The sequence below is a fragment of the Amblyomma maculatum genome, chromosome 2 (genome assembly GCF_055883805.1).
Source record: "Amblyomma maculatum isolate TAMU_Amacu chromosome 2, ASM5588380v1, whole genome shotgun sequence".
NCBI classification, from domain to species: Eukaryota; Metazoa; Arthropoda; class Arachnida; order Ixodida; family Ixodidae; genus Amblyomma; species Amblyomma maculatum.
In genome coordinates this window covers 207,294,119-207,438,297 of record NC_139345.1, presented here as the reverse complement: position 1 = coordinate 207,438,297, position 144,179 = coordinate 207,294,119, and the positions used below count along the sequence as shown (strand labels likewise).

The 144,179-nt window shown below is 46.0% G+C and overlaps 1 protein-coding gene and 2 pseudogenes across 1 annotated transcript; 1 reads left to right on the top strand and 2 right to left on the bottom strand.

The window, feature by feature from the left end:
* Positions 1-44,441: 44,441 nt before the first annotated feature.
* Positions 44,442-83,705, bottom strand: LOC146201135 (uncharacterized). The gene is made up of 4 exons (XM_084592495.1): positions 83,626-83,705; positions 59,291-59,370; positions 48,871-49,336; positions 44,442-44,568 (listed from the first exon to the last, which is right to left on the bottom strand). Exons 1-4 carry the CDS (start codon positions 83,703-83,705, stop codon positions 44,442-44,444), a joined length of 753 nt encoding a protein of 250 aa, XP_084448621.1.
* A 22,045-nt stretch (positions 83,706-105,750) lies between these two features.
* Positions 105,751-107,105, top strand: LOC146201134 (uncharacterized; annotated as a pseudogene).
* A 13,879-nt stretch (positions 107,106-120,984) lies between these two features.
* Positions 120,985-126,262, bottom strand: LOC146201133 (uncharacterized; annotated as a pseudogene).
* Positions 126,263-144,179: the final 17,917 nt, after the last annotated feature.

The window sequence follows — 144,179 nt, the reverse complement described above, 5'->3', positions numbered from 1 at the left end:
TTCCCAAGGACAACGCCCGCATGCCGGATTTTCGGTGAACGGGGCATTTAAAGCTTTCGTGTTAAAAGCGCCCGCTCTTTGAGACAGATAATCCCGCACTTGTCTGCGAAGGTGTGCTCATTGCTGTCCTTTGTGAAGAAATTACGAGCACACTACTTACAAAAATGATTAAATTTCTGATGTCATCCGGATGTAATCATGATGACTGATGAGAAATTCATCACGAAAGCAACATTTGTTGTGTTCTTGCATCATACCGATTTCATAAATTGTTTACGCGTTTTTGCATCAAGTTTTCTGCATCGTCATCGTCATCATCAGCCTGACTATACCCACCGCAGGGCGAAGACCTCTCCCATATTTCTCCAATTAACCCGGTTCTGTCCTAGCTGCATCAACTTGACCCCTGCGAACTTTTAACCTTATCCGCCCACCTAACTTTCTCCCGCCCCAGGCTACGCTTTCCTTCCCTTGAAATCTAGTTTGTTACCCTAAGCGACCATCGGTTATTCTCTCTTCGCACTACATGTCATGCTCATGCCCATTTCTTCTTCTTGATTTTCACTGCAATGTCAGCAACTTGAGTTATTTCTCTGACCTGACGCTTCCTTTCTCTGACGCTTCCTATCTCATAATGCTACCCCTACCATTTTTTGTTACATAGCCCTCTGCGTTGTCCTCAACTTAAGTAGAACCCTCTCCACGTTTCAGCCCCATAGGTGAGTAGAGGTAAGATGCACCTGTTGTATACTTTCCTCTTGAGCGATACCGCTAAGCTGCTAGTCATAATCTGTGAGTGCTTGCCAAATGTGCTCCATCCCAATTTTATTCTTCTTGTTATTTCTTTTTCATGGTCCGGATCTGCGGTTACTACCTGTCCTAAGTAGACATATTCGCCTACTACTTGCAGTGCTTCGCTACCTAACGTAAACTGCTATTCCTTCCCGAAGCTCCTGAACATTACCTTAGTCTTCTGCATATTGGTTTTCAAGCCTACCTTTCTACTTTCCCTCTCTAGGTCACCAATCATTCTTTGCAGTTCATCTCCTCAGTTCTTAGCAAGGCAACGTCATCAGCAAGTCGCAGTTTACTGAGGCATTCTCCATCTACCCTTATCCCTAACTGCTGCCATTCCAAGTCTCTGAATACTTCCTCTAAGCAAGCTGTGAATAGTACTGGTGAGATCGTGTCTCCTTGCCTAACACCTATCTTTATGGGATTTTGTTACTATCTTTATGCAGAACTATGGTTACTGTACAGCTACTATATATATCTTCCAGCACTTTCACGTGCTGAATTCGCAATGCCTGCATCACCGCCGAGGTTTCTACTGAGTCAAATGCTTTTTCGTAATCAATGAGTGCTATGTATAAGGGCTGGTTATCTTCCGAACATTTTTCTATCACCGGGTTGATGGTATGAGTAGGATCGAGTGTAGAGTACCGTTTCCGAAACCCTGCTTGATCCTTTGCTTGATTGCACTCTAATGTTGTCCTGATTCTGTTAGCGATTACCTTAGTAAATACCTTATACGTAACAGACAGTAAGCTTATTGGTCTGTAAGTTTTAAGGTCCTTTTGCGCCCCCTTTCTTATGAATGGTGACAATGTTTGCGTTCTTTCATGGTCCCGGTACCGTCGATGACACCAGGCACTGCGTATAGAGGGTGCCCAGCTATTCTAACACGACATCCCCCCCCCCCCCCCTCCCCCCCCCGTCCTTCAACAAATTTATAGTTATTTGATCCTCTCCAGCTGCTTTTCCCCTTTTCATAGTTTCTATTGCTTTCCTAACCTCGCCCTTCGTCACTGGTGGAACGTCTGACTGTTTTTCCCTACCGCCAATCTCATTACGCTCCTCGCTACTTTGGGCTACTGTAGAGATCAGTGTAGAACCCCTCGGCTACTTTGACTATCTTGTACTTATTCGTGATGACGTTGCCTGCCTTGTTCCTTAGCGCATACATCTTGTTTTTGCCTATGCTCAATTTATTCTTCTCCGCTTCAAGGATTTCGCCGTTCTTTACAGCATGCTCAATTTTCTCCATGTTATACTTCCTTACATCGGCCACTTTGCGCCTATTGATTAGCTTTGATATCTCTGCCAATTCTAGCTGGTGTGTTGGATTGGAAGCTTTCTGCATCGTACTGATATCATCAAATCTTGATGAGATTTTGAAATTACATTTCAGATGTAAAAAGTCAGCTGAAATCGTGATGCATGAAGACATCATATCAATATCATTTTAAAGCCTCATCTGTGGAACTTTTGCAATTGCTCGCGTAGTAGTTATGTGCATTACCTAACAGAATTTTGCAGTTGAATCTCTGTTATTACCCGCTGTAGACTGTACATAAGCGCGAGATGTTCTTTTACAAAACTCTGATTATTACCAGTTCACCACCAACATTTGCTCTGGAGTTTCCTATTGGGGATATATAAGCAAAGTGCGGGCTATGAAGATGGTCGGAAGTGCATCAGGGCATAGCATGTATTTCTACTAGATTTATTGCTGTATTCTCGACGTTCTTGTTACTTGCAGCTTTCAGAGGGTTAATTTAAGCTGTTTACTGATTCGTTCCAACATTCAGAGAAAGTGAACAATATGGGTGTTTACGCTGCGCTGAAAAGAGCATTACTGCAGCAGAAATGTCATTCGATACATTTTTCATTTTTACCAAACTACTAGCTAAAACCTATTACAACTCACGCAGAAATGCACTCCAATATTTCATTTTACGTCACAATTATTAAAAATGCCAGCTATATCAAATACTCATCAAATCTTAATCAGAATGGAGGTGGACAATTTTCATCAACGATGCATCAGAAACCAGTCAGAAGTCACCAGAAATACCCGATGAGTGTGATGTCTACAATCATTGACTTTAAAACAGGAAACCATTACAAATTTTTGTAAGGGAAATGTAATATGCTGAGTGGAAACGCAGCGAATAGACGAGACAAAGAAATGCTACGACAGGATGGTGCTGCACTTAAAATTCAATGCGTTCAAACAATGAGACAACGTCCCATCACTATATATGCAACACGCATATATTGAAAGAAAGAATGGAAAAACCCAATACTTAGGTAAATAGATTGTGTGGTGATGTACGTGTCACTAGTGCATTTCGCAAATTCACAGGCTTGCCATGATTTCTTTCGCCAATTGATCGCTACCACGTCTTAAGATTTGAGTCCAGTTCAGAAAGGGAAAGCAACCTTTGCATTTCTCGCAATGCTCTGGCAAATTTTTATCCGTTTCTTGGTGTAATGAAGGGGCATAATACTAGGTGTACGTGCCTGCGCGCTAGGGGCGAGGCAATACGGTTCACGGGCGATAAACAAGATGTGGCCTGCGTCACGGCTGCTGGCAACAGGCGAGCAAAATGAAGAACCTTGCACCTGCCAGACCCGACATGCAGGGCCAATCAGAGATTTTGTTGCGGTGGGCGTAGCCTGTTCGATGCAGAGGTCCGCTCTTCTGAAGGCGACGAGCCGTAACAACGGTTCCCGAGCGAGCTGTCAATGCGGGCACCAAGCAGCGGCTGTCGCAACGGTGGCTTTAAGAGTGAAAGGGACACGGTTGCGCCATCTGTCAGCGCTGGCTTCTGCGCCGGTTGTTTTCAAGAGTGCAGTTCGTTGCCGCGCTGACGATGAGCTGAAATGCTTCCGCGCAGGACCACTGCGCACTGTTCAGCTTCTCTGGGACGCGCGCCGCTCCATTTTGCTCTGAGAGACGTGTTCTGATGACTGTGATGAGACATTTAAGATGAAGAGCCGCACGCAGTTAAAAGCGTCCAACACAAACCTCGAAATTCATGCTCAAATTAAAAGACAATCTAGCAACTGCTTGCCGAGATTACAAATGAAGCAGCATTTCCTTTTACCAAGCCTGATCGAAAATCCCCTTGGCTCTTTTTGTTATGCTTGCCAGCCGGCCTGCTCCTGACGTCGACCAAACACAGCGTCTGGTAACATGGAACCAAACTCGCTACAAGATGAAGCGACGTGATGCATCGCTTGGCAGCCTCCTTTTCTCCTTCGAATTCGCGCCATCTTGTTCTCTTGCAGTAGAGCGGCGGCGTAGCGGTAGAACATATGCCTCGCATGCAAGAGGACCGTGGTTCAAATCCCGATGCTGCGCAATTTTCCACCAGATGAGGAAAAGAAATCCGCGTGTCGATGGAATTGCATAAACAGGTTTGGGGTGCGACCTGATGCCGGTGAACACCTCCGGCAACGCACTCGCTCACCAGAACAGGAGTTGGCCACCCTGGTGCAGTGATTGGCAGCAACCTCCGAGTGATTAGTCCTATAAAACGCCGACCCTCGGTCACCAGCGGCTGCGGAGCAACTGACCACGGCGGCGGTCAGACCTGTGACGAAGCAAGGGGGTGCTAAGAAAGCCTGGCTCCGCTGGACAGGCCGCCATTGGAAACTGACCGTGGCAACGTTTAACGCTAGAATTCTAGCTAGTGAAGCTAGTTTAGCAGTGCTGTAACAGGAACTAGAGGGTATAAAATGAGATGCCTTAGGGCTTAGTGAGGTTAGGAGGCCGAATGAGGCATACACTATACTGAAGGATGGGCACGTACTGTGTTATCGAGGTTGGCAAGGAAGTCTACTCCTAGTTCTAACTAGGAGTAGGTTTCCTTGTCAATAAGCATAGAGCTGATAATATAGATGAATTCTATAGCATTAATGAGAGGGTGGCATGCATCGTAATTAAGCTTAATAAGCGGCACAAGCTGAATGTCGTACAGGCCTACGCACCTACATGTAGTCATGATGACAAGGCAGTTGAAAGCTTCTACGAAGATGTAGAATCGGCAATGCGAAAAGTACGGACGCAGTATACGGTACTAATGGGCGATTTCAATGCCAAGGTAGGGAAAAAGCAGGCAGGAGACCAGGTAGTAGGTGACTATGGCATTGGTTCTAGGAATAGCAGGGGGGAGTTACTAGTTGAGTTTGCAGAGCGCAATAACTGAAGAATTATGAATACCTTCTTCAGCAAACGGAAGAACCGAAAATGGACATGGAAACGTCCTAACGGGGAGACTAAAAATGAAATTGATTTCATACTGTGTTCAACCCCCGCCATTATGCAAGATGTAGAGGTAATCGGGAAAGTGCGATGCAGTGACCACATAAGGAGGAACGAAACAGATTAATAAGAAAAGTTCATCAACGAATTAGCGGTGAGGGGGAGGGCAGAATAGTTCAGGATCTCACTACAGAATAGATATTCAGCTCTAATCGAGGATGACTACATTAGCCTAGAAGCAATGAACAGTATTTTCAGAGATATCATTACTGAGTGCGCTGTAGAAGCAGGCGGTAGGATAGTTAGAAAGAATACCTGAAAGCTGTCTATGGAGACGAAAGATTTGATTAAGAAACTATGAAAGCTTCTAATCGAACAGGTAAGATAGAATTGGTAGAGATATCTAAGCTATCACTAAGCTCAAAGTGACCGATATAAGGAAGTATAACATGGAGAAAATTGAGCATGTTGCAAGGAACGAGGGAATTCCTTAAAGCGATGAAGGAGACATTGGGTATAGGCAAAAATGAGATGTATGCGCTAAGGGACAAGGCGGGCAACGTCATCACGAATACGGACAAGATAAAGTAGCCGATGAGTTCTATTATACCCATCTCTACAGTAGTCAAAGTGATCGGGACAATAATGAGATAGGCGGTAGGGAAAAGCAATCAGACGTTCTGCCAGTGACGCAGGACGAGTTTAAGAAAGCATCAAAAATTATCAAAAGGCGGAAAAAAACTGGAAATGATAAGGTAACTAAACATTTGTTGAAGGGCGGAAGGGGAGGGGGGGGGGATATCATGCTAGAAAAACTGGCCACCCTGTATACGCAAACATTATCCTAATTCATAAGAAAGTGGACGCTAAAGACTTGAAAAATTACAGACCTATCAGCTTACTGTCTGCTACGTATAAGGTATTTACCATGGTAATCGCTAATATAATCAGGACCACCTAGACTGCAACCAAACAAAATATCAAGCAGGTTTTCAGAAAGGGTACTCTACTATCGATCATATCCACACTATCAACCAGGTGATAGAAAAATGAATGGAATATAACCAGCCTTTACATATCGTTCATGGATTACGAAAAAGCATTTGACTCAGTATGAACCTCGGCGGTGATGCAGGCATTGCGAAATCAGGGGTAGATGAGCCGTACGTGAAAGTGCTGGAAGATATATATGGTGGCTGCACAGCAGCCATAGTTCTGCATAAAGTAACAAAATTCCCATAAAGAAGGGTGTTAGGCAAGGAGACACAATCTCCCCAGTACTATTCACAGCTTGCTTAGAGGAAGTATTCAGATACTTGGAATGGCAGCAGTTATGGACATTGCCTTGCTAAGAACTGAGGAGATGAACTGCAAATAATGATGGGTGACCTAGATAGGAAAAGTAGAAAGGTAGGCTTGAAAATCAATATGCAGATGACTAAGATAATGTTCAACAGCCTCGGGAAGGAACAGCAGTTTACGTTATGTGGAAGTAGTAGGCGAATATATCTACTTAGGGCAGGTATATATATATATATATATATATATATATATATATACATTCCTATTGCTACATTCCTTGACAAAGGCCGGACCCCGGCCGAAACGTCGGAATAAAGTGTTGTTTTTTCTACCGTGTGTCAACTACTTTAAGTCTATGCCCTACCGGACCCATTTGAGCTTCAACCCCCCCCCCCCCCCCCTATATATATATATATATATATATAATAAGGAAAGAAGCCAACAGTCGGCGAGGCCAAGGAAAGCGTTGGGGATGGTACTTTGGCTTATTTTTTTAATGTTTACTTGGGTAATCACAGAAATTAGTAATGTAATCTGTTTAGGGGAAAGATAATTAAACACAAAGTAGAAGAAAAAACAACGTGCCGATCGTGGGTTCGGTTCCCACCATCGGCACGTTGTTTTTTCTTCTACTTTGTGTTTAATTATCTTTCCCCTAAACAGATTACATTACTAATTTCTGTGAATATCCAAGTAAACATTAAAAAAAAAAGCCAAAGTACCATCCCCAACGCTTTCCTTGGCCTCGCCGACTGTTGGCTTCTTTCCTTAATGTATTATAACGAGCACCCTCATTTCCCCTTAATATATATATATATATATATATATATATATATATATATATATATATATATATATATATATATATATATATATATATGTAGTAACTGCTTAATCGGACCATGAAAAGGCAATTTATTTATTTTATTTATTTACAATATACTGCAGGCCCTTTGATGGGCCCTAGAAAGAGTGGCAACAATAGTATTATTACACTATACACAGCTAGAACACAATAATCATGACAGCCAGGGGTAGAAAAATCGAACATTTTGTACAATAATCAAACGAAATACGTCAGTGAAATCAGCAGTATAAGGGAATGTTTTTGTTATTTCAAATACACAGAAATATTTCAAGCAGCAACTCACTAACAGGTTAGTCATGACTCAATTAGGTCAATCGAGTCGATGCTATTTGTTAGGTTAGGTGGCAGTCGGTTCCAGTCCTCTATAGTAGTACGAGGAAAAAAGGAATATTTAAAAACGTTTACTGTAGAATTGTATATAGTTAATTGACGTTCGTGACGATTTCTTGTCAAACGGGTGTTTAACGGTTTCAGGTAAGGCTAGGAGTTCATCAACAATTTATTATATTTCAACAAGAACAGAGGTTTGAGTTTATGAATCTTTCTTCGCAATTCGAGTGTTGGGACGTTATGTTGCTTCACGGTTGGTGAGTCCATTGCACGATACTTGGAAAAAATAAAACGAATAACTTTGCGTTGGATCATTTCGAGTGCGTGAATGTTGAGTTTTGTGTAAGGGTCCCAAACAGTGGAGGCATATTCAAGCTTGGGTCTTATGACTAACGAGTATGCTAACAACTTTACATTAGGCTGAGCTTGCTTTAGTTTGTGTCGTAAAAGGGAAAGCTTTTTAAATGAGGATGCGCATGTGTTAGAAACATGTCGGTTGCAATTAAGTTTATTAGTTATAGTGACTCCAAGGTATTTATATCCGCTGACTTCATTTCAAGGAGGAGACGGCAGATTGTACTGGAATGAATGTGCGATTCGCTTGTTTGTTATTTTCATGAAGACCGTTTTATCTGCATTAAGTTTCATATCCCACTCACTGCACTGTTCTTGAATTTTATTAACGCTAGAGTTATGGAGTAATTGGTCACTAAGATTGTTAATTTCACGAAAAAGAACGCAATCGTCTGCAAAGAGCCGAATTTGAATCGGGTCAGCTATTGCAATAATAATAGCGGCCCGAGTACGCTATACCTTCAGAATAAGATTGGGATCAAGAGCATTTGGCGAGCACTCGCAGATTATGACTAGTAGCTTACCGGTATCACTCAAGAGGAAAGTGTACAAGAGTTGCATCTTACGTACCTGTACTCACCTATGGGGCTGAGACGTGGATGCTAACCAAGAGGGTTCTACTTAAGTTGAGGACAACCCAGAGGGCTATGGAACGAAAAATGGTAGGGGTAGCATTAAGAGATAGGAAGCGTGCAGAGTGGCTCAGAGAAATAACTCAAGTTACCGACATTCTAGTGGAAATTAAGGGCATGGGCAGGACATGTAGTGCGAAGAGAGGATAACCGATGGTCGCTCAGGGTAACAAACTGGATTTCAAGGGAAGGAAAGCATAGCAGGGGGCGGCAGAAAGTTAGGTGGGCGGATGAGGTTAAGAAGTTCGCGGGGGTCAAGTGGATGCAGCTAGCACAAGATCGGGTTAATTGAAGGAATATGAGAGAGGCCTTCGCCTTGCAGTGGGTATAGTCAGGCTGATGATGATGATGATGACATCTTGCTATGTTGCCTTGCAGCAGTGTAAATCAGAATGCAAAACTGACTGATGTGCACACGAACTGTGCAATCATCTACCACGAAAACGGGGACCTTTGACAACACCATCGCCATTACTTTGTTCTACTTGCGCGCGTTGAAGCTGTTTTGTTTATTTGCTCTAAACTGACCGCTCCTGACATGTTTTCTTTTTTAAAGTTTATTCATACTCTGGAGCATTTTCTTTTTCCTATGCTTGATGGATTTCTCGTTGAAAACATTGGTGGTGGCTTAGCTTGTAGGGCTCGTGGCGCGCCGCGCTTTTGAAGGCCGCGCCACTTCCCAATGCTCCCTGCGCGCGTGCCTGTTTCCCTCTTCCCGCTCGCGCGGGGATAACCGGTCCCGCGCGAGGGGGCTATAAAAGAAGGCACGCGCCGCCGCCTCGCTCTCTTCTTGGTCCCTGGCGCTTCCTGGTCCCTGGCTCGTCGCTCCCGCTTCCCTCCCGGCTCTCCACGGAAACGACCCGCAGCCACCCGGACGACAAGATCCCTGTGAGATTAAATATGTTTGTTATACGGCCCACTGTGTGTTTTGTCGTGCGCATGCCTGTGGCAGAGGAATCGCCCACAACTAGTGGGCGATTCCTCTGCCACAGGCATGCGCACGACAAAACACACAGTGGGCCGTATAACAAACATATTTAATCTCACAGGGATCTTGTCGTCCGGGTGGCTGCGGGTCGTTTCCGTGGAGAGCCGGGAGGGAAGCGGGAGCGACGAGCCAGGGACCAGGAAGCGCCAGGGACCAAGAAGAGAGCGAGGCGGCGGCGCGTGCCTTCTTTTATAGCCCCCTCGCGCGGGACCGGTTATCCCCGCGCGAGCGGGAAGAGGGAAACAGGCACGCGCGCAGGGAGCATTGGGAAGTGGCGCGGCCTTCAAAAGCGCGGCGCGCCACGAGCCCTACAAGCTTGAGTAAGCCTGGATATCAGAAGCGAAAAGGTTCGGCAATGTCATCGCTTAGCTTGTGGTTCCTTGGCGTAGTTGGCTCACTACACACTTTCAAATGGATTGTCTGGGAAGCGAGGCTGAAACTCACGAGTAGCATAGACAAGCTCCCTCACCCGAATGCCAAGGTCCACTTTTCGTTAACGGTTAACCTCGTCGTCACATCCAGTGTTCTTCTCAGCAGTAAACGCGCCCGTCTTGCTGCGTCACTCATACGTCTTTTTTCCAACCGCTCGACACGCTGTTCTTCGCTTTCCTCGGGCCGCCGCCTAGTTAAACGATTCTCGGGCGAAAGCGTGGGGAATAGATGGGCTTCCCATAATGGCAGGTTATTTCTCGCCATTTCTTCTTCTGCCTTCGCTCGTACAGAGTGGTGCTGCGTCCGTGGCTTAGCGACACATTGCGGTGCAGAGATGAGAACGTCCCTTCTCAGACTGTACACATTTTTTTTAAACTTTTTACAACTTATTTACAATAACGTCGAATGCGACATCAAAACATAGAGGGCTAACTGCAAATGGGCAAACGATCGGAGGTCAGAGGCTAGCAGAATCAGGCCTTGGCCTTCTGCTAACTTTAGGCCGGAGTCCCTTGAGACCTCCGTCAGCCTAGCCTCCCTCCTCGAACAACCCGTCTGCCCTCGACTCTCGTCCGGACCCAACCCTCCTCTGAGCCCAACGGTTTAGCCTCGCTTCCTTAGCGTTACCAAAACTGGAGTCTAGTCCGTTGACCAGTCAACGACTAGTCACTCTGTGGCCAATAACATGCAGTGTTTCAAAATGAGCTGGCCAATCACTGTGCCACATATACCCCTCTCCTATGCATGTCAAGTAAAACAAACACAACGCACGCACTCAGCAACGAGTGGTTGCGCACGCAAACACACACATCTGCGATTTACACTCTCTCCCGAGGTCTTCCCTCAGTTCACGCAAGAGGCGCCAAGCAGTCGCAAAGACAAACGGCGTCGACGGTTACACTTCCGAAAACACACACACGCAAACCTCAGACCCAAACATTGCGATCGCTGCCCTTGGTAGCTTGCGCGCGCGCGGCGGATTCAAAGGGACGTCCAGGCGTCTTCCCGAGAAGACATATCAACAGCGGCTCCCTCTGCAGCGCTTTCTCCCCAGCCCGTTTTTCGCCGCGTTTCGGGATTTATGGCTTCCGCGCCCTTTCCGCCCAAACCGAGAGACAAAGCAGTTAGCGCCGAACCCACAACCACTGCGCTTACGCGGTGCTTTTTAACTGCACTGTTTTGCCTCCCTCGCGGCACGGTCGAAGCGCGACTTTTCCGAGAATTCGGACAGACAGAACCGGCAGCGTCGCCCGCTGCCATGTGTTCTGGCATCACTTCCGAAAAGCGGCCGCCCGCGCGACCGCCATAAAACAGCCAGCGTGATGCTGCCCCTTGACCTTGGTCGCCCCCTTCGGAATCTCCCCCGCGACAGTGTACCCGCGATGAACACTTCGTTTCTGGACGAAGCCCCTAAACTTAACTTGCCTCCTCTTGTTTTCATTCCGCCGTGCAGCAGTGGCTTCGGCCAGAGCAGTAGCACCCGACACCTCGTCTCCCGTCATTCTTCTTCTCTTTCCCGGCATACGGTGGCACGGTGCCACACCGACAGCTTGAAAACCTAGCCCAGTGCATCATCTTCTTTTACTTCTTCTTCTTCTGATGCTTCTTCTCCTGTGTCGGCACGTGGTTTGCGCATGCGCAGCTGTGGCTTTTTCTAACGACGAAGCACACGCGAGACTCAGTTGACTAGCCTAGTGAAGCTTTTCGCCTCAAAATTCTTGTCTTGCTCATGCGCTGTGACCTGTATGGAGTATGCCTTGTTCATTTTTCTTATATGCTAGCATTTTCCTTGGATTATTCCTATCCTGATACTTACGCTGATCTGAATAGAAATTCTATGCCAACGAGCCCAAGGTACGCTTAGGTGCCTCACAAAAAAGCCTGGTTTTAAAGAAATGTTATATATGATGTCATTGGTAGGTAGTGTAGTTTACATATTGTTTATTATCCTTCGTTGTACGTAAAATGTATGTGTTTCTTATTTTACAAGTGATCTATATTTTACCCTATATAGGTATGTTTCATTATCCAAATTTTTTTCTTCTTTTTTGCAAAGCAAGCCAGCAATGCTTTGATAACCTTTCTAACTCCGCTCATTCACTTGGCATTTATTTAACTTAATGGTCTCGAATGGTTCAGATTGGTGTGGCCAATTTCTGTGTTTACGATTTTGCATTCAACTTTTGAAGTGCTCTTCATGAGTAGCCCTATAAAGCTTTCGTGAACGTCATCTGCAACGAAAGCCTTTGTCAGACACTTTCTTTCCAGCTTTTTGTCGTGTAAATGAACCAAATAAAGACAAATATATCAGCTGATTGCGATTTCTAGCCTCATTGCGAGGCACACCGGAACTTTGTCAATCTGAAACAGGTTGCATCCAGTGATAGTCTTCGTAAAAAACGATACCACGGAGCATAAAAATGTAGTCTGCTTGAGTACACGGCGATGTTCTGAGGTGCGCGAGAAAGGATCCCCCCAAAAAAGCCTTGGTGTGCCTCACGCTGCACGCTTTTTTGCTCCACCAGTTAAATGAACACGCCCACTTACGTGTACTTCCAATCACAGCTGACAAAAAACCCCAGTGCTGGACCGCACGGCGTAGCTGATGAGCCAAACCTTAGCTTTACCGAAGTTATTAGGTGTCCTGACTACAGTCATCATTTGGCTCAGTGATAACGCAGCAAATACTCGGTAGCATCCGTAGAGGCGCAGTCTATGTATACGGCTACAAAAGAAAGCCCTGCAGCTTGCTCTGAAACTTCGTAGTGGTGTTTGGGAGTCTGTGCATATCGTGGTGTGCTGAGTCTGCAACCGACTGATGTGTGCAATAGCGAGTATAAGGGCCAGGCATTCGGCCTCGGCGATGCTAGTGCATTGGATGGAGACGTCATTGAACGTTGAGCGGCGAATGTCCGTGAACACGGCAGTGCAGATGTGAGGATTGTCCGGATTACGAGAAACATCCGTGTAGATGGTGTCCTGGCGTTCAGAGTACTGCTTGGAAAAATATGAGACATAGGCTGCGCGACGGCCTTTGTGGTGTTCGGGATCCATATTTTAAGGGGGGTTTGAGCTCGAGGAGGCTCCGCAGATGCGAGGGGATGGCTATATAAGTGTGAGGTGAGGGATCAGGGGTATTGCAGCCCATTGAGGGCAGGAATGAGTGCCTGTAGGCGTTGTGCCGTGTCGACGTTGTTGGCTGGAGAGGTGCGCCTCTATGATCTCCTCAACATTGTTATGTATGCCTAATTGAAAAAGCCAAATCGTACGGGTATGACGAGGTAAATAAAGGGCAGCTTTAACGGCTGAGCGGTGTAGGACGTCACGTTTATTGAGCTGGGTTTATTGAGTTGAGTTGGGCACTGAAGGATCGAAGTGGTGGAGCACAGGCTGCGACGGGAGGAGAAATTTCAGGTGGCGAAAGGCGAACTCGCACTCAGATGTCCACTCGAAAGCTACATCTTTATGAAGTAGGCTTGTCAGGGGGTGTGCGCTATCAGCAATGCGGCGAATAAAACGGCGAAAGTATGAACACAAATCCAGGAAACTCCGTAGTTCTTTGGCGGACCGGGGTGGCTTGAAATAGGTGACCGCTGCTGTCTTTGCGGGATCAGGTCTGACGCCGTCTTTATCGACAATATGTCGGAGAACTAGCGCTTGGCGGGCTCCAAAACGACACATCTTCGAGTTCAACAGGAGGCCAGCTTTACGCATACAGTCCAGCACAAGAGCTAAACGGTCATTGTGCTCACTGAACGTCTTCCCGAAAATCACATCATTCAAGTAACACATACACACTTCCCATTTTAAACCGTGGAGTATCGTATCCACGAATCATTCGAAGGTGGCTGGTGCATTCCAGAGGCCGAATGGCATCGCATTGAATTCGTAAAGGCCATCGAGTGTAATAAATGCAGTTTTCTCTTGGTCCGCAACATGGACAGGCATTTGCCAATATCTGAGGTCAAGACAGCCTGTCGTCTATACGGGGAAGAGCGTACAAGTCATTTCTAGTGACCGCATTTAGACGACGGTAGTCAACGCAGAAACGCCACGTGCCATCCGCACGGGGACAGCCCAAGCACTCGAAGACTCTTGGATAACACCCTTCGTTAATGTCACAAGCTGCCTCACTTATTATACAGCGGAAGTTGCGGGAGCCTCGACCTCAGATATAGAACGGAACTCACGGGACCCCGCCGCTCCTCTGGGCAAGATTCAGCCCGCCGGCAGGGCCAGCGACCGCCTGTCCTTGACACGGGCGCGGCGCACAAGCCGAGTGTATATAATAACCGACCGAGAACGCCCGCACCAGTGCGCTCTGGGAAGATTCAGACTTCCGGCCACTCTCGCGGCTGCTCCGGGAAAGCGTATTGTGTTTCCTCGGGCCCGCTATCGACGCATCGTTCTCTTCACCTGTATACTGCCGCCGCTACCGAGAAACCCGGCCTTCGGCGCCTCAACAAGAAAGCCGTGAGAATTCCATTTCGCAGCAGAATGTTGTTCAATCGAACATTAGTTTCGCTTTTGTTAACCTATACCTGACTTAGTAATACTTTTCGCTAGGTTTCTATGTGACTTGTGCCCATACTCATTATATCTAGAATACTTGCTTTGTTATCTTGATTGTCTTCTTTTTATAGCAGCCTTTTGTTCATTGTAGGGTTTTCCCTCCTGTCATTTAACTAGTCGTCGTTTGTTAGTATCTTGTCGTGGCGTTTTTTAGTTTTTTTTATTGTACTCTAATATTATGCAGTGTACTTTAGACTACTATTTATAAAGATTCAATTGCTTGTTAAAGAAAGTGACCTTGAACTTATTCGCCAATCACACACCGACACACACGTACTTCACGGGTTGACCGGCCTAACTTTTAAATGTGTTCTCAAACTTCATAGAGTGACGACGGGTAACCGTAAAGGGGATTCCGCACTTCTTTTGACCGTAAAGGCGGGGGTTTGTGACAGTTAACATCTCCTTCACTTGTTCATTTATCACATTTCGTTCAGACGGTGACACTCGGTAGGGCTTTTGTCGAATCGGATGCGAGGCGCGAGTGTCGTTCCTGTGTAGAATACGTGAAGCCGGAATTAAAGATGGGCCGCCTGGTTGGGAAAAGTCAAACAAGGACAAGTGCCGCCCTAGAATGGCCAGAAGTGCACGGCGCTCCTTCGTTGAGAGCAAGAGGTCAATCATACGAAGAAATCGCGATTCATCTTGGATATAAGTCACTGCTTTGTGTATGGCGTCCGTAATCAAATCAACAGGTATTGGCGGGTCATTACTGAACGATGCAAGTTTCAAACCTGTGGGAAGAATGACAGGTTCAGTAGAGTAATTCACTGCCCACAGTGCAGTGCGGTCTTTGGCAACAGACACCATGGCATGAGGAATCAAGACATTTTCTTGATGCAGGTGAGGCGCACCGGTTCTAAAGTCGCTTCAGACATGTGAAGGGTGGCGTCGCGGCTGGAAACCTGTACACATACAGCCGACGATGGAGGCACAATGGTATCTTCAGAAAAAAAAAAACACATCACTACACGACCTTCCATCAGACCAAGAGTAACACAGCTTCAAAACGTCGAGCCCAAGTATTATGTCTTGCGTTGATCGGGCGAGCACTGACATTTCTGCACGGAACATTTCGCCACCCAAATAAACTTTAACACTACACACTCCAACAGCAAGCAATGGTTCGCCACTCACGCCACAAAACTGAACCCTTTTATCCCACTTTAATAACACTTTTCTTCCGAGGCGACGCTTAAATGCAGCACTCATTACGGATATGGTGGCCCCGGTATCAACTAAAGCCATCACAGGTGCACCATCAACTAAAACGCGGACGTTGTTCCGTAACATCAGTGCAGGCGGGGGTATCTCTTCTAGCAGCGAATGTACAGCGACCTCACCCCCATAGGTCGCGCCGACTAGTTTTCCGGTGGCGGTGAGCGGCGCCGGGGCGCCGGAGAACGGCGCGTGCGTGAAGCTGGAGGCGGCGTCATGCTTCTGTTCGATGCCGGTGAAATATCTCGCAAAGGTGCTTGCTATGGGTCCCCGGAATCAGGAGGGTAGCGCGAACGAGAAGAACCAGGATTGTAACCCTGCTGCTCAGGGTAGTTCATGGAGCCGTAGCCGTAACGTGATGCTTGACGGCGAGAACATGATCTTGAGATGTGGCCAAGTTGACCGCAGCGATAGCACACAGGAGGTCGAGGAAACTGTGGGGCAGTCGCCAATGAGAGCGTCGCGTCGACTGTTGTCATTCCGGTCATGTGTCGGCTGGTAGTAGCGGATCCGTTGTCTAGGGGGTGCCCTCGGTATATTGCTCTGCCGCAGCTGCTGCAGTCCCCGATATTCATCGAAGTGCGCTGGATTAACGAAGTCCGCTGCATTAAAGGCGGTTGTAGGAGGCTGACGCGGCGGATGCGACGGGGGCAGCGCTGAGGAGCCCCAAGCTAGTTCTAGCGACCAGCTCACTTCTTCGCGAACGACCTGAGAGATCGTGGAGGCCAGGTCGCCAGACGATATTACGTCAGCAGCGTCAACAGCGGCCACCGACGTCACGCCAGCCAAACGTCTGAACTTTGGTGTTATCCCACGCATTTTGTCTCGAACGTGTGCCAATGCTGGATTACGTCAGCCACTGAGTCAAGGCTTGATTCGCCAATAGCATACATATCTTGGTCAAACCGTTTAAGCAGATGGACAACTTTGTCATCTTCAGTGATGCGAGCAGAGACAAGCTTGCACAGCTTCAAGACTTCCTCGATATACTTGGTGCATGTTTCCCCAGGAAATTGAGCTCTTTGAGAGAGCGCTTGTTCAGCTCGCTTCTTCTTCGCGTCGGAATCTCCAAAGCACTTTTTATCTCCTCTACAAAGCGGTCCCAGGTGGTGAAAGCGTCCTCGTGGTTGTCGTACCACGTTAGGGCTGTGTAGTTAAGCGCGAAGACCCCGTTAGCTAGCTGGGCGGAAGAGTCCCACTTAAAGTAACGGCTCACCCGCTAGTAGTGAGTGAGCCCCTCATCCACGTCTTCGCTGGATGAGCCAGTGAACGAACGCGGCTCCCGGTGATGCTGCCGTGAGCTGCTTTAGTCCCGAACCTCGGAGCGTCGCTGTCAGCAGACATCGTAGGCAGAGATGGCGGCAGGCCAGCAAGTCGGCGACTTCGGCGCGGTTCAAGCTGGGAATCTGTCTTCTGGGTTTCTGGTGAGCGTCTACCCAGCGCCTCTCACCAAGATGTTACGAGCGAGGTTTTTAACTTACGCAGGACGAACGTCGAAGACACAACTGTGTCCACTTGTGAGTCCCAGCACGAGCCGCTACTTCACAGACCTCATCTTCTCTTATCCCCATTTCTGGGCCTAACAATGTGTGTATATATATATTCTTAATATCATCTGCCCGGATGACACTCTGCTGCCGAAGCAGCGGTGGCAACAAGTTCGGCCGTTCGTCTCGTTTGCGAGAGTTGCGGATCTTGATTCACTCGCGAGCCTCCAATGGGTGCGAGCTCTCTTCTGGCCTAGGATTATGTGAGATGAATTGCTTGTAACACGCGCCAGTGACACCAATTTCCATAGCAAACAAATGGCTTATGTTACGGCACTCCTTTATGTATGGACACGTGATTAGGGCGCTCGACTGCTGAGCCGGACGACCCGGGTTCGATCTCAGCCGTGGCGGCCTCGTTTCGATGGTGTTAAAACGCCGTGTACTGTGCGATGTCAGCGCTCGTTAATGTGTAGCCCTTCGTTGCGACGTCCCTCAAAGTCGTGTTGCGACGTCAAATCCCGTAAGCCCTGCTAAAATCGACTCTTTAGACAAGCAATATATGCGTCACTAAAATTCATTAGCATAATCATTGTCAAACTCACTCTCTGTGCCCCTTGCTTGGTCCCCCTAATAATAGAATGACCATCAGTTATCCTTTGCAATGAAATCAACTAGCGCAAAATGCACACTAGACGAGAGAAAAATAAGAACACAACAAGAAACAAGGCGTTTCTGCATGCCTGTTAATAAACGCACGCACCTTGTTGACCATTGGGTTGCTCGCACTCATCATACACCGTGCTACTGTGATGATCCTATAGGCAGAAGCAGGTGAAAGACCACTCGCGAAACATTGGGGGCTTTTTTTGGTTCGTTTGTTTAGGAGAAAACCCTGAGAAGGTTATGTGAGATTTGAGTTTCCTTGCTCTCTACGATGAAGAGATAAAAAAAATTGGCACCACATCTTTCAACTTTGTGCGTGCTTGCTTCCCATGTGAGATGGTGCGTGCGCAAGTCGGCCCTCATATATAGTATACGCTTCGATATTTCCTTGGATAAAGGAGTTGCGGGTAGCGTCCATATTTCGTTCTATATATTCCATTCGTTTTTTGTTTTGCGTATGCTTTGAGCTAAATGAGATAAATATAAATGCTGAAATGCGACCAATCCAACAGTTATATTTGCTAAATGTTTTTAAGATTTTATTTTAGTTTGCATTACAAAAGCAATTAAAACCGGGCGAGAGCAGGCAAAAGGTGTATCAACATCTGACAATGGCCTACCCACCCCGTAATGATCCTACATTCAGTGAATACAATTTTTTGTTAGCGGGTGAGCATTCCCAAGAACAGGCAAAGAGAGGTTTATTTGAGAGAACGGAGGAGAGAGTGGTCACTCTGATGGAGCATCATCATGGGCTGTCAACCTGCACTGGGAAAGAGGGAGTGTAGCAGAACTGCAGTTATGATGTGTGGTGACGTGGGGAGAACAGGGTTACAAGCAGCACACAACCGTATTGGGCAAGATACAAGAAACACCTGCGTTGCCCGGAGAGTTTTCCAAGAATCCTGCCAAGCACGCTGCACAATGTCTTCCTACAGGTGGCCTGCTCTACATATTGTTACGTTACGTGGCACGGCGTTACGTGACAGGAGCTTTCTAAAAAGTCGCCTGTCCTCAGCATGGATTTTGGGCTGGTTGGTCGGCTGGCAGCTTATCGGGCTTCTGTGCGCGTTAGCGAAACATGCGCCGCGATCAAGAAGGTGCTTCAAGCCCTGGTACGCGGGCACAAAAGGCCTCACCAGCGCGAGGGTTCTGATTCCCCACGGCCACGGCGCAGGAGGAGGGAGTGGCGCCACCGGCCGGCGACCGACAGCAGCGCACCGGCATGCTTTCAAATGAGGAAAGTATGTCACGATGTTGCACTCCTTAGCCTTACCTTCCTTTTTCTTTTTTCCGGGCGACCCCCTCGCCATTCTGCAAGGCATTAAATGCGTTTTACGTGCACAGATGCAGCACTTTGTGCACACGTGCGGCAGAGCAACAAGGAAAACTGAGGAACCTGTTCACGCCTGGGAGCTATTCTGCTGTGGAGAACATCGAGAAGAGAAGAACGCTTTTTCCGACAGTCGAAGAGACCCTCGTTACGCCATCCGTTTGATCCGAGTAAGCTACACTGGCGTCAACCGCCGAAAAGCCAGCATTGTAGACATATATGAGCAGGAGAGATATCCATCCAGTACTTGAGCGCATAGTTTCGGCTGTTGAAGGCTGTTGACATACACGAATGACGCGAGCATCATTTTAGTACTCTTCGCTCTCGTGTATCTAACGCATTACTGAAGCGATCAATGCAGCACAGATCCAACTCAATTGGCGGCATGAGAGGGTGTTAGAAGCCGCCACCCAGTATTTACTGTCATCGCGAGTAGAGAAGTAATTTTATAGTCCAAATCATCACTATCCGGGAAATCTAAAAGAGGATTCATTAATTGCCTATGATGAGGAAGAATCAAGAGCTCTGTCAAATGGAACGAGGCCCAAATAATAATAATAATAATAATGCTTTGGTTACTGTCTACCTGACCGACAGGTAGACGTCTACATAATATGCGCCAAGATGTACAATGCAAACTTTCACATTTATGATTCCTGCCGCAAACACATCGCTACCAGTATACCCCAGAACGTGTAAGTGCCTCCCAACGTCCGAGTTTCGCCCGTTAAACTAGTTCATTTAAAAGGAATGTAATTTATACTAAAAAAAAATAAGAATACGAGCAATAAGTAAAACGGGATTATTGCGAGTCCAAAAACAGCAACTATAAAGCCTACACCTTTTCGTTTGTAACCCATATTAGAACGGATCACACCGCTCAAGAAATTACCGATGCGTCAAAATTTTTTTTTTCGGTACAAGTCAGATTTATCAAGTTTCTCTGCATGCTTTTGTTCCTCGTTGTCTCCTTTAGTATTTGTAAGTCTACGTGTGGGCCTGAATAGTGATTCGGATATCACCGACTATATATGAAGGGAATTTGTTTTGTTTTTTTAGACGCTTATTGCTAACTATATGACAAATTTGCGCGTGCTGTTTCCTACCTTTTCGTTTTTTTTTTAATTTTCTCTGTCTTTTCGCATTCTCTTTGTATGTATCACTTTTTTTTCGTTCATTATTTCAATACTAAATGAAGTAACCCACTTTTGTTCACAAAGTAAAAGCAAAAAAATAAAACGTCCACAGAGACGCAAAGATCAGATAAAACTGGAATATAGTTACGGTGCAGCGACAGTGATGACGGCCAGCAGCCGTCTCCGATTGCTTTAAGGGCTGCGAAGACGGAATGCACACGTTTTCAGGCGACGCTTCAGGGCACCTTCCATCGGACGATTAGTGACCGTTTTGCGCAAAGCTGAGTCACGGGATCTCATCCCGCAAGAGCGGAAGCCGACAATAGAGTGGGACGCACTCCAACGCAATCTCGAAATTTCACCAAAATTACGCCACTCATTCATGCAAGGAGGTTGGGGGAATGAACTGTGGCTGCCAGAACATCGCGGTGAAGAAGCAAGAAACCAGGGACCTGTGGCTGAAAGTGTGGGCACCACAAGCTGGTTTTTTCAGAAGATGTTTGCCGAAAACAGAGCCCACTCGAGCTTCTAAAATTACTTTTCTATATTGTAGCGAGAGCTACATTGGCCACAGTCTCGCCATTTCGCCGTGCCTGTCCGAAGAGCGAAGACAGAAGAAGTAAAAGAACAATGGTCAACGACGAGAGGCAAGTGGTGCTCATACGTGAAGTACTTCCCCTATGCATTAAATAAAGCCGAGACCATAGAGTAAACTACTATGTGCAAAAGCCATGTCTTTGCTTTCAAGCCGAACCTAAACGAAGCCATGCAGGTTTAACCATAAGCTAAACCCCACTTAATTTTTTTTTCGTGTATAGGTATATGGACAAAGAGCGCGAAGCTTAAAGAACAGCGTTGTCGTGGCTAAGGAATCGACCTCGGAAGCCGCTCTTGCACACGTCCATTTCGAACGCTGTGACAAATTATTGGTCGCCGGCAGAGTAACTCCGGAAGGAGCACACCGCGAGAGGACACAGCGCGATGACATCCCGGTACTCACTCTCGATCAGGTAGTGATGTGTCTTCTTCCGGAGCAGAGCCGCGCCTTGCACGGCCAACTCTCGCACGCGGTCCTCGCGCATGCCGGCCTCGGACAGCAGCCGGGATTTGACGCTGGCGTCCACGCGCGCCCAGGCGAGCCCCGCCAAGCACATCACCGACAGCAGCAGCAGCGGCCCGCTCGGAATCCACGCAGCTGCCATCACGCCTCGCTCAGGACACTCTTCTGCCGACACCCTCGGCGAAAGCGGCTGCCGCTCGTCGACGAGCGTGGATCGCGACTGCGGGGCGTCCATTGAGAGCGCTCTCCCAAGATCAGGGTCACGAAGAAGGACACGGTCGTTTACCTCGGAGGAAGCGCAGTCCGCCGCTGCGCCCGGAGGGCTGGCGCGGCGTGGCACCGCTTCCGTTTGCGCGGGGGCCGCCGGCGCCGCCCGATCAAGCCGGCCATCTGGAACGGCCGCACACTCTCGCCTGCCGCTGGCGGGGGCACGAGACGTCCGCCTGACGCCTGTGACGTAAGGAAAGTAAATCGTAACGTGTTGATGGCGGTTGAACGAACGTTTCTAATGACGTAGGGCATAAAAAGAAGGGATTACCTGCCTGACACCTGTGGCTGTCCCGCAGGACTGCCTTGGGCGTGGATTACGCTGGAAGCCGGTTGTTTCACATTGGGCAGAGTCGACTGATTACGCCCCCCGACGTTGGTCGACAGGACTATTTTGTGTTGATCGGGTGGCTGGAGGCCGATGTGTTCGCACTGCGACAGCAAAGAATAATGCTAGGTTTCAAAACTCAGAAGGAGGAATAGAACGATAGATCGCCTCTTTCCCTCGAAAATTCAAGATAAAGAGAAAATCCTATAGGAGTGATCATGCTTGTAGCCAGCCATCATCATCATCATCATCATCAGCCTGACTATACCCACTGCAGGGCGAAGACCTCTCCCATATTTCTCCAATTAACCCGATTCTGTGCTAGCTGCATCCACTTGACCCCTGCGAACTTCTTAACCTCATCCGCCCAACTAACTTTCTGCCGCCCCCTGCTACGCTTTCCTTCCCTTGGAATCCAGTTTGTTACCCTAAGCGACCATCGATTATCCTCTCTTCACACTACATGTCCTGCCCATGCCCATTTCTTCTTCCTAATTTCCACTAGAATGTCAGTAACTTAAGTTATTTCTCTGATCCACTCTGCACGCTTTCCATCTCTTAATGTTACCCCTACAAGTTTTTGTTCCATAGCCCTCTGAGTTGTCCTCAACTTAAGTAGAACCCTCTTGGTTAACCTCCACTTTTCAGCATCATAGGTGAATGCAGGTAAGATGCAAATTTTGTATACTTTCCTCTTGGGCGATACCGGTAAGCTGCTAGTCATAATCTGCGAGTGCTTGCCAAATGTGCTCCATCCCACTCTTATTCTTCTTGTTATTTCCTTTTCATGGTCCGGATCTGCGGTTACCACTTCTCCTAAGTAGACATATTCGCCTACTACTTCCAGTACTTCGCTACCTAATGTAAACTGCTGTTCCTTCCCGAGGCTGTTGAACATTACCTCAGTCTTCTGCATATTGATTTTCAAGCCTATACCTGTCTACTTTTCCTGTCTAGGTCATCAATCATTATTTGTAGTTCATCCCCCGAGTTGCTCAAGGCAATGTCATCAGCAAATCGTAGATTACGGAGGTATTCTACATCTACCCTTATCCCTAACTGCTCCCATTCCAAGTCTCTGAATACTTCCTCTAAACAAGCTGTGAATAGTACTGGGGAGATTGTGTCTCCTTGCCTAACACCTTTCTTTATGGGAATTTTGTTACTTTCTTTATGCAGAACTATGGTTGCTGTGCAGCCACTATATATATCTTCCAGCACTTTCACGTACGGCTCTTCTACCCCCCCATTTCGAAATGCCTGCATCACCGCCGAGGTTTCAACTGAGTCAAATGCTTTTTCGTAATCAATGAATGCTATGTGTAAGGGCTGGTTATATTCCGAGCATTTTTCTATCACCTGGTTGATGGTATGGATATGATCGATAGTAGAGTACCGTTTCTGAAAACCTGCTTGATCATTTGCTTGATTGCATTCTAAGGTTGTCCTGATTCTCTTAGCGATTACCTTAGTAAATACCTTATACGTAACAGACAGTAAGCTAATTGGTCTGTAATTTTTAGGATCCTTAGCGTCCCCTTTCTTGTGAATGAGGATAATGTTTGCATTCTTCCATGGTTCCGGTACCGTCAATGACATAAGGCACTGCGTATACAGGGTGGCCAGTTTTTCTAGCACGATACTCCCCCCCCCCCCTCCCCCCCCCCGTCCTTCAGCAAATCTGTAGTTATCTGATCCTCTCCCGGTGATTTCCCCATTTTCATAGTTTCTAATATGCTTTCTTGACCTCGTCCTTTGTCACTGGGGGAATGTCTGACTTTTTCCCGACCGCCAATCTCATTACGCTCCTGACAACTTTGGCTTCTGTAAAGATCTGTCTAGAACTCCTCGGCTACTTTGACTATCTCGTCCCTATTCGTGATGACGTTGCCCGCCTTGTCCCTTATCGCATACATCTGGTTTTTGCCTATGCCCAATTTCTTTTTCACCGCTTTAAGGCTTCCCCCGTTCTTTACAGCATGCTCAATTTTCTCCACGTTATACTTCCTTATATCGGCCACCTTGCGCTTATTGATTAGCTTTGATATCTAGGCCAATTCTATCTGGTCTGTTGGATTGGAAGCTTTCCTATTCCGGTGTTTCTTAATCAAATCTTTCGTCTTCTTAGGCAGATTACCGGTATCCTCTCTAACTATCCTACCGCCTACCTCTACAGCGTACTCAGTAATGATATCTCTGAAATTATTGTTCCTTGCCTATAGGGTAATGTCGCCATCCTCGGTTAGAGCTGAATATCTATTCTGTAGCGAGATCCTAAACTTTTCTGCCCTTCCTCTCACCGCTAATACGTTGATGGGTTTCTTTCTTACTAATCTTTTGCGTGCCTTCTTCAGATTTAGGCTAATTCGGGACCTCACCATCCTGTGGTCACTGCATCGCACTTGCCCGATTCCCTCTACATTTTGTGTAATGGCGGGGGTTGAACACAGTATGAAGTCAATTTCATTTTTAGTCTCCCCGTTAGCACGTTTCCATGTCCATTTCCGGTTCTTCCGTTTGCTGAAGAAGGTATTCATAATTCTTAAGTTATTGCGCTCTGCAAACTCAACTAGTAACCCCCCCCCCCTCCCTGCTATTCCTAGAGCCAATGCCATAGTCACCTACCGCCTGGTCTTCTGCCTGCTTTTTTCCTACCTTTGCAATGAAGTCGTTCATAGGGAACCCAATCTCAAGTTTCGCCGCGCGATGGGAGCGCCGCATTCCTGGCATGGTAGCGAAATGTGAAACGATGGGACGTCGCCGGAGCAGACGCTCCGCTAGCTTCCTGTGCACGTGCGGCGATCGAGTTGCGCCTGGCCGTTATTTGGCGATACAAAAACGCTTCCGCTGATGGGAAACGGAGGTACTAAGTAGCATTGTGTCATGGGTAGCCACAATAGTAGGCGAAGCGCCAAAGACGAGGCTCACGTGTGGAACTTTGCAGATTTCATTGGAAGCGTTTCCACAAGACCTGTTTTCCAACCGCCATGACAGCATTCTGAGAAGTCTCGCGTTCTTTGTGGCAACGAAAAGGGCCAATTTTCCCCTTCTCCATAAACTCAGAAATGTTCGACAGTTGACAAAGACGTCTTAGAGAGGCATCAAAAGAGTACAATGATTTAACACCATCTATACGAAGAGAAGGGGGTAGAGGATTATCCTGCTCTTCGCTCCTCGCGTGTCTTGCTTTCCCAATTTTCTGTGCTCTCTCCCTGCTTTGCGAGTGCTCTGAAAGCAACCAAATCAACAGATATCCAGCGTGCGACGTCCGCGATCGATAATGATGTGTGAATGTGCCCTACGACCATGAAAATATCTAGGAACGAGGCCTTTTTTTTGGAGGGCGGCGGGGGGGGGGGGGGGGGGGGTGGAAAACATGCTTGGCTGAGCCGGCTTTACAGATTTCCGCAAATTGTCCAATAAATAAACCAACATTATTATTACTCATAACCAAGGTATGTTGGAAGTGCGATACAAAAGCGATCCTAGTTATGGCTCGATTGACACTACTCGCACGGAGCACCCTATTCGCGTCACAGGTTTCATAAATGCAAACCAAATATAAATAAAGCACAACCATTCAGTAAGAACCGAAATAAGCACGATTGTAGTACAAGCTTGGATTTCACCTTCCTTCCGAGCCAGCGAGCCGGTTATGTCGCGTGCAGCGCGCGGAGCACGCATGTGCTTTTAAGACTGCTAGCGTTCGTGCCTTTGAAGAAACATCTCCTTCGGACTATAGCTTATTCTTCTACTGCAAGATTTGCTTTAGTAACATCGTAATAATAAAAACAAAACCGTATATAGATCTCATGCTACCGGCCAAAACAATAATCAACAAGCGAGCAACTTTATCTCAGAGTACTGATAATACTTCCGCAGTTTTTAAACATTATATACGACAATGTAGTTGCATAGCTGACTTACTTCGAGATAAACTTCCTACGTTTTCGCTAACGTGGGAAACGCATTCACAATCAATATTTACTCATCGCCGTCTGTCGTCTGCTCTACAGTGCAGACGTGAATAAATCTTTTCTCGTCTATAATTACGTTTCCTCCATGGAAATACGCGGCAGGTTGTGAAATAGTCAAGACGGAATGCAGGCGGCATGTCGCGATGCGCCTGCGGGGGCGCGTCAGGGCGCGTGCTCGTTCGAGAGAAAGCGCGCGGCGCACGTCGCGAAGGCAGCGAGCCGAGCCGGCGGCGTTCCAGTGTGTGTTTTTCTGCCACAGATGGCGTTGCCCGTCAGGAGCCGCAGCGCCGCCCAGCGATGCTTTGGGAGCCTATTAGTACTGTCTGTACTTTTTGCATTGCCGATTCTACATCTTCGTAGAAGCTTTCAACTGCCTGGTCATCGTAACTACATGTGGGTGCATAGGCCTGTACAACCTTCAGTTTATACCGCTTATCAAGCCTAATTACGATGCCTGCCACCCTCTAATTAATACTATATAATTCATCTATATTACCCGCTATGTACTTATTGACAAGGAAACTTACTCCTAGTTCTCGCCTCTCTGGTAAACCTCGATAGCACAGTACATGCCCATCCTTCAGTACAGTACATGCCCCATTCGGCCTCCTAACCTCACTGAGTCCTATGACATCCCATTTACGTCTTATGTGTTCTTCTTTGTCCTTTGTGTTCTTTTTTTGCGCTAAATTTTTTACTTAATGAATCCCATTTCATACCCTCTACTTCCTCTAACAGTACTGCTAAACTAGCTTCACTAGCTAGGGTTCTAACGTTAAACGTTGCCAGGGTCAGTTTCCAATGGCGGCCTGTCCAGTGGAGCCGGAAATCCCTAGCAATCCCTGCTGCGTCACAGGTCTGACCGCCGCCGTGGTCAGTTGTTCCGCAGCCGCTGGTGACTGAAAGCCGGATTTTTATAGAGCTAATCATGGGCGGTGGCGGCCAATTACTGCACCACTGTGGCCAACTCCTGTTCTGATGAGGGTGCGCGTTGCCGGAGGTGTTCACCGGCATCAGGCCGCACCCTAAACCTGTTTATGCAGTTCCATCGACACGCGGTTTTTTTTTTCCGGTTTAGAATTGCGCGGCACCGGGATTTGAACCCCGGTTCTCTTGCATGCGAGGCGGATGTTCTTTGGGACGTACAAATGAATGGTCAAAACCAGGTTTGAGATGTGATTATTTAGCGATTTTTGCTGTCGTTTTTTCATCGCCAATCATCATAAACACAAACAAAGCAAGGAGCATCACGTAACTATAATGGAAAGGAATAAATGAAAAGGAGAAATTCGGTCTGTCATGCCAGGTCATGGCGCGTACAAGGACCAGGTCTCGGCCCGAACTTGTGCCCTGGGAAGGGACGAACTGGACTGACGTCGAAGGCATGGCGGGACACGGCCTCGTGAGCATTTTTGTACGCTTTGCGATGTGAATCAGCGACACGAAAGGAGCTTTACCAAGTCGGCAGCAGGCTAAGGAAATGATTGCGCGACAGGGTTCTCCGCGCGCATAAATCGCTGCTTTCGAAAAGCTGAAATTTACCGATATCGCCTATACGTCATGTGGAGGACAAATGCCTCTTTCGTATCTCTGTCCAACTAGCCTTTTCCTATGCCAGCTGCAGCCGCCTTACCTCTGCAAAATTCGTAATCTTATCATTCTACTTGTCTCTAACTCCGTTTGTTATACGCTATCGGCCTTTCTTGGAATCCGCTTCTCTGAAGCTGACGAGAGCAAGAGGTTGCTGTTTCATCTGCCGTCGCTTCAAATACGCCATTTTAACCAGTGTAAGACGGCCGCGTCTTTAAGAAGGTGCAGTCCTTATAAGAATGGAATGGTTGCTCACGCGCTGGCATCTGTAATGGTGTCATTCAAAGGGCTTCAGTTGAGTCAGAGTCGAGTTGCGATGGTTTTAGCTCCAAAGCTGACGCGCTATTGTATTTTGCCTCCTTCCCGTCTGTACGGTGAAGCCAATTTCTTAATCCAGGTAAAAATATTTCAGATTTTATACTGAAATATTTTCACCTTAATAGTACTGAAGAGTGCATCGATCTACGAGTGCGCAAAGGTATTGTATGCATACGTTTGTTTAACGCAAAAACCAGGCTGTACACAATGCGCTTTTTCACAAGGTGATTATTATGGAATCTGCGAGAAAATAGAGTTTACCGACTTATATCCAGTATTACTCGCGTTACAGTTAGTCGGGTATTGAATTCACACATCCCTAAAGTTGTAAAAAAAAAAAAACATATATTGTTAAGGTTTATTTACACAGTGATTCTGCACCTTAGCCTGGTGCGCTAACCAACAGATGGTGAGCTTCCCTTCTTCAACCTCTATTCTGGAGAGCCTCTTTTTCGCACTTGTCCTCTTCTGTGCGCATGCCTGACAATTCCCCCTTCGCAGACGAAGCCCTGGGCTGTCAGTCAGAGTCTCGAGGGTGGCAGCGCTTCATTCTTGCGACATGGACCACTTGTGTTTTCCGAGAGGGGCGGCCTTGGGAACATTGGCGAGACACGACGTAATTCAACTCATTGATGCGTGTGAGCACAATAAATGGGCCTATGTAGTGCGACAACAGCTTCTGGGACAAACCACGCTTGCGGAAAGGTATCCAGAGCCACACTAAGTCGCCGGCATACATGGCAGTAATTGAATTACTGTAATTTAATTACTTTTCTCGGTAATCTGTAATGTAATGAATTCCTTTTTCGGGTTGGTAATTTAGTAATGTAATGAATTACTTTTTGGCAGTAATTTCGCAGCAAAATAATTAATTCCTTTCGAAATTACTTTTACTAAAATGCGCCACTACTCCTTCAATAGATGACGAAGTAGAGTGCCGCGAAAGCAGGAACGGCGTGCGGCAAGCGAAGTCAGCGTAACGGATCGGCAAAGGGGGACAGAGTTGAGCAGAACAGTGCGTCTGAGACTTCAACCCCTCTCCAAGCAGCAGGATACAAGGCGTCAAGGGAATGCTGAAGGGAGAGATGGTGCAAGAAGGCTGGAGCTGAAAACTAGTTTGGAGCACGGCGCAGCGCCACTCCCTGTTGCGTCTGCTAGGGCACAGTGGTGCCTGGTTACACTCAACACCACGGGGCGAAGGAGAATTGGGGTTGGGGGAGATAGGCAGCAGGGTCCATGACGTGAGGCACCGGGGCTTGAGCATTACTGAGCAGTGAGCACAAATGTGCCGACATCGATTCTTGGGACTGCGGAAGCAATAAATAAGCTAGCTTCTTCGGGCCCTTCAAATGGCGGAGACAGCTCCGGGCCAGCAAGACGCTGGGTTTTTCCGGTCATTTCAGGACCGTTCAACTGTGTGTGTGTGTTCTTTTTTTGCAGTAGACTTGTTTTTGTAATGGCACATACTGTAGAAGAGAGAGAAGGAATAGCTCTCTGGGACGGAATTTGGCGGGAAGACGAAAGATCGTGTGTGCTTCGCGCCTGGAGAACAATTGTTGTTTTGTTCACTAGCTTTGCTTAGTTTTTGCATGGATAGAAAGTAGAAAGTAATTTAAAAGTAATTTAATTACTCAGTAGAAGTAATTATAATGTAATTTCATTACTTTTTGTTAGCAGTAATGAGTAATGTAATTTAATTACTTTTCTGCGATTTTCAGCAATGTCATTTAATTCCTTTTCAAAAGTAATTTTGCCATGTATGGTCGCCGGGAAGGTAAGAGACATCCTGATGCCGACGAGCGTAGCTAGCGCTGCTTAGAGCGGTCCTGGGAGGCCAGAGTGCGTAATCGCGAGCGACCCGACTAGCCTCTTCAGCGCGGCAGAGGGGGCTCGAAACAGAAAGCTCGGCGTCGAGAGAGAACGGCAAAATCGTGTCGAGAGAACGTCGAGGGTCATGCTTCGAGGTGTTATAGGCGTAAGTAATGAATGGAAGCACGTCATCCCAGTTCTTGTGCTGCGAGTCAACATACATCGCAAGCATGTTCGTCAGTGTCCGGTTTGTACGTTCAACGAGGCCATTTGTCCGGGGATGGTACGGCGTAGAGTGACGCAGCTGGCAAGTACAATAGAGCGGAAGCTGTTCCACAACATCTGCCGTAAACTGGCGACATCGGTCACTGATAATGACACGAGGAGGCCCATGACAGAGGACGACAGCGTGAAGAAAAAGAGACGTCGGCGGTGGTGCGGAAGGGATGGCGGCAGTTTCACAGTAACGCGTGAGATGATCAACGCACACGATGACCCAGCGATTGCCTTTGGACGAGCGGGAAACGGGCCTATGAGGGCAACACCCACTTGCTCATATGGTGTCGCCGGTGGTGTCACCGGATGCAAGTGGTCCGGCGGAGAAGTCGTGGGGAGCTTGAACCGCTGGCACTGCACGCACGAGTTCACGTAACGCTGAGTCGTTCGACGCATATTTGGCCTGTAGAAACATTCCTTAATGCGGTTAAGAGTCCTGGCAAACCCCCAAGCGCCCAGCTGTAACGTCATCGTGCATAGCGTGTAGAACAGAGGAGTAGAGGCTAGCCGGAACGACTAGCAGAAAGCGTACACCGCCACACGAGTAATTTTTTCGATACAGCAAACCATCGCCAATGCAGAAAGGTTTCGCAAATGCCGGATCACGAGCTTTTTAAAAAAAATGATGACAAGTCTTGTTATTTTCGTTGTTCTCGCTGGAAAGTGGCAAGATCCGGAAATTGTACGGAAACGGCGGCAAGATAGTCGTCAAAGTAGTCATCGCAGAGGTTAGTTGCAAAAGGCAGCCGCAGTAAGGAGTCAGTGTGAGCGTGTTGGTAGCCACTTTTGTACGACACTGTAAAGTTGAACTCTTGAAGGCGTAATGCCCAGCGGGCCTACCAACCGCAGGGGTCGCGTAGAATCACCAGCCAGCAAAGCGAACGATGATCGGTGATGACTGCAAAGGCACGTCCATTAAGGTACGAGCGAAACCGCCGTACGCTAAAAACGACGGCAAGGCACTCTTGCTCCGTCACGGTATATTTGCGTTCAGACTTGCTAAGGGTGCGACTTGCGTAAGCGACAATGTGTTGGTTTCCGTCATGGCGTTGTATGAGCCCAGCACCCACGCCGATGCCACTTGCGTCAGTGTGGAGTTCAGTGGGAGCTGTCGGGCTGAAATGACGCGGTATGGGCCGCGAGGTAAGAAGAAACTTGAGCTGGCGCAACGCAGAATCACATTCAGGGGTCCATTTGAAAGGAATATCTGCAAGAGGTATGTGAGCGGGCAGGCTACGTCAGCAAACTTAGGGATTAAGCGTCAAAAGTAAGAGCAAAGTCTCAGAAAGCTCCTGCGTTCTTTCACAGACTTGGGCTCTTTGACGCAGCTGACAGCTTCAATCTTTTGTGGGTCAGGCCTAACACCGTCTTTGTCAACCAAATGCCCAAGCACAACAATCTGGCGTTCACCGAAGCGGCACTTCTTAGTATTCAGCACGAGACCCGCTTTCTTATGCGGTTAAGGACCACAGCTAAACGGATGCTATTCTCGGCGAAGGTCCTCCCGAAAATCACTACGTCATCTAGGTAACACATCAAAGTTTGCCACTTCAGTCCACGAAAAAGAGTGTCCATAAATCTTTCAAAGATAGCGAGCGTTGCATAGGCCGAAAGGCATCACGTTAAATTCATATAACCCTTCTGGAGTCACGAATGCCGTTGTCACCGATTAGTATTTAGAAGGTATTATTAACGATGCGCCCTTAACGGTGCGCACACTCCCAGACACTCTTAGAGTGAGTGGGGGTAGCTGTTCCGGTCGCAAAGGAGATGCCCTCGACCTGCGTGGCAAGCTCAGCCGGAATTCAACTACCTTGTAGTGACAGAAGGGGGTGGTCGTTTGGTGCCCAGCTGTCTCCGGTTCAAGCCAGAGTAAGGGTTGGAGTCAGAAGTAACAAACAAAACAAACTTTAAACACAGCAAGAGACGATACAAAGGAATACACAAGAACACTTGAAATGCACAGACGAGAGGTTCACAGAATAAAAACGCTAAACATGCAACTACGGAGGTATTCAATAACACAGAGGCTTTAAAACACAGATGAAACACGAGAGAGTCACATAAACAAACACTAAATTGTTCACCGGGCACTGTTGCAGTCCGACGCCTCGAGAGTCACGATGTGGCCGCCATGCAAGACGAGCGCCGCTCCCTCGCAGGTCCGTGGGCTTGCCAGCAGCGGGTGATCCCCGGGAGTCCAGTCGTAGCACTGGCGAACACGCCGCAACCTCTAACTCACTGACTACACAAGCGGCGCGGCCTCAATAAATAGGGCGCGCCGCGTCTGTCTGTTAAGGCGCGCTAAGGCTAGCGCGCGCACACACTTAGCTTCGCTGGTTAGAGCGCTCCCTTTTCCTCCCGTCGAGCCGCGCGTCGTCATTGGCTAGGACCCGTAGAAAATTCTGGAGAGCTCTGGCTTATTCCAGACTGATGACTCACCGTCATCGCCGGGTGATGAGAAAGAGGTTGACGGCGACGCGTACAAAGCTACGCGCTCTTTCGCGCGGTGAAGGCGGCTTTCCTCGAACTTTGTGGAAAGTTTTATGCGGCGCCGCAGGGGCCTCGCGCCGCGCCCGCCGGCTTGATAAAAATTTGCGCCGATTTCGTGACACTGTCCCTCCCTTAAAGAATATTGTCCTACAATATTCACAACGACCACGAACATCGCGCGCACATGCATGCGCTCACAAACTACACTGGGCAAATGTCCATGTCACACACAGACATTGCACAAATTTCACAAATTGCAACTACAAATTACAACGCACACATCAGAAGTTTCACAAGTTTCTCAGACTCTGAACAAATATTTTCACACATCACTACATGATGTTCACAAGCATAGCAACACACTGTTGTCGGATACACATAGGAATCAACAACACAGAAACACACAGCTTTTCAAATGCGAAGCGCGCAAACCTAAATTTCCGAGCGTAATTCCAGCTTGCGATCAGTCCGTGAAACGCTTCTGTCCGCCAAGGATTCTGCCTTCGCTCTAGGCACTCGCATTTGAGGTGCTTCCATGTTCCCAGATCGGGCTACTGCAAATTTCTTAAGGCATGACTGATAGTCACCTCGTAAATCACACAACCAATGTGCGCCAATAAATGCTCCTACAACCAGTAGTGCCGACGGAAACACGGAAACCTGCGCCAACGCGCACAGACCCACAAAAAGAATCACTGTAATAGTGTCCTTTCCTAGGCACCGGCATTCCTTCCGCTGAAGGTGAAATATTCCCCCATAAGCAGGAAAAACACTTGGGCTACCTGAATCAACGACGGCTTAGGCATTCCCGACTTCCTTTCCTTTGTCGTCTTTTTCTTTTCACTTTCCTCCTGAGGTGCTTCCTTTTGTTTATTATTTTCTCGGGGCTTTTCCTCCGGCTTCACATGGCGGCTTTGCTTGCTTGCCTCGCCTTCTCGTTTTCTTTTTAGGTTCACTGCAGTGCACAGGCGCGGAACTTCGATCAGGATCCTCGGGAAATGTTGCGCCCTTGATATTGCCCAACACCAAATTGTAGATAGGGCGTTTCATGCAAAGGGCTGTAAATTTTCCGGAATAATATTGCGCCCGCACTTCAAATTTTGCCTCAGGTAGCAACTGAATTGAGCCGTCAACTAGCCTCACAGGGCATTTCTCACCCGTCAGATCATTCTTCTGAATCAAACTTCGTTTAACGATTACGGCACTGCTACCTGTATCCCCATAGCAGAGAAACTGATTTTCCTCCAATCTTTCACCTCGAAACCGGCATCCGATTGCTGAAATATGTATTATAATCTAATGAGTTTTTAATTTAATCTATCTACAGACCGTCACCTAGCTATCCGGACATATTGCAAGAACAGCAAATCCCACATACAACACTGCTCTGATGCCTGGCTGTCACGAAATCGGCGCACATTTTCATCAATCCGGCACGGGGCGAGGCCCGCGCGGCGTCGCGTGGAAAGCTCAAGAAAAAACTCCTTCCCCGCGCGAGAGAGCGCGTAGCCTTGTACGCGTCGCCGTCTCCCTCTTTCTCATCACCCGGCGATGACGCGGACTCGTCAGTCTGGAATACGCCAGAAAAATCGAGAATCTTCTATGGGACCTGGCCAATGACGACGCGCGGCTCGACGGGAAGAGGAGAGAGTGCTATAACCAGCGAAGCTAAGTGTGTGTGCGCGCTGGCTTTGACACGTGCTAACAGACAGACGCGGCGCGCCGTATTTATAGACCGCGCCACTTGTTCAGCCAGTCAGTCAGTCAGTCAGTGGTAGCGGCGTGTTCGCCAGTGCTTCGACTGGACTCCCGGGGATCACCCGCTGCTGGCAAGCCCACGGACCTGCGAGGGAGCGGCGCTCGTCCTGCACGGCGGCCATATCGTGACTCTCGAGGCTTCGGACTGCAACAGTGCCCGGTGAACAATTTGGTGTTTGTTTATGTGACTCTCTCGTGTTTGATCTGTGTTGTAAAGCCTCTGTGCTATTGAATCCCTCTGTAGTTGCATGCTTAGCGTTTGTAGTTTGTGAACCTCTCGTCTGTGCATTTCATGTGTTCTTGTGTATTCGTTTGTATCATCTCTTGCTGTGTATAAAGTTTGTTTTCTTTGTTCCTTCTGACTCCAACCCTTACTCTGACTTAAACCGGCGACAGCTGGGCACCAAACGACCACCCCCTTCTGTCACTACAAGGTAGTTGATTTCCGGCTGAACTTGCCACGCAGGTCGAGGGCATCTCCTTTGCGACCGGAATAGCTACCCCCACTTACTGGGTGTCTGGTAGTGTGCGCACAGTTAAGGGCGCATCGTTAATAATCCCTCTAATTATTAACGAGTGACACTGGCACATTACTAAAGATGTGTGCAGTTGCTTGCTTTAATAATAAATGCAAACACATTGTCATAACACTATTCGGCACTGTATTTAAGAAGAAGCTGACAGCTGCGAGCAGGTCGATGGGCTGTCAAGCAATAGAACCATGAATCCAGACAGTCACAAGTCATGTTTACTGTGTAACTGCCCTGGGCCACAGTGATGGTAACCTGATCATCAGCACGTGGGGCAGCCTGTTGAACCACATATGCGATGAGCATGATGGCCATGATGGACCTTACAGCAAATGCCTGCATAAGCCCCTTGCAAACAAGCAGTGGATGAGCAGAGGTAATCTGTTTTGCATAGTTTTTTTTTGTAAACTTTTCACTTTGATATTGTTTGGCAGGTGCACGGCCCATATTTGTGGCATTTGTCAACCAATGATAAATTTAAGGAATAGGTAATGCAAATATAACTGCACAGAAAAAGCTTTCCACACATCCGCACACAACAGCAAGTGGACGTATGACATAGCCGAGACAGAAACCCGTAATGAAGTGAAGAAACAAAATAATTTAAATGTGAGTGCTGAGACTGTAACATATTTTATCACTGAGGCAGCTTGGTTATACATGCCAGTTTTCCATACTGTCCTATACTGACATTTATAAAGAATATATTCCGATTGTATATTCCTAGATTTCTCTAAAGCGTTTGACAAGGTTTCGTATCAACTGCTGTTTTTAAAATTTAGTAAACTTAACCTTGACACTAACGTTATTGCGTGGCTTCATTCTTTTCTTACTGATCGTTACAATTTGTCACTGCAGATAACACTTGCTCCTTCTCTTCCCCAGTTCAATCGGGCGTTCCGCAAGGCTCTGTGCTGGGACCTTTGCTTTTTCTCATCTACATCAACGATTTACCTGATACCATATGCTCATCGATTAACCGTTTTGCAGATGACTGCGTCATATACCGCGAAATTAACAGTTATTCTGATGTAGCGCTTCTTCAGTCCGATATTAACCGTGCTCTTGGCTGGTCTAACACGTGAAACATGCAACTAAACACTAAAAAATGCAAGTACATGCGTGTTTCTCGTCGTATTACAACACTGCCCTCATTTCATCTTAATAACATTATTCTGGAATCTGTGTCCTCTTTTTAGTATCTTGGCTTGTACCTTTCTTCTAATCTTTCTTGGAGGACGCATGTAGACCATATAACCAAAAATGCTAATCGCATGCTGGGCTACATACGTCGCAATTTTTATCTTTCTTCTAGTCCTGTCAAATTACTTCTTTACAAATCATTAGTTCGTACTAAACGAGAATATGCTGCATCTGTCTGGGACCCCAGTCAAGAAATACTCATCCATCAGCTTGAATCTGTTCAGAACCGGGGGGCACGTTCCATTCTTTCCAATTATCATCGTAACTCCAGCGTCACCACTATGAAAGCTAATATATCGCTACCTCTGCTATCACAACGTAGGAAAATTTACCCTCTTAGCTTGTTCCATAAAATCTATCATGACAACCCCGCTCTTAAGAATAAATTATTAACAGCACCTTGTTACGTTTCAGCTCGCATGGATCATCGTTATAAGGTTGGTATTCCTGCGTGTCAAACCAATCAATTTTACAATTCATTCATCCCCAGCACGTCGGCAAGTTGAAATCACCTCCCCCGAAATGTGGTCGAAATCTCTGATAATTCATTGTTCAAATCTGCCTTACTCAACCTATCAGTATCATAAACACATGAATTTGCTGCAATTCCATTTTTTCTTTTCTTTCAGCTATTTTGAGATCAGCCAATCTTTTTTAAAAACTTATATTCTTTGTTGCGCTTTACTTTTTGAGCGTCATTTCTTCCTTTGCAAAAGTTGCCTTTATGGCCTGTATACTTGTTAGTGACGACCTAAACAATGAAGATTCTGTCTACTCCCCTTTACTGTCATTCATGGCCATGAGCCTTCCCATTCAATAAAGGACATTCAATCAATCAATATCGGCCTAAACTGGCGCGTTGTGTCTTTCACCCCTAAGCTTCGGAAGATAATTTTCCCACAAATCAATAAGCGGCTCTACGCCGCCGCGGCCGCTATCACACCGTTCCCTGTCGCTTCCATGCTGCAGCTTGCCACTGTGTGATTGCGCTATTGAATTCCCGTGGGATAGATAACGTGGTTAAAAAAATTACCACTTTGGTCACGTGAAAACGCGCCAAACCTACTAACGATGTAAAATAATCTCTTGAATTGTTTATTTTTACATTTTATGTATTTGTTTAATGTTTTTGATGCATTTATACTTTAATTTGCCATGTTTTCTCTGCTCCGATTTTTACTCTTTCCGTGGCATACAAAGCCAAGACAATTCATTACGGGAATCATTTGGCTTCACTGCAGAGAAGCTAGAGAAGCTGTTTTTCTGATGCCGCTTCGTGTGTTTGCATGCTGACACTCATTCAATTAGCGTTTGTTGTAGATTAGGGTAGGATGACCTAATTAGGGCTTGTACTATAGTTAGGACAATAACCTTTCGCGTGATTTGAAAACGTATGACAGAGAACGATGTCGCCGACTCAGCCGATTACAGCCCGTCGGCTGACCGCCATCTTGTCAGTTGACCGATTCAACTGCGACCCCCGACCTCAGTTGAACTGAACTGCAGTTGGCGCTGCCGTGTAACATCGCAAACTGCCGTTCAGTTGAACTGACCGCCAATTGAACTGCCGTTGAAAACGCCCTTGTAACAAGGGTATAAAATTAGGCGGAGACAGTTGTATTTCACCTCAGCGATATTGTTTCCTGATTTAAATTGCAGTGGTCATAAACTTTAAATCAGCGAACATGTACTTCCTACAAAACATGGCTTGATCACGTGAACTATATATTCAGGGCAACCGGCATTATGCCATGCAAAACCGCTTTGTCGCACCTCTGCTAAATTCCCACTTCCTTATTAAAAGTGTTTCCTGCATTATCAACAACAGCTGGAGGAATTAAAGAACTTACGTCCTGCAAACTAGCGCTTCGCGCCTAACTTACAATGTCCTATATGGTGTTTCGCACTGCTTGATAAAGAAGCAGGACAACATCAAGGTGTCGTCAATGTGTGATTACAAGCAATTTCCCTTGGTTCTTCCAGCCTAGCAAGGAACATTTATCTGCTTTATTGTGCACAATATTGAAATGCAAAACCAATTACGGAAATCAGATGTTAAAATTTCAATTGACTACGTTTTAAAATCAAGTACTAAAGAAAAGTGACATCAAGGGACCCCTGAAATGCTACTTGTGGTAATATTTTAAGATGCGTATATGAGTCAAAGTTTAAAGCTTTGCGTAGAGTGTATAATTTACAAGTAATTAAAAAAAGTGGTCTGCTAGCGACCGAATAGGGCGACACATCGCCGCGCGCAGCGTGCTCAAACCACCGACGTGGCATCACATATGGGCTGGCCATGTTACTCAGGCGGGACAGGGTGTGCTGGTGCGCCGTCGCGACTTTTCCTTTTTCTCTTGCACGCTGGCGTGGTCTGTGTTGAGGGGGGAGAGAAAGAGCACAATTCTCGATCATCTATATCTTCAGTGTAAATAAAGATAGCTTAAAAAAGTTTTGCGTTGCGGTGACTATTGATGGGTGCACGTTTTCGAAAATAGCTAGTTTTCGTAAATAGCGCTTCATGGGCTCTTCAACATATCTGCATATCACGAAAATGAGTGCGTGCCGCTCTTTAATTTATATAGGAGTTCTGTGCTACAGGACCACATGCAGGAATTACACAGTGTCGTCACCCAGGCTGCGTGTTCCAGGCGCGGTTGGTTCATCGGGGCAGGAGCAAAGACTGGAATCCGGACTTTGAAGTGTGATGGGAAAACCTTTATGTGCAAAATTTACATGGTAGCGTTTTAGTAGGAGACTGACTGGAGCAACAGTCTCCGTTTTACCGATCCCATTTGACGGACTACATTTTTCTGACTCTCTCGGACACACACTTGCCCTCAGTTTTTATAGGGCTGTTTCCCTCTTTCCCAAATGAGAGGAAGGCCCGTTGATTATGGAATGTCTTTTTCCTCTCTCTCCCGCATTCGCACACATACGGACAAGCCCTGTTCGCATTCGTTGACACGTCCTTCTGTCTGGTTATTGCTTGAGGGTGAGGAGGTGCCCGTCTAGACGGCCGTAGATGGCGTCAGCCGCTTGTCTCCGGTAGTGTTCCTGTATATGCTCCCGCAGGGAGCATATACAGGAACACTAGTCTCCGGGCGTGGTTGCATCTGGGCTGACTCATCGGTTCAGGTGTCGCTGGGCTGCATTCAGCTAGACCACTTAGCCGAAAGCTATCTCCGTGGCTCACTAAAAGAAGAAAGGAAAAAATGCACGCCTGCTCTTCGTAGCAAGGTTCGACACTTGAAGGGACCGGAATTGGGTGGTTTCCCATCCTTTGTCCCGGTCGTCCAGGTGTCGGCTGGACCCTGATAATTGCCGCCGCGTAATGGATACAAAATACCCTTCGGCCGGCCGGTGCCAGGTGCAGTTGTGTCTCACCGGCGCCAGTGTTGGGGAGCTCATCGCCAGACTAATTACCCCCCCCCCCCCCCACCACCACTCTGGCTTGGGAGGGGTGAGTGGCGCCTGCTTCCCGTCTCGACCTTTGTCCCCATTCATATGATCAATATAGCTCGCCTTTGCTAATGGACCGGAAGTAGTCGTCTTCCCTCCCCTGTCTTGTTGTCGACGTGTTGGTGTGCAACAAGTATACAACAAGGTAGGTTTGAAACCACTGCAGTCTCGATCCATTGTCGTCTTTCCGCGACGGCCGCCGCCGCAGCTCGTACCATCATAACAACAGTCACTGTACATAACTCCTGCATATAGTTAATTTTGGTAGATTTTACTTTCTTAATCGTAGGCTTTTCAATCTTCACTTTGAACAAGGAGCCAGTCACGGTTGTGAAACATCAAACGTATATGAAAGATACGTTTGATGTTTAGTGACCACTGTATGTAGAAGGGGCCGCCAGATTAAGCCACGGCCAGTCTCTAGGGAGTGCGCGCTGAGTTACGCTCTCCGCCGCCGCAAGGGGCGCGACCTGCTCACTGTTCGCTCCGCGTCTGCGTCAGCGGTGGCGGGTGGTTTTTGCCTGGTTTCGCGCTGTAGCTCGCGGATTCGGTGGTGAGTGCAACCCCGAAAAGAAAGAACACAGAAGGTAGATGCTGCAGCGGCATGTCTTCAGCGTACTACACAGGTGAACGGAGTCTTTATATAAAAGAACACTGTCGCTCAGCAAACGTTCGACAAGCGTGTGACATACATTTCGGCACTGTAGCCACTTTTCTCCATTTTAATACCAATTTTTACGAAACCTATACAAGAATAGGAATTAAAAAAAACTGAATGAGCAGGGATCACATCGAAGCTTCTTCAAGGCTAACATAACAGCATCTCGTCTGCAACAGCAAAACAGCCTTTCAGCGCTAGATGCGAAACAATCCATGTAGCACCGAAGATGAAAATAATTTCATAAAAATGTAAATTAAGTTGCAAAATGCTTGCATGATATAAAGTATTAGTATAACAGTCGAAGTAAACGTTGTAGAGTTGAGTTATAAATGTTATTACAATTCATATATTAGCCAATGTGTTGGTTTATAAGCATTATTTTAATTTTGCAAATAAACGCTGTTTTGCTGAAATTTTTACATGATTTTAAGCTTATTATAAAAACAATCAAAAACGGTTAAATATTCATGACACCACTTGTGCTGGAAGTGGTAAAAAGAAGCCAATAAATGATAAAGGTGATTGCAGTGACTTACAAGTGAGTTCCCCTGCTATATCGAAAGTATGCAACAAACTTCTAAAGCGTTAAAGAAGGACACTCTCACTGAAGACACATTTCAAGCCCTATAGCGATCCCACTGAGGCTCTCTTCGGGAAAGTAAGGCTAATGTGCGGAAGGGAACGACATGCTAGATGCGAGGGCCGTAACAGCTAGCGGCACTTCACTACATTGTCATGACGGACGTTTCCTCTGAGAGCAAAATCAATGCACCTTGCGTCGATGCCAAAAAATATAATAATAATAATTTCTGCTGTGCCGCAATCAGTAACGGAGAAACTGAAGGAAGTGATCGCATCTCCTGCCATCCCATTTCCCACTGTCACCTATTCCGGTTTAGTTTACGTCGATGGATATATTGTTAAGTTAATCAACTTCGGGTGTGACGCTTGCGGTATTCTTCTTGAAACTAGTGAAAGAAGCAGCCTCATGTACACTCTTTTACGAGGACAATATTCTAGTGGACTGCATTATCCGAAACCAGAGCTTGTTGCCCTATTAGACAAGCTTTCTTTTTTTTTTTTTTTTTTTTGAAAAAGCTGCCGTACACCTACTACACACAAATGTTCTCGGGCTTAACTGTTTATGCACATTTCCTTGATTAAAAGTAGTCGCGAGATGACATATACATCTTCTGTCTTTCATCATTTGTTTTGAACGAAGCTAAAATAGCCCACTCCACTAGACAAGTAAAATTTTAACTATAGGAGGAAATTTTTGTTCTTTACTCTGAATCTGAGACGCGCCATGAATTTTCACCGGTGCCTCTTTTGATCTAAACGAAAACGGTAGCGGTTGACAGAATCTCCACCCAACAGCTCACCATGCACTACCGTCAAGTCGAGCTACACCTGCTTACAACATTCAAAGGCACATTGCATAGCCTGGTAAGTTTATTTTTGTACAAACTTTAGGGGAAAAAATGTTGAAGTGTACCCGAAGCTTCATTGGACCGTGCACGGCCGCAGTGACGAAGGCGCGTGCGCGTGAGCGGATTGTTGGCTGTATTTTATTCCTCGTACACGATAAATGTTCGATGCTGATTATGGCCTTTGTATAAACCATAAGGGGCGAAATGTCAGGACCTGCTGGTTTCAACCCTTGCGCGTGAACGGCTGTAGCGGAGGAGCAGCAGTGGGGCGGTGGCGATACCACCGAGGTGCGGCGGGCGGTGGAGACAGACCCGATTGGAGAGGCCGTAAGAGAAGAGAAGCGCGCACTTCCTTGAGACTGGCCGTGATTAAGCATAAGCATTGTCCTGCAGCAAGTCTTATACGTATTGAGGCTGCTGCGTATTTACCATTATTTTTCAATTTGCTTGCAGTGCACATTTTCTTTTATCGGTTTCATTGATGGAGTTTGCTCCAAACGATTCAAGTATAAAGGCTACTGTAGTGAATGGCTCTGGAGGCTGCCGTTGCTCTGAAAACGCGCCGAATACGGCCGGTTTATACTTCGCCTCCGCCGAAGCGTTTGCACCCCAGCTGAGCTCGCACCCGGGTCGCTCGGCTACGCCGTGTTTTGTGCGTCGTTAGTGCCTTCGACGTTCAACAGCTCCAGAGTTCTTCATTACGGCATCCTTCAATAGATAATCCTGTTCTTCTCTGCCGCAGGTTCTTTCGGCTTCGTGTCAAAGATGTCGCACCGATGCTCTTCGAATTTCGCTCAATCCTAGCCCCTGAAACAAGTGGAACCACCTCCCACAACCAATGTAGGCGCCTTCGAGAGATCTACCTACGACTGTAATACCCTTGAAATAGATTAATTAATTAATGAAAGTTTAAAGAGTACTGCAGAATCTGCATTGCAGTAATGCGAAAGCACCGATGCTGCTGTTGGTTGCTTCTGGTTGCTTCTAGTTGCTTAATTCACTTCTTGTTATTCAGTTAGTCTTTGGTACTTTCAAATGGCGCGCAAATACATTCCTATGCCCTTTTTCGCCTCTACTTCCGTTTGCTTGACGTCATATCCTTGACGTCACCTTAATTGTCTGGTTTAATTACCTGTTTTGGTATCGAATACATTCAAATGTGGCGCCAAGCCACTGGCTAATGAGACCATTTTCGCCTTTACTTTTTCATTTCTTGCCTCTAATTAATTACCTAATTATTCTTTCACCCACAACACTAAGTCACCTTCTATCGATTGACACCGCTCATTACCATCTCATCGTCATCATCCTCAGCCTGACTATACCCACTGCCGGGCGAAGGCCTCACCAATATTTCGTCAATTAACTCGGTTCTGTGCGAGCTGCATCCACATGACCCCTGTGAACTTCTTAACCTCATCCGCCCACCTAACTTTCTGCCGCCCCCTGCTACGCTTTCCTTCCCTTAGAATCCAGTTTGTTACCCTAAGCGACCATCGGTTATCCTCTCTTCACACTACGTGTCCTGCCCATGCCCATTTCATCTTAATTTCCAGAGTTATTAGTTATTTCTCTGACCCACTCTGCACGCTTCCTATCTCTTAATTTTATCCTTACCATTTTTCGTTCCATAGCTCTCTTTGCTGTCCTCAACTTGGTTAGCCTCCACGTTTCAGCCCCATAGGTGAGTAGAGGTAAGATTTAACTGTTGTATACTTTCCTCTTGAGCGATACCGGTAAGCTGCTAGTCATAATCTGGGAGTGCTTGCCAAATGCTCTCCATCCCAGTCTTATTCTCCTTGTTATTTCCCTTTCATGGTCAGGATCTGCGGTTACTACCTGTCCTAAATAGAAATATCCGCCTACTACTTCCAGTGCTGCGCCACCTAAAGTAAACTGTTGTTCCTTCCCTAGGCTATTGACCATTACCTTAATCTTCTGCATATTGATTTTCAAGCCTACTTTTTTTACTTTTCCGGTGTAGGTCATCAACCATTCTTTGCAATTCATTCCCTGAGTTACTCAGCAAGTCAATGTCATCAGCAAATCACAGATTACTCCATCTACTCTTATCCCTAACTGCTCCTATTTCAAGTCACTGAATACTGGGGAGATCACGTCTCCTTGCCTAACACCTCTCTGTCTTCTCTACCACCTCTACCACTTCTCAATCACTCACAACTGCTGCGGACAACTTTTACAATTTTTGCCTGTAATTAATTACCTAACTAACTTATTGACGTAATTATTTTTTCGGCAGCCACATTTCGTCACTCTTTGTCGATTGACACCACACCACTCATTTTGCGGACGCGGCCTGCGGACAGAAAACTGGAACATAGCGAAGTAATGCTTTCGCATAACGAATAAATGAAATAAATCATAGTCAACCTAGTGAATAGTGCAGCTGCAAAAAGAAAAAAATGTTTCGTTTAATTTCTGTTTAGGTGACCCATAAAAAGTATTGATTTCTATATGAATAGAAAGCATACCTTATGGGTAATCCTGTGGTTCTCTGCTTTGGTGTTTGTCTCTTGCGCTTATTCAATATGTTTCACCAACTCGCCCGTTGGTGAAACATGGCGCCTGGCGTCACTTTTCTAGGGCGCCAACAGAATGCTGGCAGGCAAAGAGCTCTGGCAGTCTTATTGCTCATCATCATGGCATGTGGCGTCCATAAAAAAAACTTGGCAGCAAAACATCAGATTTGTCAGCATGTCTTTCATGTCGTCACCTCGGGGACCGATCAGGAACCGCGGCGTTAAACTCGAAAGGTTCGAGTCCCGGTCGCCTTCCCGGAGGAACGGTGATCAAAAAACCGGGACTATACTGGTGTAGGCCTTTATTGGTAGTGTTCATAAATAGTTGGACTATGTACAGAGGAAGGGAGGCGGCTGCGGTGGCACCTTCAGATGAAGGCTCCGAAGCGGCGGAATGGCGATGATTGGCACTTGGGGAAGAGCGTTTCGCAGTCGCTGTTCCGTGCACCCTGCAGCAGATTGTCCGAGTACTTGGTGCCCCGAAGTACGTGTCCGCTGCACGGCATAGAACACAGCAGGTGGTTACCGATGTCCGCAAATTGGGGATAACCCCCCAATGCAGTACGCAAAAATACTTCAAGAGTGGGAAAAAGTATCAGGCGTGTCACCCGGCCGACCGAAAGTCTGAATGTTTTGACTTACTTTCAATCGCAGCCTATATTTGATTATCTGACCTTTGGCTTATCGGTCAAGCACTGGGCCGGGATCGAATCCCGGCCGCGACGGCCGCTGTTTTCGATGGAGGCTAAAAGAAAAGCGCTCGTGTGTTGTGCGATATCAGAGGTGGTCGAAATTTCGGGAGCCCTCCACTGCGGGGTCTCTCATAGGCTGAGTCGCTTTGGGACGTTAAACCACATAACCAAATAGAGCAGCCATAACCACACTGAACCAAAGCTACCGAGCCGCGAGTGTGGTACGCAAGAATAACGCGAAGAAAAAAAATTTCATATTGACAATCCAAGCAAACCTCGACCTACAGAATGTATGCACCCATGTCAAAGCGGCGGTTAATTCGTGGTTTCGATTCATTGGTTTGACAGTTCAAATGCTAATTGACGACGATCATCATCCACCCACCACCGCCACCATCATCAGCCAGACTACACTCCATGCATGGCAAAGGCCCCTCCGAAACCCCTTCAACGGGCCCTGCGCCAACTGCATCCACATATTCTGCCCAAGCTTCTCATTCTCATTAGGCCACACAACGTTTTGCCAACCTCTGATACCGTAAACCTTAGACCTGTTACTCTTAGAAGACTTCGTTCCTTGACCCACTCTGCACACTTTCTGCAACTCAAAGTTACACATCCTTAAAGTCTCTACTGTGGAGATGAGAAGCCCAAAAAGTTAAAAAGAAAGTATGTTCATGAAGGTGGGGAGGTGGTAAGATGATGCTAACCTGCTACTCCTTCGAAACCACAAATGCATTCGAGAAAAAATTCCGTTAAAACAAGAAAATAAGTATAAGAATATGTAATAGCTGGTGGTTCTGTAAGAAAGGAGACACTAAATGTTTCCCACTCTGTTTTGCAATAACGTCACTATACGTATGACTTACCGAGCATAGATCATGCGAGAAATCTGTTAGCGTTCAAAAATTATCTGTAATTTCACTTTCTGCTGGGGTTTACATGTAGTTTTCAAAAGCTACCGCTCAAGCAGCGCTTTGAGGTTTTAGTTAAGGCAACTCTGACTGCTCCAGGAGCGGGGTTATTAACATGTGAACTATGAGACTCTGCGGTTTCTACGATCTCATACTGACTCGGGACCTCACAATCATCCATCGGTTACTGAATCCATTATTTATTGGGCCTAGGCGAATTTGACGCCGTGATTCATGTGTAATGACATCTTACGCATAATTCTGAAACGTACTATGTCTAGCGTGCTATTCCATCTGTCTCGCATGGCTCCGCGCACAGCAGTACATTTTTCAGTCTGTGGCGCCTGCCAGAGTTCCGCCTAGCGTTGACACAGGTAGATTTGTCACGTCCGGCTGCCTCCGCTCAGGGAAGACCCCACTGGCTTCCGGTCGTGCTTTCTTCGTAGAAAATGCAAATTTGCCTGAGTACTCGCAGAGCCTTAAAACGCGGAACCGCGGCGCTCTCGCATCCGCGTAGCAGCAGCAAAACAATGCTGCCGGAGCGAAACGAGTGTGCCTCTCTTAGAAATGCGCTCTTCCGCGACGACCTTAGACGGAGCTTATTCGATGCGGCCTTCCGTAATCCCACCGTTACGATCGGTCGAAAAGAGCATAGTGAGAACGCGGCGCGTGATTCACGTAATGTCTTCGGCCATCTTTGTTTTTGTTCTCGCTCGCTATCATGTTTTCGTTTTTTTTTTTTTTTTTTTATTGTCCCGGTTGAGTTTCTCCTCGACACACAGAGGTCACGCAATGTGTCTTTATGTTGGTGATCAGCAAATTTTATGTTATTGTCACTGTCTAGCGTGTTTTCTTTTTCTTTTGAGCTTGTCCTCGACTGTTCGCGCTGTCTCTGCCTGCATACGCTAATCCTATATGCCAAAACTTGCGGCGTATTTCGGCAGCAATAAGCATCGTCGACGGTGCTTAGTGCGCCTGCAGGCATCGCCATTGTCTAGTTGCCGTCTACGCCAAAAATTACGTCCTACAGCGTTTCAGCAACGGCGCAGTTTCCACTATACGCGTATAGCTATTCGGTATAGCCATTGCTTCATTACAGCCGTTGGTGTTTTGGGGTAACTATTGCATGCGAAAAGGCTTATGCGTCAACATGTCCACCAACGGTTTTTCTGCAGGTCGCGGCGGATTACGCGCCTTGAACCAATGTCATGGTATATGGCAGCTATGGAGAGTGCTATTCATTCAAAATATTTGACCCCTTCAGGCGGTGAAAACTTCAGTGGCGCCGGATGAAGCTGGTTGAATGAAGCTGGTGCTGTCAAAGGGCCACGCATGGCGAAGATTTCAGTGCGAGTATCGCGTCAGTGGGAACTTGCCTAATGATATCGCAGCATATAGCCACTTGCCTCTCCGCGTCAGATGTGAATGCTGACTGCAATGCTTCACCACATAACATCAGTGCCCTGTCATTGAAAAAAGGTTTTCAAATGCTTACAAGACTGCTTTCAATTTCCAGGCTTTTGTTGTTGAGATTTGCTGATGGTCGGTGCTACATGAAAGTTATTATCAGTCATGCACGCGATGCAAATGCTTAGGGTCGACTTATGCGTTCCGGCCATTGCTGACACTTGCGTTCACCTTAACCGTTAGACGTTGAAGTTCCCATCAGGAGCACCCTCTCAAAGATCGTTGCCATTACATACTGCTTTTTAACTCAAACGTCGCTGGCATAGGATGTCTCAGTTATCACGCGATCTCATTACTGCAGTTATAAAACCTGAAAGTATGCACACCATAAGAAGCTCCTACGCGGGCAGTTCTAGAGTCGGCAGGTGGTCGGCATGCGGAGTTCTCACTCCCACCGTTCTTGCTTCCCTAACGCTAGTGTTGACGTCTCTGCCGAGAAGGCCGACAGCTACTGCGCCTTACATTGCGTCCAAGCCATTTTGTAATTTTTTTCTTTCTGGCCCACGCAGCTCCAGAGAAACAGTGCGCTCGCAGAATACGCTTCATATTCCTGAAGATCCCAGCAAATTCGGAACGCTTCCAGAAAAAAGTGTCGTATTCCTTAAATTCCTGAACAATGCTAGTGCTGTTTTTTTTTCTTGTTAAATGTTGAGCCATTTGTGAATAACGATTAGTTCGGTTGAGTGCTGGCACTACCCGGGAATGTTAAAAGGCGCTAAATTGCTCCAGCATGTTTCTCAGCACCATCACTACACCGCCCAGACCTACCTGCATAGAACTTGTTTCGCGAAAGGCCAGCATGAACCTCCGTTAATGAGAACTGCGATTTCTTTTCCGCGAAGTAATTCATGTCAAAAATTATGGGGAACACGCGTAGTATAGTGTATGACGTAGGTTATACCAGCGCCCTTTAGCCATGTACGTGCCTGCGAGGCCTTCGGGACTTGCGTGAATGGTCCTAGCAGGCTAATTCTGGTATCCCATATGAAAAGAGAGTTGACAGCTCCTACCTTCCTATGCGTCCAGAGGCGTACTCGTCATTTCTCGCTCGCAATGCCGACGTCACATTTACCCTTAACGCCATCACGTTAAAACGGTGCCCCGTGAGATGCCCGAAATTAGGCACAGCTGATCGTCCCAAGGAATCGCCACGGAGCTGCCAGCAGTTTGCCGCGTGGGCCCAAGGGCGCGTTTCTGATTTTCAGGGAAGACTTTAACGGCCACGCTAGGCTGAGCAGAGGGAGAAATGTCGTCACCACCACCCCTAACACTGCACCAACTGCAAGGTAAAAGCCCATCTCTCCCATCAACCCGGTCTCTAACAAAGATCGATAATGCACAAAAAGACATAAAGCCAGATCAACATATATCTGTAGCGCGTGGCGATATTTGAATGCCTGGAATGTCTTAGATTATGCATGTGCAGCGTGCGAGCCACACATCAACTAACGCCCTTTCTTGCGTCAGAGTGGAGACGTAAGGAGATTGGTCCGTCAATTTACCTGCAAATCTCAACATAACAGTCTGCGTGGGTCATCAGCTGCTCACAATTTAGCTCACCGGGCCGTTGCTATAGCATTGCGTACTTATTGCCTCTACTGGGCCTGTAGCTTTACGCCATTCGCTTTCCACTCTACCCCGTGGCCTCACCGAGTGTGTCGAGCTACTCTGACAGCGAATCTGACAACGTTCCCATCGTTTGCAAAGGTGTTCTTCGACGATACCTGAAGAGGTCGACGACCCTGGCGACCGTGGGGTGTGACTTGGCCAGCCACTGGCCCACTTCGCAGGCTGCCCTGCGGCGGCAGTCATCGTCGCGCACGTCCATCACGTCCAGGCCCCGCTCGAGGATCTCGGCCGTCTCGAGTTGCCGGCCGACGCGCTCCAGGTCCAGGTTCTCGCGAAGACCCAGCGATGCCAGGTAGGGCACCAACCGGGCCTTGAGCCCCACCAGCGTGAGCAGCGCGGGCAGTGCCGACGGCAGGTAGCTGAACAGGTAGTAGGCGGCGCCAAGGAAGATGAGCGGCGCCGCCACGGGCGCCAGCATCGTGTGCATCAAGCGCAAGGGCGCGGGAAGGAGGCCAAAGCGAGCCGTCGGCTCCAGCGACGTCTCCGCTGGCGACCTTTCCACTGGCGATGTCTGCACCGCCGAAGTTTCCGCTGCCGACTTGGAGTCCAGCAGGCGGGTTACTGCGGAAACAGGGCAGAAACGAGTCTTTTATTGACACCAGGGCGATTTGGAAAGGACAGTAGGTTGACTTGACAGGGAAAACACAGACGACGGAAAGAACACTTGGCTGGCATGGCTTCGAGCAAGCGCTTGCCATAATTAAGCGAGGTGGCTTCAAAGGCGAACCAGTAGCAGTCTTGAATTCGCCTGCACATAAAATGTTGCTTTCGGAATAGCACGGTCTACTGCGCAGCAAATCGCAGGAAGTGGCAAAAGTAACTTTAGGAGAAAAGCAGTAACCGCACTTTGACCGCTAGTCTGACTGCGCCCAGTGTAGGAAGTGGGCCTCTACCATATCGCTTCCAGTTGACCCTGTCCTGTGGCAGCACGAGAGCACCATATTCTCGCAACCTTCCTAATATCACCCGCCCACCCAATTTCCGCCACCCCAGGTACGCTGGCATTCCCTTGGGATCCACTGCACGAGCGAGCATTCCCATATAATGCATGCTCACTTTCAGAATCTTTAGAGTGCCGAATTTTTCATGAATTGTTCTTTAAGCTTCATTGCAACTATTTTATATTATTTTTTGCTAAAGAGAGAAAAGTTTGCCGGATATGAACTAAAGTTTAATATTTCAGTTTAATAAATTTTGCTTAAATGTATTCTCTCCCACCGACTCCAGAAAAAAATAAAAGTACCGTCCATGAAATCAAGTATTTGCACCGCGAACCCAATATCAAGTAAAAAGCACTGCATTATAAAACACTTGGCCATATGGCGTCTACTCTTAAATTTAAAAGCTTAAATATTTTGTCCATTTCGAGCCTCTGGTCTCTGATTTTTGCGTACATTCGCTGCATGAATAACTATTCGAGCCTTGCAACTGGTGGTGTTAAAAGGAGGTCGAACGTGGAGCCAGGTTACTTGGTTAATATTTGTTTGGCTATGTTCCCGAGTTCATGGTCAACTGGACCTAACTAGCTTTTGTTGGGCTTGGCTTCTTTTTTTTTTGCCCACTTGCCTCTTTTACCTTTCTGGGCACCGAGCGGATTTTCTATTTTGATTTCCCTCAACACCTACTCTTCATTCGCCCGCACCTACTGTAAGGCTGAACAGGTTCTATTTTTATATGTTATTATATTAGTTTTATATGTTATTTTATATGTCCTTGAAAACTTACTTGCGCAGCCTTTCGTAAGCCGTCTAGTTTTTTCCTCCATCACGAGTACGAAGTTTAGTGTGTTTACGGTAGCGCTTTCATTCCGACGTTAAGCCGTTGTTTGTGTGCCTATCTAAGTTACAGATATAGAACCCCAAACTGCGCAACTTGAGTTCTATCCCGCGGCGGTACGGATGCTTCACGCGACTACTATGTATCACCGTGGCAATACATCCCGTATCTTAACTGTTTAGCACTGCGATTTGCGTGCCGTCGTCGATAATAAATTTTATCGGCACGCAGTGGGGATTCAGGACACACCTGTATCGAAGTGCCCCATTGAGATGCGTTAAGCGACCTCAACGTTTCCTAGTACACTGTCTGACCCTGAAATCCTATCGTCCCAATGTTCTTCAGTTAATCTCTATTCTTTGTAGCACGTCAGATATCAAGCACATAACCGCGTTCGCAAATGTCCCGCATCTATACCGCCCTTCCTTTCATTTTTCCATTATTTGTTTGAAATTTATTGCATACCATTTTTCTTACTGCTTCATTTTGTCCTTTGCCCCGCCGGGTGGTGCAGTGGTAAGACGCCCGACTGCTGTGCCGGAGTTCCCGGGTTCGAACCCGACCACGGCAGCTGCATTTCGACGGAGGCGAAACGAAGTGGCGTCCGTGTGCTGTGTGATGTCAGCGCACGCTCAAGATCCCCAGGTGGTCGAAATTACTCCATAGCCCTCTACTATGGCTCCCCTTTCTCTCTTTCCACTTTCCCACCTTCCTTCCTTCCCTTACGGCGCGTTTGAGGTGTCCACAAAGACAAGTGAGGCAGTTACTGCGCCTCTCCCTTCCTATAAATCAATCAGTTTTTTTTTTCGCTCGTTTTCTTTTGTTTTTTTGCCCCACCGGGGTGGTGCAGTGGTAAGACGCCCGACTACTGTGCCGGAGTACCCGGGTTCGAACCCGACCTCGGCGGCTGCGTTTCGATGGAGGCGAAACGAAGAGGCGTCGTGTGCTGTGCTATGTCAGCGCACGTTAAAGATCCCCAGGTGGTCGAAATTACTCCGTAGCCGTCCACTACAGCTCCTCTTTCTCTCCACTTTCACTCTCACCTTCCTCCCCTCCCTTACGGCGCGGTTGAGGTGTCCACAGAAAACAAGTGAGACAGTTACCACACCTTTCCCTTCCTATAAATCAATCAATCAATCAATCAGTTTTGCTTTCCCTTTTTTTGGGGTGGGAAGGGAGGTGGTGAAGGGTGGCTGATCCTCGCCCTGATGGGGCTGGGACTGGTAGGTCACCGCCGTTTGTGGCGGGGGCTAGCCTGCCACCGAATTCTATCTGTTGCAGGCCGTCATTGCACCCGCCATTGCTTCGGTGGTGGACGACGGTTGTTGTTGCGGCGCGCGTCTTTCTCTCTCTCTCTCTCTCTCTCTCTCTTATTTTAGAGCGCAGATGTAGAGCGTTGAGAAGCTAAGCAGATAAAAACATTAAAAAACTATTTTAAAAAATTTGACTGCGGCTCAGCTATGCCATGATATACGTAGCGAGAGCTAATGATTCTGCTTCTGTAGACAGTTTCTACACGTAGCGCAACACTCGCCACGGCTCCCCCTTCCACACCCCACTTGTTAGGATGAGTTTAGCCCACACGGCTGAAGAGGTGGCGATTGCACTTGCAATAGCAGGGACAATGGCTACTACAATTATAAGTGATTGCAAAACAGCAATATGCAACTTTCTCAAGGGAAGGGTCTCTCCACAGGCAAAAAGGATACTGAGAACATGTCAGGATGATAGAATAATCCGACTAATATGGGCACAAGCCCACTCCCAGCTTCAGGGAAATGAGGGAACTCATACGCTTGCCCACGGTCTCACCTTCCGAGTAGGCTCTGATCCTCAGTACACTCTTAGCAGGGACAGGCTAGTCAGCTACAACGAGATTAGAGAGCACTATCGCCTAAACAGGTTAGAATACCCAGCGGCAGATAGGACACTAAATAAGATCCAAGAAAGCATTTGGAGGCGACTACAAACGAGGACTTTTCCGAACCAAGCTATTTTGTGGTGCCCGGAGCAATTCTCAGGTGCAAACTATGTCAGGATAAGGCGGATCTGGTACATATGATATGGACGTGTCCAGAAATAAAAAATATAAATGAACAGACAATAAAACGGAAGAATTTTGGGAGACTCTATTGTTGAGCTCACACCCTGAGACTCAGCTAGGTGCAATCCGACTGGCCAAACATGCGGTCCGGGCATTCGTCCGGGTCCAAGGGCTCCAGGCCTTCGTGTAGGCGGGTAGGTTGACGCCTACCCTGTATCTGTTGGAAATTAAAGTTTTTACCACCACCACACCACTCGGGTACGGCTAAACCAAGAGTCTCACGCATGATGCTACTCTCCGGTGTCAGATCTTTGCGGTGCCAACCTCTTGCAAACATCGCAAGTAAACCCGAATGGATTGTTCATGAAGTCTGTTTGAAACGCCCGCGTCCACTCGAACTTTCCGCCAAGCGAATCACATGGCCCGTCGTCCGGCCAGCCTTTGCATCGTCACCCTCTTCCGCTTCGGCAGATAAGCGTGCTCTCCTAGACATGTTCTCCCATCCCGTGTTGTGACTACTGGCTACTAGTGACTTGGCTACTGGCTAATGTTGAATACTAGCCAAAGTTTGTGACCGATACTGCGATTTTTCTTGTAAACCAATTTGAAACGCCGCTGCTGTTTGCTGTACTGTGTCTGCTTCTGTATGCTAGGTGGTACGGCGTTCGAGGAAGCGCCAAATGAAACGCGTGGATCGGACGCCCGGCGAGGTCGGCTTCGTATAAGCGTCAATGGCATGGTGACGTTATGAGTGGATGTGACGTCATCATGATGTCCCTTCCAGCTATTAGACATTACCGGATATGATGACGTCATATCCGGCCATGACGTCACAGACGATGATGTAATGGCATCACCGTCATCCGTCATAAGCTATGACAAAATTTGTCATGACTAATGCCTAATTACTAGTAGCTAGTTATAAGTACTAGTTAGTCATTAGTACTGGTTAGTGACTAGTTGGTCGTTAGTCATAACTATTACCAGTAGTAGTTATGGTGTGTTATCACTAATGACGTCATCAGCTGCTTCGTTCCACGTGATCCCTAGCTATTTAAAGGTCACGGCGCAGCCATGCTGATGGCCTGAAAACCTGGCGTAATGTAGCTCTCGCTATAAAATATGACTTAGTCATGTGTATTTCCTGTTTTGGTCATTTGTCGCCGCTCATGTGAACGTCTCAAGTGAATGTATAATGTCTAATAAAACTTTTTCTAAACATGACGGTTACTGTGCCTTTCCTTTGCTATTCGCCGCGAGATCGACCTAGAGGTGGCGCCCCCGTCGCTCCGCTGTGTTGATCGGCAGCCGGCGGCGCTTGCAGAAACCTACTCAGCTTCCGACTTTACGGCGGGTTTGTTGGCGATGAAAACGTGCCTTATGCAATACATTAGCGATTTACTGTTTAGAGTGTTCCAATTTTCCAGAAAAATATCCGTGGATATCGCCAACACAGCAAAAAAAAAAAAAAAAGTGTGAGGATTTTAGGAAAACAAAGCACGCAACCACCCGTCTTTAGGTTTACTGGCATCGCTTTGCATGCTTTGAGCGTTGTACGGCACTCACAGGCCGGATACTTGGGCCTGAACATGAAATATCGCCTTTTCAACAGCGTGTACGTGTATTATGCTAGTGAGAAAGGTACATTTAGTATCAAGCCCACGGAGATAAAGGTTCGTGCTCTGACCTGCAGTACTTAAAAATGAATCGAGGCAGCCTGGTTCATTATATCGTGCTTGACTCGAGGATTAAGCAAGCTAAATGTAGCCCTGACAGCGTATTGCCCGGCGGGTTGCCGTCAACCCAGCGAAGCGCTCAAAATCACAAAGGACGAGGAGGGGACAGGACAATAGCGTAGACTGAGTGGACATCAATTCTGACAACCAGGCACAAGTATTTCCCAAAAATGAGATTACGCCGACACTGTGTAGGAAACCTCGCCGCACAGGAAAGCTGACTGCTCACGTGTAGAGCGGTGAGTGGATTGAGTTTGCTGAGCTCACAACAAGGCGGATGCTTCATACGGCAGATAATCTGGTAGTGTTGTACTGTGAAATGATTAAAAGATTTCCTGAAACGGAGGGAAGTGCAAGAAATTTATTATGTGTGCGATGCTGATAAATGGGAATTTCAAAAACTGACGGAACTTTTACAGACTTTACAAAATATAGGACTATTAGCGGTTAATTTTCAGTAACGTTAAAGTGCAAGCTACGAATCAGTAGCTGCGAAGACATCGTAAAAACTGCGCTTGGTGGCTGTCACGTTCTGGCAAGGAATTTTGAAGGCTGAAGATTTCTTTATCATTGTAACTATTGTTGAGCAGTGACTCAATCTTATGCAAAGCAAAATATTGGGATTACTTCTAAAACAGGTGCCGGATAAGACTACCCCGAAAGAAATGGAGTTCATCTCATCATGCGACTGTAAATATGTATTTATTCCCGGAGTAAATACAGATGGTTAAGCCCGTATGAAGCTATTTTACTCCCCTTGTCAGAAACAACGAGTTTGCTCGAAAAACAGCACAGACGAAAAGGATCCTAATGCTACCAGTGTACATTGACCTATGTGTATTATGTAATATTTAGTGTAACATGGTGCTGGGAAGATTTGTTTCTCAAACGTTCGAGCATTTCTCTAAAGCGAAATGTGCTCATTACCACTGCTACGAATGCGCAGAATCATTCAACAGAAAAAAAAAAAGAAATTAAATGCATATACGGATTTAACGTGAGGGGCGGGCTTCGGTATCGTTAACAACGTGGGATTGTTTTAACGACACCGGGGAGCGCCTTTCCACAGCCGAGGAGCGCCTTTCGAAACGGCTGGGATTGACTGAACCCCTGTTCTCAATATCCACAGTCGAGCTCCCTACCACTGAGACACCGAGACAGAGGTTTAAAAGAAAGCACTCAAACAACTCTATCGTGGAAATAGAAGTCACAGAGTGGCTTGTTCAAACTGCATTCTGCTATTCAGCAGACTACGGTCGCGTGTTTCAGTAGCTGTGGTATTCCGAACAGAGACTGGAACATACGATTTTTGAGCGTTTGCTTTAAGTTGTACTGACGGCAGCAACCTGTTTTGCTCTGACACGGCGCCTAACAACAGCAATGCTCAGTTTGAGACACCGCTTGTCAAAGAATCTCAGCTGCCGAAGACCGCGACTGATGATGACATACTCAGTATTGACAAGTATTCTTTTTTAATAGAGCGTGGGGTAATAGCCTGTTCATATTTGTTTTGCAAGAGGCAAAAAAGGTAAGCAAAGGCGCACAGGAACCGCGAACCAAACAAAAAGCCCTACGGTACACGCCGCACGCGCGCACGTAAATCATTGCGGGCTGGCATGCAACGCGAACACGCATCCACACTGAGTAGGGTTCGCTGCTATGCCGCTAGGTGGAGATTTTGCTCGATCTCGAGGCCAATAAACCAACACACAATGTCAGCGTAGGACCTTTGCTATTCGGTTCAGGTGCACACAGAAAACAGCGATTGCTAGTCAACGGCGCAAGAAGGGGTGCGACCACGGCGCGGCCACCGTCACAGCGAAAATGCGACTTTGCGGCCAATGTAGCTCTCGCTACAATAAATAAATAAATGGTGGGGTTTAACGTACTAACGAGACTCGGGCTATATAGCCTGAGTTTCGTTGGGTCGTTAAACGCCATGAGACGCTGTATTGGAGGGCTCCTAAGAACTACCTGCGGTTCGTTAATCTGCACTAACATCGTACAGCACACGGGCACCTGGCTTTTCGTCTCTACCGAAAAGAGGCCACCGCGGACGGGATTCGATCCCGCATACTTCTACACAGCAGTCGAGCGCCCTAACTATACCACGCCACTATGGATATATGTATATATATTTTAGCTGGGTAAGGCTGCTCCATAGAAATCGACATTTACGCACATCACCCCTCAAGTCGATCGTCGTAATATTGCATCTAAAAATTTCCCGCTTGTCTCCAAATTAAAAGCGATATCGAAGAGAGCTTCGGAGCCATGTGGAGATTGCAAAGCCAGCTGGCTTTGCAATCTCCACATGGCTCAAAACCTTGATTTGAAAGGGGCCAGTTCTGGGAGAAAAAGCGGTATTCAAGGTTTCGTTTTAATTATCAGCCTTGCAAGCTGCCTCTCGCCATATCTCTCCAATTAACTCGGTCCTGTGCCAGCTGCATCCACTGGCCACCCGCCTTTGTGACGCGCTATTGTTTAGAAACGTTTGTATGAAGAGGGATGAAGAAACATTCCATGTGACGCTGCGAAGAAGATGGCATAGGCCGTTATTCTTAGTACTTGCACCCCATCTCAGTGTGACTAAAGACTGATTCCAGATTGCAGCCGCTTCCTACACGATAGCAGGGAGAATAGATTTGCAGGTGAATTTGCACCTTAAAGGTTTTTGCATGGAACAAATATGTTCAGTATAATTATGAGCGATTATAATGAAACCTGAAAGTCTCTGCAGATATGTTGCGTTTCACTGTTTCTCTCTTATCAGTGCTGAAAAGACATCGTCCTGCAAAGCATGTACTGACGATGACGACGGGGGCAGTCGCAAGTACGCTAGGAACTCGCCACATTCGCGCCACTGAGTTGCAATCGGGGCGGAGTCGCGGCCCTTTCGCTATCTGAGAAGGGCATCTGGGCCCGTATTCCTAGTTTGCGTTGTTATCGAAAGTGTCGCTATCTCCCCGACCTCGAGTCACCTGATTGATGGAAACGCCAGCACATGATGTTGCTACCTCTCCCGGTTTCGTAGTGGCACCACCCGGTTCTGGCGTTTCGACCGATCAGATGTCTCGAGGTCACGTGAGATAGCGACACTACGATAACGACGCAAACTCGGAATAGGGGCCTGGTGCTGCGAGGCTACTGGTCGAGAACCTGAATAAGCCCCACGGATGGTACCCGCGCTGCGTTCAACTTGACATAAAAACAGTTGGAAGCCAACTCTTATGAAGCTTTCGTGTGCTCTCCTGCATTTTAAGAAGCTTTTAAATTGAACAGTACATGTGCTGTGGAATGCTTGGCCCCTAACAGCTGTGATGGACGCAGACCCGAGCCAGACTTTCCTGTGCATCAGTTTCTCTTGAGACAACGGCACAATATTGTGAGGTACCGTTGTGGAGATATAGAAGCGAATGATTCATACACTCGAGGCGCAACAGTATTGCCCTGTATTCGAATCGAATGGCTCGAATCGAATCGATTATGTTTACTGTTCGGCAGAGTGATGCAGACGCCGCGTACCGTGGCTCATAGTTAGCAACTGTTTCTTTTATTTGATTGTATTCCACCATGGTCTACGGGGAGGAGATCACGATGTGCGAAAAAGTTGCGCTCAGAGATTCCTCTGGAATTGAAAGTAGGAGCGTGTCAAAACGTTTAAAAGGGAGGGGGGGGGGGGGGGGGGTGAAGTTGTAGTCATTTTTTGCAAACAGTGTAAAAGAATCGGGCTCAAATTAAGAGGGGCCATAAATAAGCAAAGGGGGGTGTATGTATGAAAATCACTGGTTGCGTTCAGAAACAGCTTCCGTTGAAAAATGCGTTTATATCACGAATGTACGGGCTGAGTAACGTCCTCCCTGTTGAGCGAGAACATTCGTAAACAAACGAGGAATAAACTCGGCCAAAACGTAACGCTTCTGAAGTATGTGTGCGGCTTTTGGACGTATTCTCGTACTATCAGCTTCGAATGAAAAGTGGACAGGGGAGCACGTAGAAAATTGTCCAACTCAGCCTAGAGGAGCTCTTCTGGTTCGCGGTAGTTCTTGCTTGTTTTCTTTCTCTCGTCAAGCCACTGGAGGGCCACATTCGTTCTTTTTTAGCGATGATGACTTGCGCTTGTTTCGCTGCCTGGGTGAAGCGAGCGCCCTTAGATCGCTGGCCTACAGCGGTTTGACTTTATCTCGTTCATCGCCGTCGCATCGCCCACGTGGGTCACATGTGAAACAGCGCTGCCCAAGTCCCATCTCCGGAACGAATGAATGTGGCGCTCCAGTGGCACAGCGAGAAAACGAACGTAAAAACAAAACCAGCAAAAGAGTCGCAAACCGAAAGAGTGGGCCTATCTCGATGTTGCCATGCCTCGCCTGGACCTTATTCCACGCGCTTCGCCGTTTGCATTTCAGTTGACACCGATAGTACCTGGGCGCACCGGTGACGACAGACGATGGGCATCTGCAAACGTTCCATCTCGTCATCGGCCTTGGTTCCGATGCTTCCAATGGTTTCCAGAGGTAGGCCAGGAAGGAGGACACGTCACACATCATGGCACTCATAAACACCCCTATTATGACACCACATGCTAATGTTTGGCTACCTGATCGGGGTCGATGCCGACGAATGGTGTTTAATGCGCCGGACAAACTTCACTGGGATCATTCAACGAGTACCGAGCAGCCCTATAGTCGTACTTATTCGGTCGCTGATCTCAATTCACGCACCAAGGTCCCAGACATGGTTGCGACCCACCCACATTAATTGAGAGCAAAGTTAATTGCAAGTTGTCCAGCGCGGGCCCCGGGCCTGCTAATGCACGTTGAGTCACCAAAGAGCACTGGTCAACCAGAGGAGTTGCATCGCGCCTCTGCCTCGTGCTCCGATTACTGTGCGCCCCTCACCGCCTAAGCTATGTGCCACACTGGTCGGCTTCGCAGAAAGGAGGCGCTTCTCTCCACTCACCAATGGGGTCAGCCGAGACAGCATGGAGGTAAAGGACGATGCCCACACCGACGAATACGCGTACGAGTGTTGCGATCATCCTGCGAATACGAAAAGACGTTAGCGGGAGGGCGCGTCAGAGCGTGGAAGGCCATTAGAAAACCCTGACTAACTAAACTCTTTCATAATGCAGTTAAAGAAACTGCAAAAAAAAAAAAATCAATTATCGACAATTTCAGACAAAGAAAAAAAAAAACCGTCAGTGCATAAACATAGAAGCAAGACTTCATTGCAGCCTCTTGCAGCAAACGCGCCGCCCGCTGGCAGCACAACACTTGATTGGCCTAAATTACTTGGCACCAGTAGCAAACTATTCTATTCTAGTACTAGCATTCTGCTGCTTTTCTGCATGATACCACGGATACCTTGATGCACTTTATTTATTTTATTTTTCCTGCCTTTTACAATTTTTAGTGTTTATGTTAACTGTGCCTGCCTTCATCAAGATTGTATTTACCCCAACTGTAGCCCCTCCTTATGTAATGCCCTCGTGCCCTTGAGGATGAAATAAATGAAATGAAATTCTAGTAGTGCCACTACTCTAGTACACCGTAAACACGTCACACACATTGGAATGAGGCCACAGTTCGTTTCCAGAGTGCCTTCGGCCGAGCCGCCCCACGTGATTAGTACCAGAGACCAGAATTCACCTTCAAATGCCCTCCGCGTTCTTCTCACGATCAGCGATCAACCTATTCGATGCATGGAAGGCGCAGTGCTTCGCGAGGACACTTGCCAACAAGTACCAAAATATAATTCACAAAAGCCCGCTAAATACTTTCTAGTTGAATTTCCTTTTAAAATAGCTTCTTTTCAGTTTCAACCCGGATGGCCAACTTCACAAACAAGTTGGGAGAGCAGTGAGATTACGTGAGGCATGCAAAAATTGCGATTAATGTCTGCTTCGTCCTTTTAATCCACGTTTTCCACAAGAGGCGGCACCTTTGAGGACAGACGAAAACTAGTCTGATACCGGCAAGCTCTTGGGAGAAGCAGCCATGATCCGCAGGGTGCCAACTGCGGTAGCGTGTGTGCTTCACAAGATGTGCATACTCCTGTCACTAACGTCAACTGCGCATGCGCAGTTTTAACAGGCGGTTCGTTTCCAACCAGCGAAGAGGATCGAATGGACCATGCGAACAAGCCCCAGTTTGCTGCAGATCTGAACTTCCGAAGGACGTATACGTTCACTGCGAAATGCTAAGTCGAGCGCGACGCGCTGCTGTGAAATCTTCGCACGGTCCTCCAAGGAATGATTGTCGCTAACTGCCGTTAACTGCCACTGCGGGAACACTAACTGCCATTGTCGCGCGCCGCCATCTGGCGAAGCACATGCAGTGTATAGACGTCGCGTATGCGACCCTCCCTTGGCTTGCACAATGAAGTGCTCTACCATCGAGACGACGCGTTTACTGGCCCAAGTCAGTGTTGGCAGTAAAAAAAAGTAAAAAGAACCTTCTTTTTCATTGAAAACACTTATTTTTTACAAATATCGTTATGCCCTGAGGCAATAATCAACGTTAAAAGAAACTATATAACTTGAAAGACAACAAAGCAAACTGAATAAAAGAAAAGGGAAAAAGTGGGAGGTGAGTGTGCGTCAAAACTATTGGGGAGGCTGCTCAGTGGAATTGCTAGTCCTGGCTGCTAGACGTGAAAGAAATGACTACAACATGCTAGGGAATAACACACAAGGGACAAAAACAGCAAACAGGAGAAAAGAAGAGCGGCAGGCTACGGCATCCTACCTTGTGTGTTTGAGTAGCAACCCGGCCAATGCATTGATTCACCGTCCACTAGGTTCTTGCCATTTGTCACACGAGTGTCTTTCTTCCGTTTAACCTTGCAAGACATTTCAGTGGAGTTTGGTTTTAACGTTGTTCAGTCACACTACACCGTGGCAGTAATGTGAGACGAAACCCCACGACCAGCCATGTCTACGTAGGTCGTCGTGCGTACTTGCTCGCATCGGCATCTTTTAAATGCTTCCGCATCGCAACCGACACGAGAAGAATGACTCCAAGAATTTGATACGCTATTCTCGTTACAATGAGCGTGCCCCTGAATCATTGAAGAAAACAAACACTTGCATTCGCATGACATGAGAAGCCCTGCTGATTGGTTTATGTGCACCGGACGTGCGGAAGAGGCGGCCGTCGGGCGAAACTGATCATGCTCGATTGGGTGCGAACAGCACTCGGTGGCGCTGCGCGTGCGTCGGAAACGTCGCCGGGCGAAGAGTTGTTCGAAGGTTTCTCGCTTCGTAGAGGTCGGCCTTTACACGTGCCTGATGTGCGAACCGGAATAACCACAAATGAACCAACGGCGGTCATTTCCCAATTTGTGCTCACCTCGGATTTGTCAGCCTATCTCTGAAGTCCTTCGGCTGCCGGAGCTCAAGAAGCAGCAAGGTAGAGAAAAAATTTTAATTATAAATTATTTAACGAACCGGCACAGTCCAATTAAAAATTTATTGAGCCGGCACAGAACAATTCACGTGTACTCGTGGCTGGGCATTATTCTAAATAAAAACGAGGCCGAAATTTTGTGTCGATCCCTATACGATAACAAATACAGCTCCACATCTTCGGAACCCGCTTATTTTTAATATAGAGCAAATGCTAATGAACTAGTGCCGGACGCATTGTAGAGTATTATTATTATTATTATTATTATTATTATTATTATTATTATTATTATTATTATTATTATTATTATTATTATTATTATTATTATTATTATTATTATTATTTAATTCCTAATTCTTTTTGTCCTCACCTTGACAGCTTCCAAAACTCGCTCTGTTCATTTATATTGGATGTTCGTAGCGTTGTATTCTAAATAGTACTTTATGACATATAACTCCCACTTTCTAGCCTAAAATATTGTATTTACTTCACTTTTTGCTTTTTCTCCTGTTCAATGCTGTCTGTATCTTGAACTGCTTTTTATCCGTTTCTTACTTATATTTCAACTTTATATTCGAATCTTACTGTCCCGTGTTCAATTCTATTTCTTTATTGTATTATTCTGTATTTCTAGCCTGTGTTTTAAGTACCACGCACTTGTTGCGCCTGGAATGATTATTTATTTTATGTATATTTCTATATCACTATAATCAATGTCAGTTATTTGTTGTTTTTTTTCTCTCTATCTTCCGTTCTTTTTTTTTTTTCTTTCGTGATGTGCTCAACAATTCTCTGACTGTGTATATAAGTGACGCTACTCATTGATTGCTTTCTTTCAGTGATAATATTGGTTTCAATTTCATTTCATGTGTTGTTTATTTCTTCGTTGTGTTCTGTCTGTGTAAACATGTTTGCGCATTTTCATTTTTGTGCCTCTTTTTTTGCGCTGCAGCACGAAGACCACATGATTGTTCCTGTGCACATTAAATAAAAATTGATTGATTGATTGAATATTATTATTATTATTATTATTATTATTATTATTATTATTATTATTATTATTATTATTATTATTATTATTATTATTATTATTATTATTATTATTATTATTATTATTATTATTATTATTATTATTATTATTATTCAGTTGGCGGCTAGTGCGCAGGCCAACGCTGACACTTTGTATCTCATCAGGCGGTGAGTTTCATGCTGTTCTCGTGATGCCCCGGACGCTGCTATCATTAGTGCCGTCCATCCAGCTGACTCTGGCGTCAAGCGGCCAACTCGGCTGAAAACCAAGATTCGCCTGTAGACTACTTAAGCCAGTGGACAGCGGGGATCCTCTGCAGTCGGCGGCGAGTGCGCAGCCCAATGCTGACACTTTGTATTTCAACATACTTTTTGGCTGTTCTCTCTCAAACTTGAATTTGCGGCTGGCTGCACATCGTATACGATTTTCCTGCGTAACAATGGCATATTCTATCACTTGTCCCAAGTCGCTACCCGATGACGGAAAATTCATGACCTGTACTCTCTAACTTTTCTCACCATTTGGGTCAAAACTGTTCTGGAATCGTGCCAAACACCTTTCACACAATGGGCACAGCAAAACGGGACGTATGGGTATGCAAGACACACAGAGCGCAAGAGATTCCAAATCCCTGACGGATGCTACCGAGGTCGGAATCGGCATTGCTTTTGGAACTGTAAACTATCAGACAGAATGCTTAACGGCACTTCATTCGAAGGTTGATTCACTGCTGCTTTTGAGAACTGAAGTGGTCGTTCTAACCAGCACAGTTCAGTGAGTTCTCTGTAGGAAAAGTACGATTCTGTTCTGAGGAATTGAAAGAACAGGCACGCCCTCAAGAAGCGCAAAGAGAACAACTTGAGCGGATGCAAGTGGAACTAAATGACAGCGAGAAATACCGTCGCAACTTGAATATGGAAATTCTCAAGGAAGAAACGGACGAAAATCTGAAGGAGGGGCTACGGGAGATCGCTGAAAAAGATTTTTCGCTGTCAGAGGTTGAAGCAATCGATCGTCTGTCGGGCAGGCGGGGTTCTAACCCGAGGGTGCGCTTCACTTCCATTGCTTCCAGGGAAAAGTTGTTCGAGGCGCGCAGAAAAGCGCCAAACGATATTCTTCAATGAGAATTTGACTATAGACAGAACCGATATCTATTCCGACGAGCAAAGAAAGGGCCAAGGAAGATGAGTACAAGCTTGCCTGGGTTAAACGGGCTAAGATCTACGTGAAAAAGGCCGAAAACTTGTCTCTTCACTGGATAATTAGGCCAGCTGACCTGGATCAAATTATCTAACTGCAATTGGACAACAACTGCTGCCAGTTGCCAAAAGTCTTTCAAGGACACATTCGGGCATAACTAAGGGAATGAATGTATCGCAAACGCAAATGTCAGAAGTCTTCGAAACTACTGGGAAGAAGTTAAGCTGTTTCCCGCATCAGGAATCGGATTTGTTGAAGTATTCGTCTAAAGAGAAATTAATGTTTCAGACGCTTGCATGAACACGTTTTCAGTACCGAGCTATCAGTGCCGTTTTATGACACGGCCTCATCGACGAGGCGGCGGAATCGCTGTCTTCATAAAAGACACGTTTGATATTTCACCTCTTGATGTGAACTTCTCTCACGCGGGGTGCGTAGCGCTGACGATACCTTGCGGCACCCGGTGTTTAATTTTTGTAGCTCTTTATCGGCAGCCCTGCAACAGTGTTACCCGTTTTCTGTTAGAACTCGAGGAAACATTGAAGTCACCGAGAATTCAGTACAAGAATTTATGTCTTGTGGTAGACCTGAATATAAATAAATAACTTGTTCCCTACAATGGGCTCTGTATATGACTACGTGTCCCTCCTATCGTCGTACAGTGTTGCAAATACAGTAATAGCCCATCCGTGAAGAAATAGTTGATGACCATTTAACAACGTCCTGTCTAGAGCACATCGCTTTGCGAGCACCTATCTACTCTTTTTTCTTCGTGTGTTATTCTGCAACGTTTTGCAGACCTCTACCTCGTCGCCTGCTAACCATCTCCTTTGTCTATACCAAGTCCACTTCGGTCCACCCCATTTAATAAAGCACTCTACGTCACTGTAACTGACCAAAGGGTCTTAGATAATCTCATCAGCAGTTTTCGCTGGATGAACCTAATTAATTTTAATTCACCACAGATTGTCTATGATGACTTAGCTCTGCGACCAAATAAAGAAGTTCGAAAATAATTCTAAGCCCGTTGTAACAAAGAAACGCAAAAAGGATTACAATTCGTTCACTGAGAACATAATGCGTGCGATTTCATACAGAGACGTGTTTTGGAAACGTTGGAAGCATGCCTCAAAAAATAAAAACCGACGTTCCGAATACAAAACGGCAAGAAATCGATTAGTCGTTTTGATAACATAACGAAGCGCCAATGTTTTTTCCTGAAATTTCGCCATTCGTGGAGGAATGCCGCTAAAACATGGTCACTGATAAACAGTCTTCGTGGCAAGAACGCTGCAAACATTTCCGCGCTTTCCTTTCTTTTCTTTTTTTTTTTTTTTTCAGGCAATTCGGTCGAGGTCGCAGACATGTTCAACCGTTTGTTTTTTGCGTCTTTTTTTTGCACGGGTTTCTCAGAACGCATCTTCATGTCAGGCTTTTCATGCACGCTTAAATAATCAGTTTTATCATTCGCTTTTCTGCCCAGGATTTCAGAAAATGAACTCAATCACACAATTTTCAGCTTTAAGCGTAATAAGCCTCCTATTATTGACGGTTTATCAGCCAGTGCACTACAAACGAAATTTGCAGCTTTCTCCGGTATTTTGCCGTTTATGTTAATCGGCTTTCTTGATACTGCATGTATCCCAAAAGAGCTAAAAACTGCGGTAGTTGAACCACTTCCCAAGGGAGGATAAAAATACATTAAGAACTTTTAACCCACTCTTATTCTTCCTATGTTTTCTCATATTGTTGGAAAGTTCCTTTTTGAAATCCGTCTTCGTTTGTTGTAAAATTTTCTATTTTGTTTAATCAACAGTTTGGTTTCGTTTCTAGTCATGGTATGGTCGCCCGTCTAGAGGAATTCTCTGATGAAGTGTTCTCAGCTTTTGATAAAAATTTGTTTGGCCTTGCTTTGTTTATATACATATCTAAAGCATATGATACAGTTCATCACGGGATTTTATTACAAAACGCTATTCCATTTTTTCCGTTTTTTGATGTCCTCATACTACCTTGACAAACAATCCCAAATGGCTGTCTTAGACGATATTAAAAATGCAAGTGGTAAACATTCTGTGAATGCCGGGGTTCCTCATCTTTCCATTCTATTACCTCTGCTTTTTAATATATTTATTAACAATTTCGCGTAGGTAATTTCAAAAGGTTTAGCATTTCAGTACGCTGATGACTGTTTTGTTCTGAAAACATTTTTCTTACAATGTGGCCATTTCTAATCCACAGATTCTTGGTTTGCTGATAACTATCTAGAGGTTAACGCCTCAAAAACGCAGCTTGTTTGCTTCAGATCCCCTTTAAAATCAACCGTAGTAGATGCGCCAATTTTTATTCACGGTCACAATTGCCATCCCTGTCGTAACAGGCCTGTCATCTACATGAACTCGGTGAAATACCTGGAGTATCCTTCGACAGTAATATGTCGTCGAACACTCACTTATCGCATATATGCAACAAGCTTAGAAGAGCTGCACGTTTATATATATATATATATATATATATATAAAACTATTGCGCATGCTCTAGTCTACAGCACTCTGCGATATGGGATTACTGTGTTTGCTTCTAGTCCCACTCGATGGAAAAACTGTGTTGATTCTTTGATAAGGAACCATATCAAGAAATGTAGCCTACAACACTCCATCCGCTACAAATTCCAGCACCTTCTCAGCACTTCGCCTTTTGTGTTTTTGGACTCTGTGCAAACTGTGGTGCTGCGGCATTTCTGGTTTAGCGATTTTAAAATATGTTACACAGCCCCTCGAAGCCTTCGTAGTAGTGTCTGTTATGCAGTTCCGCGCTCTTCAACGAGATATGGAGAAGCTAGACGTAGTGTTTATGTGCCGAAAATTTTTAATGATTTGCCGGATGAGATATTCTCGGCTACATCCAAAACTGATTTAAAGATAAATGCTTGGCTCTTTGTAACGCGAAAAATGTATCTGTCAGTGATATGTATACTTGAGTTGTTTGATGCTCATTATTATTTTGTGATGTACCTTTGTTGGTATAATTCCTCCTAACCGTTGCATGACCTTTCTGTATGACAATAATGATCATTGCACGCTCGTTCGCTGACTTTTGCCGGGTCTAGTCCCTCAAGCCATTGGGGGCCTTGACAGGCCCGCTTCTGGAACTCTGTATTCTTTTGCGCAATAAAACGACAACATTATTATTATTATTATTATTATTATTATTATTATTATTATTATTATTATTATTATCATTATTATTATTATTATTATTATTATTATTATTATTATTATTATTATTATTATTATTATTATTATTATTACCACAGCTTTTGCTCGTATCAGTAGGCTCAAGCCAAGCTTAAACCCGCAATTTATTTTTCTCAAGCCTGGAGTGTGGCGACTGCGACAAATTTTTCAGTAGAGAAATCCTGACAGCGTCATGACGCCACCACCACATGACTTCGCGCAGAATTTTAGAAAACCTCACATTCAAATAATGACAAATTGAGGGAGGCTGCAAACTGGGGTATTTCAAAATATTGAATTCATTAAAACAAATGAATGATCTCAAGCGTCTTAGAGGGGTGCCTCTAATGAATGCGTTGTCTGGAAAGCGACATGAAAGGCGATGCTTAATTCCATCGTGCCAATTCTTAAGGCGAAGCTTAAGCGTCCTCAGTGGAATTTTCAGCTGCAATACTCCTCTATATTGATATTTCCGGAAGGTAAAATAGACAGACGGAAGTGAAAAACAAAAAATAAACACACTGGGAATCATTCCAAGACCTTTATCGCCAGCATTAGCGTCCTTTTGCAAGAAGAATCATCATCATCATAATCATCATCAGCCTGACCATATCCACTGCAGGGCGAAGGCCTCTCCCACATTCCTCTAATTAATCCGCTTCTGTGCTAGCTGCATCTACTTGACCCCTGCGAACTCCTCATCCGCCCACCCAACTTTCTACCGCCCCCTGCTACGTTTTCCATCCCTTGGAATCCAGTTTGTTACCCTAAGCGATCATCAGTTTTCCTCTGTCTTGCCCATACCCATTTCTTGATTTCGAGTAGAATTTCAGCGACCCGAGTTATTTCTCTGACCCATTCTGCATGTTTCCTACCTCTTAACGTTATCGCTACAGTTTTTCCCTAGGCTGTTGAACATTACCTAAGTCTTCTCCATATTTTTTTTCAAGCCTACCTTTCTACTTTTCCTTTCTAGGTAAACAATCATTATTTTCAGTTGCTCCCTTGAGTTACTTAGCAAGGCAATGTCATCAGCAAATTGCAGATTACGGAGGTATTCTCCATCTACTCTTATCTATAGCTGCTCCCATTCCAAGTCTCTGAATACTTTTTCTAAGCAAGCTGTTTATAGTACTAGAGAGATCGTGTCTCCTTGCCGCAAACCTTTCTTTATAAGAATTTTGTTACTTCCTTTATGCAGAACCAAGGTTGCTGTGCAGCCCCTATATATATATCTTCCGGTACTTTCACGTACGGCTCGTCTACACCCTGATTTCGAAATGCCTGCATTACCGCCGAAGTTTCTACTGAGTGAAATGCTTTTTCGTAATCGTTGAATGCTATGTATATGGGCTGGTTATATTCCGAGCATTTTTCTGTCTCCTGGTTGATGGTATGGATATGATCGATAGTAGAGTACCGTTTCCGAAACCCTGCTTGATCCTTTGCTTGATTGAAGTCTAAGGTTGTCCTGATTCTATTAGCGATTACCTTAGTAAATACCTTATACGTAACAGACAGTAAGCTAATTGGTCTCTAATTTTTAAGGTCCTTAGAATCCCCTTTTTTATGAATGAGGATAATGTTTGCATTCTTCCATGGTTCCGGTACCGTCGATGACACCAGGCACTGCGTATACAGGATGGCCAATTTTTCTAGTACGATATCCCCCCCCCCCCCCCCCCCGTCCTTCAACAAATCTGTAGTTATCTGATCCTCTCCAGCTGCTTTGCCCCTTTTCATAGTTTTTAATGCTTTCTTAATTTCGTCCTTCGTCACTGGCGAAACGCCTGACTGCATTTCCCTACAGCTAGTCTCATTATTTTACTGACATCTTTGGCTACTGTAGAGATAAGTATAGAACTCCTCGGCTACTTTGACTATCTTGTTCATATTCGCGATGACATTGCCCGCCTTGTTCCTTAGCGCATACATCTGGTTTTTACCTCTGCCCAATTTTTTCTTCATCGCTTTAAGGCTTCCCCCGTTCTTTACAGCATGCTCAATTGTCTGCAGGAAGAATAGGCTACATTATTCAACTATCCCTTCATCACATCGCACCCTTATTCCGAACAATACACGACATGACATGGTTACAAAAACGTGTCTTATTCTCCTTCCAGCCTAGCTTCTGCTGCAAAGGTACTCAAAGCTGTCCGCCAGCATAGCGCAGAAAACACAGGCATCAAGACGGCAAACACACAATCAATGAACACATCATCTCTCGATGTCCGCGAGTTAAAACTGTCGAGACATTAATTTTTTTTCTTAGCGTTTTTTTTTTTTAGCTTAGCGTTAGAGTTTTGGTGAATAAAAACAAAATACACCAAGCAGCGAATACATTATAGCATTTGTGACTATGCTGGGTATGTGGAGGTACAGACAAGTACAGACGCGGGCATAGTAATATTGACCACGCTTCTGTATTTAAATTGTTCTCTCCCATTGTTTAACGAAAATAAAAATGTTTACTTCCGTAATTCCGTCAAGCAAGACTGAATACTATTAGCGTACTTAACAAAATACCAGTACATATTGAGGGAACGCATCAGATGGCTTTGGCCACCGAAAAAATCGAGCTTAAGGAATCATCTTTTTATTTTTTATTTTCGGATCAATATTAAAGGCTGTAAACAACAAATGTGAGTCCCTTTTTGTATTTTATAATATTTCTTAATAGCGAGCGTAGTTGGAAATATCGAACATTAAAAACATGACTTTAAAAGCTGTCTGAGTTGGTTTTATAATTGCATAAAAAAAAAGGTGTCTCTGGCAACTCTTGTGCATCAAACAAGGGCGTCGCTTGTGTATCTGATGACGTGTAATACCTCTGTCACACGAGCAGATTTAATGTCATTCGAATCGAATGTTATTCGATGCATCGAATGTCATTCGGTTTCTTTCGGTGCTACACGGTAATATATAATGTCATTCGCAAATGGTAGCAATTACGATCACCTACAAAAAATGCTGCACTTAAGGAGCATCAGTGCGCATAAAAGGCGTTTGAAATCACTGTGTAACATTTTAAAGCTGATCAAAACATTTCTGTACGATACTTCAAGCGAAAAACATTACTTTTGGCTGTGCTGTAGCACTTTAGCCATAAAAATCCAAGCCAAGTATCGAGTCACCCAGAAATCCAAAAAATGTAAACAAACAATATGGCTGAACACAGCGGAGCGCGGATACACAGTGCGGAGACGCACGGAGACACGTAGAGCATGCAATTGGCGTCCAAACTGTGAGGCGCTCAGTCAAAACTTTAAATAGTTCCGAGATAGACATACGGGGAGATGCGGTTACCAAGGAACACAGAGCCCAAAATGATCGTGAGTCGCTGCCATTACTGGACCACTGCTGTGACCGAGAGTAATGCCGTTCCGCGAGAGCCTGCAGTGCTAATAATTTTACACCTAAATTAACAGGTTTTAAAACAAAACTTTAAAAATATAATTTTTAAATTTCAATGTGCGCAGAATATGTTGTTGCGTTACTTGTTTCTGCTGCGTATCTGGCGTCAAGAGTACACATTCGGTTCGCGATCGAATGCGAATGAGTTCCCCAAACTCATTCGATGAAGAATGTCATTCGAACCTTGACATTAAATTTTCCCGTGTAGCATGGGAATAATGACATTAGATGCTAATGTCATTCGATACGAATGACATTAAATTTGCTCGTGTGACAGGGGTATAAGTAAAGTTCATTGGGCACCAATGCTGCACATACAGTTTTATAAATGTGCAATGAGTAAAAGCCAACTCAACCAGCTTAGATGCGTATTTTCGGCGTTGGTTTTTTCGACCCATATTGACGATGACATTAGCCACTGTAAAGTAATTGTTATACATTATTTTTTATTAATTTTAATTTATTTATTGTAGCGTTCATTGCTATTATTGTTACATAATTATTTAGTCATTATAACCAAATACCTCAGCAGTTTACGCTCCGAAAGGTTACGGTACAGGTTGCGGGGAGTAAACCGATCGCTACTCCAGCGCGATCCTCAATCAAGGTAGAGGATTGTCAGCTAACCAGCAGCGTCCTTTGTTATTCGCTGACCCCTCGCGAAATCGAACTAGTTTGCCGCAAAGTCTACAGAGCCACGACCGAAACGATAAAGGAGGCTACAGCAATACAAAAACAAGCAAATACAGAAAACGAGAAAATAAAAGAAAAAAGAGCGAATAGCGCTGATTATGAAAGGCAACATAGGAGGCACGTTCCCACGCCAAGACCGAAGCGAGAAAGGCGCACTACAGCAATACAAGCAATAGAGAAAACAAGAAAATGAAAGAAAAATGAGAGAATAGCACTGATTATAAAAGACAACATGAGAGGCGCGTTTTTTTTTTGTTTTTTTTTTTCCTGAGCTAGCACAGCAAAAACAACCGGCAAGAGCTGATGTCATGTTCGCCAATAAGAAACGCCACCCGTTTTCGCCTGTACCTCAGGAGCGCTGCATCATAAACACTGTGTGCCGTGTCCTATGCCGGATTTTCTGCCTTTTTTGTATTTAAACTTCATTCAGTGAATCCCTACATTTCCTTACGCTTTAACTTTAAATATTTCTGCATCTTTTTATTAGTTTTCATTTTATGCAGCGCTTCAATACAGCACGCCAGCACTATCAATACGGGCTGACTTATCTGCCTCTCACTGAAACTCTCTACAGTGGAGAAAAACCCTTCTTGGGAGCAAAAGGCGAACTGGCGCGACTGTAGCCACAAAATTGTTCACTCTCCAAGAGGAATAACATGCTGCCATGTTTTTTTTTTTCTCGTTGTATTCTGTTGCTTGGTGCCCTGCGCGGTCAGCGAGCATAATTATTATAGCAGCGAGCACTGTACTACGAGAAGCGTCCACATTAGATCGCCTGTTTGAAGGCGAACCTAACGCCGCGTCACGAGCACATGATTCCAACTCTGCGAGGGGCATATGGGATGAACGGGAACGAAGATATTGGGTGGAAAAACAGCGGAAAAGATAACCACCAGAGCAAAGACACACAAGACGAGCGCTGACTCGCAACCTGGTTAGGTGGTAGGTGGTAAATAATAAAAAAGAAGGAAAAAAGTATTGCCGGCTGCGACCACTGCTATTTAAAAAGCTGAAGCACTAGGGGATAGGGAGAGGATAGAGAGGGGAAGTATAGAGGGGAGCGATAGGAAGAAAGGACAGGGAGAGCTTTGTATATTATTTGGAAGCTTGAAGATTGTGAAGTCGCGGTACCTATTCCACTTGTCAACTTTTTCAGAGGACGTAATCTTTACGGTGTACTTTTCCTCCTTTCCTTCGACCATCAAGTTACATATCTTGTTCTGTTTCTTCGACGGCAGCATTAGTTTCTTCGACGCTGTCGTGAAAGAAACAGAACAAGAGCAGGGTGAACCGACGAATGCAATCGACTCGCCTTTGACTGACAACCATTCGTCGCGTCACAGCAAACTGAAAAGAGAAGACATCCTCCGGGAACTCTCAGTTGGCCAGATATGTAACTTGATGGTCGAAGGAAAGGAGGAAAAGTACACCGTAAAGATTACGTCCTCTGAAAAAGTTGACAAGTGGAATAGGTACCGCGACTTCACAATCTTCAAGCTTCCCTACCCAGGTTGAGAGTCAGCGCTCGTCTTGTGTTTCTTTGCTCTGGTGCTTGTCTTTTGCGCTGTTTTTCCATCCAATATGTTGCGCCAACTCGTCCGTTTGGCTATGGTGGGGAATGAAGAATTTATGGGGACGTTCAAGCTTCGCCTTAATAAGTAGGTCGCCTGTAACACCGCCTTTCATCCCCGAGTATTTTGAAATTTTTTCGCTTAATTTGGTTTTTGGAGAAACGTAGGGAAGATTGTTCCACTTATCGCTGGACAGCTACAATTGAGAAGAATGGCATGCAATCGGAGGCACGTATGTCGTCGGTTCCAATCTCTGTATAGCAAACTAGGATGCCAAGTGGGAAACGAAAAAGTACGCCCCCCCCCCCCCCTCATCCCACCCCTCCCCGGGCCTGAGCAAACAATTATTGTGTCGAAAATTTTGAGAGAAATCACATGAGTGTTTTTTTCCGACACGGTTCTTTTTTTTTATGCGATTTCTCAAATCCGGGTTCACGTATCAGGTGGCACTGGTCTACGACATAGGGCGCGGTGACGTCTCAGAGGTATACTGCACGAGAGCGCTGACGCGCCCGCACTGACGGCTAATTGGGAAACCTATGAGCCGCCCCTAAGGAGGTCTTGGGATATATTGATTGTTATAGTAGAAGTTTACAAGTAAAAGAAGAAACAAAATGCGCCTGCCAGAACTGTCGGGTACGGACAGCGTGAGAAGGCGCGGAGCAAACTAAAACTCGTTTACTATTGTTACCTTCCATAAACTTCACTCCATGTGTAGCCCATCCAGGAAATAGTAGATTCCACTCAAAAGACAAAGCGATCAGACGAAAATCGATTCTCTCACAAGAACAGAACTCTAGCCTTTCTGCGTGCGCTCAGCGAAGATTGACAGAGCAGCCTACCTGAGTTGCTGAGGTGTGGCCTGGTGATGGAGAAAGTGGTGGTGAAGGCGCTTTTGCGGTAGGCAAGCACCGCGGGCGCCAGGTGGGCTCAGTTTTATGTCTTCTTCCAAAAGAGGCGGGCCCTGCCTCTTTCCTTCCCACCCTTTCCTCCCGTTGCTGTTAGCCGCCAACAACGGCGGAAAAGGAAGGTGGCAAGGTAAGCACCATCGGTGAGGGAGAGACACTCCATTATGTGCTTCTACTTGAATGCGTCAGCCATCCCGGAAGAGAGGCCAGCATCCTCCCTTTGGGTCACTGCCCAGCTTCAGAAAAGTTTCTTCTGCGTCGTAATATCGCCACATGCACCCTGCTTTTGTTCACACTTGGACCAAACCTACTAAACTCGCAACTAGTTCGCCTAAAGAAAAGTGAAGGAAGAGTGAAACACTGTTTCGGGCTCTGTTGTGAATAGCTTGCGTGATAAGTTCGTTAATTTTCTTGTTCTTCGTCTTTTCGTTGTTGCGCTACCGTATTATTTTCTTGCCTTCCTTTCCTTACGTCGGCCATTATGTAAAAAATAAGACCCCCCCCCCCCCCCTCCCCTTGCCTTGGGACGATCCTGGTATTGTAAATAAAATAAATAAGTGACACACAGGAGAATATAAGATAGGGATATCCCATAGGATGAAATCGCAATAACCATTATTTGCACAGGACAAAATAAGGTTGTAGTGCCTGTACAATGTTGACAAAAGAATGCAGAAAAATTTTCGCATAGAGAAAAATAGTGAAGGATACGATTTCAACATGCATTAGCAAATAATCGCTAAATATAGTGCCATATGAACCATTTTGTAAACGAAGAGAATATCTGCCCCAATTCATAGACACCAGAGTGGTATGACTTGTCAGGAAAGACATGCAAACGTTTGTGCCTGATTTCAGGTGAGGAAACATGCTTTCAAATGGGCGAGAACTATTATTCGATGCTCTCCCGCCACCCATTAGAGAGGGTAGGTGTGAGACGTATTAAACATCAGTAAATCAAAGATACCTCGAAACTCTTTGGAAAATCTGTAAACAGTTGCAAGGCACCCAAAAGGAGGCAAAGCAAGGCTCGGGGATCATAATGACCGTAGCAACGTCGATCATCATCGTCATCATCATCATCAATAATAATAATAATAATAATAATAATAATAATAATAATAATAATAATAATAATAATAATAATAATAATAATAATAATAATAATAATAATAATAATAAAGAGACTCAAGCTTCGTCACGGTAGCGCATTTAACACCGTCTTTTCCTTGCACGAAGTTTTGGCATTGAGAGACGGAAGTAGAACTTTTTGTTGGTCCATTGTGACATGAATAAGCGCGATAGTTTGGCAAAGTGTTCCACGTTTTAGTTGCCTTTGCTTTTGAGGGGAAGAAAAGTGCAGTATCATTGGACACTTGCAATGAACGGCAGTCGGAGGCACATGTCGGTTCGAATCCCTTTCGCAGACGCCAACGGTAATGAAAAATGTGAAGAGAAATGGTATAGCCTCGAACGCTACACAACTGCATCCCAATTTCGATATGAAATCGCGTGCGCATTTATCTCGTAACAAGAACGCCGGCTTTTCTGCCACGCGTAAAAGAAAGATGGGGACCCAGCTCAAACTGCCGAGACGCAGTGGCAGCATCGGTCCTCGATGTAGTTACGGATAGGGGCCACAAATAAAAGAATTCGTGAGTGCGAAAAGAAGCCTGGCAATCAACAATGGGCGGTTTAGCACGTCCAATAGGTAGTTCTAGTTCGCAATAATCTCAGACCTGAATCACGCCACAGTACGCAACGTCATGTTGTCTCCTGGCTCAATAAATGTTTTGGACCTTGGAGCCACTTCAAGAACCACTTCGCTTCACAGCTGTCACCTGGAGCTTCTGTCACGACATAGCATTTCGGCTTAGAAACTCCGACCCTGGTCGTTGCTACTTTGGTTGTTTGGCTTGATTTCATAGCACATAGAAGAAAGCGCCCTTCAGGTACTTAGCTCAGGTAAGGGAAGCATACTCCGGCACATATACTCAGATTCCAGTTCTTTTATTCCCAGAAAAAAAAAATATTCATTCAGAAACAGGACAATAAAAACCTTGATAGCGAGAGAAACCCTTCAATGGAAAACCGATAATTTAGCCAGCTTTTAGAATTCGCTAGCATGCTATTATGGGTGGGGAACAGCAATAAAGAAAGGGGAAGATAAAATGCGGCCATTAAATGAGCACAAAGGTGATCTGCGAGTAATATTACAATAAGTGAAATTACTCGAGGGTGCAGTAATGTTACTTACTGTATAGTAAGTTCCAGAACCAGCACATTTCATCCGAAGCAAATCTTAGCCTTTTGGGACGCACCAATCTTGTGAAGATAGTCCGAATTTATAACTGATGCCGGTAGGCCTTTACGGGCCGTGTTATCTGCTTTTTCGTTGGCCAGAATGACACATTGAGTTGGTATTGACTGAAATCTTATGCAGTGATCTGCGGCAATAATTAAATGCATGATGTAGATTACCGATGCCGAGGCAAATGGGCTGATGATGATTTCCTTCAGGAGGTTTCATTTCATTTCATTTCGTTTATTTCACGTACTGAAAGCACATTACACACATTACATTACATTACAAAGGTTACACAGGATTTGCACAGAACGAGTTACGTTAGAAAAGGGAGTCATTTGTTTCGGTGTCCCATCGCTGAAAAGCTCGTCCGTACGCGCAGAGCACAAGTGACGCCTGATCAACGCGTTCATTTTTATGCTTAAAATAATGCTGAGGACGAACTGGAGTTTGCCTCTGTCTACAGAGCATGCAAAAACCTTCCAAGGTTTTTTTATTATTTGAAATCTATCTGTCACAATCACTGGGCACTTTTTATTCGCAGATCGTTTATTCCAGACACCATTGTTTTCTTTATCGAATAGGGTGAACGCGCCGGTCTTTCTCGCTTTTTTTTTTTTCAGCGTAAACTTCAAGAGGTCAATCCACTCGCGTAATGTAATTTGCTTCGATTTAACAAACCTTGTCAGGGTCAGCGCACAATGGAGCTTTGGTAAGAAGGAAGAGGGGCGGAGTTCCGGCCAGCGCCTTTTTGATGATGACGCGCGTTTTCCTATTTGTACTTGCAATGTCGGCAGAGCCACCCACGCAGGGGGTTGGCAACTAACGATTACTCATGTTTTTCGCGTGCCTCATTCATGGATCGCTCCCTCCTGCCGAAGAAGGTGAAAGAGGCGAGACCGGATACGAGCACAAAAGGCTTCAAGTTCTCCCAGCTTTCTTTAATGGGCTCCCCACTGAAAGAAAAAATGAAAAAAAAAGAAAAAAGATGGGAAGACTTGGCGCCTTTCCTGCCCGTTTTAGCATTCGAAAGCTTGCCATTCACTGAGCCTGCACGCTTTTTTGACTGATATTGTTGGGCTTATTCCTCGGTGGTGGAAAACAGATTTTCCAGCAAATAGTGAGGAGCTCCTTATTCGAGAACTGACAGGCACCTGCACTGTCGGAGGTTTCCTTTCAGCTTGGTCCCGCCCAGATCAATTGGCGTTCTCCGTTACTGCGTACGCATCTTTGGAAGTCAAAGTCCTCCCTGACAAAACATTTCCTCTTTCAAAGGATGATATCCATTATGGTGGCTTTGCAAACCTGGGGAAGTTGGCTTGTTTGCAGAACCCATTCACTTTGGCCGTCATACCTGCCTAGGGTAGGGTGCGTGAAAAAAGCCACCTGTCATTATTCGGTTAACAAACGTCTGCAGCTCGTCTACTGAATGCGCGCATTGAGTCATCCTAGCTTAGGGCAGAACCTGAGAGTAGAGGAGCTGCAGACGTTTGTTAACCGAATAATGACAGGTGAATTTTTCCGCACGCCAGACTATTCACCTTCCTCGTCCCCCTGAAAACGTCAGCTGCTCGCGCAAAGCCTTTCTTCGTACAGTGCTTGGACATTTGCTCACGAGCGGTGTGAAATCTCTCAGATTTTTTTATTTGGTAAATAACTTACAAACTCCACCTGTCCTTTCTTGCTTTTAGTCACCTCTGTACCTCTACATGCTATCCTCTCCCTGCGCCTTTTCTTTACGCCGGACGCAGCTCGCGTTGCGTCAAAGGTAGTAATAACCATGGTGGGCAACATTCCTTTCCTTTTCTTTTTTTGTTTGCTTTCTAATAAACTACTACCACAGAATCACTGCTCGCAGGTGCGAACCCACAGCACAGGTCTTCAATGGGGCGGCCACCTGCTGTCTTTCAAAAGAGTCGCTGACAGGACAGCTGACATTGGATTGTTAAAACGTTTATTTGGGGCGTGCAGTAGAACGCGCGCTCCGGACAAAATTTTTGCGAAGGGTCGAACGCAAGAAGCCCAGTTTGAGTTTTCAAGAAAGGAACAAGTTTTCGAGAACGAGCAAGAAAGGAATGAACACAGAAGAGAGGTCTACTTTTCTTTGACTTGCTCTTTCTCTTGACTAAAAGCAACTCGACTCCCCTTTTCATCGAGTTTATTGGTGACTGCAAACAGTAGCGAGCGGTGATGCTTGGGATCCCCGGAAAAAAAAGAAATAAGTGGATGATTTACACCTGTATTCACAGGCTGCCGCAACTAGCGTACAAGCTAGACTGCCGGCCTCATGTTAGGGTTTGTGATTAAAAATAAAATAGAGCGTGGTTGTGGTGGAACTGTTTTATTAGATGATATAAACAAAAAATAAGAAAATGAACCTAATGTAACGTACCAGAAAGCGAACCCGCCATCCACCTAACCTGCAAAGTCTTGGATCTCGCGTTTTGCTTGAGACTTTGCAGGTTAGGTGGAGGGTGCCAAGATAGCTCTCTCAAGAATACTTGCCGTCTCGGCTCATTCGTGCCTCAGGCATAAAGACATATATTTTCACCAAATCTATCAGCTGCACAGTATGCTGCTTATGATAGTACGTAAGTGCACTTGAGGAAAACCGTCTTCAATAACATATTAGTGTTCATCTTTATTATAAGTGAGCTATGGAGAAATAAAGTTAAGAACTGGATTGAATGCCACTGTCCCGTACAAAAAAAAAAAAAAAAAGAAGTAACAGGATAGAACAATTGCTAAACCGTGATTTGCGTTTTCCCAAGAAGTGGGAAGAAATAGCGGATGTATTGCGTTTCGAGCTATCATCACCGCTTAAAACGAGTTTATAAGCACGAGAAGACTTTGGATTATGCATGACGCAACATGCAACTAAATTAAGCAAATAGTGACTCGAATTTGTGACTCCTACTCGTTAAGGGGGAAGCCCGAGCAATTCTATGGGATGAAAACATGCATCCCGTTTTATATTTATTTTTTATTCTACACAATGCAATAATTTAGTGTCTGATATTTAAGAAGAACTGAGTATTGGTTTAGGCGATTTAAGTGAAAATGGAAGGCAGTAATGTGTTTTAAATTCGAGCCAGAGTTAACAATATTTTTGTTGTTGTTGTTGTTGTAGTGGTTATTTATTGTATGTACAAAAAGGAAAGAAAAGATGTTTGCCAGCCCCGGTATCTGCTATCTTATATCTGAAGCACCTGAACTGGGGCGGCGGAAATAAAGGGATAGCGAGGAGAAGGTAGAGGAAATCAAAGAGGTGAGTGATAGGGAGAAAGAAAAGGGCAGGTAAAAATAAAAGAAATATATACACTATGGTACAGTACAATATTTTTGGTATTCTTCCTTTTTGGCCAAATTCGAAGCACGTAAAATCTCGGCGATACGAATTCGCGAAATCGACCATTTGCGGAAAAGCGAGTGCCACCTGTCGTCCAAAATGGAAAGCTTCGCCGGCACTTTTGGTTGGAAAGGGCTTCTCGAACTGGCATGCGCAAGGCAGCGTTCGGCGCTTCACGTGCGTTTCAATCGTTGTTTTAGTGTTGCTCTTTTGCTGAAAACGTGCATATGCTGAAGAAAGAGGATGACATAGAAGGAGAACGATGTAGAGCGCCGACTTTTCGGGTTGTAGCCAGAATAATGGCCACGTATGAGCAATACGTGCAGTTTCCGTCCTCAACTGTTCGCCTGCAGGCGCATCCCGGCCGATGCTTAAAGGAGGAAGGCCATGTCAGGAACTTGAATCTTCGTACCACTAATAAGTTTTGATGAGAGTGAGCAGCATCCATGAAGACCGCAGTGTTTATGCGACAATGCCATGGTTCGCTATTGATTCGGGCCACACCGTTTGAACTCACTGCGATTGCGTTGCGGTGTGAGATATTTTGGTTAGAAACCTGTGTATCTCACTTGTGCAGAATGCTGGTACACAAAATGAACGTGTATTGCATGAGCGCTAATGCGCAGACGAGTGTTACAGTGACATGGGATGCACTATTTTGTAACACGCGCAAATGTTTGTATGGGTTTTCTGATGTAGGGCAAGAGTTCCTGCTGACTTCGTCCCTGCAGCTTCTGATGTAGTCCAGGCTTTACTGATTGTTAAACGACTCGTATTATCTCAGCCACGCTCGCGCTCATACGCGAGTGCTTCGCTTACTGACAGACCGCTTCCTGCGTAGACTGCACTCTGCCGTGCTCCTGCTGTTCAGGTATAGCGCACCTTGCTATTGTATTGTTGGATTTACGGTGGATGTTCATACAAGTATATAAAATTCATTTCCCACCGATTCTGTCGATGAAAGAACTCTTATAAAACCGATATGTGTTGATTTGGCAGCAAGCGCCAAATACAGCAAGAACGCCCAGCTACTTCGGAAAGGGCCGGGTGGGCCCAACCAACCCCATCAACGGCTTCGTCTTTAGCGCCTTGTATGTCGTCGTGGTCTTCGTTATGTATACGCACAAGTGTCGCTGTTGCATGGCGCATGCTTAGCTTAGATAGAAGGCGTTCCAGTCAAATGGCTGTCTTTAGACAGCATGCAATAGTGAACAATGCTGCGTTTCTCTACTCCTTATTGAAGGCTCAGCGAAACTTGCCAGCATGTAGCACGGCTGCTGTTGAGTGTTTCTGTGAGGGCACTAGGATGCTTCTTCTTGCACGGGCGTACTCTGCAAGTCGATAGTTCTTGGTGAAGGTATAGAACTCACTCCAGCAATTTACGTGTCAAAGGGAAGCTCTACACTACCTTGTCTCAAGGCAGAGATGGCCCCTTTTCCGTAAATGGTGCGGCTTTAGAAGGAAACAAAACTCATAAGAATAGATTATGGCACCGACAAAAAAAATGAAAAAAAAAAAAAAAAAAAGAAAACGGAGGAGAACAAAAGCGCCTCCGCAAAGCAGCAGCGTTAGAGGACACCGAGCACACTACTTCGTTAGCAGACGACGCGCGCTCGGGGACCAGTCATGAAATATCCAGACGGCCTTTTTTCACGTGTCCGATTTTTTTTTTAAATGCAGAAGTTTTCCCGAGCCACGGGCACACACAAGAACACACAAGAGACAAGAAACTCAAATCATCCACCGCTCAACAGCGCAAGAATGCACGGCCAGGCAGCGCTGGCGTGTCATGTTTTCCAACCAAAACCAAATCGCCTACAGAGGGCGCTAGTTGCTCCTTTGTCGCGCATGCGCAGGAGCTTTTCCGCAAATGGTCCATTCCCCGGCCAGAGTGCCTTGTCGAAATTCCTGCGCCCCAACGGATGATACGAACTGCGACCACAACCTTGAGCACCGCCTGCACATCGTTGTTTCTCTGTGTACGCATCACGAGCAGTTTGCGGTGACACGTGGTCTCGCCGACGTCGCGATTTTTTGTCATGCCGCAAAAAGCTTTCAGCGGCCGACAAACCGCAGACGTCGCCCATGGGCCTAGTGCGCTGGTATGGAGGCGCCACTGCTCCGAAACAAGTGGCGCCACCTCCCGCCGGCGCTCCCGTATGTGGTACGTCTGCTCGTCGGAGAGAGGCGGCGGAGTGAACGCGAAGTCTACGCTTCTCGACAGCAAACTTGTTAGAACGAAACTTTCTTCGACCATTTCCTGCCTCGTGCCACATGCGCACGTAAGAGACATGTGTACCATGTGTTTGTGTTGAAAAATAAGTCAAAAGCAAAGCAAATAAAGCCGCTACTCGTGCAGTCGTCTGGTAGAAGGCCGCCGGCGCTTGGGGCGCAGCGCATCGTCGGCGCGCGAGCGCTTCTGCCGGGCGGCTCTTCATTTTTTTTTTCTTTTTTTTTTTGGAAGTAGGAATTTGGAATCCGCGAAATTTGGCAGTTTGAAAGTAAGTATATAAATAAAACAAAAACTAAGCCAGTGTGCAATGCGCACCACTGGCTTTTCCCCTCGATCGGTGGCAGTGCACGTGTAGACGACATATGTTCGACCCCCCAGAACCGAGAGCAGAGTAAAGTTGGGCACCGTCAGTCAATTAAATCGCTCTTCAAAAAAAAAAAAAAAAAAGAAAAAAAAGCAAGCTCTTTCGCAGGACAGGACGAGCCCAGGTTGTATCTGGAGATGTGCCCTAAGGCGCCGGGCCATGTGTGCACGTGCTTTTTCGCCACTTGGCAGTTCTGCCGTAGTTTTTATTTTCTACTCGGTGCGTCGAAACGAGAGGTGACTTGTGACGGTGCAGTGCACAGAAAAGCAGTCATAGCTGAGCAAGCTCCGCAGCGCGTGCTGTTCTAAGGTGGCGATCCTAGAATGCTGAGACTTATTTTAAGAATAACTGCTTGGTGCGCGGTCAGAAACTGTACGAAGCCAGCACGTGTATGGAGTGCGCGAGGAACTTCACAGTGCAGAGGGGCCCTCGGATATCTTTGGAAAATGCGCGCCTTCTACGATGTCAGCTTGGAGGTTAGTTTTATTCGGCCCTTTCGGCGTCTCTTCACCACATGTGTAATTCTTTTTTTTTAATGTAGTCTTTGGCAAATTAACCCACGCAATATCACAGAGGCCAGTTGCATCTGCAAGGTCGGGGGCCACTGTTAACGATGAGTCGCATCGCTCTCGTATAATTTCCAAAGAAACCGAAAACACTTTGATTTTCGGTTGCTTCCCTGCAGTTTTTTTATAACTATTAAGGCACCCATAAACACAGCAGTAAATCGAGCTGTAAGTCTTAAAGGAGGTTTTCTCTTTGCGGAGAGCCGTGAACGCGTGGCAAGAGCGCGCACTCCTGCAATGTGCTTCGCTCTCGATGTCGTACTTCTTCAGGCTAGTCTTCCCAAAAAACGAGCGCCGATAACAGCTGGAACTATCATTACAAAGTCATTAAAAAAAAAAAAAAAACATCCCGCTGGGCAGGAAGACAGCGAGCTCTCTACATTAACACACAGGCCGTGTCCGAAGACGTGCCGAGCACTGGTTCCAAGCATGCACGCATAGTACAACTCTTAGGGCTTCAGCTGAGTCCAGAAAAAGAAAAAAATACTACCCCGTTTTTTGTTTTTCGCATGCCGCGCGCTCGATACAACCAAGTGATCGGTCGTGCGCATGCTTGAAAGAAACCTAGCGTGCAGTCCTGAAAAAAAAAATAAAAAAACAAACAAAACATGGGACACCATAAAGACAACAGTAAGTAGAGGCTCTCGTTTCAGTCGGCGTTTATTTTTTTATTCTTACGGGGAACCAGGAACAAATCGGAACATAGCGTAAGCGCTACCCACGGCTGCGGATCCAGACAGCCGCCTTTCTCGACGGCGCCTCCCAGATGGCGCCACATGTACGGCCAAAGCTGCAGTGCCCCAGGCCCATAGCTGGCGGCGGAAGGCGCGCAAGCACTGGACATCGCTGACTCAGCGATCCGCGAGCAGTTTGCGGCGCCGTGCGACCCGCATGTCGCCATCTACAGTCATGTACGCGCCGCCAGAATTGCGCAGAGGCAGGCGTATCGCACATCGCCGGCATCGCGATCGTTTTCCACGCCGCGAAAGGTTTGCAGCGGCGCGCGGCCTTGAGTATACCCTGAGTAGTAGTCGGCGGCTAAAGCGGTGGCGAGCGCGCACTGGTCCATGGCCTCCGAGATTCTCGGAGGCCATGACATGGTCGCACATCGTCGACTTCGCGACCGCTGGTCGCGCTGTACGCATTGCGAGCAGTCTGCGGCGCCGCGCAGCTGGCACGTCGCCATCTCTTGTGCTGTACGCGCCGCCGACGTCGCGATCTCCTGTCGCGCTGTGTGCGCCGCGAGCTGTGACCGCGCGACCGTCGAACGTAAGCAGATCTGTGCTACTGCCTTTCCCATGCTTCTGCATACCTATTTTCGTTCGTTTTTATGATACGAATTTTCGGACCCCGTGAGATTCGTATCACCGAGGTTCGACTTAATATGGAGCACGAACAGACAACTCCAGAGCTTGAAATCTTTGTAGCAATAAAAAAAAAGGCCTGTGCAATCCTTCGAAAAGGTTCAACGGCAACAATTTAATGGATGGTTTCAGAATGTAGGTTTTCAGCAGAGGCTCTCAGTTTTCTTTTAATGTAATTAACACATTTTTTTGCGATTTTTGTTGCCTCGGGGCATAAAAGGAATGCTATAAAGAGGGAAAGGTATGATCAAATAAATAAAAAAAAAGGTTGGCTGATGTAATGAAGTCCAGGAGTGAACAATGATGCGGTCCCTGCGTCCAAGCGGCATATATGGCGACGGATTATGGCAGAACGGGCCAGCAGCCACCAGGTGCCGGATCCGCGTCGGACTCAGCGCTGGACATTTCCACTGCAGGCGGTGGATATCGGCTTCATCGTCTCGGGACTGGACACCCACGACTGGGATGCAAATCTCGAACCTGAGGCCACTTTCTAATCACTGCCGGTGTTAAGGCCACCCAAACTCGAATCCTCCGAAGCGCCACCTCCGCTGCACGGGTTAGACCGCAGGGAGGGGCTTACCGTACACGGAAGTATAAGAGCACATGCAGGGCGTCGGAGGTGCTAGTTCATTGTTAAAATAGGGTAGCATTATCGAATTTTAGGAGAGTTGGTGACAAAACTAACACTCATCGCCTTCCCAGAGAACCTCCCTTCCACCGTCCAGATATCAATGTACGCCGATGACATTTGGGCTTCCTCTGTGACGCGTCTCAGGTGCGTGCAAGACTTTAATCTTTAGACGCAAGGTCTGAGCATTTCACCGGAAAAGTGCGCGCTAGTGGCACTAACACGCAAATCTATGAATCAATATCCGGTATGAATCGACGGTTACAACTATCCTTACTGCAAAACAAATCGTTTTTTTTTTTTTTGGGGGGGGGGATTTTGAGAAACCGCAATTTATCATGGAACCCGTATTGCACCCAAATGAAAAAAAAAAAAAAGCTGACATCCATCGCTCACTCCCCTTTCTTGGCGGAAAATCATGGGGCGTGTCAGTACAGGCAAAGCTGCAGTTGTACAGAGTACAGAGCACTATGTTTAGGATTTGCGTGCCTTCCAGGCAGCCCAGGATCAGACCCTTTGCACGTGCCTGGGCCTCCCTCGGAGCGCATCAATACTGGGCAATATTGCACTCGCCAAAAACCCCCGCTTTCAACGTATATTGCTCTAGACCCTTTGCGAATGTACATACCACATATATAAAGGGTTCCACAGCCTCACCTTGCGCAGTGCCTCTGCAAAGACCACGTTCTGGATTTGCAAAAATCATAGCAACGCACTAATCATCAATCCAAAACAGTTCACTCCGGCAGCAAGACCTCAGTCGCCACTGTGGTATCTACAGCTCCTACGTGTGCGCCTTGCTATTCCGGGGGATATAGAAGAAATCGAACTGATCAACGCCAGCCCTTCAGCAACTGACACTGTTCCTGCTACACAATGACTACTGGGACCGTATTCATGCCTATACAGATGGCTCGGTAACCTCTACTAGTTCTGCCTGCGCCGTCGTCCTGCTAGACAAGCGAACATTTACCATCAAACTTCGCCTTAGATTACCTCGACTGGAGCAGAAGTGGCCGCAATTCGTGCTGGTGTAAAGTATATCTCTGAACAAGATCCTCAAAAATGGGCTGTGTTCTGCGATTCCAAATCTGCCCTAAAATGTCTTCAATCGGTCTTGAGCCATGGCGACCGTGAGCAAGTTGTAGCGGAGGTTCGACATCTGCACCACCAGGCTTTACAAGAGGGCCGCAAAATAATCTACCAGTGGATACCAGGCCATAGTGGAATTGTTGGTAACAACATAGCTGACGATGCTGCTCGATGCCGCTTTGACTTCAGCTGCATTCGGCCTCCCCCGCTGTGATGCCACAATTTTGTGTCGCCTGTGGCTAGGAGTGTCATTTACAAACGCCACTCTTAGCCACATATAAGTCGAAGGTTGCTGTCTGTTCATGTTTTCTCGGCTTTGGAATAAGGATGACAATACAGCTCTGTGGTACACTGGCGTCTAGCCACCCTTGTTTATGATTTCAGTTAGTTGAGGAAGTCCATCACAACTGAGGTTCCTGTACGTAATGGAGTCCTGACCGGATGCTGTCTTTCAGTTGGAATTCGGGCATGGATAATGGGCTCGCGATTTCCTCGGTGCCGGCAGCAGATAGCAGCTTATCGACATGGGCTGGCATGCCCCACAAGTAAGTTCTTGTAACTGGTGCAGGCAACACGTCGTACTTGGGGAAAAACTTGCACCCTGCTTGTCTTGTGAAATCATCCTGAGACAAGTTTGCTGCAAAGCACGCTGTGGCGGCTGCATCAGGACGACGGCAACCATGGCATGGAAAGTTCGCCAGAGATAAGCATTCGATGAGTGTGTGGAGAACTGCTCGCACCACAGATGCCGTCGTGAGAGATCACACTCATACCTTCGAGCCGTACCAGTAATATAATTCAGTCTTGTGCGTACATGAGCAGAAGTTGGGTCCGTAGTTACAGTCAATTGCACCTGTCGACGAGCAGCCCACAAGTTCACACCTTTTAGTCCCACCTTTCTTAATTTAATAATTCTGAGGTACCGAACGCTCTTTATGGAGATCTTAATTAAAATCGAAGATCATGTCTTTTTTAAATTGGAATCAAATTTGTCCCTTTTTCGCCTTTTTTTCAGAACTTAGTCAAATTTGATGTGTTCTGGAGAAAACACCTTACAGCCTCGAGCCTCCAATTTTGTCTGAAATTAAGAACATAACCTCCATAATACAGACAAAAAGTATTAGTGATAACAACCTAATTCTTCGTTAGAGTAAGTTGTTGGGCTTGTTGGTATTCTAGATTTAAGGACATAGTTTTCAGCGCAAAGGCACGCGGCCAAAGGAAAGAAGAATTAAGAAGAAGAATTGGAAAGGCTTGAGGCCGCTGGTTTCCCTGGGTCGGTTGTTGTCTCTGTTGCAGAAACACTCTTGAAGGAGTTGAAGCCCGGAGCTGACAAGGAGGCAGTAATCCCTCCGTAGACTAAAGTGGGGCCTAAAGTGATGCCATACGTGAATAAAATATCCCATGGCCTCAAGAAGGTGGCAAACCGGCACAACGTGCCGTTGGTCTTTTCAGCCCCTAGGAAGCTTGGCCAATTGGCCCGACGCATCACCGGGGATAATAAAAAGCCCGGGTGCAAAAAGAGGCATGGGAACCGCTTCGCGGAATGTGCCACCGGCGTAGTGTACGAAATTTCCCTGACGTGTGGCAGATCGTACATCTGTCAAACAAAGCGTTGCATCAACGACCGACTCAGGGAGCGCGCAAGAGACCTAAAGAATAAGGAAGGTGCTAACTTTGTCGCGCACTGCACTGCTTGCAAAGGTTGTACACCGCTGTTTTCTGGAGTCAGGATTTTAAGCAAAAGCAAATTAAAAACCACCCGTGAAACGATAAAAGCATATTATATTCAGAGAGCTGGGTCAGGTTGTGTTAGTGATACCCGAGTTATTTTGTACAACGCAGAAACGATTACCCTTTCTAAGTTCTTGAGATAAAAGGTGCGATGCGTTTAGTTTTGTTTATCTCTTTCCTGGAACGGTATGCGCCTTTGCGTATGGTTGTATATAACTCTTGTGTGCGTCGAAAAATAAACAGTTATGAGCCAGCGCTGTGTTCGTCCCTGTAGTCATCCTTCTTCTTTCCTTATGCCGCGTGCCTTTGCGCTGAAAACTATGTCCTTAATTCTTCCTGCCAGAATGTAGGATTGAAAACAGACTTTTTAGCAGTCCATTGCTCGTGAAGCACAATATATGAGAGATAGAGTAACAGCGCAAATGCCAGGCAAAACACAAGAGAGACACACGCAGGACAAGCGCCAATTTCATCTGACTTTATTCACCGCCAAAGCAGCAAATATAAAGAAAATAGAAGGCATGCATAGATTCCAAGGACACGCACGTGATATCAAACAACCTGTTCAAGAAATAACATCTCGCTTTTGAAAAGGCGCACTGAAGTATTGCTCACACAATCTTTTTTTTTTATTTATGTTAAACGCTTCCAAAACCACCCATGACTTTGCATCTCTGCTTCTGCCCAGAATCTTTAAGCATCTTTTTTCCCCTGGCGCATGTTATGCGGCTCGGTTACACACGAAGCATTCGGCACAATGCTGCAAGAGATGCGCACCTCCAAGTTCTTTTAGCGCTCGTGCATATTCAGCCGCGCGGTCATTTATGAACCACCCCGTTTCGTCCACATATGCTTTTCCGCATGTCAGTAGTATCTCGTAAACCACTCCAGTGCAGCACTTGACGTACTGCCTTCCATGCTTTTTGTTGCGTGGGCTTTTCTTATATCCCACAATGCGCACGCATAGTTGTGCAAGCTATCGTGGGGCAGAAAACACGACAGTCCCGCCATGTCGATTTGCCACCTTTTTCACATTGTGTACAATCTGGTGCATATACGCTACCACTTCTGGTTTCACGGCTTGCTTTCGTTTTCTCACCCGACGTTTGAAATATGGCACGTTCAATTTTTCTTAGGAAGGCTTCGGCGACAGCAGTGATGACCAAACGGGGGAACTCCGCCGCAACCAACCGATCAACTTGCTTTTCGAAAACTCGCCTGCATGGCAGACTCGAGGCAAATGCTAGCAATGGCACGTTTCACAGTTTTTGAATGAGCTGAGGTGAAAGACAGTATAGCTCCTTTTGAGCTCGAGGTGAGTATCGCCAACACACATGATCCTTGCACAATGTCACATTGGGATCTAAAAACTGCAGACACCCGAGCGAAGGGGTGTCTGCAGCAAGCTGTAACAAGAAAGTTGTACTTCAGGTTCTTGAACTACGCCGTTCAAGGTGCTCCTTGTCCAAGCATGTCAGTTTGGTGTAGCGCGTATGCATGACAAATTCGTTTTCTTGCAGTGCGATTGCTTTGCTGAACTAGCCCGTACAAAAGTGGCGGTTCCTGTTGCTATATATGCACAGACCCCACTACTCATGCATGCTCCTTACGGTCAAATTTAATCTTTTTTATTAAGTATGCCGTGCGGATTAACGGCAGCTATTCTGAATATGCCATAACATAGTGTTTGAGAATTAAACCGAAGACCTCAGCTAAAATGTATCGAAGTCGTTGTCGCTGCAGCCGATTATGCTTTAAAATTTGGCCGATTGGCACTTTCGTTATCTGGATATAGGTAATTGTAAATGGATTCACTAAAGAGGGAACACGCTCATTGGCCGAGACTACCTTTAACTAGAGACAGTTGCACACGTTATTGCTATGCTTGTGGCATGCTTTTAAGGTATTTATGAACAATCATGGTTTATATTTTTCTTCCGCACAATGTATAAAATGATGTCATACAAAATCAATGTTGTCTCTTAAGAGCCTGTCACACTAGCACGACATGACGCCGATTTGGTCTGCCAACAGCGCGTCTTCCTGATGTCTGCGTCTATGTCACACTGCGCCGACGGAAACAGTCGGCCGACAGTCGGTGTCGGCGCCGCGTCGCTCGCAAGACGGCTGTTGGCCGACGGTCGCCCAACTCTATGTCACACTAGACAACGTGCAAAACCTCCCCACCGACTAGGCCCTCTCATTCTCGTGTCATTATACGTTCCTTTTCTTAATCCTTTTATTTTTTTTTTCTACCATGCGAAATTCTTTCTGTAGCTACTCCCTATCTTAGTTTCCTTGGTTTATTCTCGGAACTACTACATTAAGGAACGCCTAATTTTAATTCTATTTCATATATTCGACCATACCAAAACAAGCGCCTCAACAGTCGTGATTATGGGCTGAGACTGAATAGTGCTCAGTATTTTACGGCTCCAGCTGCCGGGTCAGAACGTCAGTGTTCGAAAAATAAAAGCTGTCCATGGCGAATAAGAGACAGTGTATATTAAAAGCTGAAAAAAAAAATTCGACCCTTTGGATCGAACTTACGACCTCCTGTTTGATAACCAGCTGTGCTAACCACTGCACCACAAAAGTCAGGCCCATCCGGTGCTTTCAGAGGTTCAAATAGCTAATATGCTGTCTTGCAGTGTGTAAGTCGTGAAGGCAGTAAGAGCGTTTACCGCTTAACTGACTGTCCAGTTTGCTGAGAGTAAACTGCAGATAGCTTGAATCCTGCCGTGTTGTGCAGTAACAGGTAAAACTTTCTGCGGATTTCGTAAAACCTTAGGCAGATTTCACAGGGCTGGCCGCGGGACCACGACTGCTGTTGGTTCTGTTGTAAAGTGTACACGCAAGTTCCGCGCTTTTTGCGCACACAATTCTTGAAACACATTGAATTATGGAACAAGAATTTATTGCGTGATGCGTAACATAGCGTTGAAATAGGCTTGTGAAGTAGCGACGCAGCGACTAGACGTTATGACTGTAAACACAAAGATCGAAGTGCGCAGGAGGATCGGCAGCTCTAGGCTGGCTTCAAGATAATAATCGCTTTTTTTGATAATTTCTTTGTCACGCACTATGTTCATTTTGCACTATTTTGTGTTCGAAAACGCGGAAAGATTGCTCACGGTCCCAACGCGCGCCGCAAATATATGCGCCCCGAATTCATTGCCATTGATATTCCACGCGCATTCGGCGGCCCCGAGTATACTTTGGCGGCTCACGCTCGCGTTTTGGTCAGGGGTTAGGCGTTGATTCTACTTTTTTACGTATATTAGTGCTGAAAGGCATTCGCCGTCGACGTGGTGTACAGAGTCGGCTTTGCGTTTCGAGAAGGTTTTTGCTCGGTGACCGATCTCAGGAAGACTCGGTCACCGACAGTCGGCAGACTGGTTTTATCGGTGTCCCCGGCCTCAAAGCCTATCACACTGGGAAGACATTTGGTTTTCGGTCGTGTTGGTGTCGTCGTCGGTCTAGTGTGACAGCTTGGTCGGCCGACCGTTGGTGTCGTCGGGTCTGCGTCGTGTCGTGCTAGTGTGACAGGCCCTTAGGATCACTTCACTGAAGACTCCGAAACACTCGGCTCCTTCCTAATGAAATCAACGTGCGTGATTGGGTAATCCTCATTAATGAAATGTTTCGTTTCACAGCGCTTGAATGTTTTGTGCATGCTACTGCGATCAAGAGCGATTAAGTTACTGCGGCTGTATCTGCTTCTGTACGCTACGAGCGACAATTGCATGATATGAGGGGCTGTCCTTTTGCGAGCCAATATTGCATGTGTTAAAAAAATCATTTAACCCAAAGAGATGGTTTCGATCCCAGCCACGGCAGCAGCGTTCCACTGCAGTCAAAACGCAAGGCGGTCATGTACTGTTTATGTCAGATGGCTGACATTAGCAAATATATCTACAAGTGAAAATTATTCTACTGTTAGGCCTCTTTCTCACAGCCGGTGCTCCTCTCCGTCGCGGCCGCTAGGAGGTATAGGGAGTTTCACACCCCTGGCGGCGGCTCCTGCGGTGGACACCGCACGACGGATGGAGCGGCGCGATGTTCAAACCGCCGGACGCGTCAAACCTGTTCGGGCGGGGCTTTGCCGCTCCCAAGTGACTCTACGTCAGAGCTCCTTTTTTTTTTCTCCTGCAAGAAAAAAAATACAGAGGGCGGCTGCCCTCTCTGCAGCGGTGGAAGTCGTGTACTCCGCGTCTGTACGGAAAAAAAAAAAAAAAGGAAGCGTGTTGTCTCACGTGCTCTAGCAGCAGTTTGGAGCGTTTTCATCTCAGCTTTGGTAACAGTACAAACACCACGCGTACTGCGCCAAAACAAATGAGTATAATTATAGCAAGCATGTATTAAACCGTAGAAAGTTATGCTCACTCCAATAAAATTATTCTTCGCAATCAGCACAATCACAGAAAACGTAATGAACTATTCTATCAATAAAGGAATTGTTCGCGACAACATAGCAAGATGGTTTTGATACAAGCATTAAAAAATCAAGTTAGAATGGCGCCGACTGAAATAATATTTCACACAAATCTGTCGGAAGCCGAGGTTAGCTGTGACGTCCTGCATATTGCAAAATTAAATAAAATCGGCATTTTATGTTAGCCTCTTGTGCTTTGGTGCTTCAGTAGCTGTACGCAACTCCACGCAACTCAAGACTGCTATCAATATAAGCACTGTTCACCAGCAATGAAACGTTCCTGTCGATACCACTACTCGTGGTATTAAGGTAGCGCTTAATATTTCGCTATCACCTGCAAGTGCAAGCAATGCGGCTTCAAAAGCTGTGGCTTCCTCTTGAAACGCAGTTTCGTCACAGCTTTTTTTTTTTTCTTTTAAGGGTTCTCTGTCTTGCGGGGAGATCGCGACCGTTCCTGACATTTCTTTTCCCCATTGATATGCTTTTTCTTTACTTGCTTTCTTAGACCTCCTCCCCTTGACGAAGTTTTCTTGCCGCGCCATTTACCCGCTGTTTGAATTTTTCTCTCTCTCTCTCTTTTCTTTGTTCAGTTTTCTCCTCTGCTCCTTTCCTCACCTCGCCCATTACCTCTTCTAGCCACCATACCTCTTCCTTTCCCTTCTTCACCTGTGCGGCAGTCGTTTTGACTTCTTCGCCTGCCTAGCCAGCCGGTTTTCCGTCCATCCAAATCTTTACAGCCGCGAACCTTGTTTGCCACTCCGTACTTGTTTTTGGTTCTGGTTGTGTCTATATAATGGCTCTTAGCTCAACTTGTGAGCCACATGCTTTACATGGTTTCAATTTGTCAAGAACCTGTTCTGCGTTTGGATCGACTTAGGTTCAAGTTCAAGTTCAAGTTTATTTCCTTTTAGCAAGAAAAGGAGGGGCCAGACCTAAAAGCTGTAAAAACAGCTTGACGGGGTCCTGGCCCCCTTACAAGGTTGACAGAGCAGAAAAAATCAATTCACATGTTTATAGCTAAACACGTTTATACAAATAAAAAACGGTAAAACGTTGTACTGTTCCTTCTGTACGAACGAAGGAACGTTATAAAATACAGCACAAAGATACAAGGAAAGAAGTGGGAAAGCACTGCTGATACAGAAAACATTGGTACACAAAGATGCAAAAAAAAAAAAATACAAATTCATGACAGCTCTCCTCGACAATAGAGGCTGACATCGTGGTTCGACACGCAAACTGGATCAAGTCCGGCAAAATGTACCTTATTCAACAATTTGGGTACAGTATAATGCAGGGACTGTGTATATGCGTATGTGCGAGGTACTGGAACAAGGTATTTTTTTTTATGTCGAGTTTGTCTGCTTCCAGAATTTTCTTTTATGTCTGCAAGTGAAATTATACAACTGCTATTTGATTTTATGTGATACTTATAAGTCAATATAAGTCTGTAATCAAATAACTGGAACACCGAAAGTATATCATACTTGGAAAAAAGCTCTTTGGTGGGATGGAAATAGGTTACACCAGCGATATACCGGAAGGCTCTTTTTTGTAATACATGCAGTTTTGATAAATTGGTTATTCCTGTGGTGCACCAAACTAGGCTACAGTACTGGAAAAGGGATAACACGAGAGCATTATATAATAGCAGCTTGATTTTAGGAGGTAGAAGATATCTTATTCGAGCCATGACGCCAACAGCTGATGGCACTTTCGATTGAATATGGTCAATGTGTTCATTCCAAGTCAGGTGGCTCGAAAATACCACTCCGAGTACTTTGACTGAATCTACAAGTTCAATTTGTTCGGTTCCTAGTCGTATGTTTATGCTACCTGATAAATATTTTCCTTTCGGTGAGTAACACACAGCTTTTGTTTTGCTCGTGTTAATTTGGCGAGAAAAACTACCAGATTAACTATTTGCAACGAGGTAGCGTTTGCGTAGCTCCAAAATGAAAGGAGGAGTGAAATTCCAAATCTACTACTTCAAAATAGTGTTAATTCAGCATCTCAGATAAAAAAAAAAAATTCCCCTTCTCTTATATTCCGCTTTTAGTGTCGCGACTTCTCGCAGCAGTTCAGAGTTGGAACGTCTTCTTATCTCAGCCTCAGTACAAACACCGCACGTACTACGGAACAACAAATGGGTACGAATATATATCAAGCCAGTATCCAAGCCCAGCATAAATGCGCACATCTATAATATTATTCATGGCAGTCGGCGAAATCGAAGAAATCTATAGGAACATATATAATAACTCTGTCATCAATAAAGGAATGGGTCGCCAGAACTTGCAAGATTTCTTTTGATACACCCATTCAAACATACAACTGAAATATCATAAAGTTTTGCAGGAGGTCATGTTTAGCTGCGACGCCCGGTGCATTGAAAAATGAAAAATGAAAAAAAAAAGAAAAAAAAAAAAAAGAAACGGCATCTGTTGTCTCTTGTCAGCGCGCGCTTCGCGGGGCACCAAACAGGAGGGCAAGCCACCCTTTTCTCTCTCTCAATCTCCCTGTGTGTTCGCGCACCGCCGTCTGCATGCTGCGTGCGCCGTCTGCGTGCACCGCCGTCGCTGGGATGTGCGGCGGTGGCGAGTTCATCGGCTTGCTCATTGCCGTGTATGCCGCAGTGGCCGGGCACCCACTGCGCGCGAATGCTGCACTTTCGCTCTGCGAGGTGCTCGAGGCGCTCGCGTATCGCGCACAGCAGCGGTGTGCCACGGCCGGCCGGAGTCTGCAGGCGGCTGAGGGCGGCGCGGGAGTCACACAGCAGTGCACACCTGGGAGGTGGCGGAGCAATGGTGAGCAATAGGCCCAGGCCCAGGCGAAGGCCCAGTAGTTCCGACGTGGTCGAAGAGCCCAGGTGTGTCACTCTTTGCTGGCGGTGCAACTGCAGGGCAGGGATGGTGGCCGCTGCGGCGAGCGAGCAGCTTTCTCTCGCCACGGAGCCGTCAGTGAAAACAAGCAGGTGGTCGCTTAGTTGCTCGTGTATGACGGCTCTGGCTAGCTGTTGCACCGCACAGAGTGGTGTGCTGCGTTTTCCCGCGATGCCGATGATCTCGCGCTGTACCTCCGTCGTGAGGGGCCAGGGGGAGCAGAGGCCGTAGGGGGGCGTGGCACACGTCAGCTGGTCATACTCCTGCAGCGCCGTACCCATTCTAGAGCGTGGGAAATTCCGAAGGCGCCGCAGGAGTTCGCCGCCGTCTGGTGCGCGGTGAAGGCGGTCGATGTGGTGCATCGCTCGCTGTGAGGCCTGTAGCTGCAGAGGCCACGCGCCTGCCTCGGCGTGTGTCGCTTCGCATTGAGAGTTACCCGGCGGGCCAAGGCAGGTTCGCAGCGCTTTGCGATGCTGCACCTCCAGTGCCCTCCACTATAGCGAACTAGAATACTTTCTAGTGGCGCGAACGGAAGGAAAATGGGCGCCTCTTGCCACGGCCGGTCTCGAGGGAGAGAGCGCCTCTCTTCTCTTACGGCCTCTCCAATGGGGTCTGTTTCAACCGCCCGCCGCGCCTCGGTGGGGTCGCCACCGCCCCACTGCTGCTCCTCCGCTACAGCCGTTCACGCGCAAGGGAAACGCGCGCTCACTTTTAACTTCGCCCGCGTCAGTTGCAACCGGCAAGTCCTGACATTTCGCCCCTTATGGTTTATACAAAGTCCGTCATCAACATCGAACATTTATCGTGTACGAGGAATAAAATACAGTCAATAATCCGCTCACGCGCGTTTCTTCGTCAGTGCGGCCGTGCACGGTCGAGTGAAGCTTCGGGTACACTTCAACATTTTTTTACCCCTAAGTTTTGTACAAAAATAAATTTACCAGGCTATGCAATCTGCCTTTGAATGCTTTAAGCAGGTGCAGCGCGACCTGACGTGAGTGCATGGTGAACTGTTGGGTGGATATTCTGTTAACCGCTACCGCTTTCGTTTAGATCAGAGGCGGCACCAGCAAAAATTCATGGCGCGTCTCAGATTCAGAGTAAATAACAAACATTTACTCATATAGTAAAAATTTCACTTGACTAGTGGAGTGGGCTGTTTTAGCTTCGTTCAAAACATATCAGTCGGTTGAAAGACCGAAGATGTATATGTAGTCTCGCGACTACTTTTAATCAAGGAAATGGGCATAAACAGTTAAGCAGAATCGAAAAGAGCGGCAAACAATAAAAAAATTGTCCTTCAAAGTTACACATTGCACTATATATTCATCAAAATGCGACTTGCGTCTAGAAAATTCAGGCTCAAAAATTCCTGCACGGCTTGTGCACATAAGGAGTTGGCCTCTCGGTCTTCTCTGTCACTTTCCCGGTATAATTAATTGAGAAGAAGAATTCTGAGAAATTTTTCAAATATCAAAGAAGCGGACCTAATAACATAGCTGTTGTCAATTCCTTTCGGGCAACTCATTGTTGAGTTCTGAAACGCTGACTGAATCAGGATCTTAAGTACTTCGAGAACATTTGTGTGTAGTAGGTGCACGGCAGCATTTTCGAAAAAAAAAAAGTTTGTCCAATAGGGCAACAAGCTCTGGTTTCGGATAATGCAGTCCACTAGAACATTGTCCTCGTAGAAGAGCGTACTACATGGGGCTGCTTCTTTCGCTAGTTTCAAGAAGAATAGCGCAAGCGTCACACCCGAAGTTGATTAACTAAATGATATATCCAGTGACGTAAGGTGGAGATGCCATCACTTCCTTCAGTGCCTTGATTTTGCTCTCAGATGAAACGTCCGTCTTGACAATGTAGTCATGTGCCGCTAGCTGTTACGGCCCTCGCATCTAGCATATGTCATTCCCTTCCGCACATTAACCTTACTTTCCTGAAGAGAGCCTCAATGGGTCGCTATATAAGGCTTGAAATGAGTCTTCAGTGAGAGTGTCCTTCTTTAACGCTTTAGAAGTTTCTTGCATACTTTCGATATAGCAGGTGAGCTCATTTGTTATACTGCATCGAGTGTCACCTTCATCATTTATTGGCCTTTTTTACCACTTCGAGCGCAAGTGGTGTCATGAATATCAAACCATTCTTTGTTTTCATAATAAGCATAATATCATGTAAAAATTTCATTATAACAATGTTTATTTGCGAAATTAAAATAATGTTTATAATACCACACATTGCATAGTATATGAATTGTAATGACATTTAAAACTCAACCCTACAACGTTTACTTTGATTGTTATACTAATACTTTATATCATGCAAGCGTTTTGCAATTTACATTACATTTTTTTTTATTTTTTCATTTTCGGTGCTACATGAATGGTTTCGCATCTAGCGCTGAAAGACAGTTTTGCTGTTGAAGACGAGTTGCTGTCATGTTAGCCTTGAAGAAGCTTCGATGTGATCACTGCTCATTCAGTTTTCTTTTTGTTCTTATTCTTGTAAAGGCTTGGGGAAATTCGGATTAAAATGGACCGTGCCACAATGTATGCCATGCTTGTCGAACGTTTGCTGAACGACAGTGTTTTTTATATCCGTTCACGTGTGGTACGTTGACGACATGCCGCTGCAGCATCTACCTTCTGTAATTTTTCATTTAGGGGCTGCACTCACCACGAAACCCGCGGGCGACAGCGCGAAACCAGGCAATAGCCACCCGCCGCCACTGAAGCAGATGCGGAGCGAACAGTGAGCAGGTCGCGCCCCTTGCGGTGGCGGAGAGCGTAACTCAAGGAGAAAAGTTCCTATTGTTCCTGAGGCGATTGAGAAGGCCGTAAGAAAGAGCGCGCGCTCTTTCTTACGGCCTTCTCAATCGCCGCGTGAACAATGGGAACTTTCCTCCTTGAGTCACGCTCTCCGCCGCCGCAAGGGGCGCGGCCTGCTCACTGTTCGCTCCGCATCTGCTTCAGTGGCGGCGGGTGGCTATTGCCTGGTTTCGCGCTGTCGCCCGCGGGTTTCGTGGTGAGTGCAGCCCCTAAATGAAAAATTACAGAAGGTAGATGCTGCAGCGGCATCTTGTCAGCGTGCTACGCACGTGAATGGAGTCTTTATATTAAAAAACACTGTCGCTCAGCAAACGCTCGACAAGCATATGACATGTATTGCGCCATGGTATCTACTTTTGTTCACTTTAATCTTAATTTTTTCCCAAGCTTGTACAAGAAGATGAATAAAAAAAGTGAATGAGCAGTGATCACATCGAAGCTTCTTCAAGGCAAACATAACAGCAACAAAGGCAAAACCGTCTTGCAGCGCTAGATGAGAAACCATCGAGGTAACACCGAAGATGAAAATAATTTTATAAAAATGTAATGTAAGTTGCACAATGCTTACATGACATAAAGTATTAGTATAACGTCAGAGTAAACGCTTTTAAGTTTTGTTTTCAATTTTGCTATAATTTATAGACCAGCAAATGTTTTATGTTGTATTATAAACATTATTTTAATTTTGCAAATACACGTTGGTTTAATGAAATATTTACATGATATCATGATTATTTCATGAAAAAAACAGGAAATCTATTTCAAGCACTAATTCCTAGCAATATTTTCATTCTTTTTCTTGTATGTTTTTGAACTAATAGTTCCTTGTGCAGTAATGCCTGCCTTAGAGAGCAATCGCTGCCCCATTATTTTGGTAGAATGCTTTGCTTATTACACATGCGCCACTGTTACTCAAGGGACACTCCTCAATAATGGATATAAAAGCTTTTTTCTGTGCTATTTATTCAGATGTGACTATAGAAGTTGTATGTCGCGCTGTATTGCGCGCCTAGGCACCTAGTGTCGACACCGACGAAATCATTTCAGCTCTGCCGCAATCAGTAACCGAGGAACTGAAAGAAGTGATGGTATCTCCTGTCATCCCATTACCCACTGTCACGTATTCTGGTTTAGCTTACGTCGCTGGATACATTGTGAAGTTAATCAGTGACTTCGGGTGTGACGCTTGTGCTATCCTTGAAACCAGCGAAAGAAGCAGCCCCATGTACACTATTCTGCGAGGACAAGATTCTAGCGGACCGCATTATCCAAAACCAGAGTTTGTAGCCCTCTTGGACAAGGTTGTGTCTCTTTTTAAAAAAACTGTCGTTCACCTACCATACACAAATGTCCTTGAAGTCCTAGAAATCTTAATCCAGCCAGCACTTGAGGACTGACCTTGGCTGAGTTGTCCGGAAGGCATTGACAATAGCCATGCTATAAGGTCCGCTTCTTTAAAATGTGAGAAATTTCTCAGAATACTTCTTGTCAATTATGCTAAGAAGGTGACAGACAGGAACGAAAGGCCAGCTCCTTATGTGCACAAACCGTCCATAAAGATTTTGAGACTTTAATTTTCTAGCCGCATGTACCGTTTTGATGAATGAGTGCAATGTGTTAACTTTGAAGGACATTTTTTTTTATTGCTTGCTGCTCTTTTCAATTATGCATATCTGCTTAGGCCCATTTCCTTGATTAAATGTCGTTTTTTTATCACTGTATTAAACTATGACCGTCTACGTGTGCGTCATTCGCGAGACTACGTATACATGTGCTGTCTTTCAACCTACTGATTTGTTTTAAACGAAGCTAGAACAGCCCACTTCACTAGACAACTGAAATTTTACCTGTATGCGTAAATGTTTGATCCTTACTCTGAATCTGAGACTTGCTATGAATTTTCGTCAGTGCCTCTTTTGCTCTAAACGAAAACGGCAGCGGTTGACAGAATATCCACCGAACAGTTTGCCATGCACTAGCATCAGGTCGCGTTATACCAGCTTACAGCTTTCAAAGGCACACTGCATAAAATGGTACATATAGTTTTGTGAAAAATTTAGGGGCAAAAAGTGTTGATGTAAGTGCACCCGAAACTTCATTCGACCATGCGCGACAGCACCGACGAAGGCGCGCACGCGCATTATTGACTATTTTATTGCTCATACACGATAAATCAGACGCTGATTACGGCTTCTTCCTATAAGCCATTACCTGCCGGTTGCAACCGATGCGGGCGGAGCGAAGAGCGAGCGCGCGTTTCCCTTGCGCGTGAACGGCTGTAGCGGAGGAGCAGCAGTTAGCAGCAGTGGGGCGGTGGCGACCCCACCGAGGCAAAGATGATTTAAAATGACCTCCATGATGCGCTTTTGATGACTGCATAATTTCCAATCCTTGATGACATGTTTGACAAAATGTAGTTTGTTGTTTCCCCTTCATGGATCACTGCCTTGTCGTGGCGGAGGGGCTTGCGAAACTCGATGAAGTCGTGAGCTCTGCTGTGTAGGGCCACCCAAGATAGACAGGTCACGGCAGAGAGTTCTGACAAAATGTGATTCACTGGAGAAGGTAATGGCAACCCACTCCAGTATTTCCTGCCAAGAAAACCCTATAGCCAGTCACAATACCATTATCGATATGGCGCCGGAAGATGAGCCCCCCAGGTTGGAAGGCGTCCCACATGTTACTGGGGATGAACAAAGGGCGATTCCTAGTAGCTCCAGGACGAATGAAGCGGCTGGGCTAAAGCCAAAAGGACGCTCAGTTGTGGATGTGTCGGGAAGCGACCGGAAAGTCCGATGTTGCAAGGAGATATATCACATAGCAACATGGAATGTAAGATCTATGCCGCAAGGTAAACTGGATATCGTCAAGCGAGAAATGGACAGATTGAACATTGATATCTTGGGTATCAGCGAGCTCAAGTGGACCGGAATGGGAGAATTTAACTCCGGCGACCATTATGTCTTTTATTGTGGGCACGAATCCAAGAGAAGGAATGGGGTCTCTCTCATAGTAAACAGAAGAATGGGCAAAGCAGTGCTAGGGTACAACCCCAAAAACGACCGAATGATTTCACTTCGGATCCAAGGTCACCCTTTCAACATAACAGTTATCCAAGTCTATGCACCGACCACTGCTGCTGAAGAAGCTGACGTTGAGAGATTTTATGCGGACCTACAATGCCTTTTAGACCGCACCCCGTCATCAGACGTCGTTTTTCTCATAGGAGACTGGAATGCTAAGGTCGGGAGTGAAGAAATATCCGGAATTACAGGCAAGTTCGGTCTTGGTGAGCCAAATGAAGCTGGGCAGAGGCTAGTAGAGTTCTGTCAAGAAAACAACCTGACCATAGCGAATACTCATTTTCAACAGCACAAGAGGCGCCTGTACACATGGATTTCACCGGACGGTCTGTACAGGAATCAGATCGATTATATTATTTGCCGGCAGAGATGGAGAAGCGCTATACAAGCAGTAAAAACAAGGCCTGGGGCCGATTGTGGCACCGATCATCAGCTTCTTGTTGCCAAAATTAAGCTTCGATTGAGGAAAACGCAGAAAACTAGAAGGCCTTTCAGGTATGATCTGGATCAGATTCCATTAGAATATGCTGTGGAAGTGAGGAATCGATTTCAAGAATTAGATCTAGAAGACAAAGAGCCCGAAAAGATGTGGACTGATGTTCGTGATATAATACAAGAAGTTGCTACTAAGGTAGTTCCAAAGCAAAAGAAATGCAAAAAAGCAAACTGGTTATCTAAAGAGGCTTTGCAAATAGCTGAGGAAAGGAGGATGGCAAAAGGTATGGGGGAAAGAGAAAGATACAAGGTTCTCAATGCGGATGTTCAGAAAATAGCAAGGAGAGATAAGAATGCCTTCCTGAACATACAGTGTCAAGCAGTTGAGGACAACAGCCAATTAAGGAACACAAGAGCTCTGTATAAGACAATCGAAGATATCAAAGGAAGCTTCTGTGCTAAGCTGGGCGTGATAAAGGACAAACGAGGCAAGGACCTCCCTGAAGCCTCAGAGATAAAGAAGAGGTGGCAGGAATACACAGAAGAACTGTACAAGAAGGACCCGGATGTGCAAACCCAACATAGGACGGTTGTGATTACTGATCTCGAGCCGGGCATCCTGAAGAGTGAAGTTGAATGGGCCTTAGCCAGCCTTGCTAAGAACAAGGCTAGCGGAATTGATGGTATTCCAGATGAGTTGCTTCAAAACCTCAACCACGACGCTGTTAACACACTGCATACATTATGTCAAAAGATTTGGACAACCCTGCAGTGGCCACAGGATTGGAGGAGGTCAGTTTACATCCCCATTCCAAAGAAAGGCAGTGCCAAAGATTGTTCCAACTACCGCACGATCGCGCTTATTTCGCATGCTAGCAAGGTGATGTTAAAAATCCTGCAAGGTAGGCTGCAGCAGTATTTGGATCGAGAGCTTCCGGACGTGCAAGCTGGGTTTCGCAAGGGCAGAGGAACTAGAGACCAAATAGCCAACCTTCGCTGGATCATGGAAAAAGCAAGAGAGTTCCAGAAACCCATTTACTTCTGCTTTATAGATTATGCGAAAGCGTTTGACTGTGTAGATCACAACAGATTGTGGCAAGCTCTCCAAGAGATGGGAGTTCCAATTCACCTCATCTGTCTCCTCAGGAACCTTTATGAAGGGCAAGAGGCCACAGTCAGAACTGGGCATGGTCTTACTGATTGGTTTCCGATTGAGAAAGGGGTGAGACAAGGCTGCATACTGTCGCCCTGCCTATTTAACCTATATGCAGAGTGCATCATGAGGAAGGCCGGTCTGGACGAGTCTTCAGCTGGAGTGAAGATTGCTGGAAAACGTATCAACAACCTTAGATATGCGGATGATACCACTTTAATGGCAGAAAGTGAAGTGGAACTCAAGAGACTTCTGATGCGCGTACAAGAAGAGCGTGAGAAGTTTGGGCTTAAACTGAACATTAAAAAGACGAAGATCATGGCGTCTTGCCCTATCAAGTCCTGGAGCATCAATGGACAAGAAGTGGAAGCTGTGACAGATTTTCTGTTCTTGGGCGCCAAGATTACCTCGGAAGAAGACTGCAGCCATGAAATTAGGAGACGCCTGCTTCTGGGAAAGAGAGCAATGGTTAGCCTTGACCGCCTAGTAAAGAGCAGAGACATTAGTCTGCCAACCAAGATCCGTATAACCCGTGCTATGGTCTTTCCAGTTGTGATGTATGGATGCGAGAGTTGGACTGTGAAAAAGGCTGACCGCCGAAGAATTGACGCGTTTGAATTGTGGTGCTGGCGAAGACTCTTAAGAGTTCCTTGGACTGCCAGAAGATCAAATCAGTCGATATTGTCGACCATAAACCCTGACTGCTCATTGGAGGGTCAAATTCTAAAGTTAAAGCTCAGCTACTTTGGTCATCTGATGAGAAGAGAGGAGTCGCTGGAGAAAGATTTGATGTTGGGAAAGGTTGAGGGTCGCCGGAGAAGGGGTAGGCAGCGAACGCGATGGTTAGATGGCATTCTCGAGGCATTGCAGATGAAGCTATGTGATGTTAAGAAGATAGTGAGAGACCGGAAAGCGTGGCGTGACATGGTCCATAGGGTCACGAAGAGTCGGACACGACTGAACGCCTGAACTGAACTGAGTTTGTTGTTTACCTCAATCTTCCAAAAATCCTGCCATTTAACTCTCAATTTTTTTTCTACAATCTTCATGCAGTTATTCACTATCTGCAATTTAGCACTGCTGTAAGGTAACCTGGTTATTTCTTTTCATCACCTTTCAAGGCTGCTGTCCCAGAGTCATAAAGTCTGAGGTGGTCTTTTTATGGGCATTGAAGTGCCACGTAACAGCAGGCACTGAGAGAGCCCCTGATGTGATGATGCCGCCCTTGCATGCATATATGTATACATATCAGAATATGTAGTGCCCCACTTGACCATTTGCCAGCAATATTTGTGCGAAATTGTCTTTTTCATGTATGTTAACCAGCATGATTGACAGATTAACTCTGTGCACAAGCAAAATGTCACGAGGCCACGTGACATGGCAGGACCTGCCAACTCGAGCTTAGAAAGAGATATTTTGAAATATGCGGGCAAGATGAAAATACAACCACCGGGATGTTACAGCTCAGAATAAGAAAGGTTACTCTTAGGCCATAGAGGCATGCTTGTACAGTTCGGTTAACACGAGGCTTACAGAGGTCTACGTCAGGTTGTCTTTCACATAACACGGCAGCCTATCACTGTATGCCAATAATGAGTGCATGTGAGATAACAGAGATATGAATTAAGGAATTAGTGATTAAGTTTGTAGGAAAGGGCATGTACAAATTCCACAGTGGGATCCGCAGACAAGAGCCATTAACGCTGGTGCATCATACCCTTACAGATGCAGGATAGATGCTTCCCTAATTTTTTGTCTGCTCAAGGTTAAGTCATTTTCTTCGTTCTTCCGGGTGAGGAATACATGGAAATGATAGCATCGAGAATGCCTGAGACCATCATTAATGAGGATGCTGATCTCAACAGCGTAAAAAATATTTCTCCGAATGTGTGTGGCTGGCAGTGCTGGCCACAGTTGAAGCTAAGCGGGAAGGCATGAAATTGAAATGCAATGAATGCAGAGATATGTTGCAAGTCTGTGGCGTACAACACCTGTCTCCGTTAGTTTCATCAAGTGACTGGACAAGCAGAAAGTCATCAATGATTGGTCAAAGCAAAGGGGGTTTATGGTTTTGTGAAAAGTGCAGTGTAGTAGCAAAGATGCAACCTTGCCCATTAAGAATTGGAGTGAAGTGCACTGTTTTGGTTTTGTAAAAAATTCATGGTTTCCATGCAAAAATTGTCAGAAACTTCTTCCGAGTGAATGCTTGCTGAAATGTGAATATAATAACTAGTGTCTTTCTAGTTTCTTTTTCTTGTATACATTAGTTCTGTGAAGGAAACCACTGGCTAGACGGAAATGTAATGGCTCGCACTTTGTTACTTGACCCTGTCGTTTGGGCTCAGTGGTTAGAGTGCTCGGCTGCTGAACCCATGGATGCAGATTTGATTCAGGCCGCCGCAGAGGCATTTGAAAATAATAGGCTGTCATGCACTGTGCGGTGTCAGTGTATGACCTAGGCGGTCAAAATTATACCGGATACCTCAACTATTGCTTCCATCATAGCCATAGTTGTTTTGGGATGCTAAATCGGATATTAGATCTCGCATCATACTCTGAGTAGGATGATATTCATAGTCAGTTAATCATACATAAAATGACCAATATTTTATGCATGTAACAGCAGTGTCCTACAGTTTTATTTTAGCCTTTATGAAAAATGTAACACTGGCTCCACACGGCCTTCTGTCAACCACTGATGTGTGTCACACTCACAACCTTGATTATGTATTTGTTTAAATTATGGCACCTGCACATGCATGGAGGGGACCATTATGCTACATTAATCGGAACTGAAATGCATGTTCTACATTATTCCTGTAATTCAACTGCCTGCTATTTAAACTGTCCAGCATTGGTGCAAGTTTCAAAGAATCCAAGCAGGAAACTATGCCAAGAATAGCTGCTTCGGTTTCGTCTTCAACAACTGTTTGGGAACTACAATTGGCCAATTGTTGCAAAACATAGATGACAGGTTACAAAATCTAAAAACATACACATCCTACATGTGGTACAAAGGGTTTCACATCCCAAAGTAACATATGTATTGGATGGAAAAATTGCGCAAAAGAAAAGCACCAGAGCAAAAAGAAAAACAAGACGAGCACTGACTCACAAGTGAAAGTTTATTCAAAGAGTTAATACAATATATGGAAAAAGTGACCACCCTATCAAGAAGTGGAAAAGAAAAAACACGTGTTGCTACGTAGGACGCAGGCACGCAATCTCGCTTTCATGCAGAAAAATGGATGGCTTACTCGCACAACCTAGTTTTTTTCTTCGTGCGGTAGGCCTCCATTATCTCACGTGTTAAGCGGGCGGGGTGTTTATAGAGGATATCAGAATAGTACAGTGTAGGATAACAAGATTCGCAGTCGCGGATGTGGTCAACGAGATTAGTAGATTAGTAGAGTAGTACTTCAAGTGCGCGTTTCGAGTCACGCCATCTACGTTTCGATACATTGTCGAAACGGTGCGACCGCTGCTGGACGGCAAGACACGAACATGAGGGAAGCCATCCCTGTTGACAAGCGGGTCGCCATCGGGTTATACCGGCTGTGTTCCTCAGGCGAAGAACGCAGTATCGCCGAGCTTTTCGCCGTCGGACGCTCGACCGTCAATGAAGCTTACCGCGAGTTTTGTGAGGCCGTGGTGGAACTGATGGAAAAACAGTGGGTAAAGATGCCGACGCGCAACACGATGCCGGAGCACATCAGGGAATTCTACGCTGCGTGCCAATTCCCGCAGGCAGTTGGGGCGTTGGACGGCTGCCATTTTCCAGTGTCGCCTCCCACGGAAAACGCCGCCGACTACCGGAATTACAAAGGATGGTAAGCTCTCAATCTGCTGTATAGGCACCCTGCAATGAAGTTTGCTGTGTCGATCGCCGCGCCGTAACACATACCCTAGCGAAAAGAGCAAATACTTTTAAGGCGCTTTCGTAGGACGTTTTCACACTACCTGCGTGAGCTTACAGGGATCAGATTGCACGCTGTGGCGAAGCTTTGCATGGCTTGCCAGATAACTGGGCTACATCGAGAGCGCTTAGGCAAGGACGTTAGCTGTCACATGCATATCTATAACAGGGATCAATATGCTCGGTCGTTTATCGCGAACCAAGCGGCTAACAGCAACATTTTTTAGGCGCACTGTGGAAAAGATGCAGCGCTGCCTAGCCAGTGCAGGTTTCCTATAATGGTAATTGGTATATATTGAGCGTCTACAAGCAATTAAAACTGTGCTACCGGATGTCATACTTTGGGCGCCAGGGTCGGCAGCGTATTGGCCCCTCATGCATGCAAATAATTCATGCAAGAGCAAACAAAAAAAGCTTATGGCAAGCATTGCAATGCTACGCGCAAATTGTTTTTGTTATGTACTGACTGCTTGGGAATGATAAATTAACCTTATAAATTTTTATTACAGGTACAGCATCATGCTGCTTGCACTTGTGGACCACCGCTACAGGTTCCTTTACATTAAAATAGGATCCCCAGGCCGCTGCCATGACTGTACAGTGGGTGAAAGCTTGAGCAAGCTGTGAACAGCTCTTGTTCCGGCAGCCAGTCACCATGGTGGGTATAACTGCAGTGCCTCCGGTCATATTATGTGACCAGGCATTTCCGCTGACTGCCAACCTGCTGAAACCATTCAGCCACCGGGCCCATATGAGTGCTGAACAAAGGCAGTTCAACTATCGCTTGTCAAAGGCAAGGCGAGTGGTCGAAAACGCCTTTGGCAGACTGAAAGCCCGGTTCCGCTTCATTATGAAGCGCATGGAATGCACAATCGACAATTCCCGGCTGGCTGTTCGTGCGTGCTGCATTTTGAATAACGTTTGCGAGGAGCTTGGAGATTGAAGCAGAATTCGCCCGTGTTGCGACCGCCAGACGCGGTTGTTGAACCCAGCGTTGGGGACGCCGTCTCGAAAGTTCCGTCCCCCAACCCCCCCTGTCTGGCTCCCGACTCCGGGAGAGCGTTGTTTCCCGGAATGCGAGCGTCTGCGAGGGCAGCCGGCGGCTCGGGCCGAGATGTTTCGGCCGGAGAGTTTACGTTTTACCGCAGCCGCTGATTCGTCTGTCCGGGGCCCCGGGCTGTCTGCAGACGGCGGGGGGGGGGGGGGGGGGGGAGGGGGACGCTACGGGCGTACGGTGCAATGCGTCTGGCCAGACTTCAGTCGGGATCGAGACTCTGAAAGTGGTGGTGGTGTGCTCGCTAACCGCGCGTGTGTGTGGTGCGTCAGCCGGGGAGCGTCTGCTCGTCGCAAGGTGTCCGGCCCAGCGAGGAATGTCTAGCGAGCCGACGACGACAGCACGACGCTCACCTCGGATCGAACCCTACCACCCCGAACAGCTAAGCACTCGCTACACTGTCATCTTGGGAACTCTGTCTTTAATTCTTCCCTTACAAATTGTTCGGTGTTGTATATTGTTTCATCTGTATATTTGGATGCTGCTATTCTGTTCTGTTTATTCTGTGCAACTTGCTTTTTTGGATTAGGATTTAAGTTTTAAATGTGCTGATTTTTGGTTAGAAATTAAACCCTTTTCCTTTCATTTCCGACTCCTGTGTCGTGCCTCCAGTCGGTCGCTGATCAGGCGTGGACCTATCGCCTGTTAGCCACCTGGTCCTGCATTAGATTTAACACACGGGTTGAGGTGTTTGTCCCTCTTCCCACCAGAACTGGTAATACTGAGAGTGCGGGGAGACATTGGCAGTGGCCTTTCGTCCCTCTCTCCCATATCGCGACAGAGATGCCGTGCTGCAGCAGTGGCTCACAGAAGCGGAGAACTTCAATGATGGCCTCCAGCAGCCGCAGCACAACATGGACGTAGAAGAAAGCATCGGCAGCGAGGTCAATCAATCAATCAATCAATCAATCAAAGTGATCTTTATTTGTAGGAAACGAAATACATAAAGAATATTTGGACCGATAGCCGGGGGGCTAGTAGACGGTCCAGTACAGAATAAACTTGGTCAGGCAGCCGTAATGAGCGCATACAAACACACACACACACACAAACATACAAAAAAAAAAAAACGACTCAAACAGACAAGCAAAAAGAATCAACAGGCACGGAGAAAAATACTTTTCAGCAAGCAATTCATAGGCAATTAATACAAAACGCAAGCGCACACACACAAAAAAAAATGGGGGGGGGGGGGAGGGGATCATAACTCTCCTTGGCTGTTAATAAAGAACATTTTACAACTCATTTTAAAGTTACCTGCAAGTTTTACATTAATAGGCAACGTGTTCCAATGTTTTGCTCCAGAAAATTGTACTAAACGTTCTCCGTACACATTGTGGCAGGCAGGGAGGTTGAAATTGCCATTTAATGCGTGTCTTGTATTGCGAGATGGCAACAAGAAAATATCAAGTGGCAGAGGAATACTAGTATTAATGATGTTATTTACCAATACACAGATTTTGTATTTAAGCATTGATTCTAAAGAAAGTACTCGATTTTCTAGAAATAAATTATTGTTGCTGCAGTCGAAAGATACGCGGTATATTATACGCAATGCTCTCTTCTGCAGTCTCTGTAAGGGAAGTAGATAAGTTTTGTACGTTTGTCCCCAAGACTCACAGCAGTAGCTGATGTGGCAGTGAAATAACGAAAAATACAGGGAACGTAGTATGGTGTACGGGAAATACCTTTTCGCCTTGGTAAGCGCGTAGCAACTGAAAGCTAGCTTTTTAGATAGCTTATCTATCTGCTCTTGCCAGTGCAAGTGTTGGTCAAAGATGATACCAAGGTATTTGAAAGAACAAACTTGCTGAATACAATCGTTGTTTAGAGATATGTGAATCGTACTAGGGTCAATGTTTCTTCTCTTGGAGTGGAATACTACATATTTAGTTTTATCTACATTTATTGTTAGTTTATTAGCACGAAACCATTCTGAAACATTAAACAGTTCGGACGTTATCGTATTTTCTAGGCCCAAGAGTGACTTAGATGTGAACAAAAGAGCAGTGTCATCTGCATACATAAAGACTTTTGAAAATTGAACGGCCTGCGGTAGGTCGTTCACAAAAATGGAAAACAAAACAGGACCCAATACAGATCCTTGCGGGACCCCGCAAGTCACAGGTAGTAGTGTGGAGTGTCTGTCACTCAGCACTACTTTTTGTTTTCTAGCGGAAAGGTAGCTATCAAAAAACTGGAGAGAGGCATTAGTAATACCACACGATTTTAATTTTTCCAATAACTCTGAGTGACAGACGCACTCAAATGCCTTTTTTATGTCGAGGAATATTACTATTGCAATTTGATTTTTGTGAAGAGCAGTGTTAATATGGTGAGAAAGTGATGTGACAGCAGTGGTTGTTGATTTGGCTGAGATAAAGCCATGCTGCTCAGCACAGATTACATTATTATCAAGCAGAAACTTGTTCAATTGTAAGGATATTAATTTTTCAAAAACAGTATTGATTATACTAAGCACAGATATGGGTCTGTAACTACTGGGGTCATTGGGATCTCCTGTCTTGTAGACTGGCACAACTTTCGCAATCTTCAAGCTTATTGGATACTGAGAGCTAACCATCGCATGGTTAATTATGTTGCATAAGGGGGTGCAAAGAATGTCGATATTGTCTTTTAGCACCTTCGATGGTATTCCGTCATAACCACAAGCTTTGTTTTCTCGCAGATTTTTAACTACTGACCTCATTTCTTCTTCAGTTATCTCCCGGAAAGCAAAGGTATTATTTGTTGCAATAGGTCTTCCTAGGTGAGGCGTTGTTGAAGGAAAGCCATTAACCAGTTTTTTTCCTCGATCGACGAAATTATTATTGAAGGTATCAGCCATCTCCTCTGAGATTAAGTCTGGAAGGATATGTTCTTTTTTCTTTAATCCAACAACATCGCTCACAATTCCCCATATCTTTTTGGAATTTCCTTCCTGTCTCATAATTAGATTAGTGTAGTATTGTTTCTTTGAGTTCCTCATCATGGCGACCGATTTGTTTCTGTAGCATCGAAACTGTTCCCGGTAATACCTATTAGTTCGATTGTTTTTCCACTTATGATAGTATGAATCTTTCTTTTTCAAGACTTCAAGTATAGCTTTTGTCATCCAAGGGCATATACCATGGTCGTAGTTACGCCTAGTGTATGTGTAAGTGGATCGGTCAATGACGTCTGTGATTTTCCTTATCAGGTATTGATATTCAATATCTATGTCATCATCATGCACGCCTTCGAAATCTGTGCACTGAAGCAGCGATCGCACTTGAGCGTAATCGATTCGGGTGGTACGTTTTTTAAACTGCTTGGGAGGATAAAGCAAAGGGTCACAGGGATAAAGAATAAAGATGGGATTGTGGTCTGAGATGGCAATGTCGCACACACCAGCAAACACATTTATGTCCTTGTTGCAAAGCACATGGTCAATCAGAGAGGCGGATTGGTTAGTGACTCGAGTTGGCTCATCTATAACATTTGTCAAGTTAAAGGACTGTATCAGCAAGAGGTAATCACGGCAATCATCTTTCAACAAATCAATGTTGAAATCACCACATACAATCAAAGACGATTTACCCGTCGCAAGTGATAATAGCGTAGTTTCCATTACGGAATAGAATTTGTTTAGACAAGCGCTAGGTGGGCGGTAAACAACACCTATAATGATGCCACACTTCATTTCAATGAACAGTGTTTCAACTACACCTGCTTCATAACTAGCATTGCATTTACAGCAGTAGTCGATCCCTTTTCGAACAAAAAGTGCGAGGCCACCACCACGTGATACACTATCCCGCGGTCGCGAGAGGAAATTGTACCCAGGAATTTCAACAGTTTCACCTTGCTTGAGCCATGTTTCTGTCAGCGCAATAACATCAAAACGATACGAGTAATGTGACAGATAAGCAACCAAATGATCGAGGTTTTTCCTAGCACTCCGGATGTTGCAGTGTAACACAGATACCTGACCACGCCCAAGCCATTTGTTTTCGATTTGAGCAGAAGTGTAAGTCATTCGGAGATACAGCGATTACAGGGTAGCCTATTTATTACTGTACCTGGGCGAGGTCAGCCATTCGCGTCACCTGCAGTACGTGCGAGTTGTCTGTCTTGCGCATCAAGATTTTACCTTCTATGACCCAGGCATACTTCCAACCCTTCTCTTTTTTTGCCTTCAAAGCGTGGCCCAGCAGCACTTTTTTTGCCGGGCACAAATGCTCGTTTACATAGACTGGTGAACTCTTTTCTTCTGAGCTGTTGAAACCCAGGTGAAATGTGTTTAGTCTTTGTTTTTTGGCAGCTTTCAGCATTTTGTCTCTAGCGGCACGGGAATGAAATTTGACCACCACATTTGACTCTTTTTTGTTCATCGATGGCACTCGGTGAACGACATCAATGTCACTCTCACTGATTTCAATTTGCAAATGGCGTGATATATCTGTCAAAGTAGCGACAAGGTTTTCACCCTGGACTACAGGAAGCCCCTTGATTTCCAGATTACTTCTCCTGCTGTACTGCTGCAAGTCAATCACCTCTTTCTTCACGTCTTCTAGTTCTTTTGAGAGGCGATCGTTGTTTTTTTTTATTTCTACGCTTTCAGCTTTCACATATTTCAGTTCCTTTTTCATTTCAGCTATTTCTGCCTTAAGCTCCTCAAAAATTGTGTTAATGAACTCCATGGATTTCCGCACTGGCTCAAGCTCATCTTCAATTACCTTTTTGAGGGCCTCTTTCAGCTCTAGCTGATTTGTCTCAAAGTGTGCTGACATGTCAGCAAGTGCTTTCACGACTTCCTTTATAGTCGAAGGTGCCTTGTCTCCCATAATATCATGTACAGACGGACGGAGCAGTCCAAGAGCCGCTATATAGCAACAAGCACCTTAAGTAAAAGAAGGCTCACACACGTACCTGCACAGAATGAAGCAGGCAGTTAGTTGCAGCTCAACGTTACGGCGTCCTGGACTGCTCCGGAATGGTGCTGAGGATGGGCTAGACAGCGGATTTTATAGCCTTCCTGTGACGTCGATGGCCCTTCGAGCTGCGCAAGCGCAGCTGACTGCCGGATGATAAAGTGTCGCCGACGGCCCTCCAACAGTCCAACAGCAAAGCGCAGGCACAAACAGGTATCTGGCGGACGCAGCACGTGGACGCTCGGTGTAGGCAATAAGCAGGATTTCAGGCGATGGCTTGAGGATTTTTTTTCCCGATGACAGGCTGCACAGAATGAAGCAGGCAGTTAGTTGCAGCTCAACGTTACGGCGTCCTGGACTGCTCCGGAATGGTGCTGAGGATGGGCTAGACAGCGGATTTTATAGCCTTCCTGTGACGTCGATGGCCCTTCGAGCTGCGCAAGCGCAGCTGACTGCCGGATGATAAAGTGTCGCCGACGGCCCTCCAACAGTCCAACAGCAAAGCGCAGGCACAAACAGGTATCTGGCGGACGCAGCACGTGGACGCTCGGTGTAGGCAATAAGCAGGATTTCAGGCGATGGCTTGAGGATTTTTTTTCCCGATGACAGGCTGCACAGAATGAAGCAGGCAGTTAGTTGCAGCTCAACGTTACGGCGTCCTGGACTGCTCCGGAATGGTCAGGACAGCACTCGTCGAATTCTTCAAGCACAGATGATTTCACATGGCTGCTGCGGCTATGTGTACACTGCAGTGTACCAGGACAAGGATGTGCCGAGTTTGTCAGGAAGACACAAAAGCGGTCCTTTTCAGGACCACCAAGTGTGTGCCTTGGCAAAGCCACAGTGCACACCCCTCCGGAACCAGTTCCCTCTCTATAGTGTGTCATTATTTACAATACACACATCTAGACAGTCAGATTACCTCCAAACTCCCTGTAAAGTCAGAACACAACACAACTAATTTCTACTGCAATAGGACATAATGTACCAGAGCATGGCAGTACCTTTTCTTGCATGTCTGTAATAACAGACTGCATTGAATATTTCAGTGCAAAATCAATGTTTGAGGCCGTGGTGACATCACCTAATGTAGTGAAGAAACAGCTTGCATAGCATTGCTGTAATTTCCACTGCATCGCCATTTCTACACACAATAGAAAATGGTGAAGCTGCTACACGTATACGTCGTCTAACAAGCTGTTTACAGCCCTACGAAAGCTAAGAGCGATCTGGGCCAATAAGGATAGCACGCATTGCGTGGCTGTGTTCCTGCGTGCCTATCGCTGACGGCAGCACAAAAGATTATGAGCATAGCCATGCAATGCGCACCAACCTCATTGGCCCAGATTGCTCTTAGCTTTCGTAGTGCTGCAAAGAGCTTGTGAAACGGAGTATAGTATTTTTTCAAGACGCATTCGTAGCAACAGGCAAAAATTTAAATGGGCTAAAAGCACCATGTCAAAAGATGTGCACCATGCATCATAAGCAGCACTGGAATGTGTGTGTATCATGCATATTCTGGAGCAGACAAATGCTTCATCAAAGCATGTGCCTACATTCTTACGAACGAGCTTTCAGCCAATATAGAGGTCTGATTGCTGGCGTCTCTTCTGGAGCACACTAAGGTCATGCTGTTATACTCAACACAGAAGTAGCACAAATTGTTAACAGTGTTTTATTTTACTTCTGAAAGTAATTTTTCAATATATTAATGAGTTCAACTTGCAGAACGATCTGTCGCTCCCTCTGTTCATATTCTTTTGCGCGGGCTGCAAGCAACTGTTCCCGCAGAACCTTTTGCTCTTGCAGTTGTGCAGCTTGAGCTTCTGCTTGGCAGTTTCCCTGCCGCGTTCTCTTTCTTGCCAGAGGCGTAGGGTGTGGTGGTGCGGCACACGACTGTGGTGGCGTAGGCGGTGTGGCACATGGTGTAGGCTGTGTGGCACATGGCACAGGCTGTGTGGCACATGGCGCAGGCTGTGTGGCACATGACGTAGGTGGTGGTGCCACCTCGAAGTCCTCTGCACCAGGGCTGCTGCAACGCAGGCCATCGTTCGTGCTGGCAGGGGTGCTGGGATCTCCTTCAATGTGCTGGGAACTTTCCCTCTTTCCATTTGCAGAATTATCTGCATGGCAGTCATAAGAACATTATGCAGGAGAACTGATTAGACAGCAAAAGATTCTTTTCACAAAGCTCCACATTTCTATTTTTTTCTTTATTTGTTCTAAGAACAAGTACACACAGTCTGTTGGACCCATAACTTTTACGGCTACTGATGGGTCGAAATACAAAACAAGCACAATGTTACTGGCAGACACCGTAAATAAAAAAACTTTAAACGCACACAAACTACTACATTCTTACATTTCGATGGACATTAGCTAGTGTTTGATAATGGGTAGCCTATATTCATTTATGTACTTAGAAGAAGTACATGCAACTGCCCTTAATGACATGGCTATGCTGAAATAAACACTGCTTTATTTAGTTTACTCCTGTTGTGCTGTTTTCCTATGACATTGTGGCACGGGCAGTGTACTGAAATAAACTTCCTGTACAGGCATCCCGGCACAAACGCAGACGGTGCATCAGCTCCTGTTTTCAGCTATATGAATGCTGACTGCGATTTCAACCCATTTCTGGGCATTAACTTCATAACAAGCACTGGAATGCTCTCTACTGGAAGAACACTAATAAAGAAAAGCACGCTGTGCAACAAATACCACTGCTAAAAGCTGCAATAAATACTACCGCTTACTTCCTCAACTGTCACGTCGCTTTCCTGCGCCGTAGTCGGGTCATTGAGTGGGAGCGTCCCCAGAAATCCATGAATTCTCCAGAAGAATTCCCAGGGGGCAGCTCCCGAGCCCGTCGTTCGCTTCCTCAGCCACTGCCTGAAAAGTGTAGGCAGTGAACTGTTCAGAAAAGAGAATACAGGAAAGTGGAATGGGAAAAAAAAAGTGATTTTGCGCTTATCTAGCCTAGTGCATGCAAAACTATGCTGGCTTTGACCACTTCAGCAGGTGATGTTTACAAACTTGCAAAGGCTTGTGGAATCATTTTGTTAGCGGTAAAAACACGGACACAAGAACACGATACACAAGGGACACTTAACGCTAACAAAATTATTCGAAGAAATTACCAACTAGCCCAGCTTGCAGTTTTAACGAAGTTGCAAAGGCTCTGCGCCAACATTTTAACGCGACGGACACCATGAATATAAACCCCGTGCACAAAAACAAGTCACTTCCGGTATGTTTGGCCTAAATTCTCTATCTTATTGTGGACCTGGGCGCGCGTCCTGAAAAAGCCGTAATTCCGCAGGGCTGCAGCAATATCTTCGTAAATCCCCCCGTTCCTTTTCTGACGATGGAGGTCGTTGAGGCGATCTTCCCACAGATCTATCAGCAAATACGTTTCGCGCTCACTCCACAAGTGCCGCAACGCCAACGCGGCGGAAGCACGTTTTTTATCTTGTTTAAACGTCATGTGAAAAAAAAAAAAAAGGCACGTAGAGAAAAGGAGGGACAAAAAGAAAACACCTGATAACCGCTGGTTCAATTAAAAAAGAAAACGCTTTAAATAAAATGGTAAAATTTAACGAAAGAAAGGCAGAAAAATATTATTGCTAACGATCGACAACCGTGCACCGTGGTCCGAGGACTACACCAAAATGGCTGTGCTTTTCATTGTGTTTGCTTTTCTTGGCGGTAGACAGTGGTAGATAGCACAAATATAATGCGCCGAAAATAAAACGATGCTATTTTTAAATTATTACGCACACTAATATTTTACCGAGCAAATTAAAGCTATGAAATAATAACGCTTTTTAATGTTTTGGTATCGTAAACGCGTTGTGCGCGAGGGTGCGCGTGCGTCAACGCTAGCAACCTTGCGCGACTTTCGATGGCCTTCGAAATCTCGATAGAGTTCTGAGCTGCTCCGTTGACTCGATAGACTATCGACTCAATGGCCGTTGAAAACACCCGGGTGGCAGCGTTCGAAGGGCTTCGAGTCGATAGACAATCCGTTCGAAGGCCTTCAAAATGCCCGTGTGACAGCGGTATAAGACTGGCCAGCGCAGGGAACCGGGAAGCTGGCTTCCCGAAGGAGATCATATGAGAGAGCTTTGATTTGTATTTTCGTTGCTTTGCGGCGCGCGTGTAACTGTAGAATTTGCACAGATATCTCCGGTACCTGATCGAAACACTAGGCTCCTTTCTTAAAAGGTCCTTCCCTGGACGGTGACCCTTTAATGGTCAAACGTGGCACGGTCCGGGATTACGCGAAAAGCTGTTCAGTTCAGTTCAGTCGTTCAGTCGTGTCCGACTCTTCGTGACCCTATGGACCATGTCATGCCACGCTTTCCGGTCTCTCACTCACAATACCAAAGCTGTTCATCGGCGTAATATTGCTTTCGCAATTAAAGGGCATAGGAAAGGATTGGCGCGCAATTTGAAATTACCAAAGACTTAAAGTAGGCAGTCAATTAGGGTGACGTCAAGGATGTGACGACACGCAACCGGATGTAGAGCAGAAAAAGGGTATAGGAAGGAATTGGCGCCCAATATGAAAGTACCGAAGACTAAAATGGATAAACAAGAAGTGAAACAATGAGACGTCAAGGATGTGACGTCACGCGACCAGAAGTAGAGCCGAAAAAGGGCATATGAAGGGATTGTCGCGTAATTTGAAAGTAACAAATACTGAAATGGGTAAATAAGAAGTTAATTGATGTGACATAGAGAACGTGACGACCGGCAACCGAAAGTAGAGCCGAAAAATGGCGTGGGAAGGGATTGGCGCGCAATTTGAATGTACCTAAGGCTAAAATGGGTAAACAGGAAGTGAATTAAGCAACTAGAAGCAACCAGAAGCAACCAACCGCAGCATCCGTGCTTTCGCATTACTCCAATGCAGATTCTGCAGTGCTCTTTAATTTTTTTCTGGCCATTCCTTCATGCGAAAACTACATGATGTGTATTCCCCACAACTTTGTGCAAGGCCGGCCAGGGTAAAGTATTGCTGTCCAATTTTTTTCGGAGTTTTAAAACGCACTAATTATAAACAATAGACATATACTTTGTACAAATACCGCATTTTCCGACTTTCGAGCTCTGTAGTGCAGTCTGATAACAAATTGTCGACTTGCACAGCGAGCGTCAATAAACGCCCAAGACGGTCTCTTTACGCGGTGTTTTCACTTGTCACTGAAACTGATAAACACTGACATGCACGTGGAACATCGGCGATTATGAATGTACACGTTCGGACATCAGAGCACTCATTACAGCACTCGTGGGACGTGTTACAGACATCACGCATCTCACGGAAAGCACAAATCGGTACCTACACCTTCAGTCGCACAGCAAACAAAAGTGACGCGATGCTTGGGCTAGAGAGACACGTCGGTGGTACCCGGCAGCTTTTTCAGCGCCGCTTGTATCTACAGCTTGCATCACCGCAAAGCAGCAGCAGAAAAAGACGCGTTACGTGACGAATCTCATCAAAGATGGGAGAAAGCTTTGAAGAATCAAAACTACATAACTACCATCGTAGACGATAATCCATAGGATAACGGACCAAATGAGCGGGCGTGCAGGCCACGGGCTGGCCGTCGTCGACACCGTTTGCACTTGCGCTCTGGCCGTGCTCGCCACTCTGCAGCGGCACACCTCACGTAAACCTATCATCCTCCCATCAAGTAGTCTATCACTCATAAGGGAAATAAAACCGCAGCAGGCACAGGACGGAGAGTGGAGACAACACCGGGCGGTACTGACAACTGAAAACTTTATTGAGAAAACAAGGGCTTTTAAAGACAGATGGCACATGTGACCTTACAATCAGGAAAGTGGAATGAAAAAAGAAAAAAAAAACAAGCAAGATCTTCGGCGAAACTTAAAAGACACCAATCAGCACGTGGAAGTTGTTAAAAGGGTGATAACCTACAGGCTCTAAAAAGAGGAAATGGTTTCAAAAGAATCTGAACAATCTACAACAGCACATGAATGAAAAGAGGATCTCCGCACTAGATGAGCATGAAACGAAACCAAAACAAAAAGTTCTAAAAATTTTTAAACGACCGACAATGATCGTAATTGATTAAGATAAGTAAAATGACTGGGAGGAGACTCATCATGACTGCTAATGACTACGAAACGACCAATATATGTCAAACGACGACTTGTAAGGACCGCAGCTGATTGGAATGAGAAAATGTGCTTAGCTGTGAGTGTTAATGACCACAATGATTAGTCATGACTCATCATGACTACGAAATGACCAATAGTCAAACGACGACTCGAAATGACCGCAACTGATTGGAAATGAACGAAAATACTTAATTATGTGTTGTAAAGACTACAATGATTAGTTATGACTTATCATGACTACGAAATGATCAATATGTAATGAGACGATGTGAAATGACCGCAACTGGCTGGAAACTATAATAGGCAAACGATGAGAGGCAAATGATATGGACAGGAAGGGTAGGCTTTCGCCATTCTCCTATTAAGAGTTATCTAAGAGACCCTCTTATTATTATTTTTTTTTCAGTACATCCAGCTGCAATTAATATTGCCGCGAAACCTTCAAAACTGTATTTGTTGTTTTTTTAACAGCCGCCGGCATGCGGGCTTATCACTGTGATCCTGGCACGCGTATCGATTCTGTATGCCATGTTTGTTCATGCTCGTTGTCGCGATACGACGCGTTATCATTTTCTTTGTCGCGAGCGATGAGCCGAGATCTGTATCGAAGATTTCGATCACTTGCGTATGTTTGTACAATGTTCCAGGTTGTGCTAGTAGCAATTTGCGACGTTATCTAGATTGTTCTGAGCAGCCTTCAAATATAGCGTTGACGAGTGTGACGGGCATTCTTTGTTCGACGATCGACGAGCACGTTTGTTGCTGTCGCCGCCGCCGAGTTGCTTAGTTCTTTTGCGGGCGCAATAAGGAGTTAATTTCAGTACCATCAAGCCTGTGTCTTCTTTTGGTGTCAACGGCCTTGTCACCACTGTGTGACATCTGCAGGTGCTGCCTTTGATCCTTCAAGCGAAGACCCCAGCCTCGTTCCTGTTACCCTGGAGGACCAACCAATAGGCCACCGAACCAGTCGCTGGCTTCAAGGGCTCCAACCTGAACATGGTCTGCTGCCGGACCCCGTTCGATCTCGGAAGGCATCGACGCTGACAATGGCCCAGCTTACAGCACCGGTTGTTTTCGTCCAACCCCGTGAGCCCCCTGCTTCCATGGACGACCGGACGAAGATGTGGAAGACTGGATGGACCTTTTGGACCGTCTGGCAGAATTCAACGGCTGGAACGACGCTTCGAAACTCAAGCAAGTCTACTTTGTTCTTCAAGGATATGCCCGAGTGTGGTTCGAAAATCACGAGACTTCTTTAAAGGATTGGGAGATATTCAAAACAGATATTTTGATCGACTTTGCAAGTTTTGTCCGAAAGGAAAGAGCTCAGGGCCTCCTCCGATCACAACTCCCAAACGAGCCCGTCCTGATATACATAGAGGAGATCAAGCGCCTGCTCCGCCCCTAACATGACCGAAGATGAGGGAGTGAAATTGTTAATGCGAGGCGTTAAAGAGTTGCTTTTTGCAGGACTTGTCCAGAACCCGCCGAAAACTGTGACGAATTTGAAAGGGAAGCATCGACCATCGAGAAGACGTTGGACACCGGATGTGCCACTACGAGCGACCACTTCAGCCGCACTACTCAAGCCACTACCCAAACCTGCAAGCGGAGAGAACCTTCGGGACCGCATGCGGGAGATCGTGCGAGAGGAGCTCCACCGATTACTGCCATCATCGCAACAACCCCAGGTGGCGACGCTCGCGGATGTCGTCCGTGAAGAAGTCCAGCAGGCGCTGGGCGTTCCTCAAGCGACAGCTGCGACTGTTCCAGCAGAAGAGGCAACAGCGATGAGCTATGCTGCTGCATTACGGCGCCCTGCGCCCCGACGTGATGACTTTCCAAGCCCTCGCCGCTACCATCCTGTTTCTGAAAGCCGCCCCTTGGCCCCCGCCCCCCAAGCGAACCAACGACCCCCAAGCCCCAAAAAGTGCGACGCCTGGAGGACAGCAAACAACCGGCCATTATGCTTCCACTGCGGTGAGGCCGGCCACATTCTGCGCCACTGCCCGAATCGACGAATCAGCGTGGCCAGCTGCGTTAATGCTCGTTGTCGCCGATAATGTCGATATACTGTTGCGTCCCTTGTTGTTTGCAGAACCAAAGTAAGGGTGTAGAAGAAAAGAAGCAGCAAGTAATATCTCTTGAACTTTTTTTTTCTTGAGGCTTGTGCTAATCTGGTCTCTCGTGATTGTTTTGGCAGTACAGTATCGCTTCACGAAGTAAAATTGGAATGTAGGCAGCGTGGACGAGTTAGTCGTCTATTATTCCGTCATATTTTGCTCTGAATGCGAACAAATAGTACGGAAATCACAGCACAAAGCAGATGCAACTAGCACGACGGTAGCAGTCGTAATCGCAGCCAACTCACTCAACCCTTCAACATGGCGTCGCATGCACGGTTCACTGGAGGTCCGATAGATGGCAGCACTTTTGCATAAGGTCTATGCAAGAGGAATTGTGTTGATCTGGACAAGCTTCCACCTGTATTTGTTCAAAGAGAACGTCCCTTTACAGAACATTTGCCACCAGACTAAGACGCCTCCCTCAATCCTTATATTTTGTTTTGTGATTTCAAAAGCTCTGTCTTTCAGCTTTCACTCTATGTTGCTACAAACTCATGACTGCACTAACCAAAAATATGCGGACAATGGCTGCAGTTACACAACGCGTGAAAACTGAAATGCATGTCCACGGTCGTGTTAGTCATCATTAGCAAATGGGACAAAATACTCGTCAAGGGATGGTGGATTGAGATAAAAAAACTGCTCACTTGATTGCCATACAGACAAGTGTGGCAGTTTGTCAGCAATGGAGCAACCTTGTACATTCTACCAATCACTTGACGAGAGATTTTTTTATTCTTATGAAAATCCAAAAAAGCAAAGTCTGTGGCCACTTTTTTGAACCCCCATTCCACTGCCTGACGAACAGTACTCATTTTTCTATTAAAGTACGCTTCATGCGGCTGCAAATGTAGGCCTCCAAAAGGTTTAATCAGCAGGGGTCGCAAGGGATAGGCAGAAACTCCGTAGATCACAAACTGCACCACCGGCCACCTTTTCCAAGTTGTCTTAGAGGTTTGTGTCTTTGAGAATACCTGGAAAGTATTAAAACACTGGGTTGCATTACCCGCATTTTAGATATATTGCATGTTACACCTAGACAGTCATTATAGCTACAAACACAAGCCTGCATTTTTTAATGAAAGTAGTCCAACCAGGTGTACAAACTGCACAAATGTGCGTATGGTCCCTGTATACTTTGCTCGTCTGAACCTAGAGATAAGGTACAACTTCATATGCCACATCGACTTACCAATGAAGCAGGGGTGCAGCGACCATATGGCACAACTATGGCATTGCGTACGATGCACTGGATGCTCTAAATCTAATTCATAAATACATCACAGAGTCCAAAAAAAAATGAATCACTCATTCATGCACATAAAAATCAACCAGGGTTCTCACCACTAAGCGGCACTGGTTTCACAGCCAATCTCTCAGGCCGACCACCCACCATTGGCCACCAACTCCGCTCTTCGACTATGCTAAGCTCAGCAGGACCATTGCATTTGAGGCTGCTTCACTGCGCATTTCCAACCCATCAGCAAAGCAATGGCTCCATTTACACAGCTGCCCCTGCCCTGTCCACATTTCAGGACCAGTGAGGGGGAAGGGGTTGTTCACCTGTCAAAATTTTCTGGGGAGAAGGCTGACACCAACCAAAGAAGATGCAACAGCATTATTACTTCTCTGCAGCTAGAACTCCTAATTCTTTTCATTTTGCAGACAATGCTAAGGGGCTGATACATGCATCTCTTGACTATGTGATTTGGGTAGGTTCAATTATTTATATGGTTAACTTATCTCTGTACAGCTTAGCGTTTCAGTTTGAAGTATGGCTGGCAAGCTTTATTTTCACAGTCTTTGCAGTTGCTGCTGAGATGCCCTTGAGTTGTTTTGTACACATTGTTATTGTTTTTTGGGTGCTCGTTAGTGAATTTTCCCACCTGGCCGGCATACTGTTTGCCAGACGATAGTAGGATGAAGTAGACGATGCCTTCTGGCATGCGAAAAAATTATTGCCATGTTTCACCGGTGCACTTCTGTGGTGCGAATTTGGCATCAACTTGTTCACGTATTATTCCAAGCTTTTAGGGAGCTGGAAAAAATCCCAACGTGGGCTTCATTATCTTTAGTGTATGTGAAAAATAGTGATTACAGGGAACGGCTGTTGCCATCTCTTTTTTTACAATGTCTGTCAGTTCACCATATTTGTTTTTGGTTACACTACCGAGGATTGATTCTGATACAGAACTAACCACTTTCATGCAAGGAACGTTATGTCAGCCAGAAAGGAAGATGCCTTAAGGAGTGCCTAAAAAAACGTAACAACAATGTGTATGAAATGGTTAAACGGCATCTCGGCATCCACTGCAAAGACTGAAAGTACAGATTACCAGGCATACTTCCATAAATAAAAGTGTTAAAAAGGCGAAGCCCTCCCAAATCGCCTGGTCAAAGGATACATTTGTCAGCAGCCCCTCCTTAGCACGTTCAGCAAAAGAATGAGGATTTCTGGCTACAAAGAAGTGATGATGCTATCTCATCTTGTTCTCATTGGTTATGTGCATCAGTGAATATAAATAATCTGTTTTTCTTTATGTTTATTGGAGCCTGATCTATTTATTTCCACGTTCTAAGCAATAAAACTTCTGTCACAAGTTAAGGCCCATCCGTGAGTCTCCCATTCTCTTTGTTAAAGTTGAGCTATTTTTCATGAAATAGCATATCGCCAGGAGCACCAGTTCTAAAAACAAAGGAAAGGTAAGTTCTGCTACCAGTACCACCTGTAAATGAAGTGAGTCACTGTTTGCCATGCAACTACGACACCTTGCCGCCACGAGTGCATTACGGCGTTGTCTGGACAGCACACTGCATGATAGGTTTGACACGGGATTCTGTGATCCTGCGGTTCGAGCAGCTCTACTAAAAAAGAAAAAGACTGCAAGTTAAAAGAAGTGGAAAGCTTCAGGCCATTAAGAAGTAGCGATTTGGTAGAAAGAAGCAAAAATGCTGTCAGCAAGAAAGGTAGAGGGCAACACAAACTCATGGTGAGCATACTATCATTTTTTCTAGAGCTACCTATAGATGCGGCAACAAGTACGATGTTACAACATGCAAGTATAATTGCAAGGTGTACAAGGCCTTGGCACACTAATAAAGGAATGCATTAATAAAAAAATTAAAATTGTCATTGTGATAGAAGCATGGTCATTACAAAGTTTTTTCAAGTAAGGAAGCAAGCACTTGATGAGTCTCTACACAGTAGGCAAAAATCTATGTACAGCCAGTGACTACGTATAAAGATACAGGACAGCCGTGCCTGTTATGAACACACAAGTGTACATGAATCTACTGCACCAAAAATTCAAGTGGAGCTTCAAAGTTATCTGCCAAAACTAAAGACATTCAACACTGTATAGCTGCGAAAGAAACGGCAAGCAAAAATCAATTAGGAGTACGAGTGGCAAACAAAAACATTGTCTGTTGCAGTTCAGACCGGATCATTGCTATGTAGCTGAAGCTAAACTGGACTAATGTTTTCATCTTTTAAATGGGCCATAAAGTTGGGTACTTGCTTCAGAAGTAGTCAATGTTCAACGTATTTTCATCAGAAGTAGGTTTGATTAAAGGCTTGACTAAATGAGTGAGTCCATCCAGTATTCTGTAAGGCTGAAGGCGTTTTTTACTCAGTGAGAGATCATCCTGAACAGAAGCTACAGGTATCATAGAAACGAGGCGGTCTGGAGCAGTTCTACAGAGCGAGTGAACCACACCATTGGTGATCGTGCAAAAAGTAAAAAAAATGGTTATACATTGTGGAGATTACAACGCTAAAAAGACCGATCACTATCCATGGCCTCCATTAGAAGACATGTTTACAACATCAGCAGGAGGGGAAGTGCTTCCGTTACCTGACCAGGACAACTGCATATCAGCATATTCATGAACCCTCCAAAAATTAAAACTTACGTGCACTCAGGACTGTTGAAGTGTCTGCATATGTATTGTGGAATTTTAGGCAGTCCTAAAAATTTTCAGTCAGTCATGAAGGAGGTGCTGAAGTATATTCTCGATGGCAGCTAGACTACGCCCCTGTACTACATATTCCGAATGAAACAGGGCATTCCCACTTGGAAAAGAGGCACTGGCAGTCGTGGACGGGACAAAGCAATCCAAGAAGTATTTTCGGCCGTACAATCAAGGTCTACTCAGCCTACTCAATTCGCACAGCAGTCCATGATGTTCTTTAGGTAGTTCCAGAGCCTAACAAGAGCTCAAGATCTGCAGCACAACCAGATGGAGACCAGAACAAGCCTATGATTTCACAGGTGGAAGATTGGACAAACGCCTGCTGGAATGTTCTACTTGCCACAACGCTGTTAATCAGCAGTGTGGAAAACCTGTGCCATCTCCCCTGTTCGTCAATGATGAAGCATGGGAGTCGGATGGCAACCAGAATGCTAAGGCTATAACTGAACGAAAAAGGAGATGAAAGATTGTTGTGGTTTAGCGCTAAGAAGCTTGCTGCCAGTGCACGTGTGTGACTTGCCCCTTCAAATAAAAGCTAGTTCTTCCCCCTGCACATGGAATGACGTACTATCATCATTCCACATCGTAGATAAAAATGCTTTAAAGGATATCGAACACAGCGCAGAAATAATAAATAATAAATGCCGGGGAAAATCACACTCAATTAGAAAGTGCAATGCGAGTTGATGTCTTTCTAGCTAGAATTAAAAAGAGAGAGAATTATACATAGAATACACAATACAGCACAGACTACCACCACTAAGCTGTTGACGACGCGGCAGTGTAAACAGACGCAGTCACTACAGGCAGATAATCAGCTGGGGTGACGTGCATAGAAAATGCTTATGAGGATGGCGATCACAAGATAGTTACTTGAAGAGAAATTAGACACACGTCTGTTCTCCATTAGGCTTCGGTGACTTTGACAACATATGTGAGTGGTCAAGGCTATGTTAAGGAGAGCTAAGCGCATGAGAATTATCGATGAAATAAAATACAAACCAGTCCCCAGATGAATAACAGCTAGCCGGCCTACCAAACATAATTGGGGCATAAAGTTGGGTGAAGAGTTAACAGACTATACAATAAATGCAATATAAGCGTGGGAAAGTTACTGTGCTTGCCTGCATCAAGGCGTCGCCCAGCAAATGGGCCATCTAGTTAGCAGACTATCCTATTGGCGAAAATGACGGCCTGGTATTTCTATACGTGTTGGCGCTTATGCCCCGAGAAGTGTTCTTGCTGATCTGTAGATGGTCGGCAGGTCCGACGAGCAGTGCCGTCAATAAAGCCCCAGCACCGCTTCAGTGGGGCGCCTTTTGCATGCACCGCCTGGAATAAGAAGGAGGAACCAAGTCTTTTATAACACAATGTCTTTTCATTCTAGATTGCAGCGCAGTGACAATTTTTGAAACAAATCACATTCTTACCTCGGAGAACAGCTCCAAGCTGTTAGTATTCAGCAACTTGTGCGTGATCAAGTCTGCCAGGAGGTGCCCAAAGTAATATTCAATATGTGCATTACTTTGGACACCACGCTGGAGATGACCGTGGCTTGCCGATCGAACACTTGCCCCAGGTCGTAGAGGCGAATCGGGTACGCCAGGCGACGCAGCGCCATGCACAGCGCCTCATGTCCCGGCACCGGTACACGCTGTGCACTTCGCACGATCTGCGGCATGAGGAGTTCACTTGCGAGGTAGTCTAAATCAACTTTTTCGAAGCGGAACCACTTCTTAAATGCTGAACAGTTCATTGCAGGCACGTTGATAAGCCCATACTGGGCGACGCTACGTCGGGGCACTGGCTCCGCGGGGAGCGCCGACTCTGCCCGGAGAAAAATACCTTCTATCTCTGGCCACGTCAGAGCGTCCAATAACATCGCATCATTTAACACGCTGTATCGAGCCATTGAGACTGATATACCTTGGAAATACGAGTCTATGCACCTTGTACGAGCGAGCACTAAATAAAAGACCACAAGGGTGGATTAGATTGGCACGAATTGATTCGGAAGCCGTCAATGACTCAAGCCAACAAGCTCGCCCGCAATTATTTACGTCAATACAAATGTTTACAAGGAAAACAGGATGCAAGAAAGTAAGGTACAGTTTAACGTGAAAATGAGAATGCGGCGAGCAGATATTTACTGCATATATTTTGTTCTCAAGCTAAAGCGGTACTCGCGCATGGTGCGGTAAAACGTTCGGCCCTGTCGCGTTCACCGCTTTACTGTGGAGAGCCGGCGCATGCGCAATGGAGGCCCGCGATTGCGGATCACGGTGACGGATCGCGGTATTCTAAACCTCTCTACTTTGGATCTCTTCCGCCAGCCCAGAAGAGCATGTAAAATCTATTCTTCACATAAACAATAAGCCGATAGCAAAAAAAAAACAATAATAAAATATTTCTTGCGGATATCTGTCGCCCATACCATGTTGCTGATAACTGAAATGCACAAGTTTCTCAACACAGCCAGCTGCCGCTGGTGCGGCGCGCGGCTCATCGTCTGCACGCTGGCTCCGAAATGTACATCTTTCTTTTACTGATAAAATAGGGTCGGCTGTAAGGCAGTTCCAAGAGATACCATTTACTCTAACGCTGAGCAATTACAAAGCGCCGTCGAATATGCCTTCGATGCGAAACAATTTATGCCTAGCGACGACTATGGAATAGCGCTCGGCGAGAGTGTCGTCGTCCGCCGCACCAGCGGTCGGCGCCGCTTTCGTACGCGCTGCTGTATGTGCTGCGATTTTGTCGTCTTCGTTCATGGTGCAGCTGAGAGCGCACGTTTTCCGATATTTTGCTCAACAATACGTCGTCGGGACGGGGATACAATGTTGCTGTGCCGCTGGACGTACACCAAGGCGGCATAAAAACGTCTACGTATGGTACTTTACACACTACTTCTTTTATGTGCTGTTCTTGAACCTGTCGTGACGCTGGGGCTACGTCGACCCGGCCTTCACTTGGTAGCGTGCAGAGACTCGGGGTTGAAGTAGGATTGAATCTTCGAAGTTGGTGGAATATGTACAAGCAGGTTTAATGGCACTTTGAGAAACTTATTTACAAGATTATTTACAAGATTATTTACACGAAAAAGAAGGGTACATCAGCAAAATGGCAAGCGTTAAGAGTTCATAGCGAGAAGCGACTGGATGAGCCGTTTACCCAGGGCCCAGAGCGACATTTCGTGCTCTGCAGCGTCCTTAAAACCCCCTATGTCCAGCCCCTCTCTGAAGATGCTGACCAACCAAATCCAGGGCACGCCCCTCAGGTATCGGCATCCAATCGAACACATCACTGCACTGATGGTCTGAAGCACTGACTGGTCCGGCATTCATTCGTTGGGCGTGATCACTTGTTGGCGGGAAAAGCTTGGGAACGGCGAGGAGAGGAGGTACATTTCTATTCTTCAGCAAAGAAACCACAGGCTGGTTCTGACAAGTGGTTTTACTTCTCAGAAACCCGAGTGCACGTGGCGCCGCATCCGCTCCCAGCATTGTCCGTTTTCGACAATTGCAAATCTTTCCTGCATTCCTGGGAAATCACTTAATGGCTGTATGCGTCATGCTCCTTTCTTGTCCTGCACGTCAGCGGACATGTCACTCTGTCGTCTCCTTTGGAAAGTAGGCATTCCTCACTGGACGATAGGGCTTATCGACTGGAAGGGTGAACAAAAGAAAGCACTTCCTGCATTTCCCCGCAGGGGGACGTTTCTTTGTGTTTTTCCAGATGTTCTCTTGGCAGGGTCAATTTGGCATTTGCAGAGTGTCCACAAAGCAAAACAGGCTTACAAAACAGGATTCCTGGAAACAGGCTCACTTAGAGCCATTGGACCATCACCACATATTCACAGCACTTATCCATGCCCACAGGCGAACAATAGAGCGCGCAAATGCGGATGCTTGGTCGTAACAGCCTCCTCCCCCGCCAGAAGAGTCTCGGAGGGCAGCAGTCCCAGCTGCTGCATGAAGAGACGACTTAATGGCCTGCACGTGAACGCTTGAAGCTCGCTGTTGCTTGTCGCGTTGTTTTGATTGTTGTAGGCCAAATTGCTCGAGCTGTCTGAAACTCAACCACATGTCGAAGCAAGCACTCGGCGCCCGTCTGAAAGACCAGGTTAAAAGAAAACTGCCATTGTTGTTCGAGAAAAGCCCACTCTCAAGACGTTCAGGACCCACGTATTCCTAGAAAACCAAACGTGCTGCTTTACATAGCCACACATATACAAGCGCACGAAAAAAAAAAAAAAACCTGATTATCAATTTGGATACATGGTGAGGAACATCTCGGACCGCTTAGAAAGAGCGGCTAAGCGCGTCCGCATTCCCATTTAACTTCCCCTTTTTGTATCTTATTTCAAAATTGTACTGCTGTAAAATCAAGCTCCACCTAAGAAGGCGACTGTTCTTCGATGTCGCAGTTTGCAGCCAAGCCAGGGGACAATGGTCCGTCTCTACGGTGAATTTGGCCCCTCCAAGATAGCACTGCAATTTTTGAATGGCCCATACAATGCAAGCGCACTCTTTCTCTGACGCGCAATAAGCCCTCTCTCTAGAACTCAGCTTTCTGCTCAAGTAGAGCACGGGGTGCTCATTACCGTCGTCATCTCTCTGGCAGAGAACAGCACCTAACCCTCGATCACTGGCATCACACTGGACCGTGAATTCTCGGCCATAGTCTGGAGCTCGCAATACCGGACGGCTAATCAGCACAGCCTTCAGGTTTACGAAGGAGGCTTCCTTTTGTTCGTCCCAGACTACATTTGTCGGTTCTGTCTTGCGGAGAGCGTCGGTCAGAGGGCTAGCCAAAGCTGAATAGTTAGGGATGTAGTGATTGTAGTACCCAGTCAGACCTAGGAATGCTCGAATTTCCGTCTTCGTGCTCGGCCGCGGATAGTCTGCTACCGCAGAAATCTTAATCTCGCTGGGTTTCCTGAAACCTTGACCTACATTGTGACCCAAGTAGTCCACGGTCGCCCTTGCCAGGCAACATTTCTCGGCCTTTATGGTTAGTCCAGCTTGACGCAAAAGGCTCAGTACAGCTCTTAGATGTACCATATGGTCCGCCCATGAGTCGGAAAAAACCGCAATGTCGTCTAAATAAGGCACCGCGAATGTTTCACACCCCTTTAAAACCCTATCCATGAGTCGGGAAAAACAAAATGGAGCATTTTTGAGCCCGAAACTCATCATTGTTGGCTGGTAGCTGCCCGTCGGAGTGACGAAAGCCGCGTATCTGCTGGCGCGTTCAGTGAGCGGTACTAGCCAGTATCCTCGAGTAAGGTCCAGCGTAGTCACATATGCCGCTCTACTGACCTGTTCTACTCTCTCCTCAATATTCGGAATAGGATACACTTGATCCCTGGTGAGAGAATTTAGCTTTCGGTAGTCTACCACAGGCCTAGGGTCTTTACCTGGAGCTTCTACTAAGAGCATAGGCGAAGCATAATCGCTTTCCGAGGGTTTTATTACTCCTAATTCCAGCATGCGAGTTACTTCCCTATCCAGAATTTCTCTTTGCCTTGGAGAAAATCGGTAGCACCTTGATCGCACTGGCACGTCTGAAGTCAGCTCAATATCGTGCTCAGTCAAATCAGTTCTGCCTGGCCTGTCCACGAAGCAGGCCTCAAACTCTGTTATTATTTCGCCCAGATCGGACAGCTGGGATTTCTTTAGTTCTCCTGTCTGCTCCGTCTTTCTGAGAAGCTCCTGAGCGTTGCTTCCTTTTCCGCTGAGGCAAATCAAGTTGTCCCCCATCTCCTCGGGACGGTTTAACGTTAGATTTACCACTGCTTGCTCCATAGCTAAGTCCTCTCGGGTTCCACTTAAAAGTCTCGGGAGATTACTAGACACTGGCGGCAAGAGGTTACTCTCAAGAACGTCCTCATTCCGCGTCTCATCAAGCTCATTTTCAAGTTGACTTATCTGAGATGCCTCGCTCTCAAACTTTTCTGACCCGCTATTTTCCGCATTTACCACTGTTTTAACTGCCATTTCCTCCGCTGTGGATTCTTCTGGAATGAGCAGTGTAGCTAGTTCTCGCGCCTTTGAACGTGTTAAGGCTTGCACAACTCTGTCTCCGAAAAGGATGCCCCTCTTTCGCAGTAGCATGTCCGATTTGTTGGAGAACAAATACGGATAGCACTTAGGAAGCTTTCCTGAAACGGCAGCCTCGGTTGTTAATTCGCCGAAAGGGCCTTCGATGACCACGTTCGCGATCGGCAAGCACACACTCTGTTCCTCAACTACCTGTCGGATCCATGCACACTGTCCTGTATAGTCGGAAGGCGATACATACGCCGGATGGACAACATCCATCGTTGCGGCCGAATCGCGCAGTACCTTGCAAGGCTTCCCGTTGACTACTAGGTCATGCAGGTAGGGTTCCAAAAGCTGCATATTTTCATCGCAGTCACTGACATACGAGAAAGCAATCTTTTCTTTCCGGCAGTTGACGGCAATGTGACCCTGCTCATTACACTTAAAGCATGTGAGCGGCTTCCTAGCCCCAAGCTTTCTCTTTGTGTTCTGCACGTTGGTCACTTCCCCACTTTTCTCACTGCCGTCCTTTCTAGGGCGTTTGCCTGAAGAAGCCTTCCTTTCTTCGTTTGCAAATCTAGCAAAGTTCCTCTTCTGACGGTTATTCACTCTGAACTTGGGATTGCGGGGCCTATCCACTGCTGGGTTGCTGAATTGTCGGCGCGAAGCATACTCCTCAATAAGTTCGGCAGCTTCAGTTGCCGACTTAATTTCGCCTCGGTCCTGTAACCAATTTCTTTCTTTTTCTGGGAGGCAGTTATAAAACTGCTCCAAAAGAATTCGCTCGACTACAGCGTCCCTATCACTGTAGGAATCTGTGCTCTTTAGCCACTCGCCCAAATTTACTCTTAAATTGTACAGGAATTCAGGGTAACTCTCGTCCCTGGACTTAGTAGCGTTCCGAAAACGTTGTCTGAACGCCTCGGCGCTAAGCCTATACTTTCTCAGAAGGCAAGCTTTGACCTTCTCGTACTTGTCCGCGTCCTCCTTGCTTAGCCGCGCGACAACCTCCGCTGCCTCGCAGGGCAGAACCGTCAATAATCTCTGAGACCAAGTGTCTCGCTGGAAGGACAGTTTTTCGCAGGTTCGCTCAAAGTTAGCCAGATACAGACCGATATCCCCTGATATCACATATGGCTGCATGTACTTTGACATTTTGAAATCTGCCTCCTTGTTGAGAAGAGGTACCGCTAGCTGGGGACAATTGCCCGACCTCTTGCTCAACTCTAAGTCTAATTTCCGGAGCTCAATTTCTTGGTCCAGCTTTTTTGCTTCTCTTTCAATTTCACGCTTCTTTTCCTCTTTTTCCCGCTCTTTCTGCTGTCTGAGCTGTTCCTTTTTTTGACCGATGAGGTTCCATGCTTCACTGAGCTCCTCATCATCGGCTCCCAAATCTGTGATTGCCTTTATAATCAAGGGTTTTCGTGCCAAACCACTTGTATCAATTCCCAATTCCTCACACAATTGCAACAGTTCCGGTTTCTGCAGCTTTTGTAGGTCCATGATCGCTCCGAGTGTCGGCTACTTCCAAAACAACAGTGCAAACTACCAAACCTAAAGGCGTTTCAACACTTTTTACCAGTTCTAAAATCTAACCCTGTTCTAGAACCTGGTCCACATCAGAAGAAAAGCCAAGCACTCACCCACACATGCGATCGATGTTCCGAGCTGCTTTCTTGTTGGCCGATTGTTGCGCCTGCTTGTTGCTTGAGATGCCACCTCCGATCACAAGATGTGGCTTGTAGATTCTGATCCACCTCGAATCACCAGATGTTGTAGCTTGTAGATCCAGATCCCACCTCCAGTCATCAGATGTTGTGGCTTGTAGATTCAGATCCCAACGCTGGTCACCAGTTGTCGTGACGCTGGGGCTACGTCGACCCGGCCTTCACTTGGTAGCGTGCAGAGACTCGGGGTTGAAGTAGGATTGAATCTTCGAAGTTGGTGGAATATGTACAAGCAGGTTTAATGGCACTTTGAGAAACTTATTTACAAGATTATTTACACGAAAAAGAAGGGTACATCAGCAAAATGGCAAGCGTTAAGAGTTCATAGCGAGAAGCGACTGGATGAGCCGTTTACCCAGGGCCCAGAGCGACATTTCGTGCTCTGCAGCGTCCTTAAAACCCCCTATGTCCAGCCCCTCTCTGAAGATGCTGACCAACCAAATCCAGGGCACGCCCCTCAGGTATCGGCATCCAATCGAACACATCACTGCACTGATGGTCTGAAGCACTGACTGGTCCGGCATTCATTCGTTGGGCGTGATCACTTGTTGGCGGGAAAAGCTTGGGAACGGCGAGGAGAGGAGGTACATTTCTATTCTTCAGCAAAGAAACCACAGGCTGGTTCTGACAAGTGGTTTTACTTCTCAGAAACCCGAGTGCACGTGGCGCCGCATCCGCTCCCAGCATTGTCCGTTTTCGACAATTGCAAATCTTTCCTGCATTCCTGGGAAATCACTTAATGGCTGTATGCGTCATGCTCCTTTCTTGTCCTGCACGTCAGCGGACATGTCACTCTGTCGTCTCCTTTGGAAAGTAGGCATTCCTCACTGGACGATAGGGCTTATCGACTGGAAGGGTGAACAAAAGAAAGCACTTCCTGCATTTCCCCGCAGGGGGACGTTTCTTTGTGTTTTTCCAGATGTTCTCTTGGCAGGGTCAATTTGGCATTTGCAGAGTGTCCACAAAGCAAAACAGGCTTACAAAACAGGATTCCTGGAAACAGGCTCACTTAGAGCCATTGGACCATCACCACATATTCACAGCACTTATCCATGCCCACAGGCGAACAATAGAGCGCGCAAATGCGGATGCTTGGTCGTAACAAACCATGGTTTATTTCGAAAGTATACATCGTTGAAGCAGGACAGCTCGATCGTATGCTTTTCGCACTCGGTCGCCGGTGCACCAGAGACGCATGCATTCGGCAAGCTGGTAAGCGATAGCAACGGTTAGTGGTGTGATCACATACCAACGTACGTATGCATCAAGTGGTTTGCACCTGCCACTTCGCCTCGTGGGCAATACACAGACTGGCCCGCCTTTAGGGCATCGGTGGAGATTCCAGCGTGGACCTCCGGTCACCATCTCAAATAGAGGGCCTCATTACTTCCTCTCTAAGTGAGAACACTCGCTATGTTTGTGTGCCGATATCAGTGTCCAGCATCGACGTGGAACTTGAGCAACTTCGCGCGATCCGTCGGCGAGCTGGAAGGAAGTACAGAAGAACGAAATCCGCGCAAGATCTCGCACTTTCTCGCAAAGCTAAACGACACGTTCTACGCCATCTGGAGAGGTTACGACGACAACGTTGGAGGCAGTTCTGCTCATCACTGGATCCCCGTAAGCCCCTGTCGCGTATCTGGCATGTTGCAAAAAGCTTACGCACCTCCGCGAGAAAGGCACCCTTTCGTGCCCTGGCCCTTTATCAAAGCCGCAATGATGTTGACGTAGCTGAAGATTTTTGTAAAATGGTTGTGGACGCAAACCAGGCACAGTTACCAATTTCAGAGGTTTTCGCGCCACCTTCGCCGAATGATCAATACGACGTGCCCTTTACAATAGCTGAATTAGACGCCGCTGTTGCTTTTTGTCGGCATTCATCTGCACCTGGTCCTGACGGGATTACTTATACAACCTTATCAAACCTAGGCAAGGATGGCAGAACTGCACTACTTAATTACTTCAATGATATATGGGCTTCTAGTACTGTTCCTGAACACTGGAACATTAGCCGCCTGGTTGCTCTTTTGAAGCCTGGACAGCTTCCTCTCGAACTTACCTCATACCGGCCAGGTGCGCTAGCAAGCTGTGTTGGAAAAGTTATGGAGCGAATGGTGCTGACAAGACTGGAGTGGTATCTAGAGAGTAATGATCTTTATCCGAATATGATGACTGGATTTCGCCGCGGACGCTCTTCCATTGATAGCGTCATCGACCTTGTGGCGACAGTAGAACACGAAAAGCGTCACCGTCGACTAGTAGCTGCTGTTTTTTTAGATATAAAAGGAGCTTAGGACAACATCCTACATGATGCTATTCTTGATGCACTTGACGACGTCGGAGTTGGTGGCCGGCTGTACTTGTGGATTGTAAGCTATCTCAGTGGCCGCTCTGTTTACATGACTACGCCTGAAGAAGATACTACCCGCTTTCAGGTAGGTCATGGAGTTCCACAGGGAGGAGTCCTCTGCCCAACTTTATTTAACGTTGCGCTAATTGGCCTGGTGAGTGAACTACCAGCTAACATCCACATAAGTGCATATGCTGACGACATTTGCATCTGGGCCTCTGGTTCGACGCGCCCACAACTACGTGCGAGATTGCAACGAGCTGTGTCATCGACATCGATGTACTTACGGCGTCAAGGTTTATACTTAGCGGCAGAAAAGTGTGGAGTGATTGCGTTTACGGGGAAATGTGTCAGCCGCTACCCGATTACCCTTCATAGAGTCGTAATACCACACGTCTCCAGGCACAGATTCTTGGGAGTAATTATTGACCACCGGCTATCTTGGTCGAAACATGTTACTATGGTGAAGAAAAGGCTAATTAATTTTTGTCATGTACTTCGTTACATAGCTGGCATCAAATGGGGTCCAACTGAGCGCTCCTTAATACGGCTTTACGAGACCCTGTTTGTTGGCTACATCCGGTACAGTCTTCCTGTACTATCTGGTATGAGCATTTCATGCTTTCGGACTTTAGAGAGCGTGCAATCGCAGGCACTGAAAATATGCCTTGGACTGCCTAGATGCACCTCTAACAAAGGTACAATTGAAGAGGCACATGCTCGCCCAATATCCATATACTTGTCACACGAACCACTTTGTGTATATTTACGAGCACTTACAAGACACAGTTTTCACCCACTCAGCAAGATTCTGGATGAAAGGCCGGACTGCAGTTTTACAAGTGCACTCCGCTGCCATCAGTCGCAAGTACCGACAGGATATGCCCTCCCATATCTTCCCGCCCAACCACCTTGGATGATGGATAAACCTTTGGTGCACCTTCGTGTTCCCGGAATACTAAAGAAATCAGTGGTGCCAATTAGTGGACTCAAACAACTTACTCTGGCGCACATCTGGTCAGAATATCCTCATTATATTCACGTATACACCGATGGATCTGTGTCAGCACAAGCATCCGCTGTAGCTGTGGTGATACCAACTCAGAAAACGACTCTGCATTTCCTTTTGGGACATACCTCTACATCAACCACTGCTGAACTTGTAGCCATTCGGGAAGCTATTCGCTACATATGTGGGGAACCACCTCAAAAAAGGTGTATATTCACGGACTCAAAAACTGCATTACAAATTTTTGGAAAACTTCTTACGCCATACTGCCTATCAGTCCCTGGCACTAAACATTATGGAGCTCCTCACATCTGCCCAGCTGCAAGGCCATAGGATAATGTTTCAATGGATCCCTGCCCACTGCGGGCTCCATGGGAATGAACAGGCCGATGTTGAAGCGAAAAGCGCACTCATCAATGGCCTCCAAACAGCTGTGCCTTTTTCAAGAGGTGACACGACGTGCCTTCTTACGAGTTGTATGAATAATGCTACAGCAGCTTACTGGGCCCAGCCAGACGCCCGACACATTCGTCTAAAAAGGCTCTATCAAACATTAACATTTTATGTTCCGCGTGATATGGACCCCTTGCAAAAATCGTTAAGTAGGCTTTCCCACGCTGCTTCTTTCCCCAAACATGGCGTCACTGGCCGCCAGAAAAATGGAGATATAGACCTGAAATCGCATGTTGCTTCTACGCAGATGCATGTAGTGGTAATAGAGCAATTATGCAAATATGTTCTGATGCATAAATGATATGAATTATGGCCATAATATAAGGTTTCAATACATTGCTGTTCCGCCATTTGAGGGGAATGCAGCATAGAGGTGAAGCTGACTTAACATTTACATAGACTTCGTTTAAACGTGGCTTTCACGCACAAGTACTTACATATCATTGGGCAGATGGACTCGCCGGAATGTTCAACTTGTGGCATCCCAGAGACTGTGGAGCATATATTATTGGTGTGCCCAGCGTATGCGCGCGAAAGAAGTGAGCTAACGGCTTCCTTGAAGCGTTTATACAAGAGGCCTCTGTCGGAGGAACATCTGCCGGGCGCTTGGCAGGACAAGGGGAAGGGTGTCCAGGCAGTGCGTGCTCTTTGCCGTTTTTTGTGCACCAGCGGACTTGATTCGCGCTTGTAAAACAAGCTACTATGTCTGTATATTTATTTCATATGCCTTCTTCCACATCGTCACCCATTATGACCTTCTTTCTTCTCTCCTTCCCCTTCCCCAGTGCAGAGTAGCAGGCCAGATTTGAATTATTCCGGCCAACCTCTCTGCCTTTTCCTTTCAATAAATACATCTATCTATCTAGTGGCGTAACCGCGGTGAACGCTGCCCATGCCTTTAATGCGAAATGAAAGCAGCGCAACATCGAATATAAATATGGACTGTCGAGAGGAAATACACGACATGAATTGGGTCGCACTTCATGTTAACTCTGACTTGAGTTAACTCTCACGAGTTCGGCCTGCGGAAGCGGAGCGCACTCCTTTGTAGTCGCCCCGGCCGCTAGTGCTGTTTCCAACAGCTGCCGCCATGCTAAACGGATGGTATACGGTTTGCTGGCGCGCTCAAACCAAACACAAAATAGCACCAAGGTGTCGGATAGCTTTCACGAGCGCCCTAAAGCAGTACTTTTACACTGCCACATCGCAGCATCAGCACGCACAGCACATCCCAAGATGGCGTCAAGAGGAGCCGGAGCGGACTTTCCCAGTTTGGCTCAGACGGGGCGCCACCATCATCACACCAAGATGGCTGCGTCCAGGCATCAAAACTAAAATCGTCTATAGACGTATAGACATCAGGAAGACACGCTGTTGGAAGACGAAATCGGCGTCGTGTCGTGTGACAGGCCTTTATAAGGCACCTGATGAGGTTCGCCAACGTTGCTATCTCCACGTTGTTATATGCTCCATTGTACCTTCTAGTATGTAGTTTGAAAGTATATTTCAGGCAGACGAGACACAAGTGTACAAATCTGTCGAAGAGGCTGAGGAAAAGGCACGGATGCCTGACGAGTGTCAGCCTCTCAATACACACACCTCAGCATACAATGATAAAACAAATAAAACGAAAATGTGGACATACAAACGGTTGCAGGCACTGAGTGACGTGATAGAAAAAAAAAACGATAAACAGGCAGCGATACAAAACGTAATTCAAAAGTGAGAAATAGGCACTAATAAAGTAAAAAATGTACCGAGTCCCCCCCCCCCCCCCAAGTCATTTCTACAACAACAATAAGTAAGCATTCAACTTATTTTTCAAAACCCTAATGGACGATGATTCATTTACAATTGTCATGATGGCTGGGTGACGATTTAACAAATCTGGTATAACAAAAGATTGCTTTTGCATGCCATAATTTGTGCGCATTTTTTTCGTGTTGTAAGCTGTGCACCTTGTGTTGTAGTTGTGTTTCTTCGACAGACATTTTTGGAAATATTCAGTGTCATTAAGTTTGGCAATTACTGTTTTTCTGTTTGCCAGGCTTCCGATTGTTAGTGCATTGTTCTTCTTGAAAAGTGGGGCAGAATGAGTTCTGTAGGTTGCAGCGGTAGCACAGGGGTAGAACATCTGCCTCGCATGCAAGAGGACCGGGGTTCAAATCCAGGTGCAGCGCAATTCTCCACCAGATTAAAAAAAATTAGCGTGTCGATGCAATTGCATAAACAGGTTTGGGGTGCGACCTGATGCCGGTGAACATCTCCGGCAACGCACTCCCTCATCAGAACATTAGTTGTCCACCCTGGTGCAGTAATTGGCCGCAACCTGTCATGATTAGTTTCATAAAACCTAGGCCCTCAGTCACTAGCGGCTGCGGAACAACTGACCACGGCGGTCAGACCTGTGACTCAGCAGGGGCTGCTAAGCAAGGGTCAAGTGTATGCAGCTAGCACAGAACCGGTTTAATTGGAGAACTAGGGGAGAGGTCTTCGCCCTGCAGTGGGTATAGTCAGGGTGATGATGATGATGACGAAGGTGCATTCTCTATAACGCGTACTGTTCGTTTCTGCAATGTATATAGCCTATCTAAGTTGGTTTTTGTTACAGTTCCCCGAACGGGTAAACAGTATTGAAGGCCTGAGTGCAGTATACTATAATGCATCTGCTTTTTCAGTTGTTGGGGCAGCAGGTTCCTTAGCCTAGTAACAACACCGATAGATCTGAAACACTGGTTTTTATGCAGTCGATATGATTTGACCTGTTCAAGGTTTCTTCAAACAAAACACCAAGAAAGTTATGAGAAATAGAGCGCTGGACGGTTTCACCGTTATATTTTAACGCTATGTTTCCATCTATTACCATGATAGCGAAAAACAATGTACTTTGGTTTTTTAATGTTAAGTTCTAATTTATTTATATTAGCCATTCAAAAAGATTCTTTAGCCAGATATTAGCTTCGCGCTGAACGTTAGATAACTTTGCATCAGAAAAAAAAATATATTAGTGTCATCAGCATATAGTATTATGTCTGCTGTTTGAGGCACGTTAATAATGTCACTTATGTGCAAAAGAAAAAGAAGCGGACCGAGAATGGACCCTTGTGGGGCACCATATTTGATTTCACCTAGTGCGGATTTCGATTTAGGTATTTCTGTGCATTGCAGTCGATTACTTAAATAGCTTTTCCCTAGGCTAAGTGCAGTTCCCCTTATGCCATGCTCCCTTAACTTTAACAATAAGATGTCGTGTTTAAGAGAGTCGAACGCCTTTTAAAGTCACGAAGTATTCGTAATTTAAACAGTTTATTCTCAAAGTTGCTGACTATTTTTATTTAATGTGTAGCAGTGCTGCTTCCTTACATTGTTGTTTTCGAAATCCGTACTGTTTATCGGTTAAAATATTATTTACATTGCAGGAACTTAGTATACGTTTATTAACCACCTGTTCGACTACTTTTGAAAAAACTGGCAAGACAGAAATTGGCCTGTAGTTGTTAATGGCATTTCTATCAACCCCTTTAAATATCACGGATACTTTTGCGATTTTTAATTCGTCTCATAGATACCATTTGATAATACCAGATTGCAGGTGTACGAAAGGGGTTTACTAATGTACGCGGCGACCATTTTGACAGGCTGTGCTTTTATACCGTCGATACCACAAGCTGCCGAGTTTTTTTTAACTTGACCAGAAGGTCGCATATTTCTGCCTCATCTGTAGGTGTGAAAAATAAAGACCTGCTTATACTTGTGGAAATATACGATCTATAGGTAGGGTTGCAAGTATCCGAAGCGCTTGGAGATCTGCTTGTCAATAAATGTTGATTAAACTTATTCGCGAGTGAAACTCTGGTGTATATTGTTCCGCCATCGATTATCTCAGAAACCAGTATTTATTTTTTATGAGGAGGCAATTCATTTAGAGGTTTCCAGACCTTTTTAGGTGATTACGAATATTACTGAATTTGTTCTCATAATAACTTTTGCGGAATAATTTTGCATTCCGGGTGAGTCTGTTTCTTACATTTTTAAATTATATTAAGTGCTCCGGATTTCTTTTCTTTATAAAAGCAACAAACCGTTCTCGCTCTTTTATGCTATTTAACAGCTCGTTGTCAATCCATGCTTTCCTTCATTTCGTATTGCATTTTTTTTCTCTGTTAAGGGAAATGCCTCCTCATAAAGCTGTTTGAATACTGCAGCAAGACGGCAAAACGCCTCTACAGGATCTGTCCTGTTCTAAATGCAAGACCAGTCTAGTCTGCTGATGGACCTTTCAAAAATGGCCATCGTGCTCTCATTTATAGCTCTATATGCTGGTCGCGCGTCATGTTCACGTTGTCGGTTATTTTTGTTTCTTGCTTAAAAAATACAAATATCGGCATGTGATCACTTACCGGACTCTAGATTAGTTGTTTGCGCCATGAAGCACAATTCAAGTAGGGTTTCAGATTCATTCGTCACCCTAGTACGAACAATGGTAATATTTCCGTAGACAAAAGAAAAGAACACATCCAAAAATTCCTGTGCGTGATGCTCTAAATAGAGCAGATTAATATTAAAATCCGCAGTGACAACGACACGTTTGCCAAGGTGTGAAAAGTGATCAAACTTGTGGTCAATGAAATCTAGTAGCTTATGATATGACTCCAGTGGGTGGCCTGTAAATAAAGACAAATATACTGCAGGCACATTCAATCATCAGGGATTCGTAGTCATCAAGAATTGCAGTGAACTCACGAATAACATCAAAGGAAAGTTGAATTGGACATAAAAAGCAAACACTCGTATACGGACACCAACGACGAGCAAACATTAACCAGATCAGGTATATCAGGAATTGGGCAGATATTGTATATTAGGACACATCGGGGCCAGATAAGGCAGATCAGCCCAATAATTGATTTGGAGTACCAGGTAAGGCATATCTGGTTGTATATGCTTGATATGCCCAATTCCTGACTTGGAGTACTAAATAAGGCATATCTGGTCAGATATACCTTATCTACCTAATTCCTGATTTAAAGATCTAGCCCACATGACATGTAGGTTTTGAACTATAGATCTATATATCTGGATATCAGCATAACACTTTATTACAACATAGGCAAATAAATTTTAGTATTCTAGCTAAACGTGCCTGAATCATGTTTGCCAAGGGAAGCCTGAATTTCCCCTTCCATTTCAAACCTTACAGGAAACGAGCTTTGAAACCACAGGTTTTCTTTTTTTCCCTGCCTATGGAATCGCTCAAAGACAGACCTGAATTACGTGGGTACTGATGATCAAACACATGCTCACCCGTTGTAAATATTGAGATTCTACTCATTTACACGCGAAACTATAACAAAACAATGAGGTATCTGAACAAAATAATGGACCTATCTGTTTACACGAGAAGCTAAGGAGAAAGACATTAACCTATTAAATTAGATTACATTTTTAATCTACTCTTTTACACACAGAGCTTTAACCAGTAAATGGTTTTAGTATGAGCTGGTTTACTTTCCAAGCTAAAGAAAATAGAGAACGGCTATTGAAATCGAATTTAAAGGTTTGTCGATACGCGGAAAAGGTACTGCTAAACCGTAGTGCGATAAACCACACACTGCTGGGACTGCGGCTAATACCGAGACCTTAGCGGAGTATATATATGCCGTCAGGAAGTACTGTTGTTACCTTAAGCAGAGACTGCAGTGCAAAATGAGCGAGCGTGCCTAATTCGTGGTTGATTTCGATATTAAGAGAGAAAACAAAGAAAAAAAACAATGCAAGGCTATTGCGGATTTTTGAAAGTGTCCGATGGCATTTGTCATGACAGTGACGGCTCTGCCACTAAACCAAATTAAGCATGAAGCTACATAGGTAGTAAAACTAATAATAATAATCATAATACTCTCCATCCGCTGAAATTTCTCAAACTTGCTGGAGCGAAAGACAAATTAGCGAAGAAATGTACGGAAAAATATCACATACTGGCAATTACCATCGAATTTACTGATTGCAAAATTAAGTTTCTACCAAAATAATAGTGAACAATATCTTGAGGCTATTATGTGCTAGTTCCCGACAAGAAGTCTCATGCTCACGGTTTTGGTGATCTGGCGTGAAGGTGAGAGGACACGATGAGGGTGCGATCCGCTTGCAGTTTCTACAGAATGGCGAAGAAATGACCGGAGCCGCCCAGGGCAGAAGCCTCGAAAAGCTAAGCGACCATCAGGTTCGCTGCCAAGGCTGGGGAGGCAGCTTCCACCCGCAGTGGGACACGGTAATTTCCTCTCTGCCGGCGGTCAGACTGAAGCTCGTGTAGGTTTGCTGTCGCATTTTTGTTACATGCTGACAGCTAATAGCGAACAGGCGCTGGCACATACACATCACACTAGCATACACAGCACGTCGCACCGAACTCAAATCCCGATGTCTGCCACCGAAAAGGAACGAGACACCAAGAGGTGCTGATCAATGCGCACGAAGTGAAAAGCGGGAAGGGAAAGAAGCAAGTACACACAAAGCGGTGAGCTCGCGGCCTCGGCGTAGAGCGTGGCGGCTACGAGGAGAGATGAAATGCGAGCCCGCGACGCAGGGACCGCCGCTGTCTCTTTAAGGGAAGAGGGGAAGGCCAAACAGAATGATTCACCATCTAGCCAGCGCGGCTCGCGACGCAGCAACCGCCGCTGTCTCTGAGCATGAGTCACCGTCTAGACAGTGCGGAGGGGCCGTATACTAAACTGCCATCAATTTGTTGATATTTTGAATCGCTCAACTAAACCGACCATGCTTTGTGCAGCGGACTGCCGCCGCATTTTAAATGAAAATGCGAGCTAGTAGAAGGCAAGAGAAGCATGTAGCCATAACCCAGCGCAGTCCTGGATTATGGAACACATGTTATAATAATTATAGTGCAGTGAAATCTGCAGAATAATTGAAATATTAAGTTGTAGCCTTTCTAAATTGAATACAATTATGTGAAAATTAAGCATACAGGCCATGCTGAATGTGTAAAACATTGAAGCTGGGTCTCATGATGCCAATATTGGATATTTGCAGAAAGTAGACGAAGGTCATATATCGCTAATATACAGTCACTATGGCGCCTACATAATTAAGGCCCCGATGAGGCTGTATAAGATCGTGTTGACGCCAGGCATGCATCCTGGTCTGTCCATATAAGGTCATGACGACACCATATATGCCCTTTATCAGGCCATATAAGGTCGCGAGGATACCATATATTCCCCTGATCTAGCATTATGAGGTCCCGTTATCCATTTAGATATGGTTTATATGTTGCATGATATAGCCAAATCTGAGCCATATTACAGCAACATTTTTCACATATATGACCTTATCTGGGCTGATTTTCGATTTGATTTTCCCAGATCAGGTCTTATTTGCTGTCTTAAACCGCCTTCAGACTGCAGTCGCATCTGTCGTAAATGTCGTATGTATCGTAATGCACGTAGCTGCTGGAACTCCCGTTTACGTAGCTTACGACCGCGCATGTTCACACTGTGCCGTTCGGTAAGATACGTTCTTTACGACTAGCCAATCAACGCTCTCGGCTCGCATTCTCCAAGATGGCGCCGGTTAGCAAGCGGCTGTTAGCGGAGGTGGAAGCTTTGCAAACTCAAAATGAGCTTATAACCGTCTACGCACTCAACCTACGCAGGCGGAGACGTAATAGAAGAATGTGGGTGCGTCAGATCTTCCTGGATAGAGCCGTGGATGGAGATTTTCACAATCTTTTTGCGAAGTTGAGGGCTGGCGATACCGCCCTGTTTTACAACTTCGTCCGGATGTCACCACAGCAGTTCGACTTTCGCGAAAGCCTCGTCAGACCGCTGATTTAAGTCCAAGAGACTCCGCTGCGAGAATCCCTGTCATCTACAGAGCGTTTGGCTATAACCCTGAGGTAAGCATGTCTCTTTCTCTGCTTCGGATGGTACATGCGGGTGTAGGCGAGCGTTTAACATAGTACCTGTGCAGATGGCTGTTGGCGAAATTAGTTTGCTTTTTGCCGACAGAAAGCTGCAGTACGTAGCGTGTATAGTGGTGGTTTTCTTGTTACAGCCATACGCATATTTTAAAGACAATGTCGCGCTCTCCGAAGCCTGTGTCGAGTACATATTTGGAGTATTCGGGGGCGCAATATGCTAAATATAGAAAATTCACGCTGCGTTTTTGCTTTCTAAAGGGGTTATGTTCAGCATTCT

Bases quoted from the DNA above. Each gene is read 5' to 3' on its own strand.
- LOC146201135 (XM_084592495.1), bottom strand. From the start codon at position 83,705: ATGTCATGGCCTCCGAGAATCTCGGAGGCCATGGACCAGTGCGCGCTC. The intron at 49,337-59,290 runs GTGAGTGGAGAG...CTGTTTCCGCAG, and splicing joins TGTCTCGGCTGACCCCATTG to TAACCCGCCTGCTGGACTCC. The intron at 44,569-48,870 runs GTATCGTCGAAG...TATGCCGTGCAG, and splicing joins AGGGTCGTCGACCTCTTCAG to CGGACACGTACTTCGGGGCA.